Source organism: Zonotrichia leucophrys, chromosome 2 (genome assembly GCF_028769735.1).
Source record: "Zonotrichia leucophrys gambelii isolate GWCS_2022_RI chromosome 2, RI_Zleu_2.0, whole genome shotgun sequence".
Taxonomy (NCBI): Eukaryota; Metazoa; Chordata; class Aves; order Passeriformes; family Passerellidae; genus Zonotrichia; species Zonotrichia leucophrys.
In genome coordinates, this window is record NC_088171.1 from 33,210,880 (window position 1) to 33,355,058 (window position 144,179).

A 144,179-nucleotide genomic window follows, 5' to 3' on the forward strand; every position below is an offset into this window, starting at 1 on the left:
ATACTAATCGGTTTCCTACCATAGAATGGATCACCAAAAAAACGGAATATGAAGGACCCACTGAAAATACATAAAGGTTACACTAAAAAAAAACAAAACCAAGCAGGGGAGAGAGGAAAAGGTCAGGAGAATAGAGACCAGGAATACAATTTTTGTTAACATGTACATGTATGAGATCTAGCTACAGTCTATAGTAGGAGTCCTAGTAAAATATATGTATTGTATAAGTGGCCTTGCCCCGATCCTAGTTGTTCTAAATGGGCTGCAGCTGTGATGTCCTTAATTGGGCAGCAGCTGTGGCTAATGAAGATAACTGGGATAAAAGGGGGTGGGCTGGCCAGTCAGGGAGAGCCTTGGAGGAGCCCTGATGAAGAAGCAGGAGCAATACTGCTGTGAAGAGCTGTGTGTGAGAAAACCACCCAGAAGGTATGGGACTCTAGAAATATGATAACAGCAATAGGAGATAGGACAGCTGAGAGCTGGCACTCTAGAAATATAATACAACAACAGTCCACATTGTGATTTCAGTTCCTGAGGGTTAGACTAGACCTGATGCACACATTGAAGACATTTGCATTATTCTAGCAGATTTTTTTCATTCCTGTTATCCTAAAATGTTCTGGCAATTGAGCCTAAAATAAAAATGTCAGTTGCTGATACCAATACCTATTTTTCAAAAGTCTCAGAAATTTTATGTTTTGAATTGAAAACTACATGCTGCCTTCACCATTTTTTTCCTGTAACTTATCTGCTTTCATTGTTCTTTACAATGACTTTATAATGACTTCACCTGAGTTTCCTGAACCTTAAAAACAATTATTATTTTATATTATATTTCAGCTTTCACTATTTATTAGACTCCAAGGTTGGTCTGGGTCTTTGGGAGTGTCTCTCCTAAATGGAAGATGGTTTGGACCAGAAAACATCTAGAGATGGCCTAAAGGATACACTAATATGACACAATTACATGTTCTTCAAGCATGCCTTATAGAGGTTTTCCAAGAAATAGTAATGCACTGGTTTAATGCAGTGTTAGCTTTAATGCAGTAGTAAGTAAGTATAGAGTATTTGCGATTTTGGAAAAAAATACACTTTGGGAGGAAAGATAAACCCAGATCAGGCCCATTCCCTGAAGGGAAAGGATATAAACAACTGATAAGGGATCAGGAAGAGGGAAAAATAGTGGCAGTAAAGCAAGTATAAAGTTGCATGTATTCTTATCTGCACATACAGATTATAGGATTAACTAGTTAAGACAGATGGCAGAAACTATGCTAATCTCGGAGCATAATGACTAATGTGCTGTTCTCTAGCCATTACCATTTAGCAGTTTAAACATATTAGGAGAGGAAATTCTTAACTCCTATTTGAAAAGGACAGGGCACTAGCTATGCAAATTAAATTTGAAAGGACCGTCTACAGATAATGATTGGCAGGAGAGGAATGAAATAAAGTTGCAGCAGCAACCTAATTCTGGTGGGTTTTTTTTATTTATTATTATTTTGACAAATAATACAGGACACGGTAACATACCTGCAATCCTGGGCTTTTATCTACCCCTTGAAATGATACCAAGAGTATTATTACCCACAAATATAAGAACTATATAAACACTTTTAAGGTTTGATTTTCATATGCCACTGAAAAGAAACACTCTGCTTGATATTTTGTCATATATTTTTATCGTACATCTCAGATTTGTCAGCAGACATAGCACCTGCCAAGAGTTTTGTCTGTATCCTTAGGTCGAGGCCCCTCTGATATATCGCTATTCCTTTTTCTAGAACAGCATTGCATTTAAATGCTGATTTTTTCCTGCAGCTAACAAGTACAAAATATGCAGGTTGAAAATCAGGGAGAAGCCATGTGGCCTCTGATGCACGCTGAAGGGATGGAGATAAGGTGACCAACAGGTACTTCTGAATGCTATCAACTCTGCAGCTGTCGAACGTGTTCTTTACTTTGCCCTTAGGTTCACCTTTCCTTAACTGATACCAGCTTCCTTTAAACAGCACCTTGCAGGAAGAGCCTGGGGTGACTCTAGCACAGTCCTACACTCACAATGAATTTTATTTAGATGATTATCACGGTGAGGGCGGGAGGCAGGGGAGAGGTTTATGTACCACGCCACCCACGAACAATCAGAGAACCCTTGGGGTTGGAAGGGACCTCTAGAGATGCCCTAGTCCACTCCCCTGACAAGGCAGGGTCACCTAGAGCAGGTAACACAGGAGTGTGTCCAGGGCCGGAGACTCCATGACCTCCCTGTGCAGCCTGTTCCAGTCCTTTAACACCCTCAACGTGAAGAGTTTCTTCCTCATGTTGAGGTGGAACTTGTGTTTTAGTTCACGGTCTTTGCTCGCCGTCCTGTCGCGGAGCACCGCCAAAAACTCGGGCGCCATCCTCTTGGCCAATAACTCGCCAAGAGTTATTTCGAGATATTTAAAAACACTAATGAGAAACCCTCTCACTTTTCTCCAGACCAAACATGCCCACCTCCGTTCCGCAGCCCAGGGCACGGAGGAGCACAAACTCCCCGCGGGGCCCCCCGGCCCTGACGCCGCTGCCGCCGCTCCCTCCCGCCGCTGGGGGGCGCCCGCGGCGCCGGGCGGGCGGGGGGCGGGGCTTGGGGCGCGCGGCGCGGGCGGAAGCGGCGCGCGGGCCGGGAGGAGGCGGCGGTGGAGGCGGCGAGCGCAGGTAGCGCGGGGCGGCCGGCGGGGGGCGCTGCACGGGGGGGATGAGGCAGAGGGGCGCCCCGGGAGAGCCCCAGAGCTGCGCATTGGGCAGGGGCGGCGGGACTGTGTGTGTTGGGAAGGCCCGCCCGCCCGTCAGTCCGCCCGCCTGTGTGTGTTTTCCCGGGGGAAGGGCTGGGGTTGGCTGCAGGCTCCGGCGGCACCGGGATGGCGCAGGGGGGCTGCGGCTCTCCCGCGCCCGCGGGTGCGCACCGCGCCTGAGCGGCCGCCTTGGTCCGCCCCTCCTGCGGGAGCTGCGGGACGGGCTCGGCTTCCTTGGGGCTTCCTGCGCGGCTCTCGGGGCGGCGAGCTGTGCCTGGGCGCTCCGTGACCCAGGGATGCAGTGTCCTTGGTGGGCAGGAAGCGGCGGAGCACGCGAGGGTTTGCTGGTTTCCTTCGCCGCCCTTAGCAGCGTCTTCCAGGCTTAAGCTGTGGCTGCAGTGACTCTGCAAGATCGATGCCTTCTGCTGTAAGGACATAACTTCCAGAGAGGTAAAGCATGGTTAGAGTGATGTGATGGAACTCACGGGAGGGGAAAAAAAAGTCATATTCAGGCAAAGGCAGAATCCTTTACAATGTCAGGTTAAGTGATCTTCCGGCACTAGCAAGTCTGCGTAAAAAAGCCCAAAACAAACGGGTAAGTATTCCGCTGAAATTGGTCTCTTTGGTACTATTGAAGAAATAGGAAAAAGTAATACTGAATGAAGGCTGCAAAATTTGAAACATTCCGTTTTAGGAGATTATAATATATGGAATTTTTTGACGGTAAGAGTTGCAGAACAGCACTTCCTTCTTACAATATAATAAAATTGGTTTTATTTGTAATCTCTGATGTTTTGACTGCACTTACCTTAGATTTTGGTAAACATGTATAGCGTACTATTATCTCTGCCTTATTTCGGTAGCTCTGTTCATCATTCATTATTAATAAACTCTCTTTTTGGTTCCCTAACCTAACATGGTAGCATCCTGTAAATTTTCTTTTATGTCTCTTGTTATCTAAAAGATACTGACAAGTAGAGTGCAGTGTAGTTTCTGTGTTTGTGTGCCACAAAACAAGCATAGATAATTTTTGTTTATACTATGACATGATGTGGAGTTTCCTTAGAACAATTCAGTTTGAGTAAACTAGTTCTTTTTGGTTCTTGTTTTGGGGGCTTTTTTTGATGTTCCCCCACCCCCCAAGTGGGTGAACTGGGGACAGATGGATGTGTTTTTTCTCTGTGAAAAGTGATCTTTGTAAGAATTGCAACTTTTTATTTTAAGAGAGAATGTGAACATGATGTACATCCTTGTGTGCATGTATTTTGTCCTGACTGTAACGTGGTATTGGTTTTGGAACAAATGCAATGAATCGCTGTTTTACTCTCATGAGACTATCAGAGAAAGGAGACAATATGAAGATATTAGACTGTGAGTAGAGTAGTGCCACAAGCAGTGTGATTGCAGTTTTCGACCAAATGTAGGAATTTATTGTTATTTTTGTTCCTGTTTTGACTGCAGATACCCATATGTATAAAGCCTAAGTCATTCTGACCTCTTTTTGGTATTTTAGGTGTTAAAATCTGTAGCTGTTTAATAGGTACTTGAGAGCTCCAGAGTATTAAGCAATTATGCTGGAGTTCCTTTGGTCCTTTTCCTAAAGATTTTTACTGTTGGAAATAAAAGTACTTCCTTTCCTCCTCCTCCTCACCCCCCACAGCTTTTTCTTTTTAAAGCTTTTGTAGTATCTGCTTTTAGAGACTCCTTTTGGCTGTTATCTCCTTGAAGGAGGCATTGGTATCAGCTAATCACAAATTGTGATGCATCCTGGGGGACTGGATGTCATTTAGCTGCTAAAAGTAAGATATTTCCCCTGGAGTTCATGATCACTTGTACCTTTTCCAAGAATAGTAAAGGGGAGCAGATCTTGCATCTTGTCTAAGCTGTAAGTAGGATAGATGCATGCTGTCAGCTAAAATTGTCAGCTGTGTAGTCAACGTATCTGAAAACTAGTCAAGTGTCAAAAATAGTCATTTTCCAGTTGCTGTCAAAAATCTGTGAGGCTCAGTCAGATGAATCTGTTTTTCCTGATACAAGTTTACTGATAAAATGTATTTTATATGCTATTTGTTTATTAACAACCTCTTTCACCTGTGATTTATAATTTGTGCCATTTTATGAGCTGAGTTTTTTCAACTGAACATTATTAATAACAGCCTCTTATATTTTCTTCTATGGCTTACTAAAAACTTTATGAACTTTACAGAAAATAGGTATATTAGCATTTGCTTATGTAATTTAAAAGATTAATTTTGGATTGCTCAGAACTGAATGGGTGCTTTGTAAAATAGGGCCTGAACTAGAGGCATAAGCAACGGAATGTAAAACTTATTCCAATGAAATTGGTTTCTTCAGTAATACTGAAGAAATAGCAGACTACCATGCTGTAAATAATCCAGTTCAGTTTCTGGGTACCTTTCCCTTAATGTTAAGAATAAAGTATTTTGCAGTGCACACCACAGAGGTGTTACAGTTAACTAATGTCTATCATAATTCATTGCTATGCTACATTGAGCTGCAAGTCAATCCAAAAATAAGATTGTAGAAGAAAAGAAATCAGTCGTCTTTAATATTTCCTCCAATGTTACTGTTCTAAAATCTTCACCTGGGTTAGCCTGCTGGGTAAGAGCATGCATCTAAAGCCTTGTCTGTATTGCAGTTTTGCCATAGAAACATAATTTTGGTGGACAAATTCATATGCAGTTCGAATTGTACAGGTTTCTTGAAAGAAAATCAGGCAAGTTAAATTCTTCCTCTCTCCCCAGTGGAACAAGTGCTTTTTTTGTTGCCATTCTACAGGAATAGTGTTTGTGTGGTGCACTGTGTGAGCAGTGGCAATCTCTCCCCCACTGCAGCTGTCACTTTGTTAGCTGTCTCCCCCCTCCTCTCTTTATTCTCTTTAATGACACCTGTCTTCCTTTTAGGTCTCTTTAAAACATTCAGTGAAAATCCATCTCTTAACAGTAAAGTACCTGCATCATTTTGTAGGCTTTGCTCTCTGTAAAACTGGTCAAAATTAGGTAAACATCTCAGGAGGGAGTTTTGGAGTCTCAGGGGCTTTGGAAAGAGTGATACGAGGACAGCTGTGAAATTTCACAAGGGAGTACTATGGGATACTTGTCGTAGCCTGCAATTAATAAATTGTGGCAGTGTTACTGGGAAGAGAGAAGCCAAGAAAGAGCCTTGTGCTCTGTCATAAGTGACTCTTCTCAAGGAGCAAGGGTCCTACAGTGACCTCAGTGGTGGCAAAAAAAGCATGAAGAGAAAACAGCAAAAAGTGTGCCAGGGAAAATTAAGCTGAGATTTTTTTATTTTTTTTAAATTTTCTTCTCTATTATTATTTTTAAAAATCTGATACAGAGATGTAGAAATGTTTTGGGGCCCAGATGGGCCCAGTGGGAGGAGGGCAAGTTCAGCAAGTGTAGCATACTGTCCCTATTGATATCTGTTTGCTTTAATTTTCTTGCCAAGCCACTTCCCCTCTCAAAATCTTGAATGTTGGCTGACTGCCCACTGGCAAGGAACAAAGAATTTCTGTTTTTAAATGGTTGGTTTATTTTAGAAGCATTCAGTGGCAGTATAGGAAAAATAAAGGGGGAAGGTGTTGAGAAAAAAAGATACTCTAAGGTACTTAAAAAGACTTCTTAGACACAATGCAAAATGAAAATAATTATTGGTAGAAAGTGTGAAACAAAAGCAATTAAAATAGGAATGCATACATTTAAATAGAAACAGCTTTCCAGTATTTCTAAAATACTGACAAAAGGTGGTCTAGTGTTTGGGCTCTCAGATAACTTCATACCAGAGCCGCTGTAAGCTTGCTGTGTGGGTTTTCAAGTCGAAAGCAGCATGTTTGTGCTCTCAACTCAAAGTTCATCTACAAGACAGATTGGTGCTGTTCTTAGAAGCCTGTAGGAGGTAAAACCTTTCCTGGTGTAAGATATGTTTGAGGTAGTCCCAGCAGCAGCACTGTGTCTGCTTGATGAGCTGTGACTTTTTTTGCCCCATATTTCCTTTGGCTGTGTTGAGAGACAGGAACTGTTAGGAGTACGCAAGATTTTTCTTCTTTCTTTGTAGAAGAGTAGGTATTTTTGGTAGTTACCCATTTTTGCTATTCCCTTGAACTTCATGTTTCCTTCACTTGGAATATCCATTAAAGATTTTCCCTAAGAGGCAGCTGGCAGTAAGGCAAAAGGGGTTTTTTTGGGTTGCTTTTTTTTCAGTATGCCAAGGTACTTGCAAGTCTTGGGCATGGGAATGAAGAAACACATGCTCTAGGAGAAGCTGTACAGATAGATGTCCTGGAAAAGACACCAAGGCACGCTCCTTTGTGGCATGCTCTGAAAGTGGTATAGAGCTGCTAAAACCTACATCCCAGCAGCCTTCATAGTGATAGGGCAGCCTTTTTTTGCTCAGAGGTATGCCTTCTTACCTGTTCTTGAGATAGCAGCATGTTTTATAGTATTGATATTTTCACGTGTGTCTAGCAGCTATTAATAGAAATGGGTGCTTCTATCTACTCATCTGTGATGCAGTCTGGAAAGACCCTTGAGTTTCATCAGTTTTGGTGGGCTGTGTTATGTCAGGCATTGCTGATGTTTTGTCAGTACAGATCCTCTTTTCCCTCTCTGCTGTGATATTTTTCTATTGACCAAATTTTACAGCAGCAATAATAGGAATACTTGAAGTGCTGAGAGTAAATTTTATCAAAAGACAGCTAAATGTGGTTTCACTTGTCTGGGAACTGGCATTGCTGTTAATGGTTGGTTCCAAGTGGAATATCCTGCTCTTTTATGGCACTGTGCAGCTGTCTGAGTGAACCTGATTAATGAACCTGGGAACCAAAGGACGGTCACCAGGAATATGGATGTGCCAGTACAGGACAGGAGTCTCATTGGTCTCTTCTCAAGAACTCCTGTACTCATAAAAATATGAGGAATGTGCTTCTTCCTTACACACCAGTTTTAATCAGAGCTGTGTGCAAACACTTCACTTCTCTGGGCACCTCTTTGCCAGCTGTGCCTCATGTAGATTTTTCATCTGCTGCTAAACCAACAACCATCTAAGACTGCAAATTACCAGAATACAAACATCATTTTTGGCATTCCAAAAAGTCTCAGCGTGTGAGCTCCTGGGCTTCTAGGTGCTTATTTCATTGTCTCAGTCTTTTACAATTAATAGTCTAGTGAGTATGTTCTGTACTGTTCTGCTGTATGTCAGTCATTCTTTAGGCTTCCCATTTGCATTGCTTCACAGAAATGGCTGGGGGTTTTCCAAATAACATAGAACCAGCTTTTAGAATGGTCAGCACAATTGATTCCTGTCAGCTGAGTGATGCTCAAAGTTTTCTGTGGGAAAATTAGAAAACAAAATACTTTAGAGGTCACAGAGGTAAATGGGTCAGAAGGTGCGCTCTGTAAATAGATGCAAAAAAGGGGAAAATAATAGAATGGAGTTTGATGCTACTGTGGAATTTTTTTTTCCTGGTATTCTGTAATGCCCAGTGATTCTTGTCTTCCTGAAATGTTTGCTGGAATAGCAATGCAATGCTATTGCAATGAGGTATCACTCTGCATATTTAGAGGCAGTTTTTTGTTTACTGATACAGTACCTTCTCTGTACTGAGGGATGTTTGTTGCCATGAATTTAATAGTAATTTCTTGTACAGATGTAATTCTACTATGGTAATTTAAAATTGTTAACAATTTCATAAACTTTTTGTACTTCCACTGAGACGGTAATAAATTCTAACTTTGTACTGCATAATTATTTTACAGTTATTATTAATGTCAGCTTTTATTTTTACTGTCCTGATTTCTGTCTGCTCTATTGTAAGATTTTTTCCACTTGCTCTTTATTGGATGTATGCCTCAAGGACTGTGTATGGCTTTTTTTTTAAGCTCTTGGTAAATCACTTATTTTTATGCAGTTTCTCTGATTGCAAAACCAGACCCACTCTTGAATGCGCAGTGTCATGTTGTTGTTTATCATAATTTGAAAGTGAGGAACTGATAAATATTGTGGTAGTAAGTAATAGATGGAGTAAAATTCCCACTTATCAGACCTACCTTCCAAATATATGAGTGCATTAGAGACTAGGTCTCTAGAGTGTCACTGAGGAACTACTGCCTTAGTATTTGAAATTCTGTCTTTCAAAATATATGACCAAAGAGGTGACTTTATTGGACTGTATCTTAGTAATATTCTTTTAATTGCATTTTTCTTGGCTTTATTCTTAAAAGTATTTTTGATCTTTGAATCAAGTGGGTTTCTCTTAGGCTTTGGTTTTCTGTATTCTTTGTATCTGGAAACTGCTTATTAATAACTACCAAAAATACCTGATGGACCTGCTGCTTTTTTTTTTTTTTTTGTCTTACAAATAATTACCATCATCTGTACACTTTTCAAAACTAGAAGGTACACAAATCATCTCTGCAGGATAGGTTTAAATTTGCCCTGCAATTGTTTCTAGTCATTTAGGAGGCTGGAGTCTCTTGGGCAGGCTAGAAAAATACTGATGAATATGTGCCAGTCTTTCATGGGCCAGTTGACTGGCAGAAGTGACAGGGCTGTAAACTGAAATAAGCTTTTAAGGATTTAGGTATGCCTTGTTTTCCTGATAGCCTGAGGTTGTTTCAGAGCACGTACAAGGCGTTCCTTTGCATTGTAGGCCATTTCATTTTTGCACTGTATGTTAATATAATCTCTTGGTTTTTCTGGGAATGAGTAAAGAGGAGAACTTTGCAACAAAATTCAAGAAGGATGTTTTGTAAGTATGGGCTAGTTTCCATGGAGAAGGATCAGTAGTCAAACTGAAGTCTGATGCTAGTTAAGTATAACTTTGCTATATTATGGAACATATAATGCATTTTCTGTAGCTCTTTTTTTATCTTTGCTCCTTTTGTTTTGTGCAGTCAATAATATAATTTATATATGACTGATTTTGAAATACAGGTATACAGGATAGAGACATGATTTTATGTTGGAGTGGGTGAGTGTCTTAGTTCATTGTTTTGTTGCCAGATGGATGTCAGTGTTGTGGTACCACTGGACAAAGTTGTATCCACATTGGTAGGTTTTTGGCAGTACTTTACTTAGACAATCAACAGTGAAGAAAGCCAAGTTGTTTATGTGTCTGTGAAAGGCAGACCTAGTGTCAGATCCTCATTCAGGAATTGGTTGTAGCTCCAAGTTCTAATGCTGCTCCTGGCTTGGGCTTGCAACTTACAGAATAATTAAAATATGCATGCATTCCTAAAGTACTTCAGGAAACTGGCACTTGAATTGGTTACTCTAGGCTGCTAATTGAAAGGATTATCTGGAAGACATTATTTTCTTCGTGGATTCTTGGATTGCCATTTTGCCTGCATTCAACTCAGGGGTTTGATTTGATTTGGGTTTGTTTTGGGATTTTGTTTCTTTTCTTTCTCTCCTCAGATTTTCAAATTTTGTTCTGGTTGTACTGCTTCATCTAGGCAATCATATTTATAAGGCTTTCTTGTTCTGTCTTCACTAACAGTCTGCCTTTTGTCTCAGTCTCTGTGATTGGAGATGGTAGGAATTGCAGCAAAGTGTGGCTCTGATCCATCCTTTTTCCTGTTGCTCTCTGCAGTGCTTTGCCTTTGCCACAAAAGTCCCTCAGCTGTGGTTGGAAGAGTGGTATGCCAGCATTTCTAACCAGGATAAATCAGTGTGAAAAAGGAAGTCTCAGCTTCTTTTCCTGCTCAGGGAGGATTTCCAACTCAGCATATTGTGTGCTTTGAGAAAATGAGGGAGAATAAAGATCACAAAGTACACTTTCTTTCATGTGTGCTGTTATCTTTTGGGATACTACCTCTAAATTACTGACAACAGAGGCCCATTCTGAGGCCAAGTTTTGTTGAAACTATAATGTTCTTTGTAGAGAAGTGCTGACCCTTCAGGGCAGCAAGAGGTACAAGAATATCCCAGTCCATCCATCTTAATGTGCTGATTCCTTCTTAATATGTGCTCCGATACTCATTTTTCGTACTTCCAAATAATTTGGGCATAAGCTTCCTTTTTTAATTTTTTTTTTTTTAACCCCAAGAGTGTTGCAGGGAGTGTCTTACAAGTTGCTAGAAGTGCATGCACTTCAGGGAGAAAGAGGAGACCAGATCTCCAGAACTTTGAGATTACACAGGAATTCATGAAGAGGGAATGGCCTTTAAAAAATGTGTAGGAAAAGTGGCAAGTACAAATAGTTCCCTTCATTTTGGTAAACCTTGCTCTGAGTTCCTTTGCCTCTTGTCAGTATATGGGTGTTAGGCAATTTCCCAGCAGGTGAAGTCCTTAATTTCCATTAGTTTCAGTAGTCAGCGTGTGCACTGTGGATCAGATATGCATGGCGATGGCCCAGTCTGCAATTCCTGCTGCTGCTTGGCAGGAGTTTATTCAATCTGTTCCTCTTGGCTAGACCTCTTATCCTGGCTTGTGGTCTTATTTACAGTGTGATGGCAGAGTTATTTCTACTCCAAAGGACTGTAGTGATACTGTCTAAATGCTTCAGGATGAGATATGGCTGGAGATCTGTGGAGAGGTGAACTCAATTTAAGTTTTGCAAGAGCTATCTGTTCTTTTCAGTGTTTTTGGGGTTTTTTTGGGTTTTTTTTTAATAGAAGTAGAGACTGTTGGGAATGGGGTTTGGAACTCATGGTGTCTTCTTGAGAGATACTGTTTGGTCTTCTGAGCCATCACATGAATACTCTTCTCCTGGACCTCATAATGTTTTCCATCATTTTTGATACTGTTCAGAGATTGTATAGATACATAATGATGTGGGTGGAGTTTATCCCTTAAAGTCTGAGTGCAGATCTGTGGATTTGGCAAAGAGCTAGGGAAAAGAAATTTTGGTTAGTGTATGTTAGGGAAGATCTGTTTCAGGAAATCCTAAGCCACACAATTCCAGATATTGATGCTATGGAATGTAAATTTTTGTTTTCCCACTTATTTTATGTACTTAAGACAAATTAGTATCTTAAAACCAGTTTTAGGGGGATTAAGCACATTCCTTGAAGAAAGTATGTCCCACTGCATTTACAGTGGTGTCATTGTCATATTTTCTGAAAAGTCCCTTTGCCAGGATTTCTTCTCTCTGATAAGCCTCAGAGAAAAAGGAAAAGAATATTATCTCATTTGCTTCTCCCTGTTTAGCTGCTTTGGAATGTGGTTGGAGATTGTTTATCCAACGTGTGAATTGTTTTAACTTAATGACCAATCACTGTCTGGCTGTGTTGGGATTCTGGAAGCAGTCAAGAATTCTCAGTTAGTATCTTGTTAAGCCTTCTGTATGTATCCTTTCTTTATTCTTTAGTATAGTTTTAGTGTATAATATAGTAAATAAGACTTATAAGTGTATAATATAGTAATATTCTAGTGTATAATATAGTAAAGAAGCCTTCTAAGAACACGGAGTCAGATTCATCTTTCCCCACAACAGGGGACCCTGAAAATACCACACAGTGAGTTCAAATTACTGTGTGTTGGCTGTCTGTCCTTGTGCACAGTCACACCCCAGGGTGGAGGGTGAGCTGTTCCTCATTCAGTGGCTTGGGATTGCCATTTGCACTGGTGCACCCAGCAGTCAGTTTATGTATTGGCAGTGGCTGCCGTATGGCTTTTCACACACAACTGGTTGTTACTTTACAGCAAGTAACCTGATGTCGTTCCTGCCTTGGGTTAATCATTTTCAGAATAATTCAGATATGCATGTTGATTTTAGAGCACTTGAAAAATTTGCCACTTGAATCAGGCACGCTGGCTGGCCTGTTGAGAGGATTATGTGAAGGGTAGGGACAGGCAGTGCCACTTGTGTTGGCACAGGGCCGATGGAACTGGTCAGTGCAGGGCATGACAAGTGCCATGGAGGCAGAGTTAGGGTTAGATGAGAGCTCAGCAGCATGAGAAACTTGGTCTCAATATTCTGATACAAACCGAGGTGTAAGTGCCACTACAGGAAGTCTGGTGAGGAATTCTATTACATGTGTAATTTCAGTCCAGAAAGTGCTTGTGTCAGGTAGTACGTGGGGAAGAGCTGCGAATAGCGAGGAAAAATGCAACTATTGTGTAAAATTGGTAGCTTTATTTGGACAATGTTAAATAATAGAAATCCTCTTTTAAGAAAGTGCTGAATAATTGGAGTAGTGTCAGAGATGGATGAAAGATGAGAAATATGAGGTATGCGCACGGAAAGGGTCTAAAAATGTGCGATCTGTTTGAGGAGTAAAAATCAGTAAGAGGATGATGCCCGTGTAAACATATGTGCATGTACATATGCGATGAATCTGGAACATCTGTTGTTACTGTCTTATAACACAAGAAGGAGATGTTCAGTGAGATTCTTACCAAGCTTTCTTTTAAAAGTATTTTTAAGTCAGTTACTGGGGATTCAAGTGCATGCATTCATAATAAAATAGAGAGTAATTCTATATTCTTCCCTAACAATTGCTTGAAGTTAGGTTTGAAAATGTAGTTCTGTTTTAAAAACATCTAGCTTGAATCCTTTGACTGCAACTACTCCGTAAGTAAATGAAGATATCTTCACTTTTTGTTGAAATCTTTTTTTTTCCCTTTACAGATATCCCTGAAGATGTGTGGCTCAAACTGCTTCAAACTGTCTGAGCATTTGTTATTTAACTGATGAAGCTTTTCTACCATTTGCTTTCCTCCTGAGGCCTTCATCTATTGAAGGATCAGAATTGGGTACTATGGTAAGACATTTTTTAAGTCAAAGTAAAATGCTGAAGTGCAATGTGCCAATTTGTTTTTGGTTTTATCTCTTTATTCATTAATAAGACAACACAACAAATAAAAAACCTTAATGGTGTAAAGAGCCAGGAGAGGAAGCTTTGAACTAGCTAACCAACCAAGAAATATCATTCCATGTGTTGTCTGTTCACACTTGTGCTGTACTTGAAAGTGAAGAGTAAGAATCAAGTGAATCATTTCACAAGATCTTGTATCTAGATGTATGTGTATAACTCGTCACAATGTTGTACAGAAATGTTATACAGGTTTCTTCTAGATACTGCATCTTCTTTCAAATGCATTTTGAGTTTAATGTCAGTTTAAATTCCAATATTTAAAATACTTGTGGTGCTTTGTGGAAGCACAGACGTTTTGATTTTTGGAGGATAAAAATTGGTAAAAATAGGAAGAGGAAGCCCTGTAAATAACAGGTGTGAAGGAAATATAACTGAGCCTGAACCTGTAAGCAGATAAAAAACCTTGTTTGCTAGATGATGCAATAATACCGTATTTTGAAACTGATATTTGTTCTTGATCTCAACAACAATAGCAATTCTGAATAACCAAGTGGTTCTTTACAAATTTCAGGAATCAAGACCAGCTAAAACATGAGAAGATATAGTCAAGATGATCCAGCCAGAAGATCTTTCACTTCATAGAAATATTGTTTTTGTTTAATATGTAATATAATTAGACAAAGCCAAATTCAGTTACTTTTCTCGAAATTAGGACGTGCCTGTGGCCTTCATCAGAAATGTTTCTAACATTTTCAAGGAAAAATATGTCCCAGAAACTGAGTATGTTTTTACTAGTCTTTGGAATCATTTGGGGTTTGATGTTGCTACGCTACACTTTTCAGTATCCAAGACGCCAAAGCAGTGCTGAGTTGCGTGGACAGATATTAGATCTCAGTAAAAGATATGTCAAAGCATTGGCAGAAGAAAATAAAAACCTGATGAATGGTGGTGGTGGAGCCTCTATGTCAGGATATGGTAAGAGGAAAAAAGCCATACTGGTTACATGAATATATTCTTTTTCTGTAAACTGTAAAGTTTTAAGTTTTCTTTTTTTTCTTTTTAATTAGTATATGCTCTTCAGGAGAAAAAAAACTTCTCTGTATTAACTGATTTGATTTTAGTTTATGCAGTGAAGTTTAAGATTAAGATGAGTTGCAAAATCAAGCTTCATACATGAAATTTTTGCTTTCCAGGATTTTTTTAGATCTCTTCAGGTACATGAATACAGTTACTTACAGAATTAACAGCACGTTTGTCTTTTTCTGAATCCTCAGCTATTGAGGAATAAGCATGTGCTTGATACAGGGACGAAGTTTTATATTAAGTCACTTTGACATTCCAGATTCTTCTCGTACCTTATTGCTGACTTCCTGCTTTTATTTATGGAATTTTCTTCTCCCTGAATGAAAAAGGAAGATACTAGTTGAGTTTGCAGTCTGGAGACTGCAAGGCAATTATGAATTTGGCAAAATCTCTCCTTTTCTATTATGGCTCCTTCTAAAACAATGTCCCTTGTCTTGTGAGCTATAATACTTGATGCATCATATCCCTGATTTGCCTGTCTTGTGAATTTGTACCTAACTTGATAAATAGGTTGCCAGTATTTACTATCTTATGAAATATTGAAAAGATAACTAAATTGTTTATTTTTAAAAATAGTATTTCAAAATATGTAATGAACTTTGATTCCCTTAAGATTTACTTAAATGGCTCTGCCTGTTGTAGGATGCCCTTTGCAGGCCTTTGGTAAGAGTGCCAGCAGCAAAAATGTGTCTGAAGTCTTTTTGCTGCTGCTAAGGAAGAAGCAAGCAAGTCTGTGATGACAAGAAGTGCAGGAACAACCCAAGAGAAATAGGAGGCTAAAAAGTGTTTAAACCATTAATCCTTTCATTCTTAAAATTAATTTTTATCACAGTGAGAGACTGCCTTCTCTTTTCTTTGCTGTTTTCTCCTCCCACTTTTTTTTTTGTCATCAAGGACTTCCTTTACTGCATAATTAGGTTTTTCTGTCATTTAGGGCGTATTTCCAAGTGAGACTTGTCTTCTGTGTTTTTTTCTGGAGTTTATATCAAACTTAAGTCATCTCTTGATCTACCTGCTGATCATCAGAATTAAAACTTGGCAATTCCCCCCATCAGATTGTTGAGTACACGACCCACCCTCTGTACATGACCCAGACCCTGCTCTGGCTTGAATTGTTTAGCAAATTTTTTCTTTAAAGTTCACATTACTAAACAAGAACTAGAGGGAGGTACTTTTTTTTTTTTGAAGTTTAATTTACTACTAATTTTTAATTTTATCTGGTTTACTCCTGTTTTTTCATTTTGATGCCTGTGATCTTTCTCCCCAATCTTCCTGCTTAGTTAACTGATTAGAGGGCAGCGGGTAGGGACCGAGTTTGTAGATTTCTTCATGTGTAAGGGGAATCTTAACAGCTTGTAAAACCTGGTAAGTTTGTTAATGTTTTTCAAAGCTAAAAGAAGATGGTGATTGGCAACAGCATAAATAGTTTTTTATTGAAAGATGTTACTGTTTTTTTGTTCCAGATCATGAGAATTTTTTTACCATCTTTTCTCTTATTTTTCAGTCAATAAAGATGTAAATAGATTTTTTAACCCTTGCTTTATAGCTTATGTAAGAAGCAGTAAGATAGCTTTTAATGACAGCTTTTCTGTGGGCTAAATCTGTCATTTATGGGAAAGCTATTAGCTACCTTTTTATGGTGGAAAGTATTTAGATATATTCTCTTGCATCCAAGGATAAAAGATGATATAGGTGAGTATTCCAATGCTGTTGTCTGGATGAAATTTGAAATAATACATTTGAATAGCCACTTCTAATGTTCCAATTAGTGTTTTTGCTCTTATACTCTAATATTTAATTGGCTGCCTTCGCAGTTCCCTGTTATAATGGTGTCTCCCTTCCCTAAAATAACAAAGGAATGTTATTAAAGTAAATTCAAGCACCTGTTTAATTCTGTACTTCTTAATCTGCACTCCTTTCCAAAAAGTATGCAAGGGAGAATAGCAAGTCTTAAGATGCGAATGTGTTGAAATGGCAGTTCTTTTCCACATAGAGTAAATAACAGGCTGTAATTTGTTTTTTCCATTATCTTCAGCTGATCTTAAGAGAACAATTGCTGTTCTTCTGGATGACATCTTACAACGCCTGGTGAAACTGGAAAACAAGGTTGATTACATCGTTGTGAATGGCTCAGCAACAAACACCACTAATGGAACTAACCACCAGGTGCCAGTGACTGCAAACAAACGCGCAAAGCCAGCAAGCAACATCAGATAGCAAACAGGCTGCTCTGTGTTGCTGCACCATTGATGGAGAATATTTAAGATAAGCTTTTTGTCTCTGGCTAGGGCGAAGCAGTAGTTGACTCTAAAGCAAGCATAAACTATTGTATTCTACAACATGCTTCGATCTGTATAGGCCTAACGTGCTTAGATTCTCAAAGCATTATTTCATTGCCTTTGAGCGGTGCTTCTGAAGTGATCTTTGTTGTCTCTAAAGATATTTTGATATGATTTGATGTAGTAGGCCATTGGATAATAACGTGAAAAGCAATGGAAAACTTATAGGTAGATTTTGAAATATATTTATTTAATTATGACTATAACATATCTTTTGGATAGGTGAGCAATATTGTAGTTTATTCATTTTTTGTGGTCTGCATTAAGCCAAGGTAACTGAGGAAAATGTGTTGCTAAACAGATGTTAGAAGATGTGTACACTTAAAATATTTTCTTACTTATTTACTAAAACAATATTAAATTGAGGATAGCGTTGGTGGTAATATTTTAAAATTGTGATCCAAAGAATGTCTTTATTTGCACTATCTGTCAGAATAGTTAAAGAGAAGTTACTGTATATTTAAGAAAATTTATTATAATAGGAAATCATTCTAGGTAGTAACACTGTCCAGGTTTATCTTTATGCCAGAGGTAGGGCAGTTAGATTATGAAAAGCAAATCATCATCTGTGATATTTTAGATGATTATTTCTTAAAAAGATATTTAAGTATATGTATTTTGTAATTGCAGATAAAATTATTTAAGTGATAAGTTTTGAATGTGTGAATATAGTTTATTTTTATTCATTGTTGTTTGTTTTAACATTTTGATGCCTTGCGGTTTGTGTTTAGTATAGCACACCATCTCTCTGAATTGCTTTCTTGATCAGAAGGAAAAGCAATGAAGGGAGTCAAGGCATCTCTGCATTTAACAGGGGTATGTGTACTAAGGGTGTCTAATCATGGAATAGTTGAGAGCCAAGGTGATGTTTGCCTTATGTCTAAGTCAGCCTTACAGCAAAGTGAATTGCATGCAGTGTTGGGTGCACTGTATCTCAAATGTTACTGAAATCATATTGAAGTGCCACTGAACCTGTTTTTTTAAACTGTGCTGAATGTTTGGGGGGGACAGAATGTTCAGGGACTTTTGCCAAAAGTGTCCTGTAAGCGAGGTTTTGGGGATGAGTAAAACCAGAGGCACTGGGTGATATACCAGGCAAAGTTATGTGATTTTTTTTTCCCTTTCTTCTGTTTCTCTGCTTATATTCTTGATGGATATAAAGGAAAATACAATTGCAATCTTAATTAGTACTTAGTATCCAGATGATTTTTTTTGTCACATTGTGTGTAAACATGTACTCACTTCAATGCAGAAAGAGAGAAATAAATTTTTAATTGTACTTGTAAATGTTCCTGGGTTTGTTTGTTTGTAATGTCTTGTCTGTCTTGCTGCATGTGCTCTGTCAGTTTCTGGATTGGAAAATTGTACATCTCTGAGTTTTAATAGTGTTCTTTCTGGTATTCTTCCTTCTTAGTCGCTGACTACTTCTGCTCTTGAATTCTTATGCCCTGAAACTTTCTTCAGGTTAGAGGTGAGGGGAGAAAGAATTGAAAATAAAATAACTGATTTAGATCTTTCACGGCAAAGATTCCACTGTTTAACCTGAGAGTAAAGAAGATCTCTGCAGAACTTCTTTTGAACCTGCAGATTGACAACGTGAAGATAGATAGATTGATTTATTTTTATATCCATCTATCTGGATTTTTATTTCCTAGATACTTAGTTGTTACAAACTGAAGCCTTTGTGCTGTAAACATGTAGTTCTTTTCAGAGTAGCAAAACTAAACTTCAGGTGTGCAGACTAAGGTAAAAAAGGGTAAGGAAGGGATAAAGGGAGGGTCTCAGCTGACTTTCCTGTTGACAGTAGTAAGAAAACATCTGCATGTTCTAGCCTGCAGCCTCTTGTGTAGGACTTGTGAGAGGTGTGGCAGCCCTACCAAGGTAGGAGGTTGTGTAAAGAACCCAAGGGCTTGTGAAGAAAGCCTGCAGAAGGCTACAACTTAGCCCAGGTCCAAAATGCTTGATAGTATCCCAGTTTTTGGTTGGGCTGCCAAGCATATTTTTTCTTTCTGAGCTATATTTAAGTAGTATTTCTGCTGTGGTTGTTATGATGCAGCTGTGTATTTCCCATTTCAGATGATATCACAGAACCTCCCAAAGTGACCTCATTCAAGTCTTGTGTGTATGGAATCTCCTTATGGTAGGTTGGTTGGTTCTTAAGCTGGATGGGGTTTGGGATATTATTTCCTTTTCTTTCTTCTATTTTTTAGAAGGCAGGAGGACGTAAAACCTCTCTTATATAAACAACTGCTGATTTGGGGCATGGGGTGGTGTTTTGGTTTTGTTCTTGAAATCTTTTGGTAAATTAGGGGATTTGAATTTTCCCAGCTGTAATTTGCCTCATGGGTGTTTATCAGCTGATTTCTCTAGGTAATTGGCAGTACTTCTGTGCCTCTAAGTGATTGCATAATGTAGGTAGCAAAAAATGACAAGGTTCACTTCCAAACAAAAGTTCTAATGAAGAAAAATGGAAAGAGAAGAGTATATATTGATTGCTGTCTAAATAGAAATAGCCCGGGTCTCAATACAGCCCTTGAGTTCTACAACTAAATACCTGGCAGGCAAAAATCTTGAGGAAATTGTCTTTATTCACTTGTCATTTCTGTTGCTTTTCTCATCTAAATAGATAGTTTTGAATCTCTGTATAGTAATCTTTAATGAAGATAACCAAGCATTTTTTCACAATTGTATGTGAATAAGAAGTGCTGAGCATTTCCACATTAAAGAACTTTTGAGATTAATGGATGGACAGATAATCCTTCTAAACACGCTGATACAGCTCTTAACAAGCTGCCTATGCACTGTTGAGATCACAGGAGTTTGCTGATCTGTTTTAAATGAAATAATTTTAAAAATACAGAAACATGGCTGAGGATGTACAGGTTCTTGTGTTTAGTGTGGTGGAGCATCAGTATCCTTGGCACCCAGTATTATGCATCACATATTGCACAGTTGTCTGTTTTTCCAAGTGACTGCTAAATCCTTTTTAATAACACAATCATTTAAAGAGGCTAACTTGATAGATCTGAATTCTAATTTAAAATATTTCCTAATTCAGACGTTTCCAGACCACATCATGTTTGTGATGTGTGCAAGTTGCTTTAGCAACCAAGCTCCTCCTGTGCAGATACACGTTCTGGGGGTGTTTGCTGCTGTCACAGCCTTTGTTCATGGGAATGCAGAAGCAGAGTAAATTTGGATACCTCTATCAAGAAGTTATTTAGAAAAACGATTGCATAAAATGTAACATTCCAGTTTATTATGTTTTCTTGAAAACCTTTTAATTCCTAAAAAGACACTGACTTATTGAATTGGCTGAACGTCTAAAATATTCTTATGTACGATTGGTGTGATGTTGTGATATTTTTAAAGGTGATATAAAATGTAAATTAGCAATTAATCCAAATATGAGCCTCCTTACCTAGCAATTCTGCTCTTTTAAATTTTGTACTTTAAAAAAACAAAGGCTCTGCTATTTTGGGGTTCAATTTACTGTATCTGATAGCATGCCACCTTCAAAGGCAGCAAAATGGGAGACTTCCTTTTATAGCAGCCAAAAAAAGTGAATTAGACTTCTGCTATGTTTTTCATGTGTGACTGGTACTGAATGGGTATTTCACTAATCTCAGTTTGTTAGGAATCATGTACACAGGCATTTGAAAATATCCTTTAGGTTATTAAAAGGAAGTCAAATTTAAAAAAACAATCACATTATATACATTCATGGAATCACATCTCTTGAGCACCAGTGGCATTGCATGCTGCTGAATTATCTCTAAGTGATCTTAATTACTACAACTTTCTAAACTGTGTTTTCAATACCTCCAGCAAAAACTTTCATTATTAATTGATCCTTGCTTGCATATGAGCTTCCACATTCCCTGTGGCATTCATCAACTTTGTCAGTTGGTGTCTAATCGGGTTCTGGTTTTCTAAAAGCAAAACTGAAGGAAAATATGTTAACATTTTAAAATCCTGTAAACTAGGCTTAATAGTACACAAACTAATTTTTATTGTAGCATAGTATATGGTCATGGTTAGAAGTTCATAAAAGTGAGTGCTGCTTGCATTTATTTTCAAGTATATTGGGATATTGATAACACATGTGGAGGGAGGAAACAATTTGATGGAAACTGTTTCTGTTAGGCTTTATGCCTCTTAAATTCTTCTTGCTTTCAGAAGAGCTAGTCAGATAGTCACTGACCAGATCCATAGAAATAGAATGACTGACTACTACTTCAAAATGATGACTTGAGGTTTAAAATATTAAAACAGGTTTTTCTGAAATTAATTACTTTTGCATTAGTGAAGTGACTATCTTCAATTTATAGATGTTTCACTGAGAATAATTTCAAGTGCTTGTCAAATTTGTAAGGGTTTAAAAAAATGTAAAGGGTCACACATTTTATTGTTAACAGAGGGTGTTGAGAGAGACTGTCAACACCCTGTGAAACATTAAGCTGTTGCCTTTGATGTGTAGGCAGCACCTTAGGTCTCACAGAGCTGTACTGTAAGTATGTGTCCATATGTTCAACGCACTTTGATGTGTTCAGAGACCTTGGGCCAGCAGTATCCGTATGCTGCATCACAACTCCAGGAGGTAAAACATGCCATCTGGATTCCTGGTCCTTTTACTTACCTTGTGTCATGGCTTCTTCATGGCAGCAGAAAGCCTTTTTTTTTTTTTTTTTCTTACTATTCAAAATTATTTGGTAGTTTACAAAAAAAAAAATCTGTTTTGAGCAATCTTTAATGAATTTTATTTTGGCTGTCTATTAACAATCTCTTAGAAGGGATGAGGGACAGGAATGGGTTATCTAAATTCAAAATATATTCCAATATTCCTGCTATGACTGTAAAAAGAGTGTTTGAGATACCTTTTGTTTGAGATACCTTTGTCAGCTAAGAACACCATTTCTGGGTTACAAAAGTACCTTTTATATCTGTAAAAGATTACAAAGTACCTTTTATATCCCAAGTAAGTCTACTGATCTAGGTTTGGATCCAAGCAGATCTTATGAGGGTCATATTAGCACTGGGTGCTAATAAATTGAACACTGTCTGTGTTGCAAAACACTTGCGGTGATGAAATTGAGGGGAAAAATCCTTTTTTTTTTGATAGGAAGTAGTTCATAAGACAGATGCCTCAGAAAAAAATGGCTTGATTTCCTAATCTCAATAAGTTCTCACTGCATAAACACTGACATGAGTGACATACAGACTAACATTTGTACCCCTCACTGAAAGCTGCCTTATTATGAAACCTGGTTCTTCTCTCTGAACCCAAGCTGTATTTCAGGGGGCTGTTTCCAACACAGATCTTGCACAGATGAGGCACATCAACCCATTACACAGGAGCTCTGCTCATTCTGTGTGAACCAGGCTTGCCAGAGCTCTTCCCCCCACCCCCACACCTCCCCCTTTATTGGCAGTGCTGGGATCTCTGGCACCAGCAAAATGTGCATACAGATAAGGTATCTCAGAGATCTGTTTTGTGCAGCTCCTGTGGAGCACTGTGTTCCTCAGTATATTCAAAGTCTGTCTGCAGAGCTTCTAGTCCTGCTTTCAAGGTCCCCTTTCCCCCATCTGTTTCTTTTTTGAAGTTTTGGTCACAGGAGGAATTTCCCCTGACTTTTCCCTGACAATCCTGAGGTTTTTGGTGTGATTTTATTTTCTTCCACTAGCTTACTTGAAGACTGCAGTGGGGATTTGCTCCCTTATCTTCCTGCCTTTGAGGATGAGCTGTTTGTGTTCAGATCTCAGTGTGACAGGACGTGTGTGTTGTGTTCCAGAGCTGCCTGCTCTGCTGAAATTTCTTATACATGTGGCATAGCCACAGGACAAATGCCCAGACCATATGCCCTAGCACCTTATTTGGATACTGAGAGTGTCCCTGTTGTTTCATCTCCTTCTGGGGGATGTTTTGGCAACACATTGCCATGGTCCTTGTGACATTCCTCTTCACCACCTTCTGCTGCATTGCTGGTGGCTTGCCCAGTTCAAAACTATGTGGAGATTTCCCTGAATTGCTGAATATTTTTTTTTCTTTTTCTTTTCCTTTTTTGTTTTTAATTTTTTTTCCTCCAAGGAAGTATCATTGTATGGTATGGAAAAAGCCTTTCCTCTTGGATCTCAATTTGACAGTCTGAAGGCTCATAGCTTATGCTAGCAGGCAGAGCACAATTTAAATACCAATTTCCTAAAGCTTGGATAAGGAAACATACTATATTTTTTTCTTCACATATTTGATCACTTTGTGGCCAGTCTGTTTGTATCAAGGGGAAGCAGTCATTTTACACAGAGAGTGCGGTGTCAGAAGTAGCAGCCTGTGGTGGATTCACTAAAAACACATTGGAGGAGTTGTTCCAATATGGTTACATTGATTGTGGCATATGGAGAGGAATTGGGACTTGCAGGTTGCCAGTCTAAGAACCATCTTTGGTTAGAAATGTTTCCCAAATTTGGCCTTCTGTAGTCTTGAACTATGAGCCAAACATATTTTCTAATGGAACATACATTTTATTTTGTAAAGGAAGAGGAATCGGTGACCAACCAAAAGTACCCCTCACCTACCCACCAGAAAAGTGGGGTCTAAACAGAGGCAGAGGGCAACATGGGTGCAGGGCAGGCTCTGGGAGGGCTTGGGTGCTGTGCTGGGTGTTTGCTGGCACCCAGGACTGTGGGTGCCCTTCTGAGGCACTGCACCTGTGGGTGTGTGTGGCTGTGCCCTGGCACTGCTGCTCAGGGAGTGTGTCTGTCCCGAGGGGCACAGGGGGTGACTGCCTTCCCACAGAGTGTGTGCACACTACGCGGGTCCTGTGCTTGACATCAGCCCCCTCAAGATTTGAATCAAACTTTGCAATTTTTTTTTTGTTGTTAATCAGTAGCCATAGCTGGACAGTTATGGTTGAGCACTTGCATTGTGAACGTTGTACGCTTGGCTGTTTGTTTTAAGGAAAAGAGAAGACAGTTCCAAGATGAATGGACTGTCTGGATGAGAGCCACCAGGAGTGAAGCCAGCAGAACTGAGCAATGACTGCGGGAAGGGGAATTCCACCTGTGGGCGATCATGACCACCTGCTCAAAACAGACCCCAGACTCAAATGGGCAGAACTGCGCCCGTGTACTAATTAGGATGACCAGAGGTATGACTAGCAAATAGGGGGCTGAATACTAATTAGTAGGAAAATCGTGCAATTTGTAGCCAATGAATGCTTATGCCTTTGTTAAAAATGTAATAAACAGTGTAAAGTTTTTTATGGCCTAGCTTTTTGTGGGTTGCCACCTAGCTCCCTGCTTTGCACATAAAGCAGCACCTCGCCCCGCTGCGCGCCTGGAAACGACTACACCCCGGCCGGGACAACAGCCGGGGCGGGCCTGGCCGTGCCCTCGAGCCTGGCCGTGCTCTCGGGCCTGGCGGTGCCCGGGAGCTGGCCGTGCCCTCGGGGCTGGCCGTGCCCTCGGGGATGGCGGTGCCCAGGAGCTGGCCGTGCCCTCGGAGCTGGCCGTGCCCTCGGAGCTGGCCGTGCCCGGGAGCTGGCCGTGCCCGCGGGCCTGCACACGCCTCCTGCACCCGCCCGTTCCTCAGCCGCCCGTGCGGGGCGTGCTGCGGCCAGCTGCCTGCCTGCGCCCGCCTCCCCTCCGCTGCCTCCGGGTGCCTCCCGCCTGTCCCCCGCCTTCCCCCGCCTGCCCCCTTCCGTCCCCCACCTCTCTCCTGCCTGTCCTCCGCCTGTACCCCGCCTCTGCCCCGCCTGTCCCCGCTGCCTCCCGCCTGCCGCTCTCCGCGCGCGGCCGGGCCCTGCCCGTTGCCAGCCCCGCACCCCGGGCGGCCCGGCGGGCATGGAGCGGCTGCAGGTGGATGCGCAGGCCCTGGAGGAGTACGCGGAGTACCGGCGGTGAGCGCACGGGGCGGCGCGCTGGGGTCGCTGGGGCGGGGGACGGGCGTTCCCAGCCGTGTCGCATCCCCGGCAGCCGATCCGGCATTCCTCCCGGAGGGATGCCCTCCTCCGGCCCTCCTGAATTGGCTGCCTGGGGGTGTGCGGCGGCTTCGTGGAGCCGCATGCAGCCCCCGCCGTTCGCTGTCGCAGCCGGAGGTGCCGTGGCTGGTGTGCCCCGGTGAGGATGTGCTGCAAGCCGTGGCTGTCAGCGATGAAGTCACGCATCGTCCCTCGCATCCAGGGCGGCGTGAGATGGGCTGTGAGAGACCATCTGGCCTACCAGCGGCATCCTGCCCACGGCAGGGCGCTGGAATTAGGTGGTCTTTAAGGTCCCGTCCAATTCAAACCATTGTTTGATAATCTGCCAGCCGTACTGCTCCTTCAGAGTACGAGGAATTCTGTGCATCGTGAGTTCCAAGTTTTGCATTGTATAAATCCCTTACACTGCTGCGTGTCTGTGCTAGTCTTGTCAGGGCTTCTCTCGAAAGGCTGAACAAAAATAAACACAGTCGTTGTGCTGAGATGAGATCTTAATTTAGTTTAGGAAAACCTTGAGTAAAATACCAGAGGAAAGGCACAGTGGCATTTCTTACATAAGATGTGCAGTGATTCAGTGGGTGTTGGCTGGGTTGACATGCAAATGATAGCGTTGTGTTGGCACATTATTCTGGTGCTCTACAGTGCTGGCAGTGCACAAATCCACAGAAAATTTGACAAAGAACTACTCGTTTAGCATATTTTAGCATATCAAATAAATAATAACTGAAATATTTACAGACATTAATAAAATCATTTTTAGCATAGGTAAGTGCTGCAGTTAAGTCTCAATTGCATTTTACGTATTTTATTTATTGTCCTTAATTAATTCCATAAATGCAGAATTCGGATGCTGCTCAGGAGTTCCGGCTATTCAGTCACCTTGAATTTGACCATAGTGATGGCTTAATTGAGGGATACAGCCCCCACTAACTTCAGCTACAGAAAACAGCATAGTCTTCTTGCAAATCAGAAGACAACTTGGATGTGATGTTTGTTGCTTTGATGGCAGTGGGGTTGCCTGCTTACAGCTGAATACTCAGATTAGACTAAGATTAATCTCCTGATATAAATTTGCAGTACAGTTGGATGTAGATGGGTGAAGTGACTTGCCAGAGGTCAGTCAAGAAGTCTGAGGCATAGCTGGCTGGTTACATGACCCTTGATGCTCATTGCTTTTTTTTTTTCTCCAAAAGTACCCTTGGTAGTTTGCTGTATTAATTTTTTCCTTCTCTCTTAGAACTGGTTTTCAGTCCATCAGAGCAAATTTTTTAAAGGAGTATTATTCCAAAAATACTCTCTAAAAATCAGCTATAGTTCTGTTAAATTATTAGAAGAGTAATATGAAATACAAGATTTGTTTTGCATTTACAGATAAAGTTCTGTTATATATATATATTTTTTTTTTTTTAAGCTGAGAAATCTACTTTTATTGTCTTCATTTTCTTATGGGTTTTTTTATGGCATGAATACAGAATTGTAGGTGATGATGATGGAGGAAAGCTCTTTACACCCGAGCAATATGAAGAGTACAAAAGAAAAGTATTACCAGCTCGGCTGCAGAACAGGTTGTATGTGAGCTGGAGATCACCAACTGGCATGGACTGTAAGCTTGTGGGGCCAGAGACACTGTGCTTCTGCACCCACCGGTGGGTAGCTTCCCTCCTTTCACACTTTAGTGTTTTCAAAAATCAGGAAAATGTGAAGTATTCCCAAACACATTAAAGTAGCGCATTGGCAAATTTATTTAAGGTTTACGGGTTGAGAAAATTAGGTTTTAAATAGAAACAACTGTTTGTAAATGCAAATGTCAATATATTTTTGAGACCAAAATGGTTTTGTAGTCTCAATAAATTCAGCTGCAAGGCATGAGTTAACGTAGATCAGATTGATTCTGGTATTTCTCTCAAAGTGAAACGTAAGGATATGTGATATTTATGTGATGAATAGATGTAAAACCACCTGCTAATATGCATTTAATTGAAATAATTTCACAATTAAGAGTAAAAAGTACAATTAAAGCTACTTCAAAACAAAACTGTGAATAGTAAGCCTTTCAGGTAGTTTTCTGATAAATACCGGCAAAGTTATAAAAGTCATTACTTTTCCTGTTTTAGGTATAAACAACACAAAACAGACTACGAGGAGCTGCCCAAGGAGCGCCCCATCAGCGTGCCGTGCAGAGTGAAGGGCTGCCCGTGCCAGTGCTACCACTTTGTGCCCCTGAACGGCACCCAGCCCGTGCGCTGCCGCTGCAAGCACTTGGCGGAGCAGCACAGCGCCGCGCCCGGCTTCCCCTGCAACTCCTGTAAGCCACTGCGGCATTCCCGCCGGGAAACTCAGCGGGAACAGCGCCTGAGGGAGCTGTGCTCTGCCCACGGGGTGGGGTGTGCGCTGCCCTTGTCACTGCCAGGGAAATTAATCCACAAACAACAGAGGTGTATGTCCAAAAAGGAGACAGAGGAGTCCTTTCTGGCTTTATTCGAATAAAGGAGAGCCCATGGGGGCATTCCCCTGGGATCTCTCGAATTTTTGGAGGACGCAGCCTCCTTTTTATCCCAATTTCCCGGCCGCATTTCCCTTCTCTCTTTCCCCATTGGCTGAGGTACTTGAGAGGTACAGACTCCGGATATGCCTGATACCAAAGATTTCCCTCTAATGTATAACTCTCCCTTTTAATTTTTAATTCTTGCAGATTTTAGATGTTTTTCTTCCCCATTGTTTCTTTCATCTTTCAATGTCTAATTTCATTTATCAGCAAACCTAAAATTTATTTGTAAAAGCAAATATCTTTTTCCATTCATCAATCAGTGGAATCCTTCCCATTGTTTCTTTTATCTCCCAGTTCTGGTTTTATCTATCAGCAGACCCACAGCTTGTTTGTAAAGACAAATCTGCTATTCCTCTCATAACCAATGTGTGTTTTCATCCTCGAGAAAGGATGACAAGTGGGAAGGAAGATATCACCTTTTGCACAGGAGGGTTTAGAACAACATCCTTAGTTTTGCCTGGTCCTGTGAAGGAGTTTAAATCCCTGAATGCTTCAGATAAGTGATTATGGAGACAGATGCCTGAAGTTAGACAGTATCAAAGCACCCTGTTTGCAGATTGTCACTTCAGCTGCATGCACGTGCCTTTTCTACCTGAACTTGGTAGCTGGGAGAGAAAAGTGTTGATCTCCATTCCTCTATTGCCTAGCTGAATAGAACATTAATATTATAGTAATAAATATATTATATTTTAATATAATTATATAATAATTATAACAATAAATATATTATATTTTTATGTCTTTTCTCAAGTCAACAGGAAGTAGTACTCTGTTCCCAAATAATTCTATTGCCAGCACTCTAATGAAGTTGTTCATGACCATAGAGATTGTGGGTCTTGAAATGCAAATGGAATGGATTTTCAGCAAGATCTTAGAGAAGGGTTGAAGAGGAAGCTTTTTGCTCCAGTTGTCTGAGGTTAATATTATGAAACAACAGTAATTATTAACCACAGGAAATAAATAATGCCTCAAGATCTTTTAGTTTGAAACCTCAAATTACATAAGATGAAGATTTTTATTTTGCTAGAGTTCTGCACTGTTATTAAATTTCTTTCATGAAATGTCTCTATTTTGTACAGAAAAAAAGTGTAAACAGCTTTTGCTGGTTGAGAATCCTATCCCACAGAATAAACCATAAAATATCTACATGACAGCCTTCCAAGAATTCGCACTATGTAATGTGAAAATCTTAGATGTGCAGTTGGATAATTCAGACTGAATCCATAGAACACAGTGTTTTCAATATTAATATATACAATGCCTTTTGCTTAGTGTTTCTCAAACACTTCTGAGGACGTCACAGATTTCACAGTGAAGTGCCAAGAATTGCTTCTATTTTGGAGTTGTTTTGTTTTAATGTAATGATATCAGTCTTGTCCAGTGTTGAAAAATCTAAGATGACAGATAAGTTATAACTGAAAAACTTAACTGCTTGTTGCTCTGTATATGTTGCATATTCTGTGTCCAAACATAGAGTTCTGTTACTGAGGAGTGCCCAAAATAATATTAAAAAACCTTTAACATTTTCAAGAATGTGATCAACATATTATGAAAGACTTAAAGAAATTTTTCACGATGCTCCACAAAATGAACTGTGAGCTGGGACAAGGGTGATTTGTATAATGAAACATTTGCAACATCACTTCCTCAATTTCTTGGTCACATCATTGCTCCACAGGGGCTTTGATGACAGCTTTAGATGCAGCTAGGGCAGACAGGTCAATTTACTCTGTTTCAGAATGTCACATAACATTTGTATAACTATTTCAATTCCATCCTGTGGCTGAAGCTTAAAAAAATCCCTGAAAGTCAGTCTAATGATACTCCTGTATAGAACCTATTTTGTTGCTTCCACAGTCTCTATTTGCTACTGAGAAAATTTTGCTAATTTTAAAAGATATTTAAATTGTGATTTGTGTAATAAGTTGTGGTATGATTAGCCCTGCAACAATGATATGTGCTATACATGGAGGGAATTCTGCCAAAATGCTGGCAGGTTGTCAGCTTTACCCATGTCAGAACTTTTCTTTTTATTTAAGTGGACGGAGAGGTGTGTTGCTATTGACAATAAATACAAGTTGCAACATAGGAAATGCAGTTAGACATCAGAAAAGTAATTTCTGATCCAGCATTGGTTCAGGCTGCTCAGAGAGGTGGAATCTCCATCCTCAGAGATACTTGAAACTTGGCTCAGGAAGATCCTGTGACTGGATGGCCCTCATGGTCTAATCCCAGGAGTCATTCCTTCTCTTTTAAACAGCCTTTTCACAGAGCTGGATGCTTAAATCCCATCACTATGTCACTGATTTATTTGTTTCTCAGGTTCCAAGTGTTCAGGCTTTCACAGCTCCTTTACCTGTGCCTGTGGTCAGCCAGCATATGCTCACGAAACAGTTGTGGAAACCAAGGAGGAGCGCTTAGCCCAAGGAAAGCCCGTGGGGCAGGATGTTCCTTACGCTGCCATGGGAGGACTGACTGGTTTTAGCTCTCTAGCAGAAGGCTACATGAGGCTTGATGACAGTGGAATAGGTACGTGCAGCTGAAATTTTAATTCTCCACCTTTGAAAAGTACTAAATCAAAATAGAGTTTCAAAGTTTGAAGGCAAGTTGGATGAATAGGAGTAGAACGGCAGAAAGACTGTCCTTTCCAGCTGTCCTCAAGGTTTTAAGGGATCACATTGTCCTACTTACTGTAGCGAGTTGATAAAAAACTCTTTTCCAGCTATTCTGATGTTCAACCCAGTTGCTTTTGCTTGAAATGCAGCATATCTTTTAGATAGAACCTGTAACTTCTAATACTTCCTGTAACCTAGTACTACCATGCTCTCTTTATGTTAGTCCTTTTGCCTAATTCTGTCCAGGTATTTCTTGGTTATATATTCACAGCAGTTTTGTTTCCAAACTCAAAGGTTAATAACTGTTCAGCACAAAAAATAAGAGGTAGAATTGGTAGAACTTTTTAACACATATGTTAGTTGGTCTCGATACTTTTTCTGCTCTGTAATTTTGTGTCATTTAGTAATGCACATGTTTTGTCCTGAAATACTGTTTATCTATTATTGCCACATACCCATTATTTATTTTTTAAATTCTGATCTGGATTCCTGGATTTTTCGGAAGTTTAGAAACTAAAACATAACTGTAGTGATTGAAGAAACAAAGCTTTTCAATGCCTTTGAAGCCATCCTTGTAATGCTTTAGTTAACTCCAGTTTATGGGGTCTGCGCTGAGAGTTGTAGATATGAATCTGTAACCTTGTTCTGACCCCAGCATGTGTATTAGGACTGTATCTCCTGGAGTTAATTATTGTTTCCATTCACCTTATTTTCTGACAGGTGCTCCTTCTGCTGAACTTTTAGAAGCCCCGGTTACTAGCATGGATCATCCATTTCTAAAAGCATTTCAGGGGCCTTCAAGTTCCACTCAATCCATGCCACAAATAGCAGGTGATGTATAAATAGGGTAATACTGTTATACAAAAATAACTTAATATATAATTAATTGATTTTAATAATGAATTGAAGGATGCTCAGGGCATTAAAATGAATATTGAACCTTCGCTATGTGATAAGTCAGTACAACATTCATGTACTTCAAATGCTTAGAATAACTTAACGCTTGTTATTTTTGCTTGTGATGTGTGTTTTACCTGAAATTATTTTTGTCTTAGTGCTTGTTATCTTTCCCATCAATGGTATCATGTATTCATTGGATCAGTTTTTAAAATTCTTAATTTCTCTTAGAAACTCATCATATCTGAATGGGTTGTACATATTCAGCACAATCCTGTGAAACTGCCTTGTGCCATAAAGCTTTTTATATGTGGGATTATGGATCACTTACACTTATTATATGTCCCTTATTTCGTACAAAAATGTACCAATAAATTTAACAGTTGAACTCCTTTAAAACATTTATAGTATTTGCAAGCCTATTTGAAAAAGGTTTCTCTTTGATCCCAAATACTGGCTTTTGTACTTGTCTGTAAAGGTGAGTTCTCATTTTAAATGGGTTTTGACAAATATAAAACATAACTAACAGAATAGCAAGTATCATTAATAAAAAAAGAGTTTTGTTTTCTGTTTATGTTTTGTTTTTCAGGTAGTTCAAGTGCCACAGGGCAAGTTTCTGACAGAAAACAATCAGAAGCTGATGACATGGCTTACTTTGAAAAACGCTATCAAGAACGGGCAAGTTATTACATTTATTGCTTAATTTAAATACACTTTCACAACAGGATATCTAAACTCCATAAATGTATAATTTAAATGGCATATAAATGCATTATATAATTCCTTCTCAACTGCTGAGAAAGCTAGCTTCTTAACATCAATTTTAAAATACAGTTATGAGCTACTACAGGATTACAGAGGTCAGTCATGTGTAGGATGGCATTTACCTTAACCAGGCAGATTTTAATTGAGGTAACTCTCTGTTACAGAAAACCAAAACATTTGACTATGTGACAGAAAGAAACAACAACTCAGAGTCACAGAAACTCCCTTTGACATTTAGGACTAGGTGTTTGCCACCTCACTTATAAAAGTTTATTTTTTAATTTTTTTTTAATGACTGTCTGTGTAAGTTTGGCTAAATTTGGTCTGTCTTTCTTAGATGATCTGTATCACCCTCTTAGAGGTGCCTCCTCCACCACACTATTTTTAGTTTAAATGCCCTGTGGTGTAGGTTATTCACATGTTAAAATACCTATTCTTTTCTCACATTAGCCCTGTAGCTCCACCATCTCAGCTGAAGTATGTCTTGACTGTTTATGAATTCTTTTGTAAAGCAATGTTGCATAATCAACTTTTAAAATCTAAACTGTTTTGCTATTTTGCTTGCTGGCTTGCAACAAGGTTTTGTTAAAGAGAAAGCTGGTCTAGCTTTGTGAAATTCAAAATAGTTTTCATTGCTTTGTAAATAATCAGAAAATATGGACAGATGTTACAAATATTACATTGGTTCATAGAAAACATCAAATTCAAATTTCTCTGTTTCTTTTTCCCCCTGAGATTTTATTTTTACTTTGCAAAAGGTTGTAGAAATTTTAGATAAAAACCTCAAGCCTCCAAAGGGAGAAAAGTGATTTAAAATGCATTTTTGTGTTGACCAACAACATTTGCTTAGCAGTAAGTTAATTTGTAGACATCCCAATGAGGTCGTGTTTCCTTTTGGTATTATTTTACGATGGGAACAAGCATGTTAATTCTTTCTTTCTAGCATTTTAAACAGCAGTGTATGTGTTAGATGGGATGCAAAAGTCTCCATATCCCTTTTATATAATTGCTCTAAAAATTATTTCATTCACTAGTATAACAGTTCTTGAGAAGAATTGTAGCTTCTAAAACCAACAGATATATTTGTTTGGATAAATAGTCTTGCTACGAAATGACAGAGTGAAATGTGTATGTGTTGATAAATTTTACAATGCTACAACAGCCTGTGGGGTAGAAAAAATCCTACAGGAGGAAGTAATGGCCTTGTGGGTCAGCAGGGAGGCTCTGAGATGAAGGTTCAGCACCCTTCCCTTGTGGTTTTATGTGTGCTGGTTCATCTATCTGTGTCTGTTAGACATCTGCAATAAAACTGCTCCACCTTCCATTGACATGGAGATAAACCCTGGACATTCCTGAGGCACACTGGCCTTGAGGGATACTCAAATACCTGAACTGCCATTAGCAGAGATAAGGCAGCCTGGTTTCCTTAGGGAAGGAGCTGCAGTGCCATGGAAGTGCTCCTTTGTGAGCAGGGATAATAATGTTGTGTACCTTTCTCCACTGGATGTATATTTTATCCACCTGGTAAATTTGTGACTGGATGTAGACATTTAATATTGCATTGTTAGCTGATTTGCAAACCAGTGTTTGAACCACTGCTGGTGTCTTCTTTTGTTACAGCTGAAAATGGAGAAGGCTGCTAAACAGAAAGAGAGGAATCCAGTGCCATCAAAGAAGCAATGAGATTAATAAAGATTATTATTGCATTGATTATTTTTCTCTGTGCCTACCTGCATAGCTGTATTTATTCATTTATTTATTCTTTTGCTTTGTTCCTTTGCTGAAATTAATTTTAATTATCTCATTGTAATAAAATGTGTTCTTTAATCAATGTGTTTCTAATCTCCAGAACTGTTACACAGATATTTCTTTGAAAATGGAGAAACATATTTAGAGAGTTGCAGGTCTGAGGGTTTAAGCTCTGAGAGAATAACCTTGTATTTATATATTAGATTGTAGGAGGGCAAAGAAAAGATGTCTTATTCTTAGACTTTTATGATACATCTTCTTTATTTGTAGAGTCCTTTAAACTCATCTTGGTTATGGATTTTATATGGTGAGATTTTTTCTGTTAATATTGACATTTTAATATTTTCTTTAAATCTTTTTCCCCTTTATGTTGATTTCATCTCCTTGACATAAAATTCAAACATACCCTTCTTCTCTCACACTTCTGTAGGCTCCATTCTTGCCATCATATAAATGTTTTTTTAAAAATGTGACATTCTATACACTTGCAAACCCACTTCCAAGCTTATGAGTTACTTGAAGGGATCTTGCTTGTATACTTTATCCCAGATTTCTCTAGTGGTACTATTCCCCCAATTCTATTTGTCTGTTACTATCCATAACAATTATTAGACTAAAATTCTGAAAACCTTAAGTGGCAATAGATATGTTATTTATAGCATATAAAACAATCATTGCATGCTGTTTGGTACGTACTTATTTATCCAAAGTTTCATCATGTCTAATCCAACACAGACTGAATCACCTCAGGGAGATTTGCTTTTGTTTTCTTTGTTCATATTCACAGCTGTGGCAATTTATGTTGCATTAAAGGTAGTGGACAGGAAAATATAAAATTGTGAATGTGTGGTGTATGTATTCTGCAAAGCAGCACAGCAAGAACTTGGTACAGAATAATTGGCAGAGAGTGCAGCTTAGGAGGCAAAAGCAGAGCCTGAGTTAACTGATTCTGCTTTGAGAACAGAGAGGTGTAACTCAGTTTCTTCTTAAAAATACCTGGACGTGTCTCTTGGACTGGAGAGGAGACCTTACAGGAGGTGTACTGAGACTTTACAGCAAGAACTGGGAGAAGCCTGCAAAGCTTTGTTTCCCATTGGAGAGAGTGCCTGATTGTGCCTGATGGGCAAAGGAAAAGAGGTGAGTTTGAAGGCATTTACTGCAGGGCAACTTGGGTTTTCTCCAGATATCACCTGTGGTGTGGAGGCTCAGTTTTAAGAGAGCCTTTAACCTTTTACTCTGACCTATACTGTCCTTAGTACAGATGCCAATCAGAGAGACTAATCTGTTATTTAAATTTAAATGCATAATGCATCAAAGTCTCTAATTAATCTTTTAAAAGTACCTCTACTGTTAAATTCTACAGTTACAAGCTGTTTTAGCCTAATAAATGAAAGTACTCATTTGAGCTCCCTCTTCTGGCCCTGGCAAGCATTCCATTCTACACATGCTCTGCTTGGTCTTGAAAATAAATGGGGTTTTCACAATGTAATCACAAGAAACCAACAAACATAAATAACATTCATAAAGAAAAGTAAAACAAAAATACACAAAAAAAAAAATTCAAAGAGATTATTACAAACATAATTGTGGAAGTTTACTCTAGTTTCCTACTTATCCCTGTTACTACACCCATTGGGGAATGCAGTTCTGGAAATGTCTGTGTGCGTGTTGCAGAAGTCAGCTTTCTCACAGCAAAATATTGTTAAAGAGAGAGGTTACAAAAACTTTTATTTTGTGTTCCTTTTGATACCGAGAGCATATATTCTAGGAAATAATTTATTTTACATTTTGAGTTGACAGTATTTGTCTGTTTTAAATGTTAGCTCTGCCAAATTGAGACCTACTAAACTGTACTTTAATAATCAGAACCTGGTTTTATTAAAGTAATTAAAAAAATATCTTGTGCTTTAATATATTTGTTGCTTCCACACTAAGGATATAAAAAAGTTACTACATTTATTTAGTAGTATTTCTTTTTAGTTGGAAAATAGGTTGAGTCATAAAAATATCAATGCCATTAAATACTGCTTAGGAGTTCTGACCACTTTTCACTCATGTTGATGATGTCTAAGCAAAAGAAACTTGCTTTCCTTACTAGAAGGCATGTTTTTGACTTAGTATTTGCATACTACTTTTTTTCCTGAAACTTTATTGGTATCTATACATGAAAAGCCAGGTACAATATATCTCATAACCTTGCTGGCTGTGAAAACTGGACACTTATGTCATATCTTAAATGAAATTTTAATTTATCCTAAAAAACCAAGAATTGTTTTGCAGGATCAATATTGCAACCTCCAATTCTACTCAAAAATTTCTTTATACATCTTTTAGAAAAGATTTTTTTTTTTAATTATAAAAGCAGAGATCAAATGCTAGTATGTGTGCCATTAGCAGTGTTCATTAAATAATGAGCTGGATTTAACAGGTACTTGATGGTTTGTTTTCCTGAGAGCAGCCATGAACTTCGAACAAAATATCACGGGACAGATAAGTTACCAATTCACCTGTGTGATTTATTGGGTGGTTGTATATCTGTCGTTCAGCTGGAAGCATTACCTGTTTCTGAGCCTAGTCCAAGGAGTCAGGCACAGGGAAAAAGGTTTGTTCTCATGCACATGAGCTCTCTAAGCTGTTAAAGCCTAATTGCATAGGCCCTGGGCTGTGCTTAAGCATGTCTTATTTTTAAAATAGCTGGCATTCAGATCAGTATTTTGCCAGCATTATAACATTCCTTGAGTGCACAACAGCATTTTTCCTCTAGTTTGGATCATCCTGTGAAAAGGCTCAGATGTTCCTTGGCTGTTAGGATAGTGGACAGTGGTCAGTGATCCTAAGTGGAGAGCAAGGAGCTCCTCTCCATTCTGGGTGGTTCTGATCCTAAATATAAATGTCTGTCTGTCTGTCTGAGGTTTGGGAGTGAGGGGAATGCCATGTGTGAATTCACAACCAGGGATGGCATCCGTGCAGTGACTTTGTCAAGTTGTCAGTGTCTTTGGAGCATGTTGTGCATATTAAATGACTGGCAGGTCTCATGGCTGTGTGTCCCTGAGCCTCTCTAGAAGTAGTTTATAGCCATGTAAGTAGTGATAGTATTTGTTCTTAGCACAAATAGAATGGAAAAATAAAAGAACAAAGGTTTTCCAGTCTAGAAGACCTTGCTGTTATGGGATTTTTTTTTTGTAACTAAATATACTATTTTTGCCTAGAAGCCTACTCTTGCCTTGGAGCTTTCAGCCTCTCTCCTCTGGCAGAAAGAATCATTAGGAACCATTAGGAATCATTACACTGATTTCAGCTCTGATTTTCCATTCACTGTACCATGCTGTCTGGCATGGCTGGGCTCTGATCCTTTGGGCTCCTTTAGTCACCCCCCTGGGGGAGGACCCAGGCTCAGCCATAACCTGTCCCCTGTGTGATGCTGTGTGACAAACAGGATGGGAACCTCACACAAAGTTTATTAGTTGAGTCACGAGGTGCAGAAAGGACTCCCTTGCTTTCTGAACTCCTCACAGAGGAGTCTATGTGAGGCTGGAGCCAGTCTTAAACCCTGACTGAGTCAACAGTTTATGTCTAAAGGGTTATCCAGGTGCTATTGAACCTTTGTAAAACTTTGTCCCATGGAATTAAGGATGGCAAACCAGATATATTTGTGTAAAATATTTAGTCTATATGATTAGACTAAAATATCTTGATCAGAATTATTTACTCCACAGACAGATGCTGTAACTATTAGTATAGTCTAATTCTCTGTTTTTAAGCACTAATGAAGCGGTTATGGGAAAGTTAGCAAAGCCAATTAATAAGTAGAGATTTGTAGAGGGATACAGTATGGGTAAATGAAGGTGGTATAGAATGTAATCTTATCCCCCAACGAGCTGCAGCTGGAGCAATTACTAAAGATTAGGAGCAGGCCTGGTCTTAACAGGCCACACCTGTAGCCAATAAGAACAGTGGCATAAAAGAGTGGATTGGTGGGAACTGGAGTTAGATGGCTGCTGCAAGGACCAGGATCAGTCAGTGTTTAGATGAGATGCCTATGAGAAACATCGGGGAGGTATGAAACTGGTGGTGTGAATTCCTTACACTATAATGATAATAGAACTCTTGATATATAAGATAACAGAGACTGATGTTACTGACTCATACCAAAGACCGTAGGCAAGTCTCTTTCGTTAGCCTTGAGGAACAGCCTTGAGGGGCACCCGCAAACCCAGGGGAGGATCTCCACACACTCCAAGAAGGGGGATGTCAGAAGACCCCTGAAGGCCATTAAAGATTGGGACTGATCAGTCAGAAATCTCCAGCCAGCTGTGTCACTTCAGCAGCTTTAGATAAGTTATCAGTAGTATCACTTTTCCCTTCTTTTATCAGGCACTTCACCAGGCCAGCTACATCTTCACCTTATTCTCAGGATGTTTCATTTTGGAGCTGATGAGTCAGTCTGCTTTCAGACTTATTCAACACCAAAAGCAGCACAGATAGCTTTGCAAATAGGGTATTGTTCAAGTTAGTTTACCCCATTCTAGGCAGAGTATCTTGTTACACACCAGCTGAGCACATTCAAAATTATTTGATTATACCTGAAGTGCTTAATCTTATGCTCCCTTGCCCAGCAAGTTTCTGTATATGTGAGAACAAAAAATAGCATATATTTTGGAAAAAGAAAAATCTAATTCAGATTTCAGAATTTCAAGTACTGTTGTTCCCCTTCAAACTGAAATCAGTTATTCTTTTCTGTAATGTCAAAAAGAATTGCTCATCAAATGAATACATGATGAGTGAGAATTTGTTGCACAAATAAGTTCATAGCTATGCTTTTCTGAATATTTGGTAGGCCAAAAAATAAATGAATTTAGGGCTAAAATATTTGCTGTTGACTGAAGAGTACTGTAGGAGGCAGCTAGAATCCTGCTGGGAGTGTATCTCCTGCCCTAAAAGCATCAGTTTTTATGTAGATGGGCAGGAGGATGTTGAAAGAGGGGAGTGAGAAAAAGTAAAAATACCCAAACAATGAATAGTTTTCTTTAATGTGAGGGTTGCAGCAGAGAGAGGGGGAAATCCAGAAGAAGTACCACAGGCTGCCTTTCCTCTGTGGTCTGCTGGCTAATTGGTGTGTGCTTGTTGGTCAGAATCTCTGTGGCTTTGAGCCAGTGCAGGAGGCAGTGCTGCTTGTCCTGTCCCCAGCAGGAATTCAGCAAGGTGGACCAAACTTTTCTCATTCTGCTTATGGAATAACTTTTTCTAATAAAGGGGGTTTTAGATTTAATAATCATAGGTAATTCTCCTTTGGGTTCTTATTCTGGCTTTGAGACTCATTTAGAGTGTCTTCTTTAATACTGTAAGGTACAGAGTGTAGGAGTGTGCTTCTAAGGTTAACAAAATATTCAGTTGCACAGGCGTTTTCATTCCAGCTCTGAACTCTGGATCTTTTCCTTTGAATTACAGGTAGAATGTTGTCTACCAAAAGCCATATTTCTGGAATTGACCTTGTTTTACAATGGTGCAGATACTAAGTTATAAGAGAGGAAACTATGCTTCTCTTAGCCAGCCTAAAACCCAAGTCCTCCATGTAAGGAGGAGTATGCCAGAACTGCTGCCTCCTCTGATTTCGGATACCAGATACATGCTAGCATTTGTGAGGAAGGATTGAAAAGTAAGATCTGCATACTGCTAGCTTGTAATTAAATGGTTAAAAACGTTCATTGCAAACTGTTTCTCTGAGGTACATTACCTGTCCTGATGTGATTCATTAACTCTTGGAAGAAAATGAGAGCAGGCTTGCAAATGCACCTAAATTATGAAGACTGAAAGCTTAAGGTGGAGCATTACTTGTCTCAACAGCAGTGAGACTGTTTTGATTTAATTTTTGGCTGTTATAAGCCATCAAACACCAATGAAAAATGACAGCTAATAACTTCTATGGTCTCTCCACACTTCAAATGTCAGGAGATGTAATGACTTCTTGGAAAAAAATTGTGCGTTGACAAAGGTTTGTCCTGAGACTAATGCAGTTTTTGGCAAACCTGGTTTTAGAAAGGTAAGTAGCTTGTATATGTGTGGAATTTGTTTTTTATCTGCATGTAAAAGCTTTAATTCTATGCAATCACTTTTCAAGGTACTTGTTAATCTTTGAATATGTTGTGGGTTATATTCTCTTAAGTTCTCTTTAAGAACTGTTGGCTCTCCTAAAGAAAATACTTATTTTGTGTGAGCAGTTTTGCTGCACTTCACACTTCATTGAAATTATAGAAACGCTGTTTTGGGTTTTATTAGCACTCAGGAAATACTAGAAGAATGGTAATACACAAAATGCTGAATTCTCTTTCTTCGTCCAGTATACATTATGGGATTTCTTTAATGAGAGAGCAAAACTTTTTAAGAGAGCTAGTTCTTTGTTCCAGCTCAAGAAGCAAAAAAAGACCTTTTAAAAACCTTTAATGTTGAATGTGCTGGACAAACTACTCTTGAAAAGACAAGGACATATTTAATAGCAGTTCTATGACAAGCATAAAAAGGATGATGGCAGCTTTGGTTTTGCATGTGAACTACTGATAATTTTGCCTATTACAACTAAGCCAAAATTAAAAGATGTGTCTGAACTTTTTTTGTGTGTAGGTAAAGGACTTTGTACGTTCTTCTTGGAAAAGGAAGTAAACAAAACCTGCACGTTTATTTTGTGACTGACCTGTTTCTTTGTCATGTGTATTAAGATGTCGCTGTCAATAGAATGTAGCAACACATTAAGAGAACAGGCTGTTGTGTAAGGTGTTGGCATTTTTCTAGTCACTAAACTTTGATCTATTGTTTTTTGATTTTAGAGGATTTTTTTGAAGCATTTGCATATATTTTTATGAGAGATAAGATATCAAATGCATTGCTTTTTTCTCCCGTAATTCTGTCAGGATAATTACAGGAAAGCGTAGAAATAAGATCTGTATCCCATTCCACAAATACCAGTTTGAGGTATGCTTATGGCATTCTTTATCTTTTTATTTCCTAATTTCATAATGGCATTCTTTATCTTTTTATTTCCTAATTTCTAAATTCCTAATTTCCTTTATTTCCCAATTTATGGCGGCTGTTCTTCTGAAGACGGCTATTGATACAGCAAGAGATCAGCAGTGAATAGGCAGGAACTGTTTTATTAAAGTTTTTAATTGTATGTCAGTTCTACATACAAAATGATAGTAATAAAGGAATCTTTCTCTTTTTGAAACCTGCAACATGAATGCATTTTAAAACAGTGAATAACATGGGACACATTCAAGTGACCTGTAATTTGAAAAAATTGTAAGGAAAAGACTGGCAAACATGACAAATTTACAAAGTGCTGTTTGTATCTCTTGATAAAGAGATTCACGAGCTATAGTTAATGTTGGTAAGAAATGTAATTTAATTTCAAAACTTCTGTCTGATGGTAATGGTCGGCTTTGTGTGACATGTCAGCACTGATGGAAACGACCTGAAAGAGCTGCTAATCAATATTAGGAGACTGATGCAGAGGGCTAGTAGTTCCTATTTAAAGTGTTAATGTCTAGAAAGGTCCTTTGGCATGGAAACATCAGATTACATTGCTGGTCAGGAAGAAAGTCTTCTATATTGCTTCTCAATTGCAGCCTTTAGAGGAAAAAAGTTGCCAGCAGAGATCTATTCTGTTACTTAAGTTTTGTCACTGAGCTTTTAGACAGATGCCCCTGTAAGAGATTTCACTCAGCTCCTTCCTCTGAAGGGCATCTGGCCTTAGTATGGATGATTGTGTCCTCTGCAGCGTGCTTGTATTCTAGTAGTTGTCAGTGCACATTTCTGCAGGAGGTTTGCATAATCTCCACGGATTTCTGTGTTATCTCATTAAGCACTATCAGGTGACTGTGGAAAATTTCAAATTCTGAATAGACCAAACATGTTTGAAATTCCACCAAACTTGCAATGTCCAAGAGTTGATGAGAAGTACAGGTTCTGGGCACTGCAGATACCAGCAGGTCTGAACTTAAGGAGGTGTGACCAGGTGAGTAACAAATTTTAAAGCATTTAGATGATAGGATGTGTAACAGATGCTTCCAAATACCAGCGCAGTGTTCACCAGAGGAGTCTGTTTAATTGAAAGCAGGGCAGGCTGAGAAGGACTCTCTGATCTGTTGTCATGGCTATACTCTAGAAATTAAATGGTTTTGTCAAAAATGGTTCAGGCTGTGCTGGGGAAGTGATTTTTAGAGTATTATTTGCCTCAGGTCTATTTCCATCTGACCCAAGTTTTTTCTGGTGTTGAGGAAACAAAGTACCTCTGCTTCTTCCCATTCTGAGGGAAAAACCACCTCCCTTGGTCACAGAACCGAGAGATAAATTCAGGTGCACCTGTGAGCTGCTTGAATGCCTGGGTGCTGTGCAAACTGTTGGTCCAAAGAGAGAATAGCAGGTGGGAGTAGGAGCCCTGCTGCACCTGGCCAGCACTGAGCATGAAAGGCTCAGGAGCTGATGGCAACAGGACCTTAAAAAGCTTTGAGCCCTTCTGAGGTACACTGGTGACTCCTGGACAAGGTCTGCTGATGTCACTCTCCCTTTCAGGGACACCCTTAGAGCCTGAGAGCCTTTCAATGCCTCCTCAGGGATGGGCACTGGCACTGCCCATGCTGCACTAGCCCGTGGCTTGGGAGCAGAGGCTGCCAGAGGAGGAGGCAGGAGGCTTCTGTCCAGCTTGCTCTGTCTATCCATCCATCATGTAGAAGGGCTTCCAAGAGCCCTTGTGCATGGCCTCATCCCTGTGGTCTTATTGACATTGCTAAATGTGACTACTTAAAACAGATGGAAATCTGTTGTCTATTTCCTGGAGTGTTGTGTTTGCTTATTTCTCCTATTTTTAAAAATAATTTAAAAAATCTTAAATAGTTTTCATTGCTTAAGGTACTGTCTTGGTTTGGAAAGACAGGAATCTGCTAAGGAAGGCAGGAGCTTCCTGTGAAAATGGAGAATGTAAACCCTCCCCACCTCTCTGAATTGCTATAAATTTTAAATTAAGGGGCTCTCAGGCAAAAATATGGGAGCAGGAAATAACAGTTCTTTAATAGGGAAAAGAAAAAAAAAAAAGACTAAAAACAATGCAGTACACTAGAACAAGACTGACAGAGTCAGAACCCAACTTGACACTTTGTGGGGTGTTGGTAGCAGTCCAGTTGGAAATGTGGCTGCAGTCCTCTTGAAGTGTCAGGCGTGGTTCTGTTGGAGCAACGGGGATCTGTAGAGAAGGATGCATTCTTCCTCTGAAGATCTCGTGGAAGAAGACAGCTGCTATTTCTCTGGGGAATCTCATGGAGAAAGCCATGCTGGTGTCTCAAAAATTTCTGGATAATATCTGGGTAGCAATGCTTGGCTCCTCCCTCTGGGCGGAGCATCTCACAATGGGATGTTATAGTTCTTATCAGCCATGCAGTGACATTCAATAGCTGTTATCAGCAATGTCCCCTCCCCAGTGAGGTGTGAATGTGGTCACTCAGAGATAAAGCAAACTGCCCACTTGACAATGGTCGTCTGCCATACAGACGGTAATGGAAAACAACTTACATTGCGATCTTCAACAGGTTCCTTTTTATTTGCTTTCTCTGTGTAGCTTTCCAGACTTGATACCTTCCACTCTTAGTTTTCTGGAAAACTGGTTAGTTTTCATATTGTATTTGCTGGGAATGCCCTGACGAAGGTAGGAATGATTAATTTGACTCCATGTTTTCAGAGGGCTAATTTATTATTTTATAATACTATATTAAAGAATACTATACTATACTAAAGAATACAAAAAGGCTACTTACTCAAGGTTAAAAAGATAATAATGAAAACTCGTGACTCTTTCCAGACTCCTGACACAGCTTGGCACTGATTGGCCAAAGAGTCAAAACAACTCACACCAGAATTCAATCAGACAATCACCTTTGGGTAAACAATCTCCAAACACATTCCACATGAGCAAAACAGAGGAGAAGCAATCGAGATAAGAATTCTTTTCCTTTTTCTTAGGCTTCTCAGCTTCCCAGGAGAAAAATCTTGGGCAAAGGGATTTTTTTAGAGAATATGAATGCCACATTTTCAGAAGTGGCAGGGTAATGATAAGAAAACCCTGCTAATAAAAGATTAATTTCTCACAGATATCCTGCAAAGGTCTTGGGTACATTCCTCGGTCTTTCAAATCCTTTTCTACTTTGATATTATGATGAAACTGGTCACTGCCAATACTGGTTTTTCCCAATATCTACATGAATAGTTTCAGTAAACACTGAGTGATAGCTGCCAGCTCAGAATTTTACTGGAAACCATATATTTGGCCCAAAGTAAGGCAGTGGAATGTCATAGGACACTTGGTATAAGTGATCTGATCAGTTTAGTTGCTGGGATGGGAGTATATGAGAAGATAGGAGTGAGTAGCTAAAATATTAATTTTAATTCCTGTTTTATCAGCAGCAGTCAGTACTGGTACTCAACAGAAAGAAAATACACGTGAGGATGTGTGCATGCTTTGGTGGTGGGAATTAGGACATTCATCTATAGAAAATGGTTCATTAGTAGTGCTGCTGCTTGGAGAGCTTGCTCTTCCTTGTTTGATTTCCAGGGACAGATTGTTCTTATGTGTCTTAGTGCAAGATTTGGAAAAGAAGGAAGGGGTAGCAGCTTCCAGTAGAGGATAAGATATCAAAACGCTTTGTTGAAAGTGAAGGTTGCAGGACATGAGACCTCTAAGCAGATTTTGCAGTGTTTTTATCATCCATGTAATTTCCATAGGTTTGTCCTCGAGGCCTTTTGAAGGTATCCCCTCTTCATTTATCTCTATTAAAAACCCACTGTGCACAAATATGGATTGCAAAAGCATACTTGCCTACCCGGACAGACATATTATGGTGCTTTAGTTGTGTGGAAATGTAACAATGTGTGCTTATATGAAATAAAGCCAGCTATCACAGTTTGGAGCAAGCTGTTAGGGGATAACGGGTTTCTCTGCAACTTGTAATTACACTGACAAGAGGTGCTGCTAAGTTGGCAGATACAGCTGTTGTCAGAAATCTTTTTTAAGAGACTTGTCCTGCAGTTGCTAGGATTGCCATGGCAACAGGCTGCTGAGGAAAATGCTTGTGGGTGGGAAAAAACCCGTACTTGGCATTCAGAAAGTTGAGATGGTGTAAGGAGTATAATGTTCTCAAAAAAAAACTTGTTTAGGATTTGCTAATGTTCCATAATTTGAGCTTTTGGAACATGTTAATGAATCACCTGGGGGCACAGCCTTCCACATACCAGCGGAGTGCCCAGTTCTGGTTTGAAGTCAGATAATTTAGGCAAGTCTGTGCTGCTAACAAATACTAATATGAAAAGAGGTGCTCTTCAAAACAGTCTAAATTTATAGCAAAATGCCTCATACTGAATTATTTTGATACTTTGATCTGCCCTGTTTTTTGAGGTAGAGTTGTGAATCTGATTTTCTTTAAAAGGAAGAAAGCTTTGTTTTTTTGGCACTCGGTGCTGAGATACTTTTATGTACAAAGCTGCCCTGACTGGCCTGAGCAGGGAGCAGCCAGCAGATTTTCTGTCCCATTTCTGTATATTTTGCACATCAGAGGCATTTTTGGGGTAGCATGCCTGTGAAGGAAACAAGCTAGGATGAAACCAAAGCCATGCAGGTGAGGATGGAGTTGGTGTGGGCTGTAGTGCAGCTTTGGTAGTGTGTAGTATCATCACAGTACTCAGAGATAAATTGCTTCACATCACTGTTTTTTGTTACAGAAACAACTTTTAGGGTAGGGATCCCAAACACCAACCCTAACGTGCTTTGGCTTATTTAGTAGATGGGAGATCTGAGCTACAATGGACTTGAATTGTATTAGACCAATTGAATTGGTCTTGTATTAAGATGTTGTAAGATATAAGTGTACTGTAAGATGGTTTTTGAATGAAAAAGAGTTTTGAGTTAGTGACTGGGAAAACGCAAGGAGTTTTCTCTAATTTTTTTTCCCCCTACACAAAGGAAAAAACGGATTTCTGTGTTTGGCTAAAAGTTCCTAAGCATCACAGAATCACAGCAGTTGTGGAATTTTAGGGTATTTCCTTAACTGCTGCTTTATATAAAGGATGCTTTTGTTTCTTTCTGGCACTATCTGAGAGGCACAGTACTTATTAATAGTTACTGATACAGATAAAAAGGCTGTGAATGGTTTTAAGTGTGATAAACAGCAGAAATATGAAGGGATTGTGTGAAAACATGTTATGTTTGCATGAATTCAGAAAATGTTGTGCAAACAACAGAAATGGAAGGGAAAATCTGTCAGTGTGGAAATCCCTTTGACACCCCAAACCTGGACTCGCATACAGCTGTTTCTTCTTCTTGCAGACTAAAATTAGTCATAACCAGCTTTGTTACTTGCTTAGCTTTTCCTAGAACATCTGTTTCTACATAAACCAGACTGTCATTGCATGGATCCTCCATCCACTGAAGATACAAAGTTTGTGCATGTCTGTGCAAATGAAATTTCCACAAAACAAAGCTAAGAAAAAATACTTGAAGTAAGGAAATGTAACATGATGATTTTTTAAAAAGACTGGTTTCTACAAATTTTGGTTACTATTTTGTGCTGAATTCAAGTAAATAACTTTGAAGGAAAAGGTGAATATTCATTTAAATGTGAGAAATTATTTGATCACTGCTAAAAACACTATGATAGGCAATGATTTATTTGAGAAGGCTGATTTGTGGTGGCTTTGAGGGGTACTTAAAAAAAAGCACTATCATAAGACTATGTGTGCACGTGTGAAAATACAGAATATTGCAATCTTTCTATTTTTTTGGTTTGTTTGTCTGTTGGTATTTTTAGTTATGCTTTTTGATTTATTATCATACAAGTGAGTCTGAAAAGCTCTGACATTTAAAGACTGTTTCAATACCTAAAGAGGACTTTATAAAAACATCTCTGTGGAATGAGAGCAAGAGTTTTAAAATTTAGGTTGCCCCTTGAGGGATATAGCCTGATGTGATGTTTGGGCTTTTTTTGGGTCAAGAATATTCCTTGTTTTGTCTTGAGAATAGTCTTTGTAGGAAGGTCAGGCTGGCTGTACATGGAGTGAGAGTTTTGCTGCACCACTTTGAGGTGTGGCAGGGATGGGAGTGAGGAGTTTAATGAGACCCTGGACTTGATCTCCCTGAACTAATGGGTAGGAATTTTCAGCCAGGGAAGAAGAAATTCCATATTGTTTGGAGACCTGCAAGCAAATGGGGAATAGTTGGAGAAATGCAGTACTGAAATGAGAGGAAGGAAATTAGCCATTAGCCTTTTCAAAACTATTAAAGAAAATAAAATTATTCTCATTGGTTTGTATGTCTTTCTAGGCATTTTGTTAGTGTTTTGAGGAGGGCCAGCTCTGTGTGTGTTTATCTCAAGTTTTCAGAAGTCTAAACTGTGGTCTGTGTGTTAGTAGCACTGGCTGGCTCTTGTGACTCTGATGTATCTTTCCCTGGCTTTGTTGAAACACTGCTCCAAAAATGATAAATAATTCATAGAGAAGGAAGCATCTAAGAAAACTGTTGAAAGCTTTGAACAAACTCTACATACTTATATTGAAACAAAAATATGAGGTCTGGCTGCTAGGGTGAAAGCATTGAAAAAAAAAAAGGTATTTTTTTTTCTAAAATAGGACTATAATCATTGCCTTGCTTATCTCTTGAAACCATGCCTGCTTTTTTGTTTCTCAAAAGTTTCATTTTCTTAATTTTCTAAGAAAGATGCAGTGTTGCATGTATGGAGAGGGGAGTATTTCCCAGAAGCATGGCTGAAACCCGGTTTTCTTTTTTTGGCAGCTCCTTTTGGAATTTGCACTATCTGCCTCTCCGTGCTTATCAGATGACTTTGGTTCCCTTCTACCCCTCTACTGGAAGAGCTTTCGATTCCATCTCCAAGGAAAATGCCCATTAGTAAAAGCACCCAGCTGCTAGAGGCAACTGGGTTTCAGAGCTCCTGGGGTGTTTGTAGTGCTGTGAGAGATGGATCTCTCTGATTAGCCCAAATTACTTTCCTAGTTTTAAAAGAAAAGACAAAAGTTCCGTGGGAAGAGATTCGATATAGAACTGGCTTCAGCTCCTTTAAGAAGTGAAGTGTACATTGGTATATGTGTGTGTGAAAGATGAGTTAAAGAACTACCAAGAGAGGAAATAGGACAAAAGGGAAATTAGGAGCAGGAGGGAATTGCCATGTGCAGCCTGGTCAATACTGGGGTGTAATGAGTGTATTTTTGGTCCTTCCACATTTCTTAAAAAAAAAATAAAATTTACCAGCTGAAGGAGACAAAATGCTGCTGCTACCTTTTGAAAGAAACTAAATTATTAACATAGCAGGTGTTATCTGAAAATCTGTATGTTCAAGGGGCCTGAATAGAGTTAATTTTTAAACTGCTTGAATTGTAAAAAAAAAAAAAAAAATCCTGGTAAAATGTTGTTTCCTCCTTATAATTTAGGCATCACACATAGGTACAGTTGTGTTGGGGAAAATTCTCACAAGCCATAAAAGTGGTTACAGAAGTTTGTCTCATTGTTTTGTGTTCCTTGGAAAAATTGCAGAAGACTTGGACAGAGAATGACTTAACTCAGAAAAGGATAGAGTTATGCAAAAATGTGGTATGTTGGAATTATTTTTGTCCTAAAAACCAGACTTTAACAGCTATTTACATACTTTTTTAGTTTTATATGAGTAGCTGGACAGCTTCAGCGCTGCATGAAAACATCTGTCCTTTGCTGGGTAGCATGAAAGGCTTTGCCACATTTGCCACAATTGATGCATTTGTGGAGTTTTACTTTTTGTGTGTGTTAAACCCAGCCTTTTTGTCACCCTTGCTTTTGTAAAGAAATGTAAGGAAATCAGAGCATGGTAACTGAAAGGTTTCTGTCCTGAAATAGTTAAAAACCTCTTCAGCCGTGCAGCTTCAGTGCCTGTTTTCAAAAGCAGGTGCGCTCCCCTTGGGTGGGGGTTGAGATGGGGGAAAGCTGCGGGAGGATGGGTTTGGATGGGGGAAAGATGCGGGAGGATGGGTTTGGATGGGGGGAAAGATGCGGGAGGATGGGTTTGGATGGGGGGAAAGATGCGGGAGGATGGGTTTGGATGGGGGAAAGATGCGGGAGGATGGGTTTGGATGGGGGGAAAGATGCGGGAGGATGGGTTTGGATGGGGGAAAGATGCGGGAGGATGGGTTTGGATGGGGGAAAGATGCGGGAGGATGGGTTTGGATGGGGGGAAAGATGCGGGAGGATGGGTTTGGATGGGGGGGAAGCTGCCGGAGGATGGGTTTGGATGGGGAGAAGATGCGGGAGGATGGGTTTGCACAGGGGGAAGATTCAGGAGGATGGGTTTGCACACAGAGGGAAGCTGCGGGAGGATGGATTTGGATGGGGAGAAGCTGCCACCTAGCGCAACTTCTCCGGAGCCACAGAACCGAAGGAACCCGCCTGCGCTTTTGTGCCACCGTAAAGCTGTGATACGGATGGGGCTGCGCTGCTTCTGGGAGCTTTTTGTTCCCTGGTGTGCGGCAGGGGCCGTGGAAAGGGATGGGATGGCAGCGTGCATCTGGGACAGTGACAGCAAATACACTGCAGCTGTTTTCAAGTATAGCCTAAACCACTTTAAATGTGTTTGCTAAGGAAGCTTTGCTGTTTTATACTGAATTTAACAGCTTGTGAAGGGAAAATGTGAGAAATGTCAATCACTTGTTTTTAAATTTTTAAAATGGTTATAAAAACAGTAATGTAATTAGAGTAATAATAATTTGGACAATTTGGATTAGGACAATATGAGACAATAGAAACAAGAGTTAGGGACAGTCCAGGTACCTCTTTCTGGGCAACATAAACCCGAAAAAGGACACCTGTTAACAGAGGATTAACCCTTAAAACCACAGCCTGTTGCATATTCATACATCTCATACATGATGCAAAAATTCCATTTAAACACAGGATTCTGTCTGGTCAGTGTCAGCTTCTTCCTCATAATCGTGACTGCGTTTCATGGCTGAGCAAGGTGGGAAGTTACTTTCTTCTGATAAGAGAGCAATAAATTCTCTTTCTCCAAAAGATTTAGGTATCCTGTGGTTGCTACCTGGTGCCAGTACCTCCTTCCTTTCTTAAAAAGTATCTCACATAGATAATTTCTATATTAACATGATGTTATAACCTAAACTATATTTAACACACTACTTAAAAAATTTAATACAGCATAACTTTCTAACACAACCACAACCCCATACCATAACCATACCCATACCATATTCTAATATAATATTCATTTTAATATTTGCAAAAGCCAATCATAAAATACGCATTTTTCACAGAAAGCATGTAGAGCATGGCATACATTTGATTGCTGTTGGAGAAAAATTATTTCTTTTGCTAAATCCCAATTTCGATGTTTAACTTGATAACATTGAGGTATGTGTTGATGAGCAGGTGCATTTTTAGTGTTGCATCCTGTATGGGGGAGTAGTGTGCAGAAGTATCTAGGTTGTGAGGCAGGGCTGTTTAGGGATTGACTTTCACAAATTCTACTGCTCCCACATGAAATAGCACCAGTTGCAGTTTTCTGGAGATCACAGGGGTGAATGAGCTTGGTGGGGTCCATAAGCCATGTTCAACAACAGTCCCCAAGCAAAGCAAAGCTGCCTTGGAACTTGTTTTCACCCCATTGTCCAGTTTGGTTTTGATTCCTGTTTGGTTTGGATTTGATTTGGGTTGGAGACAAAGGGAAAGAAAACTATTAATGTGGACCAGAGTTGGAACAGATTCGGTGGTGTGACTGGGGAGTTTCAAAGGCATTCATTTGACAGAGAAGATGGTTTCTTTGGTGCAGTTCTGATGACAGTGTGTGAGAGGTGCTTTGGGATTTTTCTTTTGTTTTTCTTTTTTTTTTTTTTTGCATTCAAACAAGTAGCATTTTTGTGTTTCCAACAAGTAGCATTCTTCCATGATAAACAGAATGAAAAGTGCCTTTGTTCTTGAAGACTACTTGAGTGATATACTAAATTGTTGAAATTTTTGACAGTCTGGACATTGTCGCCTGTTTCAATTGTGAATAACAGTGAAGTCATGTCTGCATGACACATGTCTTATGCTGCCAGAATACTTGAAATGCTGCTGAAATGAGCTTACAGCACCATGATGCCTCATATATTTTGTAGCCCTCTTGTTTCACCTTGGCAATGTGTGGCCTCATGTGTGGCTTGAAAACTATTTTTATTCAGGAACACCAGAGCCCTCATCCCATCTCCTCATCCATTCTGATATTTTTCCTGGTTGCCTAAGCTAAGGTGCAAATGAATGATGACATCAAATCTTCTGACTTTTCAAGAACGTGCCATTGTAAAAAAAGAAAAAAATCCTGCTATCTGAAGTGGGGAAATGATCACAGCAATCTCACAAATATTCTAAATGGGGAACAATGAAGAAGAGAGGAGTTCTGCTGAATGTCAGGTGTCCCCCAGAGGGTCTGAGTGCTGCAAAGGCTATGCAAGTGCTAATGAGTGTGGAAGTGTAGAGCTCCCTGCAGAATTAATGCAGTTTTCAAGATGACTAAGTAGCAGCTGGAAGCAGCCCACCTTCAGGCTCTTGTGGAATTTGTCCTAACTACTTTGAAATCTTTGGTAGGTGAAGGATACAGAACTCGAGTTTTGCTGGCATCATGCTAGAGTTGTCCTGTTTTAATGCACGGTGTAGTGACTTAACTTTTTCTTTTGCTGAAACTAATTTTTAAGGATCTATTTTCCATGTTGTACCATTCCACAGAATCTTGGCTATGGTATTTTCAAACAGAAAAAATGTCCAAGATGTGCGCAGTAAAAGTACTCTGCCTGTCATACCCACTGAAATTATACTGACTGTAGGTAGGCAAGCTAATATTTTTGATAGTGCAACCAAGGGTGATGATGTCACAGATTTTGTTTCCAACTCATTTATAATGAAATTAATGCAAATTCATTGTACAGGAAGCCCAGAGAGCCCAAACAGATGGATGAGATGGCTGGCTATTAAACTGAAGCAGACTGTTTAATTCTGCCTAATCTGTCAACCTAGCTGTCAAAATTGGCTTTACTGAGTTAGATGTTGCTGTTCAGTTGCCTGAGCAATGTGCTCTCCCTTCAAGATCCCCGAGGTGCTGCTGCCCTCCCTCACTGCCACAAGCCTCGCTTGTTTTGAAGCTCTTGGAGCTGAACATCTTGTCTTGCCTTGGGGAAACCTGGTGCACGTCAAACAACCATCACAGGTGTGAGTCAACCAAATGAAGTTGGAGTGCAGAGTAAATGGCATTATTTCAGTTGTCATGGCCTGTGCTTTCTTAGTTAGTTGATGCTGGATTGTGTCTCTCCTGGATACTGTCCCAAAAACAAAGATGAGTGACTGGAACATTTGTTCTTAATCAAGTACTTGTAAAACTTATGTCTTGGAAACATAAGGAGATAATCAGTGAGCTGGGATATCACTGGGACATGGTGTGTGTGAAAATAACAAAGATAGTTCTCCTCGAGTGGAAAGGCTGACAGATAATTTCAAAACTAATAGAACTTGATGTAAATTCTGTGTCCAAAGAGGAATGTAGTGGTGCTGAGCAATTTACCAGCTCTCCTAGGAAATGTTACTGAGAGGATGGCAACTTTACAGAAAAAATAACAGGGGTAATTAAAAATTCCCTTGATTGCAGCTCAAGTAGGTACTCACAGTAATAGAGTGTAATGTACATACTGACTTTTCAGACACTGTGGCTTGTTTTATGTGGATGTGTCTGCTAATTTGTGATTTTAATTTTGAAACATATTGGAGATTGTAGTGTACATATTCAGGGTTTTTTTTTGATGGTGATAAGAATAAAAAAATATTCATGCTAATGTTTAAAAAAGAGGAACTATTCAGTTGTTCATTAAAATAAAAAAGTGGGGGAGGATGGGATAATTTGAACTATTGAAGGATACAAGTTGATGCCAGAGCTAGCTTTAGCTATTCCATATACTGCAAAGTAGGAACTTGCATTAAAGGGAGCCAAGACCTGCTCTTGTGGACTTTAATAAGCATTGCTATGGTTATCAGAAACAAGATGGGAAGCTGGCATGGAAGGTGATATGACTGATTCTGGTGGTTGGTTGTGTGAGGTTGTTTGCATTTTTTTGTTGCTGTTGTGGTTTTTTTTTAATAAATTTAATTTTGTGGTTTGAAAAGCCTTTAGCGATTTTAAAGGAATTTTATTCTACTCTTTGCTAGTGTGAAGAGCTTGCATCTTTGTAAAGCAGACTATTAAAATGCTGCCTGTGTACTTAATGCTCTATGAAGTTATCTAATGGGCATTATCTCAGCCATTAAATGTCTCATGCACACAACTTGGAGATTTGTCCTGTGGCTCCCAAGCCATCTGTTGAGCTCCTGGATTTTCATGTAGTAATGTGCAGACTGTTAAATTTTCTCTAGTGCTTGAACTGGTATTAACTGAAGTTTGGTTGCCTGGTTAAATGTTCTGCTACATTAAGTTTCTATTCCTCTAGTTTTTGAAGTAATATCCTGCAGAAATCTTGTCTTGGAAAGTGTTCTTCATGAGATGGGATCCTTATTATTTTTCATGCAGTGTGTTACAGTATTTTTTTACAAAGTAGCTCTTGCCTCATGCAGGAAGAACAGAAGGAACTCTGTAACAGAAGTGTGTACTTTTGGTCACCAAGATGCCCAAAAGTGCATAATTTAATTTAATAATAATTATATTTATTATAAATATAATTATAATATATATTTTAATAGGCAGGAGTGCCTATTAAATTATATATAATTATTTTTATAATATATTATTTAATATATATAATATATATAATACATAATTTAATATATAATATATATTTAAAATATTATATAAAATATAATAATTTAATAGGCAGGAGTGCCTATTAAATATTTTCTGTTGCTGTTTCATATTTTTAAGTGTTGAAGGAATAAATTGTGTTCACCCTCTATAGTAGAACTTAATCCAGTGGCTTTTGTTATCCAGCCCATTAATGTCTGGATGAATTACAACAACTGTTCAACTGCTAATCTAAGCTTTTAGAGTAATGTGTGCTACAACTTGGATTTATTTTTAGTTGGGGTTTGTCCATCTTGCAATTTCCAAGCATTGGATCGCATTCTGCCCCGGTTTGTTACAGGTAAAGGCTTCAAGTCAATATTTTGTGGATATTTAAAAATTCCTGATGAAGTCCATTTCTAAGAATTCACTTGATAAACTAAATTTAGAACATTTCCGAACCTGTGTTTTTACATACTTATTTAAAATGTATCTGCAGATACATTTATATTATATATTGCTTGTTAGTAGGAGATGTTAATTTGATTGCTCATCAGCTCCATGTGAAACTGGCAACTCTTGGTAACTCTTCTGTTGTGTCTTTTTGCCTCACTAATTTTGAAGCAAGTGTGTGTGTGTGTGGTAGGGAAGAGCACATGTGTCGGGACACTGTGTGAGAGGTACTTCAATCATTTTACTTTTTATTTTTGGAGATGAATGTAGAAGGGAATAGCAAATCTTTACAGCAAGTCTGTAAAGCTGTAGCTAGGTCTTCCATGTTCAAATATATTTTCCTGTTTCTGTGGGCATGTTGGGTTAAGTCACAGTGAAAAGAATGCTGCAAGCCTGCTTCTGAGTATGGATTTTTAACTCCCTTCATCCATTTCAAAAGTTTTATTTTTGCTGAGCCTTATAGGTACCTTGTCTAATATGAAATATGGGGTTCCTCTAACTAATCCTACCAGTCACTCAAGGGAGATTTTTGGGTTTTATTTCTAGAAAATTATCTTTAGTTTAATGACCTTTCTGCTGATAATCAGTAGGGAGTTTGCAGGTCACCTGCTTCTCCTGCTAGAAGGCAAGAATTCCTTTTTATTCCTGAGAATTCTTTTCCAGTAAGAAACCTTTTGTAGGCTGACTTTGTGGATGTTTTTTTTGATGTATGGACATGTGACTAATCCAAATTCTAAATTCTGTAACAGAATCAAAAACTGGAGGACAGCTAGGACATTTTAAGCTTTCTGTGGCAGTTAAGACTCACACTGTTATCAGCAGTCATACAGAAACTCTTCCTTTAGTTGTCTGATCATGTAGTCATGTTTTTATTCTGTGAAGCAAGGCAGTCAGGTCATAGGAGGTTTAAAAAATTTGCTTTTTCACTAATTTCTCGTCAGGTGTGTATTGTGTTATGTGTAATTCACAAGGATTAATGCTTTTTTGGTGTCAGTTTCTAGGTTATTTGGGTGACAGTTTCTGACTGACTTTTCCTTCTGCATAGGAAGGAGCAGATTAATTGGTTATCAGGTGAGATGAGCTGCAGCAGAATTTGTATTCAGCAGTGACAGAATTAATTTTGGAAGTGGATCAACTGCCCCTCTCTGAGCACTCAGGAGCATTACAGGTGGGGAAGTTGCTCTGATCAGCATTGATTTTGAGACACCCAGAACCTGTTGAGAGTGTTTGCTCAATGTGGAACATTTTATAGTCGGAGACCTGGCAGCAGCAGATGAAGCTCTAGGTTGCACTTCCAAGTGAAGCTATACACCTGTAGCTCTGAACAGAACTTTTGATCCTGGTCTCCTAGATGTTTTATTTCCAGGGGGAAATTATTATCCAGATCCTGGATTTGAGCATTAGCTTTTATTTTATGGTACTGTGTTTGGTGACTGACAAGACTTCATCAAATGCAGAATATTTTTAAGTCACGTGTAAATGAGAGAACCTGCAACTAAAAAGTCAATGCAGTTACCCTGTAAATTGTGGTACTGTGTTGGTTGCTTTGTTGGATTATATGCTTCCCTACCAAGAGTCTCTTTTCCTCCCAGGAACCCAACAACAGAAAGTAGGGATATGGATGGGGAAATAGACTCCATAGTGGCACTAAGAACTTTTGCAGAGGACTTTGTCAATAAAAATTTTACTGGCCTTTACTATTAGAAATAATGCATTTTCTTCTCTTTTACTATTGCCCTTAATTTTGACTGTGCAAGTGTGTGTGGAGAGGGAAAATTTTATCAGTAGTTGGGCAGCTTGTCTAAGTTCCAGAGATTTATTCATCCACACATATATGAGATTGCATTCTTCATCATCACCAAGGTTACAGTCTGCACGTAAGTTTGTGTAAGGTTGGAGCAGCAGTAATGAACTGAAGCATTCAAATGTTCATGGAATGGCTCAATTTCCAATGGATTAATTTTTCAATGCCATTAAAATAAATGTTTGATACACTTATATTTTTTAAATGATCTGATGTACAGATTGGTATCCAATTGGAAAAGATTCTGGATAGGTAGCATTCCATGGCTTTTTATTACTGGAGGCTCTGTGAGCATCCTGCTCCTTCAGATGGAGAAAAGTTGTGATGTGTTGTTTGTAGGTTGGTTTTCTGTTTTGGAGTTGGTTTGGGTATTTTCTCTGTGTGCATGCTCAGAGGTTATGCTGTGCAAATCCACTAGGTGGTAGGCATTAAGCATCTTCCAGCCAATTGTACAGCAGAGAAATTTTAACAGTGTTTTGCAAATATTTGAAGGGGTACTGAAATACTGCTAGTAAGTGTGTTGATTGAATTTTGAGGTTCAGCTTAACAGGGTTTGGTGGTTCTCTCTTCTGTTAGGAGCTGGAACCTGCTTCTGCATGCTCATGCTGGTGAAATTGCTAGTGTTTTAGAGAACTGTGTTTATAGTATGAAAAGTAAATGGGAAGAAATAGGACATAACTTACAGGATTCTTTCTTTGAGGACAGTCTGGTGGAATACATGCAGATTCCCCTCTGGTGTGACTAGTGCCATTATTTTTGCAAACAGAGTGTATGATATTGGATATTGAACTGTTACTGATCACTTTTCTCTGCTCTATTACCCACTTTGGCTGCTGTTAAACGGGCTGATTTTTTTCTCTCTCCTTCAGAGTGTTTCATTTGAACCTGGCTATTACCTTGCCCTGCCATTTTCTACCCATGTGCATCCTGGGCTATTGAATCCCAGCTATTAAGAAAATGCAAAGGAATTATTTAAATAGTCTCCATAAATACATCACAAACCTCTTCCTGGTACTTACTTATAGGGAAGCATATTTGTACAAAGCTCATGCCACTTGGCTCTGTTGAAAATTGCTGTTTAAACAGCTGATTGTATGGAATGAATGCTGCTCATTGCAGCAGCTCTTGTTATGAAAGCAGGTTTATAATTTTTATAAAATTTTGTTTGTTCTGTTTTGGGTTTTTTTTTTTTTTTTCTGCGAGGAAATTAATATTATTTTGGCCCCAATCTGCACTTTTGCTGTGGTGTGTCTGTAGTGCCAGTTCGAGTTGCGGCATCATCATGCATGGTTCTTTAAAATAGGTTAAATTCACTTCCTCACCTCCACAATACCTGCAGCCCTCAGAAAGGAGAGGCCACTGCTCTTCCAGCCTCTGATGGTGGTGCCAACCATTTTACTTGGTGTTCTACCTGGTTGCTCTTACCTCTGCGTTTCAAGGGTCAAAGGGTTACATTCAGAAGCATTCCTTGGCTGCTCACCTTGTCTCTTAATACAAATTCACTTTGTTTTCTGTTTCTGATTTTTTTACTGAGTTGGAGTAGTTTATTCAAACTCATTATAAACTGAACTCCATTTGCCTCTTTATCCTGATGAGCAGGGCCAAATCCGTTGGGGAGAAGTAACAAGAATACAAATAACTTCTTATGAGCTGTTAAGCTTTTTGTGGTGTATTTTTCTTTCATGTTTTCAGTTCAAAAATTAGAGTAGATGATCTCTGTGTGAGATTCTTTTGTGCATTGCATTATCTAGCAGACATACTGGCACTTGATCTCATAAGAAAGTGGAATGTAAAATAAAGTAAAATATACTTCACTGGATGCAGAAAGAGACTTTTTTAGTAAAAGTAATTTTACACCAGTAGATAGTGCTAACTTTTTCTGTGATACATGAATCCTGATTTTAGTAGGTTATATGTGGTCATAGAATTCATCAGGTATGCAAACCTGGTTTTGTTTGATTCACTTGACACACAGGAGCTGACAGCTTCTCTGGAGATGATGTATGGTCAAGATTCTGAAGCAGATGACTCAGGAGATTTTCAACAGTTCTTTGAGTGGATGGGTGTTAAAACAAAGAAATTAATTTGTGTCAGAAATAATATGGACACAACTCTGCAAATTCTTGCTGACTGGTTCAGTGACATCTCAAAGGTATGAAGAGCAATCAATCTTTCCTGTTGGTGAAAATGATGAAATGTGACACTGTCTATCCATGCTTGTGAGGCATAGGCATTAGCAGGGACAACTGTTTGTGGCAGGGAAATTGTGCATATGAACAATGGCTCTAAATCTCAGTGTCTCCATACAGAGGGAAAGGTAAAGCATTGAGGAATAGAGTGTTAATTTTCCTTTATTCTTGGAGCAGTGAGCTGGAGTTTATACAAAAGATGTCCTCTCAAAAGCAATCAGAAATGCCAGTGTTTCTATGCAAGTATAATTTTGGGTGTGCCCTTCCACCTTGGTTGTGTGACTGAAATGCTTTAATTAGTTCTTTCAAGCTGCCTTTGGAGAGGAAGATTTCAGATTTTAAAAGGTTCTAGCTCAAAAAGGTTTCTTGATGAAGAATTACATAAAGAGCAGCCAGTCTGACTGGAAGTGATGTAGGTACAGGCAGCAGACAAGTACATAAAAGATTTTCTTTCTCATTGAAATACTGAGTGTGGAGAATTTATACAAATGAAGTGCACACCATTCTGCATTTTGAAGCTCTGTCTCAGTCTGAGCTGTAGGAGGTTTGGAGCGATGAAATTGACTGTAGCTTGTTTGTCTTAAAAGGAGATGGATGGTGCAAGTGGATTACCATTCACTGAGTTCTGCTTGTAAAGAAAGCTTAAAGTAGGGAGGTAACTTATAGACTTTCCTACCCCTGTGCTTAATATCTATGGGTTTTTTTCTGTTTAGGACTCAATCTTCCTGGAAAGACTGTCAGCTGCTCCTTCTCCATTCCTGCAGGCCAGCTCCCTCAATCTCCTTGTCACTATTACCCATAAATATTCTATTTGTGTCTGCACAGCCTTCCTGCCCGTGTGAGGTGTGCATAATCACAAGGGTCGTGCCCTCTCATGGGGAATCAGTTTTTGCTCTTGCATTTCATTGTACCCAGAGCATTTACTGTAGCCTGATGCAGCAATTTAGACTTGGTGCATGTCATGCAGAGTATAAAGTTAATGAATGTAATTACTTACAGCTGTTTATAATCATATTGGTTATTAGAGGCGAGCAAACAAACATGCAGGTGGGTTTCTGTGATTGAAATTCTGAGGGGTATTCTGGATGTAGAATCAGCCATGTAAGCATGGCTGAAGTTTGTTTGTATAGTAACAACTTTGGTTTACCTATTTCAAATCTGAATTTTTCTGCAAAACCTTCATAGGTACAGGAAGTATACAGAAATTTGGTATGGACTGGTATAGCACTAGTTGGTAGATCAAGGAAGAAATTTTCATGTATTCTTTGTCACTTCAACTTTTGCTATGCAGTTTTTCTGTTGCAATTTAACTTCTACCTCCTTTAAAAAAGGGTGAGCAATTGTATAGAGGAAATGCTCCTTTGAAGTGTTTCCCTTCTCTTTATTTTAAACACATACTCCTCTCCCTCTTTTTCTGAAACAAAATTCATCTACTGTAACATCTGTGAGAATCTATGCAATAGGAAGTGCATAGGTTTGGGTCAGTGACAGACAGGGACAATTTCAGAGCCTGTGTGACTCTTCCAGCATGAATGTCCAGGCTCTCAGGAGCAACACTGTTTGAACTCACTGTTCTAACTCACTGTTCAAGTTGAGTTTCTTTTTTGTTGTTGTTTTGATTTGGTTTCTTTTGTTTTTGTTTTTTGGGTTTTTTTATGTTTTTAGTTACTTTAAGCTTAAGACAATAAAACATTTTCACAATATTTAATGGAATGCACGAGTTTGAAGGGTGCATGAACGAGGTGGGGTTTGCAGGTTTCTCTTGTGACTGTGTATCTTGCCTGTTAAATACAGCCCCATATTTCTATTTTAGTTCTGGTTGCCAGTTTAATATCTCTTCTTGTGCAGCTATGAACAACAAAACCTTTACTAAATACAATGCTCAGTGTAATTATAAGCTGATCTTACCGATTTTTCTCTGTTTCTTTCTGCATTTTATATCTTGAAGTTATTTCTGTCTTTTATGTAAGTACTTATGGTTTCCTGGTGAAGTCTTTAACCTCATGCCACACTTGATAAACTGCGAAATAGATCCCAGGATGTGTCTTCATCTCTGCCAGTACCATGTAGGAATGGAAATCTTGTGTACTGCTGTGAGGGCAGCACATGTTAATTTTTGACATGAAACTCAATGGGAGGGGGATTTTGACTCTTCTATGGTTTCATATTTTGATAAAAAGCATAATGAGATTAGGAAAATAAAAGTCAATCAAGGGAATTATTAACTCTATTTTTGCCTGGTGAATCTCAAAGCTGTTAGTTCTAGAAATTGTTATATTACTTAAGCGTGAGGTGAGATCTGATCACGAGTCCTGTTTATATTTCTAGGAGGTCTAACTCTTTGCATTTCTTGCTTGTTTTTGCTGTCTGATTGCTAACTTCTTATTTTCAATTGCATGGCTTGTTGCTTGGGGAGGTTTGGGTTTTTTTCCTTTCTGCTCTTGGAAGTGTTTTAACCTGATGCCATAAGCATCTTCAGATTCAGGGGAAGTGGTTCTCAGTGGGGATGAAATTCTTGAGTTGGCTTAACTAAGAAGCATTGGGAAAACTGGTTCTTCCTTCTCTATGTGCTGAGAAGCTTTCTTTGAGCTTTACCAAGTTTTTGTGCATGTGCTGAAAATACACATGAAAATTTTGTTTGAAATAATGGGATTTCCTCTCAGGGTCCATATGTATGCATAAATTGACTTTTTCCAGTCCTAAGAGGTTAACGCTTTTTCATCACTTTCATTTGGCATGGGACAAGTGTTCTTGCCTTACCAGTACTCTTTTCTGCTCTGGTGCGAGCCTTTTTTCAGTTATTTACATTTTCCAATGAGCATTTCCTCCATTCTCTTTGCTCACTCTCAGGTACTTGCATTGTCTCTGCAATGGGAGTCCCTGCTGTGCCAGAGAAGGGCCATTTCAGTAGATATTGCATCTGTCCTTTGATGTGGCTTCATAATAACAAAAACCCAGGAGTTTTGCTTGTGACTGCTCTTGGTGGTAGAACCAGCGACTCTCACTCCTTGTGTGCTTTAATATTCCACATCTATTTAACTGTGCTAGCCTTAAAAAACTCTTCAGTAGCATGTGGAATATGAAACTGGACTTCTGCATAGAAGTACAAGGCAGTTTTGTCCAGATGAACTCTTAGACTTGCTAACTTCCCTTTTTGAATCTCTATAAGAACAGAGAGAAAAATCTGATAACACATTTTTCCATTAATGATGGAATTTCTCAGTCAAGGTTTCACATCTTAAATGTAGGTGTGTATAAAGAATGACTCTCAATCTTTATTCTCTCACTAACTCAGTCCAGGAGCATGATGAAGCACAGAAGGGAGTAATCATGAGTACTCACAATGAAGCCATATATGAAGCTCAACATGAGCAAAGTGTAACCACAGAATAGATATTGGCCAGTGTTGAGATGAGTTTATGCCTTATTTATTTCTAACCCTTTCTGATACAATTTCTTTTTGGTAAATGTTCATTTATCTTTTCAGAAGAGAGTTTTAGGAGTATTTTGGTGATGAGAGGTTAATTGGGTTAAAGCTTCAGAATCCCAGTGGTACATTGCCTTAGTCAACGCTTAGTTTAATACATTTAAATACAAAGATACTTTCTTAAAAACTGAAGCAATAAAAGCTGGAATTTCTAGATTTGTGACAAAATCAGTGGTATGTAGCTTAAGGGCTTTAAGCAGAACAGTAGTTTTTCAGAAGACTTTAATGTAATTAAAATTAAGCACAATAAAAACCCTCTATGGTGGGGACGAACCCTGAAAAGCTGAATTTGAATAGGCTCCAGGCTGTTTCTTTAATGCATTTGAGTGAAACATTAAAATAGAAAGATTTAACAATTTCTGATTTTTTTTCTTTTCCTCCTAGTTCAAAAAACCATGCAGAGGAGTTGTTGAAGAGAAGACATGTTATTCACTACTTATTATCTGTTAAGAAAACTGTGAAAAGCTTAAAGGCCCAGTTAAAGTGGAAGCTGTTTGAAAAGAGCAAATTTTATGGTGTTGGAATTTTTGTCTGTATTGTTCAGATGGTTTAAGAAACATTAATTTTGTCTATTCCAAGTAAGAGGCGACGATGTAAAACAGTTTGTGTCTTCTGAATTAAATTTTGCCTTTAAATGTGGAAGCTTTACAGGCCCCTGAGACCAAGCTTGAATGGTTTAAAAAACAAAACAACCCTCCACTAACCAACCACCAAGGAAAAAAAAAGTACACAGACTTTTCTGTTTCAGTCTCTAGCCATGATGTTGTGCTGTCCTTTTAACTAATTCCCTCTGGTGACAGGTGCTGTTAACAGCATGAGCAGTTTTTGTCCAACTCCTTCTATTGTGCTGGTTGCTTTTAACTTTGTTGATAATGTGTGTATCTTCTCCTTGGTGACAGAAGTCAGAGTCTGTTCCAGCTTTCAGGATTCCCCACTATTCCTCAGAGAGCTTCAAAGAAGGTAAATACTACTTCAGCTTCACTGCAGTTGGCTTGATTGGACATTAATTATTCTGATGATGATGCTTAAGGAGAAAAAGAACCTTTGCCTCTGAGCACTGTAAAGGGGCAGCAAGCTCCCAAGAGAGCTTTAAAATAAGATGCACTAAGAAAACCTATTGGGAAAAGGATTCTTGAGTAATGAGGTGAGATGAAGAAAATGCCTGCTTACTGGAGAAAAAAAGTGAATGAAATATGGAACTTGGTGTTCCTGGTAGATTAATGACATCCCTATGACTTTTATATGTGACCAGCTAATTAAAATAAATAAATAAAAAGCTCTTTGTCTTAGGAAAGAAGTAGGCAAAAGGCTAGAACATTTGGCTTGTCACATAAATAAAGGGAACACCTTTCTCAGTGATTAGGTTTTCAGAGATTCTCTTGGGTTTCCAGGAAGGAGACTGAGTAAAATATGCATTTGAGAGTACATTCAATTCCAGAACTGCTATATGGAAGCTGTTTTTAAATCCTGATGTAGTAGATTAGTGTTGCTTGGTATAATAGCAGAATGAGAATTATGCACAGACTTGGTTAATCCTAATGCAGTCTGATGATTACAGTGATTTTGATTTTGAAATGACATAATACAACTTCTTTTACTTAACATAAAAATCATTTCCAGCTGTCATAGACAGGGAGTTGTACTACTTGTTGACAGCTGAGTTTTCTGAAAGGTCATTCTAGGTACAGGTGGTGTGATTGTGGAAAGTACAAGAGCTGAGCAAGACTTACAGGTATGGGCTGTGCTGAAATGAGCAGCTCATGGGACAGAGCAGGAAAGTTTCACCTGTGGTTCACAGCCTGGATCAGGTGTGTGCCTTCTCTGCAGGGGTGTCAGTGCTCCTTCTTTGTGTGTGGTCACAAAAGGATGGAGCTGGGAACTGGTGTGCTACCAAGGGCTCCTGCCAATCTGCAAACTTGTCCCCTCCAGTCTGGCTGCTATCATGGAAGGGGGTAGAAACTCAGGGTCTGACTTTTATTGTACCAGTAGCCAGTCCCAAAATATGTTGTAAACTAGGAGGAGAGAAGTAATAAGTAACAGGAAGGCAGAGAAGGAAAAAACAGGCAACCTGGCAGAATGCAATTTTTCAAAACAGTGCTGAATGTCTTTTTGTATTTGTATTTTTTTTTTCTGAGAAATTTTGCAGTTCTTATTCTTTGCTGCCTAATAGTTCCTAGTGCATGGTTTGCCAAGAAGGAGAAAGCACTCAACTTTTCTGCATTAGGTGTTGTGTTGGACAGCATCTCCTCCACCTCCTTGTTGTATTCTGGCACTGAATTGCTGCCTCCCCAGCTCAGCAAAGCTCCCAAATTTGAAAATCCACAAGCTGCACAGCAAATGCTTGTGTTCCCATGCAGTGATTTTACATGAGCAATTTATATATTTGAACTGGTTCTCTGAATACCAGCTGGAGCCCCAGGTACATGGGCAGGTCTTTGTGGGCAATGCTGGCAGTTCCATCATCCCTACAGGGATGGCTTCAGCAAAGCCTCCTGTGCTGCTGCAACTTAAGAACAATTCCTAACAGAGATGTGAACTGCAAGTTGATGGGTGTCCACCATTGGCTTAGAAGATGATGCTGATTCATATAAAAGTCTCTCTTCATTGTGTTTTATTCCCCATTTAGCGAGCAGTTACTTAAAATTAGGTAATTTTTCTATTTGGATAAATGAGTGATGGAATAGATTAGCTAAAGTGTAGCTTGATATCATAGATGTTTATAAATTATTAACATGGTAGGATTTAGTTAGAACACTTTTGCTACCATTATTCAGATCTTGCTCTGCTCTAGAGGGTTTTTCACATAGAAGTGAAGACAAAAAAAGTAAAAAAGTCAACAAAACAAAAAACCAACCAAAAAAAATCCCAACAAAACCAACAAGAACACACCACCAAAATCAAAAGGAACAAAGACAATATTACAAATGACTGATTCTTCTAGAAGAGAATATCTGGGATGGGCATTGAGGACCCTCATCCAGGTTTGCTGGGTGAATTTCAGGTTGCTCCACCTGTAACGAATGTTCAGCTCAGACGTGGTGTTGCATTGATCATTTGATGGAAAATTGTTAGTATTGTGATCAGCAGTTGCCAGTTTCACGTTGGGCATGTGAAGTTCTGTTCTCCCTCATTCCATAGCAGTGCCACTTCAAAAACGCAGACAGGGATTTTTCAAGGGCCCTGCTGATCTGGGTGCCCAGAACCCAGCACTGCCTAAACACATTTCCTTTTGCTGTCTGTGTGATCTCTCAGGACAGAGGCATTTTCAGCTTAACCTGCAGGCAGTGTCTGAAAAATGCTGTACTCATACATGCTTCTAGGCAATAATGAAGACTGGGGGGATTTTACTTGGTTTATGAGTACATAGTTCACATTTGTTAGACAGTGTGCTTATCCCTCAACATTTCTTTAGCAAAGAAAACTTGGGCAGGGACTTTTCAGTCATATTTTTAAAAATCTATTTCTTTTGACCTCTTAGAGTTTCTTCTGACATTATTTTCCCCTTCTTGTTTCTGTGCAAGGGAAACTTGAGCCCCTTGCCTGTTTAACCCTACTGTAAAATTAGAAATAAAATACTTCCCTGCCATTTTTCTGTATCCATCCATTTTCATTTGGAACCTGTTGAATCTCCTTGACTGATGTTTGGTTTTGTTAAACTAAAGGGGTAAACCCACCAGGGTTATGTATTACATAGCTTTTAATTTACAGCTTTGCATTTGAAATGAGGAATTTGTCATAAAAAGAAGATGGAACACATGAGGTAGAGGTTGTCATGGTGTGTCAATTGTCAGATGAGGAAGGAAAGGCTGTTCTTGTATAGAGGTGGTTGGTTGGATTTTAAAGTGAAATATTTCATTTGAAGTGCTGGGCTGAAAAGATGTTCTTAATTGACTATTTGCATAATTCTGGACAGCCTGTACAAATAACAAATGAGAAGGTAGGAAGCCCCAGAGTTCTCTTAATATTTAACTCAGATCTCAGAAGGAGCAACTGATAATTGAATGATATTGTGTTATAGACTTGGAGAATGAGTCGAGGAGATTCAGCCTCAAAGGAGATATTTGTATTAGAAATCTATTTTTTTCTGAAGTCAGGAAGTTGACTTTTTTCATCCTTCTTACTACACAATGACTGCACAGTGTTTGAGCATTATTAAAGCAGCCAAATTAAATTTTAATCATGTAAATGCAGATGAAAATGTGTCTTTTATTCTTTGTTTGGTGTTTCTTTTTTGTGCAGCAATTTTTCCTGTGCCTCTGAAACAAATCTGCAGGTATAAGTGAACCCTGCATGATACAAATTGTTGTTGATGTTCTCATTCTTTCTACTCTCAACTTTTATTCTGTGCCTGCCTTAGGACAGAAGCTGGTTCTCCTTGAACTCTATTTGCAGACCCTTTTCTAAAGCTTATCCTTGCCCAGGGTCTCAGTGACTCTTGGAGAATAAGAAGTAGATGTGTACCTTCATGCTTCACAATTTGGCCCTCCAGCTTTGAAGTCAATCTTCACTAACTTACCTTTCTCTTGGATGCCAATCATTAGCACATAATTTTATAGCCTCATATCTGTGCATTCTTTGCCTGAATTGTCTTTCCTTAGGTTCAGTTTTTGTGTAACTATTTTCTATAACCTTTCAGTTTCCTGGCCAGGAGTTAAGGCCAAATAATAAATCCCTCTTTCTTAGTTATGCTTGTGTATTCATGATTTGCCAGCTTTACAGAGAAGACTATTTAAGCATGGAGCTAAATTACGAGAGTTTTGTTAATTATCAGCTTAATGTATCCTGTTTACTGTGTTTGGGTTAAGGAAATATCAGGATCCAGTACCAGGCTAACACAGCTGTAGTGGCTCCCGTGTCCTGGCAGGGTAGCTTAGGTATGACTGCATATCACCTTCACAGTACAGTAAATAATCTTGGTTTTTACATAACTTTTGTGCAGTGTGTGTTTTAATAGTTTCACTTTGACCATTTTCTGCAGTGGTGAAAACATTACTGATAATGCACAGGACTGTTTAACAAATCCTTCTGTAAAATTATTTCCAATGGGACACTACTACAGAAAACAGAAGAATAAAACATACAGCATTTGAGCAGGGAAGTTATCCTGTAAATAGTGTATCTTATTGCTCATTAGAGCTGATGGATTTTTTAATTAAAAATTAAGTGAATCTCATGAAACACACAATATTATAGTAAAGAAGATTCAGTACTTCATGACTGAACATTAGGGCCAGCTAGGGTGTTTTAAATGTATTTCACAAAACATGTACAGAACATCTGCCCAGAGCAGCATTCAGGATTGTTCATAGTAATCTTTAGATACTAAAACCCTAACTTTAACATTACTAAAAACTAACTTTCTCTCATGTGTAAGGAAAGCTTCAACTTCAAGGATGTAGAAAAGATTACTTGGGACATTAAAATAAGTTGCTTCACTTCTACTTTCCATAAAGCTTTTACTGTGATAATGTTCTCTAAAAAAGGTCTGAAGTGCACAAATAAAAATTAAAATGGCCAGTGTCAGGGTATTATGCTTCTGTGTTGCTCTGTCACAGGTGCCCTCTGAAGTGCAAAGAGCTGCTCTTATCTCCCGATTAATTTTTATAATTAATTAATTTAGCTGGTGTTGATTTTAGCAGGGATTAATAAGTTTTACAGCGATTAATAAGAGCAAATTTCTTTGACTTCTTTTACCTGAAGAAAAGAAGCATTTGATTTTGACTGTGTAAGGTGATACAATCCAAATCAACACAGCACGGCTGGCAGTTTTTAAGGATTCATTCTGGGTGTGTGTACATGCATGTGCCCCAGCCACTAAAGTTCACCAGAAAGCAATCTGTGCTGCCTGCAGAGTACAGAAATACAGATGAGAGTTTTACTAAGAACTGTAATGCTAATAAATATCTTTCAGCTGTTTCCTGGGGAGTCTTTTAGACCTCTGGCTGTTAATCCTTGTCCCAGTTCTTGGGGAAAATCTATTTTGCTTCAAAGTGCTTTATCTATAATCAGCTTAGTCAGAATTAATCTCCATGCCCATCTGCAGGCTCCTGACAGACTGGTAATTTCCCTTCCATCTCAATCTCGTGCCCAGAGGAATGGCACACTTGTAAGCAGTAACATTCTTGTTATTTTTAGCAAATGTAAAATTGCCACAGGAAAATAATGTAAGGCTTTAAAACAGGGACATTAATGTTGGGTAACTGTAGCAAGAGCAATGTTTAGCAGTAAGATCTTGCAGCCACTCATTCAGCCAGACCAAGATTCAATGTTCAGTCTGTCTCAACATGCAGTTTTGTGTACTAAAAAAGAAGTAAGATCAAACACAAGGAAATGGAGTAAACACGATGAAGTATTGTCCTACATCCATATTCCTCATAGAATCAATTTTCAGTTTCCTTAGTGTGAGAAGGGGATATTTGTTGTTGACAGACATTTGACAGTATCTTGAAATGCAAATACTCAAGAAGCTTTTCAAGCTCTTGAAATGCTCAGATTTCCTTCTCTTTAATTTTAAGTGTGTAATCATGGTTCACTCCTGTATTTCTTTGCATGCATTTGGATCCTCTTAGCTAGAGATTTTCCTCTGAGTATTGACAATGTTTTATAAATATTGAACAATCCTTTATGCCTGCAAGATGCACAGTTTTCAGATCTCATCTTTTAACCGAGATTTCATGTTTCTTGGGAAGTGACTAATTCTCTGGAGCCACTCTGGTAATTAGTGCAAGTTGGAAATGTCTTGTTTCTGTCTTCAAGTTTTTGACTACTTGTGTACAATCCCTGACATCCCATATCCTTCTCTCTGGGCGAAATAGGGATAGGTGAGAGATGTACAGTTATCTTGTATTTTCTGTCAATATTGACCCAGGTCAGAGGAGTTCCTGGCTTGGAGACAGTGAACAAGCAAGCTTTTCTGTGTAAAAGTTCTGTTCCTGTTGAGTCTTGGTAATCTAGATTTCTAGATCAGCATTTGTGATTGTCTTTCTTGCAGTCCCCTTACCCAAATCTAGCATGTGCTCTTCCTGCTCACAGCTGGTATTTATGCATCTGTGTAGAGCTGTGGATTTATGTTTTGTGTATGGAGTCTAGTGCTGCTAATGTGCAAAGTATTTAGGCGTGTAATCCCTTCTGGTAAATCCAAAGAGCCCAAGTGTAAGTGGTGGCAAAATAGCTGCTGTTGATTTAGAGTTCATTACTTTGTGTTCTTCTCCTCCTTTGCTCCTGTAGAGAGATAAAGCAATATGCCAAAAGTTAACAGAAAAAGTGACAGAAGGTGAATGGCACCTGTTTTATTGGTTCTCAATAGAAAGACCAACTTCAGTATTTCTGTAATTTATAGTAATTCACTGAATTCATATTTCAAAATTTCAAACCTTCACGTTCTTCTGGCTCGCACTGGGTTCACAGACCTGGTGCTGAACATTTGCTTGAATTTCATTGTTAATGAGCACTATGATGTTAAGTGTTGCTGTCCTTTGGGAATGCTGTGGTACCACATCTTTTGAAGGCTTTAGGCCCTAAGAACTTACAAGATGTGCTCATCAAATGCTTGGTTGTTATTTCTAATCGAGTTTGTTTTGCTTACTGATGAAATCCTTCTTCCTGTGTTTGTAGGATGATAAAGTTAAATCTCTTATCCTGAATTTGTTCTGCTGTAGCAGACTGGTGCCTGAGCAGGTGCTGAGGAATGATTGCCTCCTCACAGTTGATGTGATTCCAGTTTCACTGCACCCAGGTGAAGAGTAGGAGCTGCAAAAAAAACAAAATTCTGAGACAACAGATTGAAAAAAAAGTGATTAACTGAAGAGAATGGAGCAAACCCTACTCAATAGATGAAAACTTTTCCATCAGGTGTTTGAGAATTCTGTTTTGAAATAATTGACCTCAGATATCAAAGTACAAAAGGTTTGGTAGGTACATGAATTTTTTGAGATGATACAGTCTTCACTGTGTTTTCTTTTCAGTATGTTTTATTCTAATTAAGTATTTGGAGTTGTGTGATTCTACTGGCTGTATTCTCGGTTTGCCAGCCTTTTTCTTTATTCATATGTAGGCTTTAAATTTACAGAGACCAGTGCTGTTAGATGCCAGAGATCTTTAAGATGAAACTTTAGTGAGTTGTTTTTTTGAGTTTTCTATCCCTCTTCATGCTCTAAATCCAGATAACATATTCCTCTTAAAGATGTTCTAGTATATTGTTTTTTTGCTAAAGATTTGTTTTTATTGCATAGATCAGTTGTTCTTACAGTTACTGCCTCCAGGATTTAAGTAAACACCTTAATATATTGCTTTGGAAACTGGTAAAAGAGATGGTGAGCACCCTTCCTCTTTTCTGTCTTTTTGCCTTTGAAATATGCAATTGGCTTTCTAGAGAACAGTCATCCTTCTAGTTACTTCTTTGCTGTGCTGCTGCCAACCAAAATATTCTACACACACCTTTGCAAAACCTATTGTTTACTTGCTCTGTGTGCAAGTATCACCTGCTATAAAATAGTTTTTTTTGCAGTAGCTATGAGGGTGTGATTTTCATGAGTGGGTTTGTTTGATTGCAACACTTGGCTGTTGATATTTCTATTGAAAAATTCTGTCAGCTCTTTATCTGTACAGGAAATTATTATTTATCTCTAGGAAGGTTTTCTTTCTTCTCAGGAAGGAGCGGGTCAGAGTGTGCAGCGTTGCTGTAGCAGAATATTTAGCCTCTGGGTGTTGCTCTTGGACAGCACTGTTGGCAGACTGCTATTTTGCAGGAGACATACTGAAGCTGATGAATGTTATTGGACGAAGAATGTCAAAATGCAGCATGTAACAGGCAAGCAGCAGCACCAGGGGAACTGGGGAGCCCCCAGGTACAATAATACGGTCCACAGCAGGTAGAAGATACCCTTGCAGACTCATGTTTGACATTATTCTTGGTTTTTTATCCTTAAACCAAAATTAGATTTTCTTTTAAAGTGGAATAGCATGTAAGATGCTCATCCTCTTTTCACTGTATGATGCTGATTTTTTGATTTCTGTAAAGTGTACCTAACCAAAGACAGTAAAATACTGGAAGTATTTTTATGTAGAATTTTTGGGTAATGTGATAAATATTTTCATTACAGAAATCACAGAAGAATAATAGCTTGTCAATTTTGTCAATAAACATTTAAGAAGTTTTGTGGAATGCTTTCCAAATACTGATTGCACTCCTTCCCTATTAACTAATATTTTAATAATTTCATTATTAAAATTCTCACTCTAATTTCAATGACAGTTAAACACTGAAGAGAGGTTAGACTAACCTGATTGTTTGTATCATGCTGTGTAACAAATGTTAGAATAAATATTTGCCTGCTCTGGAGTCCATGCAAACTAAAGTGTACTTAAATCCCCAAATTGTTAACTTTCTTGCTTTTCTGAAACCAGAAGTCAGCATTTATGCTTGTTTAAAGAAAAATGGATTGCAGATCATTCAAAATTTCTTTACCACCTGTAAGGATTAGGAAACCTTTTGTTATGCATGAGCCTTTTCTATTTGAGTTAAACATTGATTAAAGTTTTAGTGTCACCAGTTCTGTTTGTTTCTATGTTGACATTTCTCTATGGTAATTTTGTAGCTCTGGCTTTCTTTTCCTTCCTTATTTGCCGGCAGCCTTAAGAAAATAGGTTGGTTCAGGGTGGTGTTGCACAGCTCTGCTGCCAAAGCTGAATGCTAATGTATGGTAATGGACTGCCTGCTGTGTGCTCTGAGACATCTTTGAGCTGCATCTCTTCTGCCTGGAAAGGGATGCTTGCAGGACAGGGAGGGGAGGCTGAAATGATCCTGTAGGAACTGTCTGTCTGCCTCCTTGCTCACTTGCTGCTTCTTCCAAGAAGCCCATAGGAAAGTGGCATCACTCTCCCTTGGTGCCAGCAATCTGCAGCTTGGAGCAGGTCCTTGCACAGACCAGGATGGTGGGGGCCTGTCAGGGGCTGGGCTTTGCTTTGCTGGGAGGGAAGGTGTCCAGCCTTTAGCAGTAAACCTGCAGTTCCAGCCCTAGGCACTGAGAGCTTTCTTTGGTGAGCCCTGTTACCTTTGATACTTGTTCAGAGTTGTGTTCTCTCCTCACTCCTCACCTTGATGCTCACCGGCTGTGCCTTGGAATCAGCTTTGGCTTTTGCCCAGTACATCATACCCAAGTCTGCCACTACAGCTGCCTTCTAGGGTGTAGAAATGGTGACAAAATCAACTCAGAGGAAATGCTCTCTTCAGGCACCTGCAAACACTTCCTCTGGCTCTACCCAGCCTGCAGATCTGCCACAAGGATGCTTTTCTTTGGGAAGAGGAGTTCTTTCAGCACACTGGGAGAACATCAGCATTTCTTATCTCCATGGTTTAGGTGGAGCAGGAGGAACAATTTCAGTTCAGGACCCTCCTGAACTGTTCAATACCTCCTGTTCTTCATGCCTACCTTAACATCCATAATAACATTACTACATCTTTCCAGGCAGTTTGCTGCTCACTTCATCAGTACTTAATACTTGTGCCTATGTAGTTTTGAGAAGGGACAGGGTGAGTATTTTCTACTTTAAAATAGATTTCTGCTAATTAAGGGTCCTTCTAACTAACACTCACTGGTATTTTAACAGTTTTTTTCCTGCACATATGTATAGTCTGGAGGTTAAATTGTATTGCTTCATAGGTAACTGCCTCAAGAAATTCCCCTCAATGGGCAAAGATTGATTTCATCTGCAGTCACCTAATTCCCCCAGTTTGCAAAGAAACTGGCATGAATTTATCCTGATTTCAAATCAGGAGTCTGATAGCTTGCAAGCTGATGACTTTCTAGACTGTGATGAATGTTTGAGAGCCTGATCTGCATTCACATAATTTAAAACCCTGGTGAAAACTTTCCTCAGATTTCTGGGTGTGTGCTGACAGGCACTAAGACAATGTGCCACAGCTCCTGCAGCAGTTCTCTTGGACTGTGTGTTTTTCACAACAGACACACCATGGCTTGATAATTTTTAAATAGTCCTAAATCTGCTGCTACCACATGTGGTGATGGCACATGGGATCAAGAGTTGGAGTCAGGCTTGGCAGCTTTAGATTCAGGAGCTGCAGTACATCCAGGACCATACCACGTGGAAGGCTGAGTTAAAATACTGAATTGGACTTTCTGTAAATATATTTTAGTATGTTATAAATGCCTAGCATTTGTGTGTTAATGCTGTAAGTTATGTTACCAACAGGTGGAGAGAAACAGGGTTTGCTCTGCTGTGATGCTGGTTTGTATTTGTCACCTGTTGTGTTGCCAGCAGCTATTCAGCTGCCTGAGGGCTCTGGGTGAGACCCCCTGGCACTTCCTGCAGTGCAGAGATGGGAAAGCTTACCAAAACTGCCTGACGTGCCTTTCTTCTCTTGTGAACTTTCAGCTGTTCAACTTCCCTGCAACCTTAACAATTGGTAGCATCAGTACAAGTCAAGCAGACTGGATCTGTTCAGTCTCATCTTAGCAGTCCTGGTGTGGACCAGAAGTTTCTGATCATGGTACTGAAGTTTAATCTGTCATCTTAGCAGCCCTCTGGCTTCTTTCTGACCTCCTTTTCTAACTCCATGGCCTGTTTCAGCAAAGCCAGGAGCTGTACCACCTGGCATTGTTACATTGGGTACTGACAGACACGACAGCTCTGGAGAGAGTCCTTGTTGGAAGTCAAAGAAGATGGTGAATGTGAGCCTTGGGGCTTTGAGATGCAAGATGACATTCCTTTGGATGCCTCAACAGCGGATTTTGCCCTTCTTTGATGTGTCTTGGGTTTTCTTTTCTCCGAGATGTGGCCCAGGCTGCTTGTGCTGCAAAAGTGCGTGTTACAGCCTTGGGTGCATGTATGAAGGGACACATACATCCTTCTCTCCATCACTTACTGAGCCCTCCATGCACTGCTGCAGCTTTTCCTTCTAACCAGATTCTTGAGAACTTCTGTTCTCTCTCCCTAGTTTGGCAATAAAGTTTTTCTGTTGCTGTCAAAGACAGTCTCTTGGGGTGTTATCAGAATCTGAAGCTCTGTGAAATGCAAGTTCTTAGTGCTGCCTGATGTACCCTGGAGTGGGTTAAGTTATTGCCCTGCTCAGGTAGCAGTAGAGTAGACACAAGGACAATCCTTGAAGGGGAATGAGAGTTATGTACCAAGCAGACAGTACTTCTGGTGTCTTGAAGCTCTGTAGAAGGATTTTGAAATGGCAATTAACACACTTCAAATTTTTATGCTGTGTTTGCATGAACTGTGGTAAATTGCAAGCTGAGCAAGTCCCACCAGCTGAAACACTGAATTAAACACACGAGAAGCCTCGTGCAGTGTAAAAGTCACATGCAGTGTGAATCTGTATAGCCAGCACAACTCAGAGGGTTTCTTTGTGTACAAGTGTTTCAGCTTCCAGGATCGATTTAATCTCCCTCAGGAGAGAAAGCAGGAGAACTCTTCTGGAGCAGGTAGACTGAAGATGGTTTGGTCCAACTACTGTGATGAAGGCTGGGTTCAAAGGAAAGCCCCTACTGACCTCTAGCTCAGGAGATGCAGGTAAAGGCTGATGGAAGTAGAAGTTGTGTTATTTTGAAAACCCTTTTTTATCCTCGTAGAGCTTAGTTTAAAGTTCAAATCTGCTGTTGGGAAATGCAGTTCTGTTCCACAGCAACTTTTCTTCCTTCTAATTTAAGATATTTGTCAAAATGGTGATTCCACAAAAGCCAAGCTAAGCTCTCCTTGAAGGCTGGTTGTGACTGGCAGGCACAGTTAAAGCCGATTTCCAACATATCACATGAAAGATGGAAATATTTCAAAGTTGTTCTGGTTAGACAACAGTATGTTTACACTAATTTCCTAATACTTTTTTGAAACATTTTGTTAACCAGAGCCTGACTTTATTATATTACAGTGACATGTCTTCAAAGCTGCTACATTCTTGAGGCATCTTTTGTTGTTGGGTCTTTATAGTTCAGTCACTATGACTCAACAGACTTTGTACTTCAGTATTAATTCCTTACATTTCCTCTACAAACATTGCTATTGTAGATAGTGTTCTCTTGGAAACACTGTTATTTATTTCATGGTGCCATTTGCAAGTAGCGTGACTGCTGATGTTCATAAACTGTGAGGCTGAACATTTGGGTATTTTGTAGTGATTTGTCTTTTTCTCTCTGACTTAATAATAGACTTCCAGCCATGTGTGCTGCAGATTTTCGCACTGTTTCACTAGGGAAGAGCTGTTCTTTAAAGATAAGATCAAAAATCTCACTCTTATTTATAGTCTTCTGTTCCTACTGCTGCAGACAGAAATGGTGTGGGGAGCTTGGGGAGATAGTGGATACCAAGGACTTGGTTTTTGAATGCCTCTTTTTCCTTGGTGGTTATATTTGTTTCAGTGTATGTATCTCTTAAAAAAGACAGGTTTTGATGGGAAGCTTAATAAATATGCACTAAGTAGTTCATCTGAGGAGTACTTGATAGGGCCTATACATACCACCCCTACACTATTTCAAACACAAGGAGTAGGTAGTATTAGCTCCTGCTGCTCCTAACTACCACAAGTTACACTTTTAGTCCTTTGCAAGAACACAGTGTCAGGAAACAACCTGTTAGTGCTGTTAGATGAGCCAAAATGCTGAATCTGGTTTATTGAATACTTGGTGTATTGAAAATTTCCTAGTCAGGGCATGCTGACAGGCTGGCAAGTTGTGTTAATATCTTGATACCTCAGGGCATTTATAAAGTTAATCTTTTGACATTATTATTTGCTTTTTGGCTCAACATCAGGACCAATTTTTTTATCTTTTAAAAGTTCAGTTTATGACTGTGATTTAATTGATGATAACTACAAATTATACTAGCTGTAAAGAAATAAATAAAAGAAATGCAAGTAGTATAATTTGGGGCATGGTAATCTTAGTAGCCTGAGTCATGAATTTCATCATCTACTGCAGTTAGTATAATTTTATGATTCATAAATCTATTCATTTCTTTTTTTAGTGTGTCATCAGATAAACAGCTCAACGGTAAAGTGGCAGAATTGTCTTGTCTCACCCCAGTTGCAGGAGAGAAGGCAGATCTGATTGTTCCTATGTATGCATGGTAAATCTGTCCCTCTGACCTCTTAAATCTGCAAAACAGCTTCCTGTGCCTCAGTGCAGCACTAGCTCATTAAGACATTCAGATTACCAAATGACCACTACCTCTACCTAAAATTTATGGTTTGTACAAATTGTTTAGAAATGCATTTGTTCATTTGCTGAAGGTGACCTTCCACTATGGATCAGTGCACAGACACTTGCAGAGTGATCCTGGGCTGCCTTAAGCAAGAAGCCATCAGCATTTGCTTAATGTTAAGTCAGTGCTACTGCAGAAGTAGTGTCAGGCCCTCAAATAGCTGATGGCTCGGATTTAATTACAGAAAATGTGCTTTTTCTGTTACTCTCTGTTGATTCACTTACAATTTAAAATCCTCAAGTGGTGTGATGTGTTTTGAAATGTCCTCTCTTTTTGGGTGCCCTGCCAGCCACAGCGCCTGCCACCTACTAAACCTGAAGTTTGAAAAGCCCTACAGAAAGGATCAATCTTTAGAAAGGTAGGTAGAGACACATTATTAAGTCAGAACTTGCCTTATTTCATGAGAATAAATTTGCTCTAGTAATGTTGTTTTTTCAGGAACCGGTAGTGAGAAGAAACAAGTTATGGGCATATACATATATATATGTATGTGTATACATGTACATATATACACATATATATGCATATATATATACGTATATATATACACACACACACATATATATATACACACATATATATATATGTATATATATAACCAGCATCTTTGAACCCATGGTCATTCACTATAAATCAGTATCCTCAGTTCACAGTATCACAGAACTGATGAGATTGGAAAGGGACCACATTTGGTCCAACCTCCCTACTCAAGCAGGGTCGTCCTAGAGCACAAAGCGCAGGATTGTGTCCAGATGGCTCTTGAATATCTCCAGTGAGGGAGACTGTTGTAGTGTGTTGTTAAGTTTCTTGTGTTATTCCCCCAATTTATGTATTGTTCTCCCCTATTATGTGTAAAATGGTTTCGTTCCCCCAGTTTTTCCCGCCACTGCTACCCTGTCAGCTAAGTTGCTATAGTAACCGCTATTCATAGTTGCCGATGTAATTGCTCCTCCCCTGGTTTCCCTTATAAGTGAAAGTTGTTTCCTCCCTGGGTCCAGTCAATCACCCCCTTTCTCCTCCCAGGTTTTGAGAGCCTTCTCCTCTCTGGAGATGGTGGCTGGCTGGGGTCCCAGGACACCTCCTTTACCTTTTGATTATTGGTCTCCATGGAGTGTCAGTTCTGTGAAGTTCATCCCCTCACCTTTCCCGATTGGTTCCGCCTGTACCCACCCCCCTCCTTTATAATCCAGTTTCACCCCCTATGGAAAAAACTTTTTCCCGGTTGGTTTCCCCGCGTTTGGATCCCGCAACACCTTCAATAAACCGATGTTTAACCCCCGGGAAATGGTCAGCTCCGTTCCTCCCCAGTACCAGCGGTGTAAGCCAGTCCGCAGCCAGCGCAGCCCGAGGCCATCAGACGCCGAAGGGTGCTGGCCAGGAATTGCAGAGAGGCGTCGGCCTTTCGCCCTCAGCTAGTCGGACTCTAAACTTCGGGCCACTTACGCCCCCCTCTGCAGGAGACTCTCTGGGTAACCTGTTCCAATGCTCAATAACCTGCACAGTAAACAAGTTCTTCATATTCACGGTTTCCTGTGCATCAGTTTCTGCCCATAGCCTCTTGTCCTGTTTTTCATCATCACTGAGAAGAGCCTGGCTCCATCCTCTTGCCATGCTCCTTTCAGATGCTGGTAGACACTGATGTATAAATAAGCTTATGCTAAGGTAAATGCCTTTACAGTGTGACACAATCATAGTGTGACACCAAGAAGCAGCACTGACCCAAAGCCTGGGTTTTAAAAATGCTTGCCAGGGTCCATCTCTGCCAAGTGTCTGTTCATGTTTAGGGCAGCTGAAACTCTCCTGCACTGGCAGGCACACAGGTACTCATTTTGGTGTCTGTATTTAGACTCCTCTGCTGCTTTCTGGTTTTCATTTAATTCACCTACATCTCTGCTCTGTGGAGCTCTATGAAAAGAAGTTCAGTTGTGCCATTGGAAAAGATATGTTAATTCTGGAATAGTCCATGAATTATCAGCCACTGTATAATAACTTTGAATTTTTCACTGTTTTTACAAATCTTAGTAAGATAACTCACTTTCATTTGCATAAGTTGCTGTGCAAGGCTATGTCACTTCTAAAGAACATGCAAAATCATGTATTTTGACCTTGCACTGGTCATTTTAGTAGCCTAAAAACCAGATCAAATTAGCTTTATCAAGTTAAATGCCAAACAACTTCAACATAAAGAATTGGAGAAGACAGAAATTTTAAAGACTTAAAGCATGTCTTCATGACTTCATTCGTATTCATTCATTCATGACTTCAATGCTATGTTCTGTCATTTCAGTAAAATAACAGAGAAACTCTTTTTGGCCAAGGTACCTTTTCCAGATTTTAACATCAGTCATCAAGGAAGAATAAAAACTCACCAGAGACAGTTTAGAGAGGAGTGAAAGAAAGTCAGATATTTACAAACTTGGATCTATGGGCTAGTAAAAAGACTTGGGTAAAGAGAAGGTTTAATTCTTCAAGGAGGCAGAAATCTAGAACAGAGCTGAACAAAATGGAGTTTTTGTTCCCATGTCCTTCCTTTGGGGATAAATGGGTTGAATTTTACAGAAAAGGAAGTTAAGTTAGATGTGGCTTCAAACTGAGAGTGGGTTTAGATCAGATGTTACAAATAAATTCCTTACTCTGAGGGTGGAAGAGGTTACTCAGATAAATTGTGGATGTCCCATCCCTGGAAGTGTTCAAGGCCAGGTTGGATGGGGCCCTGAGCAAGCTGGTCTAGTGAAAGCTGGTGGGGATTGCAACTAGATGATCTTTAAGGTCCTTTCCAGCCCAAACTTCTCCATGACTCTATGATACTAGCAGGAAAAAACCCATTCTAATTCAGCATAATTAAACTCTGGAATACATGGCTTTGGCACAACAAAGTGAGATGAGGTATCTGTCTGGCAGTGTGTCACACATGTATGGTTACTATTGAGTAACTATATGTATAGTTACTACTGAGTGGGGGCTGGGCTGGAGAGCTCTTTTCTGTTCTACTTGGCTCTGTCTTTTGAAATTTTTTTAATGTATCACTTTGCCTTAAGCCATCACTGTCAGGTAGGTTAGTTTCAGCAAGAAAAAAATGTGTGAACTCGAAGTACCTTGAAGTAGGTAAATTAAAAAGAGGAAACCTGTGCCATAAACTCTCTGTTGCAGATAGTAGGGAACAGACACCTGGGTTAACTGTGTGCAATTGAGATATGTCAGCCCAAGGAAGCTTCAAAAGTGGCTGACATTTTGTTCCTTTATTGGAAGCTGCACACGAGTTGCTTTGTACTAAAGGCAACCTGACATTTGCAGAGACCTGCAGCACTCAAATTAATGGGTTCTGCTTGCAAGGATGATTTCAACAAAGACTTTCTCCATTGTAAGGTCTTGTTCAGTACATCTCTAAATCAGTTTTAAAAGTTTTTAATCTATTTTATGCAAAGGCCTGTTGTCCTTAGCTGGCTGTCAAATCCATTGTTGCAAGCAGCAACTCTCTTTTGTGGCCAGAATGTTACTGGTAGATGATTAGCAAGATACTGAGCTTTGTTTGGGTACAAGAGCCTTATCCTGTTGGACAACATTCTATTTAGAGTGTGCTGCCTATATGTCCTTCACAGGGTAAGACCTGTCAGGTAAGACACTGCCCTCTGGTAAATTGTCATCAGGCTGGGCAGGAAACTGCATTTACATCAGTGCTTGTATGGGACCCAACTGCCTCCCAAATATCTGCTGTTAATGGGACTGACTTTTTCCCTTGGGAGAGTTTATCAGAATCTTACAGGCTGTTTTTATGCCTCTTTTTTTTTTACAAACTACCTGACAACAAAAATAGTGTATTTTTCTATACAGGTCATAATTTGGTGTTGATTTCCCTTTACTGTGCTTGTTTGGCACATCTTCTGCAGAGGTACTTAGGTTGATCCAGTCACAGCTGCCTTCAGACAGAGAAATAAGCAGCAGAAGAAGTGGAACTTCTGAGAAATACACCTCCTGCTTTTGTTCAGCTGTTCCTGGTAGGAGTAATATTAATGATAATACTCAAGTGTGATGCAAGCAGCCTTGTTTTTTAAAGGGAGCAAAGTGTTCCAGACCATTAACTCATACTGTATTTTTGCTAACAGCCTCTTTCTCAGGAAAACTGAAGATCAGAGGCTGAGGGGGAATCCTGAACCAGGAGAAGGTAAAGAAATCCACCTCACTCTTTGCATGGTTGGAAGGGGCAGCAGGAGATTGTCTAGTCCTGTCTCCTGTCAAAATCAGGCTCAACTACAGCAGGCTGCTCTGGGCCATGATCAGTTGGGTGGTAAATATCTCCAAAGATACAGACTTCAAATGTCTCCACGCAGTGTGTTCCATTATTTTATCAGCTTGACAATAAAAAACTCCATTTTCCTAATGTTTAAATGGAATTTCTTGTATTTCAGTTTGTGCCTTTTGTGTCCTTTCATTAAGAGTTTGGTTCACGTTGTTTTACACACCCTTATCTGATATTTATACGTTTTGGTAAGACCACCCCTGAGCCTTCAAGCTTTCAGCTCTCTCCACCTCTTTGGCAAATCCTCCCTATCCATGTAGCATCTTCATGAATTTCTGTTTCATTTTCTCCAGTATGTCCATGTCCCTTTTGCAGCTGGGAGCCCAGAATTGGACCTTGTGGTCCAGAGGAGTCACCAGTGCTGAGTAAAAGGGGAGAATCACCTCTCTGCACCTGGGATTGGCACAGGCAGGTGCTTTCCCTCTGTCCCAGCAAAGGGAAGATGGAAGATATCCCCTGAGATTTCTTGGAGGAGGGGTTTGCTGTGGATTGCTGTGCACCTGCAGAGCTGAGCAGATGTGTATGTACTTGGAATGTGTTTGTGATCTTGGTGGCTGGTGGGGGAAAGTTTGAATCTGAAAATACTTGGTGTAGTTAAACTGGAGGGAAAACATTTTCTCACTTTAGTGACAAAGGACTGCTGAGGTGATCAGCTCTGTTGCAGGCTCATTCAGCAGCTAATTAGGGGATCATGGTGATTGGGGGGCAGTTTCCTGGACTGGGAAAACCCTAAGCAAGCTCAAGGTCCCACCAGGAGCTGGCAGCTTGTGCTGGCAATTCAGGTACGGGAGCAAAAGTAAGCATGGCCACTCCACTCCAGAAAGGACAGCCCTGGCTCTTTGGAATTTCATCCTGGTGTCAGAAATGTTTACGGAGCCATACATACTAATATAATTACTGGGCTCTGACACTTAAAAACAATCCAGTCCCCCCATGGCAGCTCTCCACTGCTGGATGGTGAATAGCAGAAACAAGGTCTGATTGATGCAGGTTAAGAATCTTGCCTAAAGTGAAGCATCACCAGCATTTCTGTGATGAGCACCTTGCTTTGGTGTCCAGTCTGTAATTTCATATTCTGAAGAACACCATGTCCTTGGAGGGCAGATGGGAAGGAGGGGGAAGTGGAGTGACTTGGGACCTGGGAAATTTGGTACTAGGCCAGGGTCCTTTCTGCCATGTATTGCTGCCAGCTAAGTTCTGAACCACTGCTCAGCCAAGTTCTTGCTGAGGATTAAGTATTCCTGCTCTCCAGCAGACTGGAAAGGGACAAGCTTTGAGTACTCCCATCCACCATAAATTCTACCTAGCAGGTAATGCAAGGTGGGAAGTGTGCTCTCCAGCTGTGACCACTGAAAAATACAGCAGATACAGTCTGCTCTTTGTGTTCTGCAGAGTCCCAGACCTTGTGGCTGGTGTGTGAGGTGATCAAAGCCTTCATGTTGTCATTCTCTTCCATGTGTCATCAGTGTTGCAGATGCTTGTCATGGCAATCTTGCACTGGGGCTAATCATTATGGGTTGGAAGGCCAGCTTTAGAAGTGCTTTGGATGCTGATAATCAGATTTCTAGGCTGAAATTGCTCTGAAAGCAGAAAAAGAATGAGAGCTGACTCCTGTTAAGGAAGCTGTCCTTGAAAAGAAACCATCTAAATCTTCATGTACATCTCTTGGCTAAGAGTATGCTTGAGGTACCTGATACTTATTAACCTTCCTTCTATGACAAAGTACATAGGTATTTTGATTCCAATATCTTATTATTTATTTAAAAAAGCATGTTTTTTTTGTAGTATATGGTCAATCAAACTCACTGACAGACCAATCATCTCATGACACTTTAATTGTTCTCCTTTCATTATGAAAATAAAGAACTCTGTGCAAAATCTCTTGCTATAAGGAAGGGCACACGCGTGTAATTATAGGATGCTTTTGGAGTTTAAAAAAAAAGGAAATTAAATGACTAATACATTTTGCTGGTGAAATTGACAGCTGTAACAAACCTGCTTCTCTCATCAGCTGTAAGCTTTTATCCCTGCCTTGTACTAATGAATAAATCATCTTATTACATAAAATTACATTCTAATTGCTCCCATGTCAGTCTATTTCAAGTTAGACCTAGGCAGTAAGGTTCCCTTGGTGCCTGGGTTTTCCCTTTCTGCGTGATTGCTGAGCAGTCACATTTACAGTGCCTGGGAATGGTCTTGGAGAAGAAAAAATGGGAGAAGGCAGGAGACAAAGGGAGAGCAGGACAAGAGAGCATATAAAAGAGACGAGGAATGATGTAGGAGACATGAGAAAAACCTAAAGGAGCTGTTGAATGGAAGAGCCAAATGAAAAAGACTTTAAAAAGCTAGTGGGATGTGAGTAGGAAGAGAGGGAAGATGAGTCAAAACTACGGCAAACCTTTCCGTGCTACGCCTTGTGTGGAGCAGCTCGTGGGAGCTCTTGGTGTTGGCTAAACAGCCATGGCCGTTTCTGTGACAGGAACTTTTCCTCAAGCTCTGACAAGCTGTTATCGTCTAAGTTCTCCTTTTCCTCTCAACTTAAAATGTTGCCTGGAAAATATTAATTAGTCATTTAATACTGCAGAGTGAAGGGATGTATCCACCGCCCCTCCACAGCTTCAAGAGGAATGATTGATTCTCAGAGAAGAGAAAAAGGCAATTTCAATAGGCTTGCTGTAGGAGAGAAAATGTTTCCAAATTAATTGTAACTAAATGACTTGGAATTCATCCTTCAACTACCAACAGGCGGTATCAACTCTCATGTATTGATTTTGTTTGGGCTGATTAGAAAAAGGACAAAGTGCAAGTAAGACTTCCCTGGACAAAAACAAGTGCACCTGTGTAGAAATCATGCAACTTTAATTAATTAGTTTAATAACTGATTTAATTGAGGCTTCCTGTTGTAGATAATGCATTTGGAAATGATGGTGCAGCTCCTAAATTACTGATGTAATTATTTGCAAAATGGAAAAAGTAGGACTTCTCATTGCTCTTCTAAGATGTGCTAAAATGACATATAGAACTTTTGCTTTTGTTTCTTTTCATAGTGTGAGATTATCTTGCCTACCCCATTTTTTATGAAAAACTATAGAGTACTAGAAGGATGGTACATTATAAACAAATGAATTTGATGAACTGAAGCAGGGTGATTCTTTGTATTGTTTTGATTGTTTACCATTCTCTTTTGTAGGTTGTCTATAAAACAGATTTATCTTAAAATCCTGGCAAGTGGAAGAAAAGCTGTCAATGCAGCACCCTATTTTCTACCTGGTATATCTGGGTTGTTTTGGAGAAAAGATGTAACATTTTTGACATACCTATTTTTTTTAACAAAAGTGCTAAACAAAAAGAAGACTTACATCAAGCAAAACAGGCCATTTATTCTGCCTTTCCAGTACATAAAAAAAAGGAGATCATAACCCTTGTTTTTTTTGTTTGCTGAGTCCCTGCCTTAGAAGACCCATATTACTGTAATTTGTTCCAAGAAAGAGTCCCTTAGCAGAGACTGCACAAGGAGTGTGTGGGATCCTTGTTTTTATTTTTCTTTTGAGCGTGGAAACAAATGGGCAATCATTTGGTTTTGTTGGGAAACAATGAAGAGGGAGTTCTGTGTCTTTACAGCACCGTGAGGCAGGAATAAACCAAACAGATGAATAGAGGTAATTCCAATCCTTGATTACTTTTCCTGTATGAATGCAGGTAAAGGGGTTTAGTATAGACCTAAAGGTAAAGGTTTGTTACAATTCCAAACTCAAATGTTGTATCATGTTTTTCCCTTCAGTTTAATTGCCACCATGGACATTATGTTGAAGGAACATTGTGATTTCTGGGCATTGCTATTAAGGTTTGCTTTTGATTGAGAGTCTTTCAGACAAAGTGGGTTTTATTTTTGCTTCTATTCCCCTTTGCCAGTTTTCTCATTTGTGCTAGTTTTCTCCTTCTGCTACCCATTGTCACAATGTGTTTACCTCTTCCAGGTGACAGGCATGCTTGGTATCTCTTCTGGAGCTGGGAGATTTCCAGAGAGAGGTCAAAACTGTTCACTCATGAGAGCATTTTATGCGACTATCCATCCATCTTCTGGCTGCTGTGTGCAGCTGGAGTTAAGAACTCACAGGCACTGATTTTACACACAGTCCTCTTGGAGTTTAAGCAGCAGGGGGACTTCACAAATGGGCATTAATTACCATGGGGAATGTGGTTGGCACCCTAAAATTGTGCCAGTGAGGAGTCCTGTTAACAAATGAGGATGGAGGGATAGGCTATGATGTTACAGTGTGCTGATTCTGACCTGTTAGCTGGGGTCTTTGGCCAAAACCAACTGAGCAACATGGAACTGAGCAGCAAAGAATACTTAAAATCTTTTAAAGGATGAGAAAAAAAAGTTTGGATTGATAATGGCTGGAAAGAGAGATCAAAACCAGAGAAACGGGATAAATGGGTTGTGAAAGAAGGATATGCACGGAAGAGTGAGAGTGAGTTAAATTAGTAAGAAAGGCTGGATGGACAGTGCAGATCCGTTTGGATTCCCATGTAGGAAGTATCTAAGGAACTGAGCTAAATGAAAGAAGAGCATTTATGGTAGACTGTAAGAAAAAACTGTATAGAGGCTGTTTTGAAGGAATTCAGGTGGTCAAACATGTGATGGTAGGTTTGGATGGGCTGTGGTGCTGAAGAAAACTCTCTGAGCAGGATGACTTCTCCAGGTTCTGAAAGAGGAGGCACTGGTCATGCATGGGTAGAGTCAGCAGAGAGAGGATGCTGAAGATCTGCAGTTCCTTAACATCATATGAAGGAGTAAAAGAGGAGTGGAGATGTGCTGTGGGCAAAGGGAGAAGTGGTACGAAGGCTTGAAAGTTAATCTTTGGAAAATCAAGATAATTCCTGTACAATGTCTAATGAGAACTGCATCTAAACACTACATGTGCAAGCACAAGACTGCTGGGATGTCTAAGCAGTTGTGGTCACTTTTTCCATGTGAAAAGAAGCTGAACTGAATGCAGAATACAGGAGGAAGAGAAATCTCAGACTACAAGGCATGTGTGTGAAGACAGACCTGTGAACACCATCTTTCTGGTGCATGTCAGTAAAAGCCTTGGCATGATTCAGGAAAACAGGATTTATTCCCAGGTGCAGAAGAAGCAACTACTTTGAGATAGAATCAAATACAATTTTTATTTTCCAAGGAAAATAAAAAATATTTTGCCAAGAGCCCTTTAGCTTTCATGTTTTTGCCAGTTTCTTGCAGTGGGTAAATCTTATATGGCAGAAGGAGCTGATTCACACATCATCCAGAAATAAGAAGGTCTGCTCTCCTGAACGTGTGGCAGAAGTAATGCCAAACACCAAGATTAGGTCTGCCCTCCACATTTTCTGCTCTTTTCCAAAGGATGACTCTTGGGTGTTTGTGATTTACTTGCAGTGTTTATTAGTAACCTTCAGGCTTTGGGGTTTTTTTTTGTGGTTGTTCTGTGTACTTGATTGAAGGTCAGATCTGAGAAAGAGCCCTTATTGATTTCAAAAGTGCCAAGTAGAGATTGAAGTTTTTTGCCCTCTGTGGGGATGTTTTTCCCATTGTGAGTCGATGGAAGCACGTGTGCAGGCTGCAGGGTGAGCACAGCTAATCTTGGGCTGTCTCAGCAGGACTGAGGCAGCACAGAGCTGAGAGCAGCACTGAGAATTTGGTGATTATTGAACAGAAGGTGGCTTGAGAAATATGGAAACTGCTGCCATGATAACTTAAAGGAGGGGAAAAACCAGACCTAAGCAGTTAATGAAATGGGAAAAAAAGTAGCAATGGGAACAGAGATGAATTGGTAAGAGTTTGTTTAAACACCACCGAGAAACCAGCTGCTGGGTCCAGTGTCTGTGGGGTGTGCATTAAGCAGACTGAGTGGGAAGTTAATAACAGAGGAGAGTGGTGTTGCTGAGAAGAGCTTAGTGTGCTCTTTGTCTTACCATTCATTGGAAGGACCACAGGATTACTTTCTCTGGAGATGTTTTTTTCTTAGAAAAGGAACTGTAAAGCTCTATGAATGTCAGTCCTGTACACCAACAGTTGCTGCCATTAAGTAAAGAGTAGTGTGTAGTCAGATCACCAGAGAGTTCTGCTAACACAGTCAGCCAAAACATGCAGCTTAATTAATGGTCTGTGCATTTTAGTTACTTATTCTGAAAGCTCTATTAAATATAAAATTTGCAAATCTGGTTTTGTTAAGAGTCCCCAGCTCATTAAATGTGCAATACCCCAGGAGATGCTTTTTGTCCAGGTTACCTGTTTATCAGGCTGGCACACAGAGATACTGCTGGTACAGAGCAGCAGCTGCTGGGGTGTGATTGAAGTGTGTCCTTTACAGCTCCCTTGGAAAAACAGCCTGTTGGAACCTGAATTTGGGGTGGGAAATTAATAAATGAATATTAAAAGGTTTTTTTGGGGACAGGGCTGTATGGGATAGTTACAGAGCTGATGGATGTGGTTAGTTTTGCTGTCTGTTTCACTTTCTTTGGATTCTGTGACAGTCATGTTTTATTTTTCAAAGCCGTAGCCATACAGTTTTTGTGTCAAAATTGAGAATATAATTAGGATGCAGTACTTAATTGTTTTACAATCTCATGTTTTTCTGATTGCTCTCTGCTGCTGCTTTATGGACTTTCATATTCTCTCATTTTGGCCTGTGAAGACAGCTACATGCAAGGATAGGAGCCTATCACTGCTGGTGCTGGATAGCACCAGTAACAGTGCTTTTGTATGTCATTTCATCACCCCAGACAGCACTGACCTCGTACTGCTTTAGAGACTCTTCATGTGCAAAAGCATTTGTGTGTCACTGGGGCCAGTGAGAGCCAGCCCATCGTCCTGCACAGGAGAAGGAAGTGGTCTGAACAAGCTGAGACCCCTAAGAGCATTATGAGTCCCCTGACCATCATGCAGGTAGTGAGAGCCCATCTCAGACAAGCAGCAGCAACATCCTTTGGATGTGTGCCCACATGGCACATGCTGGCTTGTATCCCACTGCTAGCTCATGAACAGGATTTCTGATGCCCTTTTACAGTCTCTGCTGCTTGTGGATGCTCGAGTGTGGCAGGGAAGGACAGATGGGATGGATGCTATGAGCAGTGGGGCCAAAGAGGATGGGGTGAGACGGGAGCAAGTGAGACAGCAGAGAGAGGAGGGGCCAGTAGACAGGAAGAAAGATGGCAGATAAATGTCATTCATTGCCTTCCTTTCAGGTTTCCTGATTCTTCTTTGCTGAGCCTTAGAAGGGCAGTGTAGTTTTAGTTTATTTCATGAACTTAAAAAAAATATAAATTAGGGATGAAGCAAAACAATTGAACCTGAATCTGCATTGGGACCTGGAATCCCCTCATCGATTGATGGAGATACCTGCTGTGAGGTCAGCCATGTCACCTGGAGAAGTCCTATGACTGCTGTGCTTCTCTTTGTGAAACAGCATTTAGATTTGCATTTTTGTTTATAAAGCCAAATTGAAATCAAGGCTCTCCTTTCCCCTTTTGTCCCTGTCCCTGGATGGGCGTGCCTGTCCTTCCTGCTTCATAACAACTGCTTGTGTATGTGCCCTGACAGCCATTTTAGCTCTTTCTTTCTTTTTTTAGTAACGTGAGCTGAGTTAGTTGTGTTTCATCTCATCCTGGCATTTTTGAGACTTGGCACTCTCATACATCTTGCTGTGTCCCCTGTCTTTTTTTTGCTTTGCATTTGCACCTTTTTTTCCACCTTAGTAACCTACTCACATGTTGACATAGCGTCCAAGCAAATGTGCCCTACTGTTCCCCAGTAAGAGGCAGCGCAATTAATTTCAGAGACTTTCCACGGAAAGAAACCCTTGCCTTCCTGTGAACAAGGAGAGCTGTTCAATTATACTGGAAAGCTGCATGTGGGCCCAGGCTGAGAGACACCCCCTCCCACCCCCCTCCCACTCCTGTCTAAAGGACTGCTGTATTGTCATCTGACAAAGTCACTCATTTCCAGATAATTGGCTTTTTAAAGGGCATCTATAGGACCCAAATAACTCCTGGCATACTGTTTATACCATTGGCCTGCCAGGTTAGCAAAGGTTAGACTTAATTGCCTCATTTATGGCTAATGCATTCCAGTTTTTCTGTTGCTTTTTCTCTGAGGATAATTGCTCAGACCTGTATTTTTGTTTCTGAAATCTTGAATAAAAACAAAGGTCCTGCTTTGTGAATTCAGACACTGCTTTTATTGGGAGAGACAGAGGTCACGTAAAACTCTTACGTTTAGGAAGTGACCACATCTGTGGGTGAGAGGTTATCCTGGTGAGCCTTGCTCAGCCCTTTGACAGCTCAAATTTCCCACTGTGCTCCATCGTCAGACCTCTTTGTGTGGTGCAGCTCATTGCAACAGAAAGCAATTTCCAGGTAAATTGTGTCCAGCACTGCTCTTCTCAGTCCTGTGCACAGATGGCCTGTGGGTGCAGGGCTGGTGTAAGGGATGCTCTGCAAGTGCAGCTCTCCTGGTCACAGCCCATGCCTGAACATCCCCACATGGATGGAGGCTGGTGCTGGGACAAGAGGAGACACAAAGCACCTTCTGGGATGGTCTGGGCTGTAAACACAGCACTGTGCTTGCGTGCTCTGCAGAATTAATCCTGATGTTTCTACAAACACATTTTGTATGTATCTATCCTGTGTGTCTCCAGAAATTTTACTGGTGAGGATGGAGCAAATTTCTGGCAGCATATACTTCAGTTTCCTGGCAGTAGTCACTGTCCCTTCCAGCACCAGGTGATGTTTCTCTTTTGTTAGGAGCAAAACAAGAGCTGCAGACTTCAGTGCTTCTGTTGCAGTTTTGTAAAGCCAACACTCTACACCCAGCTTTTGGGTTTTGTTTATTTTACGGTCAGGGTAGTTCTGGCAGCAGGTTTTGAGTGAACAGGTCTTAGAAAACAATGTCATGGCTGTCAGGAGGGAACCACTCCAGCTTTCAGTAACCTTCTGAGGTTATTGAGGGCCAAAAAGTGACAGCTGGGAGAAGAGCCCTCTGTCTCTGGCACCCCAGGGCACCCTGAAGCTGTCAGCATGGGGATGGGGTGTAGGTTTGGTGTCCATTCATCATGGGCTTCACATGCTCAGAGCTCTGCCTGCAGCTTCACACCAATGACAGAGACACCAAACTGTCACTGGCATCCTTCAAAGCTTGGTTTGTAAGGCTTCCCTCGATTAATTCCCATTTGATTAAATCACATTCTTTACATAAAGAGCTGATCTTGATTGACAGCCTTCTTCATAAAAATGCCTCCAATGTTCTCATGCACATGGTGAGAGAGGATCATAAATTTGCTGTAAATGCTTTAAAAAGTGAGAAAGCTGAGTGTCAGCTGGTGCCCAGCCTTGCCAAATCTGTGAATAAGAAGGAGGGCACTGGGTCTGAAGATTAGCAGTTAGCTTGTAGTGGTGAGGAGACTGGTTTGGGGGATAACCATCACAATACATTTTTGGCAGTGTGTGTGTTGCACAAGATTGAAAGAAAAAGTAATTAACGAGACAACTTATGTTGGATGTGATGGATCTACCATTGTTCAAGGCAGGGTTAAATGTCTTCATAAAATGTGTATTGTACTTCTGACAGAAGTGATTAGTTTAGTACTGGAATTTCTGGTGTGGACATCTTCGGAGAAGTGTACTTCTGTTCTTGGGGATAAATCCCTGAGGAAAGGTCTCAGGAGCTCTGTTGTGGTCACTGGCAGCATATACAGAAAGGAAGGAGAGATGAATACACAAAGACTGATCACAAATGCCTGTGAACACTGGATTTCATTTGCTGAAATTTTAAAGAATGTTGCTCATTCTACTGGGCCAGCTCTACACTGTTTCTTTCAAATCACCTGCCTTCCTGAGGAGAGAATAACAAACCTCATAAACAATTGGTTATTTTTGCTGTAAAAGCAAAGATGGTTGCACCACTCTTTAAACATGCAGTTTTCAGTCTCAGCATGAAGTTTGTTTTGTTCATAACATTGGAAGAGGAATTTTTTGCTTCTGGGAAAGAAATGTGAAGCTGACTAGAAATGGTTGTTTAAAAAGGAGCTCCTTTTTTAGACACTTGAGAGATGGTTTAAAGCAGTCAAACAGATTATGCTTTTATTCTTGTTTTATGGAAGTAGCAAAGAACTTTTTAGCATAGTTTGACCTGGAGGTTTTGATCTAATGTGAGATAACAACCAAACTTTTAAAATGGGTTTTGGTGCTGCTCTGAATGAGGGAAAATTCTAATCCTGACCTTGGAATGGCTGGTTAAAGTTGATGTGTGTCCTGGAAGCCAGGAATTAATGTGAATCCCTGCTCCCCCAGGGTGTGCCTTAGTGGGAACCCTGATTTGCACAGCCTGTTTTCCCCCACCATGGTGCTCAGCCCTGGGTCATGCACGCCTGTGGGGCCGCCTGTTTCCAGAGAGCTGAAATGAACCCTGAAGGTCAGAGATGTGCTCCCCAAGGACCCCATCCCAAAAAGTCTGAACACACACAGAGGAAAGGCCACCCCTGAAGGTCAGAGATATGCTCCCCCAAAGATCCCATCCCAGCAAGTCTGAGCACACACCAGGAAAGGCCACCGAAGGAAAACACCAATCCAATAAAGCCATGTGGCTAGCGGGACCTGGGTAATTAAACACCTGCATGCAGTGATTGCAGGACTAATTACTGCAGTCAGAGCAGCCTCTCAGTGCAGTTGTTTTCAATCAGTGCCTCAGCAGATGTTTAGAAGAAAACAGCTCAAAACCCCACCTTCACCCACCTCTTTGCACTGATGAAACTTTCAGCTTGTTTTTATCTTGCTCTTCCTCTCCTTCTCTCCAATGCCTAATCTCAGAAACGCTGTTTGACTTTGGATGCCAAAACCTACGTATTGAGGATTAAATGAAAGCCACGGACATCCTAAAATTGTATAAAATGTTTATATTGTTCTTGCTGAGCTCAAAACTGCAAGCTTATACTGCTAAGGATTTAAAAATGGAGAAGAAAGAAGTACAAGTGCTATAACTTCTAGCCAGGTAGTAAAGGAAAATATTTAGAAGCAAATGTTACATTTCTCTGTTACTATTCTGGAAATGTTGTCTCTGGATTCAGAGCTCGTAAAAGTCAGTGATCAAGCATTGTGCATCTTTGGTTCCCATCAGGCTGTATAACATTGGAAAAAGATGTTTTCTGTGTTTCTGGGAGCACTGATCAATATAGGGTTGCTCTGGAGAGGACTGGAAAGATTTCATTGTATACTTCCATTTAGATGATCTGCCACATGGGTGCTCTCCAGAGCATTACTAGTACTGATTATCCAGTTTTTCTTGAACTTAAAGTAGTTAGAGACCTTCTCAGTTTTGAATGAGAAACAGCAGCACTATTTGAATTTGCTGTAGGAAGACCACTGTTAAACAAAATAATGCTGAGAATAAAGCAGAAAAACCTGGGGATAATACTTGAGGGGAAGAAATAAAAAATAGGGCAAAACAAAGAATAGAGCCTCTGGGAAACTTGTGCAGTCATACTTCATTTGGATTTTCTTGAGAAATTTTCTACAGCCAGAAAGTGGAGAAAGCATTTTATTTATTTGTTTGTTTGAATATCACCAAATCTAGACTCTAGTTTGCCTATGGAAACCCAAGCAGGTTATTTTTCCCTGAGCATTTTCATACTTCTGACAAATGACCAGTCTTCAGAAGTGCAGAATTTTGTGGTCAGATTTTAGCTTCAGTCCTACAAAGGGACTCAAAGTGATCAGAATAATAATTGGTTTCTAGCTACAACATTTTAATGTTTTAATCACACACCAATAATTATTTCTTTTTATTTCCTTCCACAAAGCTGCCTGAAATGTCTCCAAATGTTGCTTAATACTGAAAACCAGAGTGAAATTAAGCTCCCGATGTGGTATTTTTATATGACTATGAAAATTCTGTCATAAACGTGTCTAATTCTCCAAGATACAGAGCAGTGCTTGCCACAGTCTCTTCCATCTCAGTCTTGTTCTTCAGATTTGGAGATTTTTCTTTGCTATGGTGTAGAATATACGATCACATCAAGATGAGGGGGTTTCCTATCTAGCAGATGCTATATATAGCAGTGGCATTTGCCAAGTTTCACCTGAGGAAGCACTGATGCCTTTGAAAGATTCACTGGAGCTCAGTGCTCCTTGTGACAGTACAAGGGGATTTATTCCAGGTATGGATGATGAATTTGTGGAATAAGGCATCTGTTTTTAGTGTGGGAATACACATTTGTGGTGTGTCTCCACCTTGTACACTTCAGAACCATTTAAATATAGGAAAATGAAATCTTCACATATTCTCTACTGAAGTGCCAATAAATTTGCATTTTTTGGAAAAGACATTTCCTCTTCTTTCTGACACTGCAGATTCACCAGCTCATTCTCCATTCCTGTTGTCTGCAAGTGTGGATTTCTCCCAGTTACACAGCAGGTTTTTGAAACCAGCAAGGACATTATCTCCAAATAACTCCATTCTTCATTCTAACTCATTTCTTTCTCAGAATGCTTTCTATAATAAAACCTCGTGCTTTGCCAGGGTTTCCAATGCCTCGCAAGTGGCAGATCTGAGAACTGCGTGCTCAGTGTGGCATGTACCAAAGTGCCCAAAGCAGGTGTTGGCAGTCAGCTGGTGCAGAAACTGGGAGTGTGGTGCTGCCTCCTTCTGCCTCCTGCTGCATTGGGTGACCATGGCAGGGGTGTCCCCAGTGAGGACACACCAAGGTCTGCCCATGCACCACATGGCTGCCTCCAGTGCAGGACACAGCTGAGCCCATCAGCCAAACCCGCAGTGCATCTGGGAAAATGTGCTCAAGAAAGGGCAGAGAATACTGGACAGGCAGGAGAAGGGAATAAAAGGTGAGAAACACCTGGGTTCAAAAACAAGGCTGGAGAAGGTGCTCGAAGTTGCCAGAACAGATACCACAGCCCAGTGAGACCATCCCAGACTTCCTGTACAAGTACTGTAGTGAGGGGAAAGCCATGCCAGAGCAGAGGGAAGATGGCAGGAGGAGGCAGTAGCAGATAGGAACTGCTGTGTGTCCAGGTCTAGAGCAAATTGGGGAAGAATCCCCCAAAGGAGCTCTGGTGGGAAAAGCAGATCCAATCGGCCCCTCCCCCCAACTGGTCTGGGAGGAAAAAATACCTCCTTGGAGAAAGGTGGAAAAAACCTCTGTTTAATAAACAATAAAACCAAAACAATATCAAACAATGAGACCCCTTGCCACTCTAAAAGAGATGACAAACTGAGAAAACCCCGGGTTGCAGCTCAGCTCACTCAGTCTCTGATCAGTCCCTCAGTGCTGGAATTGTCACAGGCCAGGCCCGGCCTGGTGGGCCACAGGTGTGAGCTGCTAGTGCTCCCCTGGGTGTTCAGTCCAGAGCCGTTTCAAGAGGTCCAAAGAAAAGGGAAAAAAAAACAGTCCAGGGAACTTCTTTGCCTCAGCTAGCTAACACTAACTAAAAAGCAAAAGAAGAGCTCTGTCCTGCTTGTCTGTCCACAGAAAACACAGTCCAGGAGCAGGAATATGGAGGAGGAGTGCAGTGTCTGGTAACAAACTGCTGCTTCTTCTCTCCCCCCCCTTCACTCTCTGGAACACTCTTAAAGGTACAAAACTTATTATTCAACGTAAACAGAATGAGACGATTGGGGATAAAAGCATGATATAATCAACCCAGGACACGTGTACTGATCATAATCATCCATCCTCATTTACACCCAAGACCTGTTACTGGTAGAGGCGGCAGGAGAGAAGGAAGGAGGTTGGCTGTGGGAAAGGCACGGGAAGGAAAGGTGTTGTTCCAGTATTTGTCTTTTTTTTCCTGCCTCTTTAATCAGTAGGCAACAAATTAAGTTAATTTTCACCAAGCTGAGTTTGGAACAGGAAGCAATCTCCCGGTTCTTATCTCATCCCACTATCTTTTTATTTCTGTTGTTGCTGTTTCCCCCCCATTAAATAAGTTTGGTGGTGCGGATAGGAATGAGCCAGGAGGTGTGAACATCTCAGGGAGAGAAGGAGCAGCTGGGTGGGAGTTTGGTTGATTGTTAAAACTTGGTCATGGCTTGCTCATTGGCTTGTTCATTGGCCCATCACACTTGTTCATGTAGAACTTGCGGCCGGGCGTATGTGGCCACTAAGGCGAAGTCCGGCTAGCTGTTGGTCTGTGGCCGACACCTCAGCTGCATCGGAGGCCAGCCCCCCTTGGCGTCTTGGCCTCGGGCTCAGCTGGATCGCGGACCGGAACCACGGCGCTGATGGGACGAGAGGAAGGAGTCGGACGCTTGCTGGGGGTGAAGGTCGGTTTATTCGATGAACAGGAGCACCAACCAGGGGCAAATGACCCCAGCAAATGGTAACGAGGGGAGGGAGAAGCAGGGTTTTAAAGATAGGGGGGGTGGATAAGGGAGGGATCCACAGCTGACCAATAGGGAAAGGTATAGGGAGGAACTTAACATAATGGGCATACAGAAATATCCAATGAATACAAAGTAAAGGAGGGGCCCCGGGACCACAGCCAACCACAACCCCCAGAGAGTAGAAGGTTGTCGAAAACTAGGAGGAGTGGGGGGGTGATTGACTGGGCCCAGGGAGGAGAAAAAGTTTACTTATAAGGAAGAATAAAGGAGGAGAAATTACATAACTTAACTGACTGACAAAACCAGGGGCAGGGGTAACCATAGCAACAAAACTGTCAGAAGGGCTATGGCGGGAAAACTGAGGAGGGCAGAACCATTTAACACAGTGTAGGGGGGAATACAAGAAACTTAACCCACACACTACAACAAGAACTGATCTCCCCTTCAGTTCTCTAAAGGCTGGAGTTTCAATGCAGCTCATGGATATTTCCTAAGGAAACCTGTAAGCTTACCACTACTCTACTCAGTGACAATATTATAGCTGTCTTCAGCATAAGTTCCTGCCATAGTGATGCAAAGGCTGATTTTGCAGTTGTATTTCTAGTAAAATGTTTTTTTTTTTAGTGTCTTCTGAGGTATTAGGACCCACAGATCCCTTAATGGTAATGAAAATGCTGATTCAGGTGATTCAGGTGATACATTGCCTTGATGGAGAAGTATTTATGAAGATGTGGACTGGGCCTGTGTCCTGCCCCTGCGGTCCAGGTTTTTCAAAGAAGATGAAGTCACACTCTTGCCCCAGGTGATGAGGTGGTTGCAATGTTTGATTGGTGCAATTTGGGAGTGGGCCAAGGGAAGAGGAGGACTCCTCAAGTGGATTTCCAGCAAACATCCAATCGATTCTTCTGCAAGATGTAAGATTTCTTAATTTTTAGCCTGTTCTAAAACCCATGTATGTGTATAGAGAAACACTGTTTATGCACATGGGGTACATACTTAACAGAAAGGGCTAACGGCTGCTGTGTCACACAATATAACATAAAAACTGTGAATCTACACAGCCCTTGGAAAGTGAGGAGGCATCTCAAGGGGAATTAAAGGTCTTCAAAGCAGAATTTTTTTATCTGTCACTGGTGCTTCATAGCAGTCCAGACTATATTATATAGTGGACATACAGACTCTATATAACATTATATGTCATAATCTTCCTGACTGAACAAAAAATCCATGGGTGACTTCGGTGAATATTAAAGCTGCTTCTAGAGCAGTATCTTTGTATTGCTATCCTCACAAATTAATCTGGGTAGCTTTAGTAGCACAGTGTTTCTTTATGGTCATTGCTAAGAAGAAGCAAGATAATTTTATGGAGTCAAGAGGAAATTGAGGCTGTTCATTATTAGTGAAAAACCTAAGATTTGATACATTGGGGAGATTGTATTCTGCTTGCAATTAGGTGAATTTTAAATATAGAGTTTATAAATTGTACAGATATGCCATTATTTAACATCTATTATTCTAGTTATCTCTTTTTTGTGGCTTTGGCTGTTTCAGTTGCCAAATTTGAACAGCGACATGCAGAAATATTTTTCTCCAAAGGCACAACCAATCTTGTTCAATTGTTCAGACTTTTGTCCCCCAAATGGCACTAACAGTCTTTCCTAAGGATTTATCTCTGCAGAACACCAAATAAAGTGAATTAATAAACGATCAGGAATTGCATAATTCATATTTTCCTCTATTATATTGCTTGTTTAATATGAAACTGTTCTCATTCTTGTCTTTTCTAATTCATGTGTCCCTACCTGCAGACATATTTCAGAGAAATACAAAAAGGTTTAGTAATTTAGGGTTTAGCAAAATTAGGAGCCTAAGTCCTTAAGGGTAATTTCCAGACATTTCCAAGCCTCCTTTGGGACCCAAATGATGAGTGTGTTTGTGGGCTACAGAATTTCTATCATATCTGACAGTCTCTATGTGTGCAAGATAGGAGCTGGTACCTAAAAGTTCTTCTGGAAATAGTGGTCATTGACACTCCTCCCAAACAATTGGGTAAAAGAGGGTCAGTTCCATTCTGTCCTCATGTATGTGGAATTGGTTGGTGGTTATGAAATTCATCTATGGGAAATGAGAGACCTGGCATGAGCCAGCCAGTCATTTCCTTCCCAGCATCTTGCTCTAGCGATGCTGCAGTGAGAATGGCTCTTCCCATCTCTGCAAAAACATTGCTGGTTTATTTCACTCATGAGAACAAACACAGCTCTGGTCCAACAGTGTGGCTTCTGACAAAATGTGGCTAAAAATCTTTCTCCCCCTAAACATCTGCAAACCTCCAGCAGCTTTAGGAGCGTAGGTGTGTGGGTTTGAATCCTCTCTGATGCCAGGTGTGCTGAAGTCCTGCCTGCAGAAGCTCAGGCATGGATATTACTGTGCAGAGAGTGGGGGCTGCTCCCAGGAAATGGCTGAAATGGCTCCTGCTCTGCTTTAGAAATAACCTGTTGTAATCTGGAGCACCTGTAAATCCCAAACTGATACAGGTATTTAAGATGTGAAAAAGACTGGGCCTGAATACAGAGTTTCCTTGCTGTGGAGCTTCTATGTGACACACAAATGCTCTGATGGCTGTTCCAAAGGTAATTCTGGTCTGGTTTTCTGTAATTCAGAGCTACAGATCCCTCTGCAGGTGCCTGAGAGGAGGCTGCACATCACAGAGTCACTGAGTGGTTGAGGTTGTAAGGGATTTGACCTCTGGAGGTTATCTGGTCCCACTCATGCAGGTCCAGATGCAAGCAGTTTCCCCAGACCATGCTCAGACCATATTCATCTGAATATCTCCAGGAAGGGGAATGCCACAACCTTCCTCACTCATAACTCTTCTGAAAGGAGCCCTTTCTTTCCATGAACAGTGGTAGATTACTGCAGAAATGGCAATATCTGCAAAGAGCTGATCATCTGTGAGAAAGAATGCATTTCCCACCAAGGCTGAGACCTGACAAAGCACCCACAGGGTAAATTTGGTGAATGGAGCAATGGAAAAGAGACTTACTTTTCTGCCTGCATTGAGGTTACCAGTCCAGAAAGGTGTTTGGCACGCCTGATTCCCATTGGCACGCAACTTGCATGAGCATGGAGTTGTCACCTTTGAGAACTAGATCCCAGATTGGTTGCATTGGTTTTGTGTCAAACTGTATGTTTGGGTAAAATCTGGTAAAAAATAAATCAGATAAATCAGGATCAGAAGAGCTAGTTATTCACTTTTCCTGCTAAAGTGTGGTAGTGATTAACAGATACAGACTGTTTTACTCCTTCTTAGAAAGTGTTTCTGCTCTCTTTGCCTTGATTCACTCTGAAGGACCTACTTGCATTTTAAACTGTGAAAAGTCAGAGAGCAGATGCTGCCAGCTCTGAAGGCTGTTGTTATTGTGTATGAATGTACTTTGAAAAATTTTTTGGTTGCTATTAGCCTCCAACCACTGGGTTTTGTTTGGTTTTTTTTCTTTTTTTTTCCCCATGACATTTTCTATAAATTTATATTTGTACATTTTTTCCTTGTATTTTAGGTTTGCATGGCAGCTGGTTTGATGTATGTTTAATAGTTTCTCTCCCTCCCAGCAAGGGCCTAGTGACAGCTTCTGACTAGGATTTAGCTGGTTGGAAATGCTATTACCATATAAGATACTGACAGCTATCAAAAATCCCCTGTAGAGCTAAATCTGTACAGATGCTCTTGGTCCTCTACACACTGCTGTGAGTGCTGTGGACAAACAGGTGTAGATTACAAGCTGTGGTGATAAATGGCTATAAATCATATCATCAACAAAATTGATCCCTTCAGATACAGACTCTGATATCCAGATGTGTTCATGATTTACTGCTTTCCCAGACTCTGGGAGAAAGAGGTGCTCCAAAAGAATCAGGGTTTCTGGATTTTTTATCACAAGTATGCAATTTGTTAGCTTTAAAAATATTGCCCTCTCCCATTGTTAAATCAAGTTATATTTCTTGTCTACTTTAGCAAAAATGAGATAAGTTGTTTGGCTTAAGTGATGGTGGCACTTAATACTCTCCAGCAAATGAGAATAAATCTAATGCTGATAGCTGAGTGCTTGGTGACTCAAGAGAAATCTTGTTTATTGGACCGTAACACAAAACTTCGAAGAAACAAAAAATAGAGAGTTGTGGCTTATCTTAACCCACTCTCAGTGATTCATCAGGAGAGTTGGAATTTAGTGACTTTCACATCAGAAAGCAAATAAGAGGCAAACCCTCCCTTACTGAGTGGCTGGAAAATTCATGCATTGCTTTACAAAATTGTTTTAAATTCAAATTTATCTGCTCTAAAGCATGTTAAGACTGAATCATTAATTTTTACAACTCGCTTATCAACTCTTGCTTTGTTCTATTTTCAAATGGAAAAAATAGCTCAAGCTTTGATATTTGTTCTCTGATTATTTTTATTTTCTGAAATTGGAAAGTGTACTTTTTTCCCCTCTGGATTTTTGTTTGAATTATCTGCTACACATACCTTGCTGACCTTTCAGTATTATAAAAATATAATCTTAAACTTCATTTGCATATTCTGTATCTGTTACTTTCACATAAGCATCAAAACAATACTTAGTCCCACCAGGCCTCCCAAATTATACTTACATGGGACATACTTACAAAGTGCCTACAGTGTCTCTTAGACCTTTTCTTCCTTGGAGAGAGCTCCCTCCCATTTAGCACACCTCCAGAGCTGTTCCCTGAGCACTGAGAAAGACCTTTGGGGAAAACAGTTTTGTGAATAATCCATGATTTAGATGTCCCACTGTGTCTGTCCTTCATTTTGTATTTGTTGTAATTGAGTCTCTGCTGTGAGACGATCCACCTGGACAGAGCCAGATGGTTGAAATATCTGTGATTCAAACTACAACTTTCCTCCAAATTCTGCTATTTGTCTTCTGTCTGTACATTTAAGTTTTTAAAAAAATTGTCTGCTAACCAGAAGGGACCCCTGGTGTTCAGGCAGAATCACAAGACATCTCAGGTTGGAAGACAGAAATCTTTAGTTAATGAGCTGATGACCAATTGATAGTTTTATGATGATAAATGCAACTCAGATAAGAATTTTTTGCTTCCTGATGTTAATCTCACATACTTGTATTTGGTAACTTGTACTGAACGCCCCATTTTTATCAAACCAGGTAAACCAGACAAGGTAGACTGTCAAAGTGTAAGGAAAAGTTGTTCATCACATTGCATGTGGTTCTAAGAGAAATGTCCTCAAGAGAAGCTGCACCAAAAGGAAAAGAGGATTTGTGCTGTGGTGTAGTCTGAGAAGCTTTACAAAAGTGATTTATTTCAAATACTAATCTATAGGGATCTGGGTAATATTGATTACCATCACCATGGATGGGGCATAGAGCAGTGGAGCTTGAATAGGAATTGGTGAGGAGATAAGCAGGTGGAAGAGGGAGCTCTGTCCCCCATTTCCCTGGGCAGAGGCTCCTGGCTGTTCCAGAAACACATGTTATGAGGCAAAAGATGTAACAAACTGGTGTCCCTGGGAGCTGGGGTCTCATGAGCAATGTAGGGATTGATTTCAGGGTGCACTTTACTGACAGGTCACATTCATCTAAGTCCATGCCATCTCTGAAGCAGCCACTGCTGCCCTTTGTCTGCCCGCCTTTGTGTGCTCCTTTCCCTCTGCCAGCACTGATTTACAGGCAGCTGTGCAGTGACCTGACTCTGTTTTCAGTCAGCAACTTTCCTTCTCAGGGTTAATTTTCAATTGTGCATCAGCTTGTGAGTCTGGGCAGCCAGATGTTTGTGTGACCCAGCCTCTGGCACTGGGCATGAACAAGGGGCCGGGGACAGCTCTGCCTCTCCTGATGAGAATGTGGGTTTAGAGCTTCTTAATCCAGCTGTGAAAGTGCACCAGGAGTGGATAGCCAGATGTGCTGGACTGAGGAGCTTGACAGGTAATGGACAGTTTGCTTGGATCTGCTTTGTTAACTTCAGCAGTCCTGCTCATTGTGAGAACTCTTGTATTGTGTGGGAGAGAGGGAAGATAGAACCACTCAAAATAGCCCTTACACACTAAGGCTATAAACCATATTTACACCCCTCTGAACACTCCTCCTATACTGCTGGAAAGCTTTTTTTCTCTCAGTGAGCTTTGCTATGCAGTGCTTTTAAACTATTTTTATTGTTGTCAGGGGGCATATCCAAGACTTGGGCCACTCTAATAACAAGTTTTAGTTATAATTATTGTGAGTGAATTTAAGCAAGTCATGATTAAGCTTTGATTAGTCTCTTTGTGTAATATTTTTAATAAGCTCTTGTACTTAGCATTTTAGCTTTTTTCTTAGCTTGTTAATTTAAAGATAAAAAGTTGCATCTGTAAGTATTGGAATGTCTCCACTGTTGTTTGCCATGCTTCTCTACCAAAGCTCACTGAAGGTGATGCTGTTAAAGTTGGGGCTTTTTTATTTTTGCTTCTCAGTCTTGAAGTCCAAATGCTATTTGCTGGGAAATGTCTCATCATCAGACCTTTGAAATAGAAGCATTTTCTTAACATCTTTTTCTTGTCTCTCCATGTGTGCACACATGGCCAAATGGGGTAGTTTGCATGGCTGTGCATTCTTCACTAAAAAACAAGTGATGATGGATTTGAAGTGTTTTGCAAAGTGTGCTGCATGCATTATTAACCTTGCTTTAGTGATAGCTGCTTAGAGCTAGGAGCAGCTATGAGTGTGCTAGAGAGTAGGGATGTTTGACTCCAGTGTATTGAGTTGTTTTTGCTGAACACCCCAGGAAATGGGTAAGGAAAAGTAACTGTGACTCTGCCTTTGCTGAGACTTTACCCTGAGATAAAGAGCAAATCCACAATTAAATTTGATTTTCTCACATGTTCTTATGTTCCCTTCATTTCAACATATGGCTGTGTCTGCAGCAAACCCAGGACCACAGTTTGAGGTTCTGCAGAGGAGATGATATGTGGAAGGCCTGATGGGCCACATCAGCATCTGCCTTGTTTAATAGGGGATGACCAGCGGGCTTTCCTGTGCTTGTGTACACATCCAAGTAAATCTATATGAAACTAAGTGGCCAGTCACAGGGCTAAAATCCTTGCACTTAGATTATTCTTGAATATCTGACTTTCAGGCATAAATCCAGAAATTCCTTTCAGTAAAAACATTTTTCTCCTATTAGGTGTTATAAACGTCTTCATCTCCTCTACCTGCTGAAAAAAAAAGAAAAAACGAAAAAAGAAAAAAAGAAAAAAGAAAATTAAATGAAGATTTGTTTTAAACGGAACAATTAATGAATCTGAAGAAGTTGGAAACTGCACATCTTAGTCTGCTGTTTTTATAAGTATTTAGGATCCTTCAGCTGAGCTTAGTATTTTGAATTTAAAAACTAACTGAAATTGAAGAGTAGAAGAAAAATGCTCAGGTTTGAAATGCTTTGTATGCCTGGATTTGAACAATGCAGTGGTAATGCTTGTCATTATAACTTTTTATGCTACGAAAATGAGCAGTTTTGAATTGGTCCGTGAAGACTGCAAATGAACCAAAAGAGGTTCTTCCTTACACAGCATCTGGCCAACAGTGAAAATCACTGCTAAAGCAGGCTTTATTTGCAAAGGCTTATCTATGCCAAAACACAGAAAAACGAAAAGAAGAAAAATCCTTTGCCTGCTAAGCAGTAGATCATATTTTTGTTTGAGGATGTACCCAAACTTCAGGCTGTTTGGAGCAGGGAAGTTGCACTGGGGGAGGTGTCCTGACAGACTTGCCCAGTGCAAGTTCTGTATCAGAGGCATCTGCTGCTCGTTGCAGTGGGAGTCAGGATGTGAAGCAGACAGCTCCTCTGTCACATTCAGAGGGGCTGTTATTATTAAACAAGAGGTTACAAACCTGGCTAACTTTGTTCGTACGCTGCAGGCTTTAAGAAGCAACAACTCCCAAAATGTGTCCTCCCTCAGAAGCTGTTTGATAGAAGAAGCAAGCAATTTTTCTGTGGGTGTTTGTAATGCTGCTGTGACTGGTAGAATTTGTTACTGGCTGTCCTTGTCCTGTAAAATTTTTTTGCAGTTGAAGCTTTGTCAGAAAAATTTCTATCAGCGGAGGACAGACAGTTTATAGACTGTGGTGTTACTGCCCTGCAGCATTGCTAGTTTTGGTTTCCTTTTTTAAGGTAAAGAATGAGATGCAAATGTGGAAGTAGTTTGTGGTAGGAGATGAAGCATTGAAAAAAAAAGGTTGAAGAAAGTCTTTGCACTGAAGAGACGAGATTGTAATGAGGGCAGGGTGGGACTGAGAGTGGCTGGCTTTTTAGATCAACAAGAGAGTTTGTTCCAGAACTCAGACTAACATCAGCAACAAAACTGTCAAATTTGAGGCTGTGTTTGCTTTATAAAGTGGCAGAAAACAGCTGAGAGGCAAGTGAACTGCATTCATAGAGGAAGGCTCATTATGGAAAGGAAGTAAAAGATTAAGTAAGCCACTGCTGATTCTCATTGCTTTGGATGATTCAAAATCCAAGATCTCCACAGTTTATATGCATTAATCTTGCCCTCCCCTTTCCTTCATGCCTCTTGAGATCAGTATTGAACGTACTAGGCAAAGATTTTCTTTAGACTCCTCCTGAGACTGAAATGTGTTGACAAGCTGTATGTGTCAAGGATGCTTACACATGCTGCTGCCTAATAACACCACCAGCTCAGGAACACCACAAAGCTCCTTCCTTAGGCTTGCAGCTCACACAGAAGACTTGACTGACACTGCTCACTGCAGAATTGTTGGCATCTCTCCTGGAGAGTGACTGGCTTCCTGTGCTACAGGCAAACTTCAACCACAGCACACATTTCCAAAATAATTTCTAGACAGATATGGGTGTTTGTTCATGTATTTAAGAGATTTAACATGTTTTCCTTTTCTTTTGCACGTTTCCTTTTCTCTTTATGTTTTATTTTTTAAAGACAGGATGGTATTTTCTTAAAAGACATGTTTTCTCCACAAAGTTTGTTCTGTTTTTATTTTTTTTTCAATTTAGAACTACCATTCAGCAAGGAAGCAGAAGTCCAGCCAGAATCACTGTCGCCAAAGCAGCCTGGAAGTGAAGAAGGATATGGACTCCAATAGATAAACCCACTGCTTTTACTGTTTCAGTCTGCACTCTGGCTTGTGCTTGCCAATTACATGAGTGGAAGTTAGGGAAAGCAAAGTCTTTTCCCTTGACTTTTTTGGAAGTCAAGACTGATTGGTGCAATTTGTAATTAAATGCATTATCCCTTAATTGCAAACAGCATGGAAAAAGCTTGAATTAATGGGGAAGAGATTCTTTAAATATCTTTTGACCCCAGACCTTTAAATTGCACAAGGGCACTCCACAGTGCAAAGTTTTGCAGGGCTGGGGCCTTCCTTTTACACCCCCTGCAGAAATTTTTCTCTTCAGTTCTGTGAGATATGTGAAACCTGATCCCATGAACAAACAGATCCAGCATTTTTGTGGATGCCTGCCCCTGGTAATGGCTGTTGGAAGCAGTGATGGAATATCCCTGCTTCAAAGGGATAGCCAGCACTCCTGTGGCCTTTCTAGGGCATTAGGCCAAGTGTTGGTTTTGGAGCACTCAAAATCCTTTTGACAAAATCACAGGATCATTTAGGTTGGAAAAGACCTCTGAGTTAATCACATCTAATCTTTGATCACCTCCTTGTCAACTGGAGCAGGGCATGAAGTGCCACACAGAGTCATTTCTTGAACACTTTAAGAAGGGGATGAAGTACTTCAAATTACCCCATTTTTAATAATTCAATTTCTTTTCTTTCTCAGTGGAGGAAGCTAAAAGGCAAATGTTTCAGATGAGACTGCTCTGAGATGCACTGTCACCCAGGTATTGCCTCCTTGATTCCATATGCTCAGGTTAAGAAAAATCCCAGCATGGCTGTGGCTTGAGATTAGGAAGGATTTGATGCACGTGTCTCATTATCAAGATGGGATTGACATAAAGAAAAGCAATCTTTAAATAAGCAAAAAAAAAAATTATTTTTTCAAATAATTAATCAAATTATAGCAGCATTATGTAACATCAAGACTCATATTTGACCTTGAGGAAAACAAACATTAAATGATATGTGACTGCAGCTGTGTTTTGATGTCCCTTTTTCATTTATTTCACTCTGCTTTTTAATAATTTAAAAGACAAAACCAGAAAGACTTTGAATAAATCCACTCAGCATGGTAAATCTGCCCTGTTTACTCCCCAGACTTCTTGGCATCACCAGCAAACTGAGTTTTATAGTGGCAGCAGCAGGATTTTGAGGCAGAGTGGAGAGAAGGGAGGAAGGGCTCAGCCTCACTCCTGCTTTGCCTGCCCCTGCACAGGTACTGAAGCTCATCCATGGGCTGGGAGGAACTGGCTCAGCCCCTCCCAGGCTCCAGGGAAATTTTGTCTTCTCTAGCATCCTACCAAGTCTGACTTTGTCTTTTTAACATCATCAATAAGAAAGTGATGATGAAAATTTCAGGCCAGATTAAATTCTCATGATGTACAAGGGAAAAAACATGAATAAACTCACTATAAAAAGTCTTTTCCAAATATATATTTTGACATCAGGATCCTATCTGTTTTACCTGAAATGATATTAACCATTATTATTCCAAAATAGCTTCCCTCCCCCAAGGTTATCAAATCATGAGGGTTTGGATATGCTACTTTGTGTGGAGAAGATGATTAATTAGAACAATCTAGCTCTTCTACCACTGATTACATTTCTGGTGGGTTTTATATTACTGTGAGGTTTTTGACAGGAATAAATCTTTAAACCATGTTTGGTACCCTAGTTGCCTAGTTGCATGATGCTAAATTTCATGTCATTGGCATCTGATTATTGGTAAGACAGAGGGAGGAGCTAGCATATCAACTGCAAAATTTCTTTAATTTTTGGGGTTTGAAAAAGAAATGATCAGTTAAATTACTTCCTTAGAAACAGTAAACATAGCGCTCAAATTGCATTCCCTATATCCTAAATTGTGTTCAAAGCCTAGTTTTACAAAATCAAGGGGAAAAAACTGCTTGTTTTATGAATGCAGCCTTAACAAAAAGGATGGGAAACATGATAGGCAGATGAGGAGTAGCTGTTGCCCCTCCTTTCCTATAAAAGAAAGGAAGCTATTTCTCTCTATTTATTTTATCATATCAGCCTTTATACTTTCTGGTGAACTGCAACAAATTTGAGACATCAGTAGGAGTTTATTACATTTATAGCAGTCAGTGCCTTTCCCCCCATTTGCTTGTTTGAAAATGGCTTCTTTGTAGAACATCTCACCTGCCTGAATTTCTTTAAATAGATGTATTATAGGCAATTCAAAGACATAGCTGATAATGGATGTTAGATAATACCTTGGATACTGCAGCATAAATTGTGAGATGACTATATTCTGTCATGATGAATATTAGATAATGGATACCTTGTCCCTATAAGAATAACTTATTTTATTATTCAGAATGATCTTATGAGCTCTGCGGATTCATGGGAAATAACTTAGTAGAAACCATAAACTATTCAGATTTTGCTGAATATTCTAATCACACTTGCATCATTCTTAATTATGAAGTCGAGGGACTGCCAAGAAAGAGACAGAGGTAGCAAGTAACAGCTCCCCATTAACTCTGTACTGTTGGAGGGCTGGCACTGTGAGTGCCCTTGTGCTGTAAGCTGGTTCGGATGTTTTATGTTCCCAGTGTTCTCCTTAGCACAGCTCTTCCAGATCTCCCACATTGCCTCTGCCCAGCTGTAGGTTTATCACTTAAGAAGGTTTTCCTCATGGATTTGCTGCTTAGGGTGAGTCAACAGAGTTGCTGGCCTCAGTGAGGCAGCAGGACTCAGGTGTCCCCACAGGATGGGTTAAAGTGCTCAGTCAGAAGCAGCTCTGGCTGAAGGCTGTGCTATTTCCTGGTGGCTTTGGCACTCTGCTGTCTCCTCTGGAGGGGGGGAACCAACAGTACTTTATTTCCCATGGAGTACCTTGGCCATGGGGCTCTCATGTGTCTGGGGTGATAATGTGACAAGAGGATGCTGCTGGGAGAGTCAAAGCCCTAGGCATCCAAACTCAAGGTCTTGAGAAATGATTATAGACCTGTGAGACAGATCCTTTAAATCTGAAATGTTCAGAATCAATCTAGCAATGCCACCTTTCAACCTAACTCTAGATTGATAGGTGAACATTTTTCATAGGAGAAAAGGAGCCTACTATTTAGATTTCTGGTTTTGACCCAGATTACAGAATGATAACACAGATAAACCACAATGCTACTGATCATTTTTGCAAGGGTCTCTGAAGAAACATATTCCTTAAAGGTGCTGCTTTTCTAAGCATGAGTTGTGTTGTCTGAGGAGACAGTGACATACCAAAGGCATCCCACCCTATGTTTTGTCCTTGGTGGCTCAGAGGGTTGCACAGAAGATGGTATGCTGGGAAGGACAAGAGAATATGTGCAAAAGGAAAGAGCAATACAAGTCTGCAAGTTTACAAGTTCCAGATGATCACATCTTTATGTTTTATAGTGGGATGTGCTCAGAGGCAACATGATGTACATTATTGAAGGGGTGGGTTTGTACTTTTGTCAAAAACAAGAGCCTCCAGCAATGTTAATGCAGGTTACATGGATGCATTGTGAAATCTCCTACGCTCCAATAGAGCTGTTTGTACTACACGAGCCACAAAACAACCAGGAGAGCTTCAGCTGCTCCTACAGCAGAGCAGGGTAAGAGGTTTGCTGAATAGTAAACAAATATATTATGAGAAACAGTAAGTGGTGCAGAATTCTCAGTGGTACAGAGTAAATGATGAGAGATGTTTGTAGGAAGAAAGAGTTCAGGGTGTAGAGTTTAGGCCTCTGGCTGCAGACAACCAATTCAATGATGCGAGCCATAAGCAATGACCACAAATTCCTTTCTGAGTATACCTTCCATTCATGGATATGGAGAGATACATATTTCTTTATTCCAATATCCCAAATAGTCCCACAGGACTCCTTTCACTGTGAATGTCAACTTTTGCTGTTAGCTTTCAGACTCTTTGCTGAAATTTCAGGGAACTGGCCTTGGAAGTTTAAATCAACTCCAGAGAGTTTTTGTTCTTAAAGTCCATATGGTGAGAGAAAACCTCTCCAAAATATTTTAGAGCCAGGGCTTAAACCTATTCCAGCTGTGTAGACCTGTCAGATTTTGTTCCAGGAATAGTTTCTGCTTAAAAGCATAACTGGTCTGCATGGTCCTAAATTAGCTTGTTTGGTACATATGGAATTTGGAATATACAATAATGCCAAATTTTACAGCACAGAATTTTTTAAAGGTGGGAGAAGCACAATAAAATTTCACCTCCTCAATAAAGCTTGAGCTCATGCTAGTTCCCTTTTGGCAGACTAAGCAACACATTCTCAAGGAAAAATGTCAAAACCAGTATTTTAAGATTAGGCAAAAAATTAAAGCAAGAGTAAATGTTACGGAGTACAAGAGTAAATATTGTACTTTTTTATGAGCTCACAAAAACATGAAACTCCCCGTGTGGAGATAATTTTTTGGTGATAGCTCTAGAGGGAAATTTCTTGCTGGATTTTCAAACAAATAGAAGTCCATGCAATCCTGCTTGGCTGAAGAGAGCATGAGAAAAAATACCTTGGAGAAATGGAGAAGAGATGGAGAAAATGAAAGAAATCTTGGCGATATTTCCTTCATGTTCAGATCACTTAGAATTACATCCCATTAAGCACTCTCAAAAAAACTTCAGCCAAGAGTGTATTTTTAAATATTGAAGTTTATAGGACTTGCTGTGTGGTTATGTATGTACAGCACTGTATTTATGTGTATGTGCATGTACCTGTGTGAGGGTGCATGTGTATTTCTGTCTTTGAAATGTCTGCCTGTGGCAAAACTGAACTTTTATTCCCAGAGCTTTCTAAAAAGCAGTTTCTAAAAATCCTTGATTAAACAGAGAATCTGTAGGGCAAGATGATTTGGTAGGAGATTAATAAAGGTCTGCTGAGCTCTAGAAAATGTTGAATGCTTTTGAAAGAAAAGGCAATGATGTATATATATGCACATAGTGGACACAAGACTCATGGAAAAATTTGGGAAATGAATTGGTGTTGCAGTACCAGAGGAATAATATTTATGTTCTTCCATTTAATTCAGCTCTAGCTTTCCAGTGGCTCAGAGTCTGTGAAAAGATACAGGTGAGGCCAAGGTCTGGGTCTGAAGAGCTGGCTGAAGAATATCCCACGCTGAGATGGGGACAGGCCATATCACACCAGTTTGTGCTAAGTCATGATCCCTGTGATTCTGGTTCAGCTGTCTTAGGTGATTTCCATGGAGAAATCATGGAATTCATAGACCAGAGCATCTCAAACTCTACGGTGGTTTCCCTCAACTGCAAGAGAGACTATCAACCATAGCAAAGAGCTGGTTGACATCTGGAGACTGATGAGAAGGGACACAGCTCCCTGGTGCTACTGGCCATCCACCACACAGCAAAGCAGCTTCAGAACACCTCACATGGTATTTTATAGGAGCAGACAAATAGTCAAAGTCACCAGATCATGGGCAAAGTGGAGAAATGCTGCTGCCTGATGGAGCTCCAGGACACTAAATGTCAAATATTACATGTGAGGAAAAAATCTGCAGTGCACCTAGACAATTATGGGCTTTAATTAATAGGAATTATATTAAAGAGCTTTCTTAAAACACCAACTCTGTGCTTTCCAGTGGTCAGAAAGGCAAATAAGCTGTTAGAAATAAATTAAGCAGGAAGGTGAGAACTGAAGAGGAAACATCTTTTTGCCACTGTATAAGCACATGTTGCCCTCATAAATTACCTTATCTAAAAAGAGAGTTAGCTGAGCTAGGGGACAAAAAAAGCACAAAAAAAAAAAGTGAAACAGGAATGACCTAGCACATAGAATAGCTTCTTCTTGAGTGGAAACTAACTGGATTAGGACTTCAGTTTGTTAAGAGACTAAGGCAGAAATGAGAAAAATCAGTAGAATAACAAAGGGATGGAGAGGCAAGTGATTGCTTGTTGCTTCTCAAAGAGCATGGAACCTTGTAGGAAAGTTCTGTGGTACTGACTGCAGGAAGTGGGACACACATGTTCTGGAAGATCCAGGACACATACAGAGTATTCTCACATTCTTTTGCTGTTGATCACCAAAGAGAAGATACAGGGATAAACAGGCTTCTTGTCTGACATGGTGTAGCTGTCTTTGTGCCAAACCTAGCCATGAATCCAGCTAGTTCTCTGTTCAGTGTGAAAATTAAGAATTCAGACACAGGGGCATATAAAAAAATTCAGGAATTATGGTTCCTATGGCAAAAGGAATAGCCTTATATCACACATAATTCATTTTAGGTTATTTGGGGTTCAAGTGTACCCTGTAGTGTGAATTTCATTATATCCATGGAATAAGTTTCACATCAGCTTTACCTGTGGGATAAGTGTCACATCAACTTTACAGTCAATTTTCTCAGGGTAGCTGGGCACACCTGAGGGTTAAGGACTTTGTTTTAGCAGTGTGCTGATGATCCCACAGGGTTGGACCTTGAGTTTGATTTTTCTTCCCAAGACATCACTCACAGCCAGCCAGGCTTTGCTGCTGGCGTGTTTGGTGATTTGGTCAGGGCTGGCTCTGCACTAACAGCCTGTGTGGTTAAGTCCAGGAGAGCTGGTTGATTTTTCAAGGATCAGCTCCAAGTTTAAGAGTGGTCCACCCTGACAAGCTGGAAATAAAGGAAAGATGGTAAGAAATCTGCACAAGTGAACAAGCAGCTAGTAGAAAAGATGTTGGGAGACCTGAAAAGGGTAACAAAAATGCTGAAAGGATTGGAAAATTTGACAAGGAAGAGACTGGGAGGGCTGGGACTGTTCAACCTAAAGAACAGAAGACTCAGAGCAGGGGAATCTCATCAAAGTGTATAAATGCCTAAAGGGAGAGTGCAAAAAGACAAAGCCAGACTCTTCTCATTCTTATTTTGTGACAGGACAAAAACAATGGGCAAAATTTGAAATACAGGAAATCCACTGAGCTTCCACCCAGACACAAACCCCCCCTTTTAAACCGTAAATGTAGACAATGCTAGAACAAGCCTTCCAGAGAGGTTGATGAGATTTTTCAGAGAGATTCAAAACCTGACCCACAGTTCTGTCTGTCCTGCTGGAGCTGATGATGCTTTGAGGAGGAGATGGGTTTAGATGATCAACCCTTTCTGCCTTAGAGATGTTGGTTAAAACATCAGTGTTGGAGCAATTGCACCTGTGTGAGCAGCTGGCTGCAGTGCAGTCATGCTGCAGCTCTCTGGCAGCAAATCTCATGGAAACATTTGGGGGAAGAACTTTTTCAAAGGGCATTACACGCAGATGTGTCTCCATACATGCAAAAATGTAGTGGATGGATATCTGATGTATAATGTGTCTGAGTTCCTGGAATTCTGTATCTTTACCCGCAGGGATTTCTCTGTGCAATAGTGATGTGCCTGCACAGCTGTGCTGTCATCCACTTTCATATGGCTTTGTGTGTTGTGCTGGAACATGTTAATGAAGGTGCCTGACATCCTGCTCCTACTATTCCCTGGAAGCCTATGCCTAATCATAGCTTTGAACTTCTAGTCCTAATAAAATACAGCATTTTCACCTGTATTTTGATGTATTGTGATGCAAAACCTTTGTTAAAGAGAAGGTGCCAAAGCGGTTTTACAGAAAATGGCTCCATTCAGCCTCCTGAAAAGGTCTTGATTAAAACTGGCTAATGGCAGATAAATAAAATTTTTCCCTTTGTGTGATAAATTTCTGTTTATTGAATCAATACATCAATGTGGATTTTGCACAGGCTTTTTGTCCAGAGATTTTGTAAGTCAGTTTTCAATGATAATGACAATTAGAGGCTCCAGGGAATGCTTCAGCTGGTGGTAGAAAAGGAAGACTCCTCTGACACCAGGTCAGCAGATTTCTTTGTGAGTGTTTGTAGCAAAAGAAGAAAGAGTGTTGCTCAGACTGCTAGTTTATCTTGACATAAGATTAATGCTCCACAATTTTCCAATTCATATTTCTGTGGTTTAGAGATAAGAAAATTAATTTTTGAGAGTTCAGTGATGGAAAGAAGATCAAATTTACCATACTTTATGAACCAAAGTTCATAAATGTTGTTAAAATATTTCATCAGTGTACAGTTAAGGAACGGAAAACTCAAAGGTTTCAGACCTTTACAATCAAACAAGGACAAAAGTTTGACTCTGCCTCTCCCAGCACTTTCTTCTGAAACAAAAACTGCTGTGATGTGGAGCTGGATGTAGTGGGGGATATTTCTGAGCCTGGGGAAGGATATGGATGGTATGAATGCTCTGAAATGCAACAGTTGAGAAAGGCAGGGATAGGAAAGTGTTCCATGGGCATTGATGCATTTGTTGTTTGCTGTGTTTTTCCTTTAATCTGAGTTCTTTGGAAAAGCAGCTGAAATCAAGCTGTGTATCAGAGGCATGATACCCTCTTGTCAAAGAGAATCAGATTCCTAGCCTGATGTCCTATCCCTCTTAAGGGATGTTCTCTCTCACAGGAATGCATGCAAACAGGGAACACTACTGGGACAGAAACTGCATCTGCCTTTAATCCAACAGAGGAAGTGTTTCTCTCAATAAGTTTCAGGAGAAAAAGGTGTAGAAGAAAAAAAGAATAGAGAAAACTTAATTTCCCTCTGAAGCATTAGAACTGTGCAATAGGTTGGACACATAATATGTGTTTAAAAAATACACAAAAAGCCCCAAGCACTAAACTTTTATTTTGGTTGCGTGTGTATTTTGGTGATAAGGATGCTTTAGCACAACTGGGAGAAAATACTGCTGGAAGAAGCTGTGGGATTTTACTTGAATGGACACAGATCTCTCATATGTACATCCAGAAATGTAAATCCTACCTGGTTTCTTCTGAAATTACATCTGGACTATGGTCTTCAGGACAAACCTCTTGGGACTGCTTAGATTCCACTGCAGCTTTACTGTGATTTTTATTGTACACTAAAATGATGGGGCCAAAAGATCAGGCAAGAATAATCTGAAAAATGCTCACAAGCTGATGTGGAATCAAATTATATATGCTGAAGCTGAAGAACAAATCTGTTGGCTGAAATGTGCTGATTTGCATAAAACCTTGTAATTTCTAAGAAAATTTACAGAGCAATCTCTTTTTATTCTGTGCTGCATAATAGTTTCTCATTTTTATTCAGGTCTTGAAAATTTGGAACAAAAGGGATATGCTGAAAAATAGTGTGACAAGGCAACTTTGCTTGACAGTGAAGTTGAAATTGGCTTGGTACATGGGGTCTTTCTTTTTCTTTTTTTTTGAGGGGAAGAAGACAATTATTTCTATATAAATATTTATGCAAAACAGATAGTTACAAATAATACAGTTATTTTGTAAAAAAGAACAAAAAACCCCAAACACCCTTCCTCCCGACATGTTCGTTTTGTTTTTTAAAAAAGGGAAATTAAAAATTCTTGAAGCACTGTTAGGGCATTTAATCAAATAAATCCAAATTTGGGAGACTTAAACACATTCTGCTCCTTCTGAAGCCCTGTAGAGCAGGTAATCAGTTTGCATATCCCACTTTGAAAACTTCAATTAGACTCATCAAGGGAGACAGAATATGGTATGCTTGCTCTGGGTGGGAGATGTATTGTTTAATGACTTCCTTGTGATTTTTAGGGCAGTTATGGAATAAAGCTGTATTGCAGAAGTCTATTTCTAAATAATAATTTATAGTTTTGTACGCAGAGAACATGAAGGAAATGAGAAAAAATGATGGGGAAAAAAGTTAATGCTGGAGAAAAGCCATGAGGCTGAGCTAAGCCAGAAGATCAAGGAGAGAAGTGATGCAACAGTTTCATCCTAGGATTGCTGGTTACAATTAATTTATTGCTATTTAAATACAAACCAATCCCCCAAACAGGGTGGAAATAAATGCGGAATGAAATTGGAATGCTTTGTCTTCATGAGAAATCAAGGAGTGGAGAAATAGGAACTTTAATTCTCTGTCAAAATTCAGTAACTCCTCAGAGCCTTCACTGCAGCTTGCTGTGGTGCCTGTGGGCCATGGCAGCTGCCCAAGGAGTGGGATGTGCTCTCTGGTCCCTCATGCTCCCTACAAAGATGTGTTGTCCTGCTTTGTTCCTTGCTCGTGGTTTGAAACAGTCACAGTGGTGGGAATGAACTTCTGATTTATCTTCCTTTCCACATGTATATATCTCTGTTACTTCCTGCCTTCTCTGATGATTTTGTCTCGTTATATTTCAAGGTCACTCTTCTGATTCCCTCCCATCATTATAGGAGGTGTCACAAGTCAGAGGTGATGGACCTGTACTATTTACTGTGCTTCCAGCTTCTTTGTTACTGTGCTTCCAGCTTCTTGTTTTTAAGCTTGTTAACCTCATGTTTTGTTTACCTTCCAGTCCATGCGACCATGAAATAGCAATTTAATTTCTTTCTTAGTTTCATATTGATTTAGTCTACAAGTTTCTACTGATTTGTGTAAAAACTAGCAAAATCTTGTGCATCTATTCATGAGTAATAGTATACATAAGAGATAACAAACTTGCACACCTTAGGAGAACATAAATCAGTCAAAATCAGTCTTAAATCTTCTTCTTAACTTATCTTGTCTCTGCTTTAAACTATAAATCCACATTCTCTCACTTCTAGCCTCTACGTTTGGAAGCCCTTTCCAAGGTCTCAGATCAAATCCTGTGTTAAATTCTAAGCTTTGGCTTAAATAAATGCAGGTGGTCATCCACTGAACAGATGGTGGTGGAAAGACTTGATTTCTTTCTTTGTTCATTAGATAAAAACCTATGTTGACTATGTGAACCATTTTGTTAAGAGACAAGCAAATGGAAATATTTTGAATGCAGCATTGTTAAGTGCAGCCGAGAAGTGCAGGAATGATCTCAGATGACCTGAATTTAATGGGATGAAGGGGTGAAGATGGAGAAAGATATTTAATACGTTTTTAGAGGAAGGAGGAAAACAGGAAGGAAATATACTGAGACAAGAGTATGAATCCATGGATCTGATTTTCTGATGGATATAGGAGAGGAATCCTCACTGGACTCGTCTGTTAGCAAATGAACCAGTGAATAGTCACTGGAATGGCGTTCCCAAATGATGGCATGGAGGTGATAGCTTCAGGAGGAGGCCAGGGGTTTGCAGCCTGGCATAGTCCCTGACTCCCCTCTCTGTGGGTGTCTGCAGAGGAAAGCAGTCAGAGCAGATGAGCCTGATCTGACAGGGCTGCAGCCAGAGCAGGTTTCAGCTCCTCAAGGGCAGTGTGACTTTCCACCCTTGCTCAGTAAAACCCATAACAAATTGTTTTCATTAAAAGGGTGAATACAGGGTATGTTCTTAGGAGCAGCAATAGAGACCTATAAGAATGAACTGCAAATAATTTAAAAGAGAACAGAACTACTGAAAAGTAGCTCTAAATCCCCAGATTTTTTTTTTATTGGTTTGGGTTTCTTGTTCCAAATCTATTATTTGTAAATGCTACTCTGAACTATTCCAAACCACTGCTTGGGAGTTTAGTCTTATTTCTCAATTTCTAGAACATACTTTTAAACTTCCAACAAACCTGTTTTTGCTAGTTTGATTGTTTTGACTGTTTGATTAACATGCAACAGTAGATGCATAAAAGATATAAATGTGTGACATATCTAAAAAAAAAAAGGTGTGTGTCTGTATGGGTGCACATATATGAAAAATTTATTACATAGGAAAAAGACAGGAGTTTGTCTGTACTGAAGGAGCTATAGAGTATGGAGTAATCAAAGTGTGAAAATATGGAAATTAATGGTCCTTATATCATAATTAGTAATAGAATTATCTTGCTTGTGTACCCTTATAAGTTACGGGTGGTAGTGATCACCAGAGGGGGAAAGAAGCTGAATATTCTGGTCAAAACAAACTCTTACAAATTCCTAACTATTCTATTTAGAATCCAGATGTACATGTGAGAGACAAGACCTGGGAATGGAAGACAAAATATTTTCTCTTATGCACTGATCCCATGGCTGTCCAGACAAGAAGACTGCTTCCTTTTCCCACTCCTGAGAATCTCCCATAAAAAAATGAGGTCATACTCTTCCATCCTGCCCAACTATGCTTCTTCTCCTCCCTAACTCCTTCTGAGGCCTGCAGGCTGAAAGCATTGCTCTCTTTGGGGTGAGTCCATTCCCAGGGCTCTGAATCCCCATATAACTCTGGCAGGCTGTGGTGGTGCAGACAGCTTGGTGCTTTGGTCAAACTCCCTCTCATTTGTTTATACCAAGAGGTGCTGAGAGAGTGTGCAGAGCATGGTGAGTGCCCCAGGGACTTTCACAAGGCTTTGTTTGCCCATGGGCTGTGTTGTGAGAGCAGACCTTCCCTGGGAGCAACTGGGAGCAATCTCCAGCCAGCATCATCTCCAGCTGAAGTTAGCCTTTCTGAGGAAGGAATTAGTCATTTATGCTCCCTGAGGCTTTGCTTGAACTGCCAGAAATCTCTCTTGCATAAGTTGAAGCCATAGCAGTGCCTCTGGGGTGTCAGTTCCCTCCTGGATGCCGAAAGGTCCTTTGTGTCCAGGTGAATCCGTGCATCCACCGAGTGGCCCAGAGCTGTGGGTTTGGGCACAGAGACCATCAGCTGTGATCATGCAAGCTGCAAAGCTTATGTAGGGTCCTTGTGTACTGCCAGTCAGTACTGATACCCACCTTGCTCTGAGCACAGTGTGATCAGGACCTGCTCTAGGTGGTTCAGAGCTGTCTTTATGCCTGCGGGTAAACAACAGTTCCACGTCCTGACTGCACTGAGGATGTACTTTCTTAGTGTGGCTGACTATGGATATATTTAGACTGTTTATATGGAGTCAAACTAAATCCTTTTAAGATTTGGACTCTCTGTTTTTAACTACTGTTTTGTTCAGGCTTTAATTAAACAAAAAAAAAAAGAAGAAGAAGAAATAAAAAGATGTGCTATTCATTTTGACCAAAACCTGATTTTTTTTTCTTTAAGCAGAGGTTAATAAATCTACTTCTCTTATGTATGTACATTAATCTGATGTCAGGTATTTCCAGCCCTCCTGTCTTCAGTAGGAGCTGAATTCAAACAACAAACCAAGGCTTTCCCCTTCTTTTCAAGACATGTGGTGACACCACTGGGAACAGGACAGTGTGTGAGATATTCCATAAAGAACAAAATACAGCTTTCTTTTTTTACTTTATGGCAAAATACTAAGTAACAACATGAGTGAAATAGTACATTCAGTGCTGATCAGCAAATGCTTCTTAAAGGTCAGGAAATGTCATTTTATTCGTCTCCACTGTCTATCACAAAGGCTGGGTCACTGCTCTGCATGTGTGAGAGAAAGATAGAGAGGCTCATTTTGGGGGAAAAAATCCTGAAGACTTTGCTTTTCTCTTTGAGGAGATCTCTATCATCGCCCATGAGTATGTTTCAGCCAATATTGCTGAAAGCTGGGGTGATTATAAATGTGAATTGCTGAAGGTCAAAACCTTGATGTTCTAGGAAGCCCTAGGCAATTCTTTGACCAAAACCCATTGCAAAGGTCTCAGGCCAGTGCTGTCCTTGTAAGCATTACTGCACTGCAGTGCCACCAAACCCTCATTTAAATTCAGTCTTAAATGGAAAGAGAAAGAGTTTAATTATGGCATCTTAGTGCAGAGGAGCATTAATTAATTTTTAAGTGTGTCAGGTGTAATAGGATAATTGCAGGAGAGGGCTCTGCGGGGTCGGGCGTGATGGATGTGCACTGTCAGGGATGCGGAGCAGCATTTGGGAGTGAGCAGACCACAAAAAGCTGCTTTAGGAGTGATTTTAGTGCTCTCAGTGATTTTTGCTGGAGACATCACGTGCACTGGAGGCAGCTCTCGTGCCTGGGCAGGCTGGTGCTGTAGCTGAGGGCGCAGCACACATGCTCTCCCTCAGCAGCCCCTTGCAAAGTGTGTGCTGCTTTGCCTGCTGTTTGCATCCCCTTGCCCTAAACCTTGGCTCAGCCACAGCATCTCCTCATTCCCAGGAGAGCAGCTGCCAGAGGCAGTCAGTAAGGCTTGCTGTCAAACCAGGGGTGCAGGCCAGCTCTTGCTTTGGCTGAGACTGCTGGCAGGTGCTGAAGGGGAAAGTTTGTCCCACTGATAGATGCTGTGGAATTGTGGAATAATCTTCCTGGAGGGGAAGTTGCTTTCTAATTTAGCACAATTAATCTTTGGCTTAGTCACTAAAATACTAAATTTTTTTTCAGTCTCTCCTCTGTATTTTAACATGCCAAATATTACTCAGAGGCTTCTGTTTTTCTGTGAAAATGGAGTCTTTGGTGAATCCTTTAAGGATACTTTGTCTTTATGGTGTCCTCAGACTGCATCTTTCCCAAGATAGTCCCATGGGAAACATTTTGCGACTTATTTAGAATATATTTATTTTCATTAGTTTATTTCTGTATCCTGATGTTTATGTTTTCAGTGAGGGTAAAGGCTAATTTCATGGCACTTGCTCTTTTCACACATCTCTTTCTATCCTTTCATTAATTATTATTTAATATTTTTAATGTCTCCAACTCTTTTTTATAGGCTTTCTGTGCTCCTAAATGTTTACTTGTACTTATAGGATGGATTCTCTTCTGACAGCATTTTTTGTGAGATGAGAGGGCCATAGAGAAACACAGTTTTCTAAGGCAACAGTCTTCAGCAAAGTTTTACCTGTTAATTCCTGCATTTTTAAGAGTTGGCCAGCTTTTTTTTTATTTGTTGCCATTTTCTGTTTCCACCACATTCTTACTAAGCTTTTTCAGTGACTTCCTGGCCATGTCCTTTAGAGGTATATCTACATATTACATCAGAACAGAATGCTGGGGAGAAGAGATCCAGCCACATATGACTGGACTCCATATTTGTAAAAAAATTATTTAAGTACACTCTGCAATTTCTGAACTTTGCAATAACACAACTGGTATGAGATCCTTAATAAGTTGAAAATTCAGTCATTTAACCAGATTTCAGTGGACTAAAAGAAGAGGAAACAGAAGAAAATTAAATTTAAGACTAGAACAGGCCTTCACTAAATCTGCAGCATGGTGACACTAGTGGGGGTTTTAATTTTTGATTTCTTTTTATCTTTTGCTGTATGGTTGTTTACTGTCTCTATTTATCAAAAGCAATGAGAAAAGAGCAGAAGGCGCTGAATTGTACTGCTAATTCTATGTTTATTTCTGATTAAATTGCTTTCCTGTCCTTTGATTTATGAGGAAGGGGAAGCATAAATGGATGACTAAAGGATTCAGCTGCAAAAGTCCCTTTAATTTCTCTGGCTGCTATCTGGTTGAACACTGCAACAGCCTTTGAACATCCTTACTGGTGCCCACAGCATGCTGAATAAGATAGAAAATGTCGTCTGGTTCAGCTCTGAAGAGTCTGCAGTCTAAGTGAGACAACAGCAGAGTGATACTGTGAGAAAAAATATTGTTTAGATTTATTGTTTTCAGTGATGAACAGTGTTGTGTGCTCCCTTTCTGTCACACTTCTCAGAAGAGTGAGTTGTTGCTGGGCATTAGCACAATGGCTGAAAAGCAGAAGGAAAGGGCAGCCTTCATGTGCAGGGGGTAGAAAAAATCAGTAGGAATCCTGACCCCATTGCTGACGTCATTATTCAGTTGCTGTTACATGATGGCAGTGCTGTGACCTCATGGGACTATATAACTCAGGAGATTGGGTTTCTGCTGCATACTGCCATGCCTTTTTAAACCTGCCAGTTAATACCTCTGTCCCAGCCATCTGGGATATTTCTGGCCCCTGACTCACTGGGGAAGTTGCTGAACTGCTGTAAGGTGCTCAGCTAATACATGGTGTAGTGGGTTTGGAGCAGTACAAGCAAGGGGGAATAATTCTGGGTGATGTTGATGTGTTTTAGTCATGGAACGTGAGATTTCATTTGTATGGCAAAACAGCCCCTTCTGCCTCTTTTAATAAGCAAGGGGCAAAACACAGAAAGAATATGGTGACAGAGCAGCAAATCCCAGTTGAAAAGGCAGATGGTGCTCACTGTGGAGTGCTGGATGTCTTGGATGACTCTCTCCCTGCTGATGTTGGGAAGCCACAGCACTACTCACATGTCAAGGTTGTGAACTCACCAGGAGAGCTCGCTCTCTCTCTCTCTTATTGTCCTGTGAGGAAAGCCTTGCCTTATTTTGGGTCCTGTTACATTGAACATGAATAATTGTGGGGCTACATGTGCAGATCAGCTGAGCACTGGACTCTCCCAGGATGCAGGAATGGAAAAGCTTTCTGGGATTCTTGGGTGCAGTCCATGAAAGCTCTCAGTAGCCACATCACAGGAGGCTTTGAGCAGTGTCTCATTTTGCAGCCAGTGAGGATGTTTGCCCCTGTGACTCCCACTGCAGAGACTACTGCAGAATCACACCCTCTTGATGGAGCTGTTTAGCTTTTAGAAACCAAATTTAGGAAGCTTAATACTCCACTCTTGTGTTCAGATGGAGCACAAGTCAGTTCAGGACACTCTGCAAAAATAATACTCTTTCCAAATTAGCTTTTGAAGTTATTTTCTCTTTATCTTTTTTCCATGTCTTTCTCTCTATTTTAAAGTATTATATTTATTTCAGCACTCTAGGCTGCTGCCTGCTTTCATTTCACTTTGCTTTGGCTCCTTTTCTTAGTGATGAAGAGAGGAAAGCACATATTGTATTTAGGCCTTGCCCATTAGTCCTGTTTGTTTACTTGCTGATGAATTATGCTGACATTTTCCCCTGGAGAAAACTTGTTCATGCTACTGCAAGACAGATTGTTCACTTATGAGCATTACCTGCCTTGGTGTGTCCACAGGGCCAATTCTCTGCATCTGGAGAAGACAGAAATTAAATTAAATGAAATCACAAAAGAAAGCCAGGAGGAGAAAATAGGAGAAGTAGATGTATTTTGTGCCATAACATTTCGGCATCTGCTTGTGTGGCAGAGCCCAAAAGTTGAAGTTCTAAGAAATGATTTTCCAAAACCCCTGCTAGAGATTGCTTCCTCTGCCCCATGTGCATCTTTTGTGGCAAGTAGAAAAAAAATGGATCAGCAAGCCATGCTGTTTAATGTTCCATTTTTCCTGGTCAGGCCACCCTTCATGGCTTCAATGTAAAGTGCAGTGTAATATTCTTGTGGCTTTGTAGATCAGCTCTCCTTCATCTGTGCTGTGTAATTTGACTGAGGAAAGCTGTGCTTTTATAACTATTAGTTACAGACCATGTCTAGGAAAATATGGTGTCAGAAGCCATTAGCCAACAAGGAATGGATATTTTTGTGTTGCTTATTTTTTAACTAGTTCCACCTAGAACACAGATGAAAGTGCTATTTAACACTTGTTTTCTTGCTAGAAATAGCAGCTGCTTATAAACTGCCTTTAATCTCTGATCTTTGTTGAACTAAACCTGGTGGGCCCATTCTGTATGTAAATGGAAAAGGCCAAACAAATTGCTTTTCAATCATTAAGGCTGGACATTTCCTACACCTAGATCCATGTCAGAGGGTGCAGTTTGGACTCCCACACACCTGGATGTTTCTGCCTTTTCTGCTGTGGTCAGACCAGAGGTTGTGGGAGGGGTCAGAGGCAGAAGATGGGCTCACGGCAGCAGTGCAACACCTCACTATTTTAATATTGAACACTTCTTAGTGCCTCTAAAAGGTACCATTAACTTCTTAATGTTCACTCTTAAATAACATTCAGCAGCTATTTGCATCATTTCTCATCACCCAGAAGTTACCTGGTGAGTTTGTGAGCTGTGTCCGTGGGATGGGCATGGGATGCCGTGGGTTTGCAGGACAGGAGCAAAGTAATTGCAGAGCTTGCCTGGATTTAGATAAGAAGCCCAGGGCAAAGTGAGGACTTTCTGACCTGTGCTCTTGGCTGGGTGCTCTGGTTTGTATTGTTGGCCATTTTTTCCCTGATTGGGTTGGGCTGAGTTAATGTTTATGTTTATTTTACTGTGGTACAACTAAATTCACTCATTTGAAAACTTTCATCATGAGCCAAGCCATTGTTGTATTTCAGCTTTTGAAATTCAGCTGGTTTTGCCATGCTCTTAATAGACTGCATGGAAGACAGAGAGTCTTTGCATTTTCCTTGTGGAAACAGTGGCTCAGTTTTCTGGAGGGAATATGCATCATGAAATCAGATGTTTCTAATTGCTCCTTGTTTCAGGAGTTGCTATTGAACACTGGAAATCATCCTTAATGCATGAGTAAGCCTGATGAACAGATAGACTTTAAAAACATTGACTCAAAATAAATTTCTCTTGGAAGCAGAATAATTGTTGACTAATTCTCGTGGGAGAGATATATGAATTTCTTGCAGGCTTTTTTGAACAATAGGACTTGAAAGAGGCTCAGTGAAAAGCAAGAAAGGTGCCTTTAATCTTGTAACAGAGTATTGTTGTTTGCCTTTTGTCATTAGGGCATCTTCCTTGTTTTAACAAAATTTCATATTGTCCACAGGAGAGAGGTACCTTCCAAGAATTGCCTGTAAGCTAAAAATAATTGTCCCAATGTCATAGGCCAGAGAGTATAAAACCCATAAATCCTCAACAGACATTGCTCCTAAGGCTTTTTCTCTGGAAAGAAAACAAATGTCCTAAGGCAGAGTAATAGGTAACTTGAAATGAGCCATTAGAGGAAATTAATATTTGTGAGTAAAGATTTGTTGCACTTGAAGGTGAGGTTTTGCAAGGAGGAGACAGCTCCTTAACTACTAGTAGGATGCAATGCCTGTGTGTTTCCATCTCAGTGCCTTCCCTGGGATAAGGCAGCAGGGAGCACCCAGTATCTCCTGCCCAGTGACTGCCAAAACACCTAAAATCATCAGATTTTGTAAAACCCTGTGAAGCAAGGGGATAGGACTGGGGAAGTGGAGGGAGGGCAGAGACTCAAAAGAAATGCAGTATTTTGATCCAGACATGTAAGACTGTCACTTAGAACATCATCCAGGAATTCTGGGCTCCTCCAGTCCTAGTTGTTCAGTCTGAAATGCTTTCCTGGCACCCAGAAAATTAGGGCCCTCAAAATTATTGGGTGTTTGAAAATTTTTGCCATCCCTGTTGTCAAAAAGTGGTGGAGTCAGTGAGTATCTGCCACGGAGAGCGTGGAAGCCCTGGGAGCATGGCAGCCTTGGCTGTGTGACTGTGTGGGGAGTTCGACCGGCAGGACACTGGGGACTCACACAGAGCTGGGCCTGGGCATTCCTGGGCAGGAGCTGAGTAAGGCCAGAGTGGTTTATAACCACAGCCCCTGATTCGTTAAGTGCACATATCACTCCCAGATTCCTTTCAAATTAAAAAAAAAAAAAAAGAGATAAATATCTAATTAAACCTTGCTTCTAATGTTGTTAGAATTCTAAACCTAACCCAACGTATTCCTGATGTGTATTTTTCATTAATTCTGTATTGTAAAATGTAATTTAAACAAGCTCTATAGCCCAACTAATCCACTTTGCTTTTTATCATAATGGGAACATACAGGCAGTATAAATATATAAGTTAAAACTACCTTGAATTTTTCTCTGTCACCCTCTCTTTACTGAATCCAGTTAAAAACATGAAATGAAGCCTGTTATAACCCTGTTACAACCCTTTATGCTCTGTGCCAAAGCCATCTGTGGGTTAGAAGATAATGGACTTTATTCCTATTAAGACTACTAAATATGTTTTTTCTCATGAGCTACAGCTAACATCTATCTTGCATCTGCCTAACTAATTTCCTTTGATGTCTTAGATTTAAACCAAAGGTTTTGTAATGAGAGGTTTCAGGAGTTGGGTATGCAGACCTTAGCAGCCAGCCCCAGCAGTCAATGAGAGACAAATTGTATCTCTAAAAGGGACTGTCGTCATCCTGAGAAAAATGGAGAGACGTAAGCAATGTGAAAACAACCACCAAAAAAAGCTCCAAACACTTTTCATGTTTAAAGCAGCCTTTAGAGATAAAGATGTCTTCCTTTGCTCTTTTCCTTTTCATGCACAGTCAGATTTTTGGGTCTAAAATCGATTTTTAATTCCTGAAGTGCTGTTTCAGTTATTGTGCCCATATATGGGAAAAAAACATTGTCAATAGGAAATGTTTGAAAGGGGACACATGACAACCCGCTGGGAAGACAGACAGGGCTGGTCTGCAAGGGATTTGCAATTAAACTTCATCAATAAAAAAGCATTTTGTCTTGCTTTTGCGGCCTACTAACAAGACAGTTTGCATGATTTTAGAGCATCGTTATGAGGAACAAATACCAGAGGGGTGATGAAAATGTGGTCATGATATCAATGTTCAGGCATTTGTGATATAGTGTACTTAAGGGGTTTTTATTTACCAGAGCTGCCCCAGCGTTCTCCTGGATGCAGCAGATCATGTGTTTGAAGGAACTTGTTGCAAAAAAATTTATCTGAGTGTACCTGCATCTCCTATAGAGCATGACAAACATTCAGGAACACAGAGTTCTCTGAAACTGTTGTTACTCAACATCAAAACAAATTGATATAATTTAGATGCATCCTGTTTGTGCAGCTTGTTCTGAAATATTTTTGTGTGCTCAGTTTTTAAATAGAAATATCAGAGCACCTTAGGTCCAGAAAAATCCCTGAAGAAGTCTTATGCAAACCTAGAGGGACCCAAGAATGTGATTGTTCTGATGAATTCTAAACCAAATGTGATTGTTCCAATGAATTTTTGGTGATAATTTAGTATATGACAGTTAGCTGTCCCAGAATGAGAATTTATTTATTCATATGTTGTGAACTGTGCCAGCCACAGGCTGAAGCCTGTGTGATCCCTTTCCTAAAAGCTGCTGTTAAAGTCCTTTTTATGCCTCAGATTTAAACCATGGGGTTTGTAACGAGGGGCCTTGGTGAGTTAGTTATGAAGACCTTAGCAGCCAGTCCCAGCAGTTCTGAGCTGCAAAGCCAGGATAAGTAATGTTGCCATATCCAGCATGTGTGAATAGCCTGAGATTAATGCTAGCAAGGGACAGGGTGTTTTGCAGCTTGTGACAGATCTTTTATATTAACTCTGGCTTTTGTGGCAGACTCTGCAACTGCTGCCCTCCCAGGTGGCTGTAAATTGTGCTGATAAATTTGAGCATGTTTGTGCCCCAGTGGCAGTGCTGTGGTTGCTGCACTGGGTGGATGTCACAGCGTGGCTGTTGTCTCTCCTGGCAGGAGCCAGCTCTGCATCCATCCCACAGCAAATGTTTTATGGGGAACCATCAGGAGTTAATGGAGCTTCCTGCAGTTACAAGCAGGCTCAAAGGATTAAGTTGTTCTTCTCACTTTGACCTCTCTGGATGGTTTAGTAGGACATCATAATAATTTTGTGTCCTCTTTTATCCTTTATGCTGGCCCCTAAATTTCCTCTTCATGGATCTGTTTCACAGGTCACAGCAATTTGCACAGCAGAGAAGGTGGGGAAAGGGAGGCACAGAGAAAGCCACAGGTAAAAACCTCATGCTTAGACCAACAGATTCTGAAGCGCATATATTTTTTTGTGGATCCTATATTATAAAATATCCTTTAGTTTCTGTCACAGTTTCTATCTAAGCAGAACAGTTTCAGGTGTTGAAGGCCTGGTCCTTCCTGATTTCTCTGCTCACTACCAAAATCAAGGTTTCCTTAAGGTGAAGTAAGTTCCCATTGCTTTGCTAATGAATTTCCTCAAGATCCATGGGAGCTGGCACCTCTTGTGGAAATAGCCCTGTACAATTACAGGGTTGAATTGCATGTACCCTGCCTATTCAGTGCCCATTTCTCAGTGAGGCTGCGGTTACATGATAGAAAGACATAATGCCATGTTACCCATGCCCTCATGTTTTTTGTTGGTATGCCCACTGCTGCTTTTCTTTCCCATATGTGAGAGTGAGGAACCAGTGCAAAAGGTTTCTGAATGCTGTAATGAGTGCAATACTCAGGTGCTTGATGCTGACAATCTGACTACCTGACCATCAGCACTCTTTTTTTAATTCCTATGTTTCCTGCCCTCTGCTCATCTGTCTGCACTTGGGACACCATGAGTGGTGACCTGTGGAGTGCAGGAGGTGGTAGTTGCTCCTCTTGTCATGGCATGGACAGAGTTGATGTGAGCAGTGAATCTGCCTTATGGGGCACTGAAAAGTTCTCTTTTCTTATTCCTTTATTCACTGGGGGCTGTGTGAGACCAAACAGAAAGTTTGTCAAGAGGAGAATGCACACAGGCACCACTGGACAGTTATGCCAATGCAGGGCTTGCCTCACAGGTTACCATGTCCATAGCCATGTTTCCTAATGAACTTCCCTTGAGCTGTTATGCATGTAATTTAATAGAAAATCCTAATCCTAGCCCTAAATTTCCCTGCAGTCACTGAATATTCCAGAACATTACTGGTGTTGACACCACTTAGAGCATCCAGGACTGGAGATCCTGAGGAGCTCCTGGAATGCTATGTGCCTCCCACAGCAGAGCTGGTCCTGCCCCAGCTGAGGGAGGATGGAGTTGTGTGATACAATCCATCTCTTGAGCCTTCCTCCTGAGTCTCTGGCACCACTGATTCCTCCTTGTGTACCTCCCATGATGTGGATTCACCTCCTTGCTTGGAAACTGCAGATCTTGGGCAAAAGAGAACAAAGTTAAACCTTGATTCTGGTCAAAACTTGCGTCCAAGTTTCCTGTATCCCAGGTTAGCTTCATCCACTCCTTCAGCAGACTCCTAGCATCTCTTAGGATATTTCCTTTGGATACTTTGAAATTGAGCTCAAAGGTCTGCTTGAATTGTTAAATTGCAATTTTAACAATTGCAATTATAATAATTGCAATAATTTGCAATTTTAATAATTGCAAACTTTTTAAAGTTTCCCACTCTCCAACCTGGAGATAACCATCTAATGAACATTGTGGTCCAAGAATTCTAAGAAAAATTTGACTTTTACCTAACTTTTTGCAGCATTTATTCATAAAGAAATATGCAACAGTGCTAGTTTCCTTAATTCAGCTCTAAAGTATCAAAAATTTTAATTTCCATTTCTATTCCTTCATGCTGAGTATGAAGTGATATAGAAGACAGTTCAAGCAATTCTCTCTGCATTGTCAGTGTGATGGGGTCACCCTAAACCAACTAATGTTTATGAACAAAACATGATGGGGGGTATTAGGTGGCATCTATTCAATTTAAGCATCTAAATCCAATTTTGCCATCTGTTGTGTCATGTTTAGCTTTTAAATTAAAGTCTCAGGAAAATTAATGTTACAAACACAGTAAGGTGATTACAAAATTATTGTTTCCCAAGATGCATGATTTATGACATTTTTAATGCTGTTTTCTGCAGGTCATAATGGAAGAAGCCAAGCAGAGAATAAGAGATGTGTAAGAGAGCTTAAGGATCATGGGGGAGGACGTGATTGTTCCCTTTACTGGCATTTAATACCTCAATGTCCAGTCACCATAAACAGGAGCAGGCTTGTCTGAAATGGGGCTGAACAGGGAAATGGGTGAGATTTGCAGCAGAGGTGCTCAGCATTGTTAGGTTCCTATAGCACCCTGCAGGCAGGTTTAATTGGAGGGTTCTGTTTTAATTGAATGTCCAAGAGAGATGTTACCAAAATACTGCTCCAGAGAACACACCTGTCCCAGGGTAAGGTGTAACAAGCAGTAGCAGCCTGCCTCTGAAAGTGGTTGAACTACTGAGATTTTTTAGTTATTGGACATATTCTATAATTTTCACTTTCATTTGTAGCCAGTGCAAGAATGAGAGAGAATATCCCAGGAATTGTCTTAAATCTTTCCCAATAACCACAATACTTGTTTTTCTCAGGGATTGTCTATAGGGTATAGTAAGCAAAATTAGATATTAATATCAAGGTCTTAACATTTGCCAGCTTAATCTTTGCTCTTTATGCTGATGTGTTTCTAATCGTTGGAGACCCAGACTACAGAAAAATTCAGTTTATGACTATTTCTCTGATCCAGGTCATACAGCTGTGGTTATATGCTGCCTATTTCATCTTGTCTTTATACAATTTAAAAGAAGGAATAGTTTTACTGACCAGCCAGTTTTTCAGAGCATTGGCAATATACTTCAATAGCATATATTCTTTCTTTGCCAAAGCAATGACACATACTAATGGTGTGCAACATCTTAATGTATTTTCATTATTGCATGTTTGACATTTATCCTTCTTCATCCAAAGAAATTCTGTTGCATCCCATACCATATATCAAGACACAGAGGAGAAAAAGCTTGCAACAGTGACTGTGAAAAGGACAGCAATTACTTGTATTTAATTTGCTTCAGGGACCTTGTATCTTGTATAATGTAGCTGAATGTTGACTTCCCTTTATAAGTTTCCAATGGGTTTCTGGGCAACTGAGCAAATCTTCTAAAAATTAGTAAACAGGACCTAAACCAAATCCAGACAAGGTAGTTTAGAACAGTCATATAAAAAACCCAAAAAACAAACAAACAAAAAAACAAACACAAAACCAAGCAAACAAAAAAAAAATCCCTAAATCTTGGGAGGACAGATCAGTATTATGGTATGGTCTGTCCTTGCTATAAGTAGGACAGGAATTTGAATTATACTAATTAAGATAAAGCAAAGGGAACCCCTACATGCTGTAAGGTGGAGTCTCGAAAAACTCTGATGATGAATTTGACTACCTGGAAAGCTATTTATTATGCAGAAACAAAACACTTTTGTATAATGATTACTAATGCACTGTGCTAGTTTCAAAGCAGGTGACAACACTATTTCAACCTGGCCTCATCCCTGTGACTTAACTATTAGCAGTGAAATGTTGGCTGTTTCAGAATGAGCCCTGGAGGTGGCAGAGGTCAAATGCATCTAAAGTGGAGCAGTAGAGACTGCTCTGACTCAGTTCAGGATTTCCATATGTTTTTTTTCCCATTGGAGTTACTTGGAAATCCTAGCCAGTTTGCTGCACAACTTTTATACTTGTAGGAACTTCCAGTCTCCAAATTTTGCAGCATATTTTCACAGGCAGATTGTGAACTTTATTAGTCCTGGACAGCTTTTCAAATGAGTAACCCTGCAGCAGTACCAGCTGATATTGAGATGCAGTGTCATGTTGTGCATAGTTGCATGTCATCCTGAGATGATACTAGAGGGTTGGTTCAACTAAACATGTCACCACCATCCATCCATCCATCCATCCATCCATCCATCCATCCATCCATCCATCCATCCATCCATCCATCCATCCACTCCTTTTGCCTTGGACTGCACCTTGAAATCAGCTGATTTTACACAAGAAATGTGCCAGAAGAATGTGGCCAAGGATAAGAAGTTGAAGAGTGGGAATGCTTCCTCTGATGAGAAGCCACTCGCTTGCTTTGTGTCAGTGTAACATCAGATCAAGAATTGAATCTTCAGTGTGTATAAAAGGAAGTACACCTTAATTATTAGAAAGTATTGATAATTATCTTTAAATATCATCTTTGTCTTCCAAGACATGGCCTAGGAAGATGTCAATACTTTCAATCTTGCATTAGGACAAAAGTGTTGCACAAAGACAAAATTCAGATAAAACTTCAGTTTTTCAGTAGGGCTGAAATCAGACAAACCCAGTAATGATTTCTCTTCCCCTTATCTGGTGCCACACAAGAAAATAGAACAGGGCGATCTGCCAGAGATCTGTAAGGTATTCACACATTCCCTTACTCCATGGCACTAGGGGGGCATAGAGGATGTCCTCTACACAACTGTGAGCTGGCAAATATGATCTACTGTATGACCACACTGCCTGAAATTTTACCATCTTCCTAGACAATCTCTTCTGACACTTATCCATCCTTCCTATTAGAAGGTTTTTCCCAACAGTAACATACTGCCCCTGCTTGCATTTCAAGTTCATTGCTCTCTCTTGCCTAAGCAGTTCTGAGGTAATTGTGGTATTCCTCTTCATTTTTGAAAGCCATAGAGTCTCCCTTGAGTCTTCTCCAAACTCAGCACTGCAGACTGCAGTCTTTTTCCAGGGTTCTTTAGTTCCCTGTCCAAAGCCATTCCAGGTTCCCTCATGGTACTTGTTTTGCTCTCAGGATCTTGTTCTGCCCCATAACTTGTGCCAATGACCAAACCACACCTTTTGTAGAGTCTGTTCACAATCTGCAATGGCCGTAAATGACTTGACTAAGACCTGTACAACCCACTGTCCCCAAAGGTATTTGCTTGGACTTAAATCTTTTTTTCTTGCTTTCAGGATGTGCTACAGAGCAGTTTCCTTCAAAGGTTACATTTGCATTATCAGCAGAGAATATGGAAAACTGCACAATTTTGGTTGATTACAAACTACATATTCTCAAACCAGCACTGTAATTCTAATTGCTTCTTTCTGGGTTCTTCCATAAACTTCACCAGCTAATTTGCACAACCATGTTCAGCTGTGATAAGCTATGGCTCAGTCAGAGGCTGCAACAGCTTCCTCTTTTCTTTGTGTGGAGCATCTGTTATGATAGAATAGTAAACAATTTCTTTTCCTGAATAATTCCGAATAATTCATCCAGTGTAATTCATTCCAAGGAAATCTTGGATAGCACACACATGCCTTTTGTTCTTCTGCAACTTCCTAGTATTAAGAATATGTCTGATTGTTGTATGTGATGCTAAGTGGAATGTATTAGACAAATGGAACTAGAGCCTGTCAATGACAGAACCGAGTGACTGACCTTTATTGATGCTAAAAACAAAGGAGCGTCCAGCATTCAAAACCAAGTGTTCTCAGACACATACAGTTAACTTTCTTTTAAATTCAGATTTCAGTGAAAAAAATGGGGCAAAAGAGAAAAGAAATTTTTCTCTTTGTACAAGGATAATCAAACCTGAAAGAAACAAAAACAGTTTTGTGGGATGAGGACTATCAGTGACTTTGTTACTGTCAGCTAGAGAAGGAAAGCTGTTATCTTTGGGCTCACACCTGACAGCATGCTTGAGTGTATACAACTTACTGCAAATTGTTTTCAACATTAAAACACTATTCTATGAAGAACTCTTCACCTTAGCTCTTTATCAGTGTCCATTTCTGCTCTGCTTCTACAGGAAATGGTATTGTTTCAAACAGAGAGGGAAGAACTTACTCCAAAGAGCTGGACAATGCCAGGGGTTTGCAAAGCAGCACTTTGGGGTATAGGTTCATGATTTACACCTAACTCATTGGTAGAGCTCTCTCTTGCAATGAAAGCAGGTCTACAATAAAATGAAAGAGAGTCTTGAGTGTCTTGTAGATCAGTTCTGAGATGAATCTGATGGTCATGTGAGTACTAATTAAAGTAAAATCAGGAAAAAAACGCGTATGATTTTAGTTCCTAGTGCCAGTATAAATCCCAGTGCTTCCTGTGAATGAAGTGAAATATTTGCAGAACTTGAGATGGAATAGACTAGTCAGAGTTTACTTCTGAGCTGACCATGAAAGGACAGGTTGGTTTTCTTTGGGCCAAGCAGCACATGTGGATTTTTCATGTAGTTCAGTGCTGTTCCTCACAGCCAGATGAGCAGTGCTGAGCTGCTGTGCTGGCTCAACAAGCACCCCAAGTGACAGGTATTCACAGCATGCAGGAGGCTCTCTGCAGAGCTCCAGTGTGTCCTGCCTGTCTGCAGTCACCCAACAGGGCCATGCTGGGGCGGTCACTGGATCTCAGCTGGAGATCCTCAGCAAAAGTAAAAGAACTGGACTAAATACAAAAACTGTTCAGCTTTCCATGAAGTGAGAATGAGCAAAGCTTCAACAGTCTGTACTAAAGCTGATGCCTGGTATTCCTGTAATTCAAGAGAGCATAAATGATCATGTATCATTATTTTGAGGAGGGTATAATGTTATTTAGGGAGAATTTACAAAAGGATATGAGGAATCCTAGTGACCTAACCTGGACTGAGTGATTTGAGTATCACAGTGACATTTAAAGGTTATGGTAGATGAAGATTAATTTTGGATAAAGATAGAACAGATCTATGATCTGAATGATCATGTGAATGATAGGATCTAAATAGTAACCATGCAAAAGAAAAATCAAAACATAAAACTGTGGACAGCAATTCAAAAGAAACAAGTCATGAAATAACAGCCAATCTTAAATCTGAATTAGAAATTGGCTGGAAAAAATATTTTTACGTTAGGAACTAAAGTGATAAATAAAGATCTAAACAATGAAAATTTTCCCCTTAAAAATGAGCATTACTGGCAGCCATATTCAACAGCTCAAGCCCCATCTGCTCATGGGCTGAAGGCTCTACTGAATTCCTGCCACAGGAATTCTTGAATTTCCTGACGCAAATTAAGGATGTACTCCTTGCAAGTGAGATTGAGCCTTGGGACCATTGTGGCCTCTGCTATCAGGAGAGCAAGAAGCAGCTCAGCTGGACTATTGTTCATTGCTGCCATGACTCCAGTTTTCTCCCCAGCTCCTGGGAACACCTGGGTGAAGCATCCTCTCTGCCTCTAGTGGGCACTGCCCAGCTGAGGTGCTGCAACTGCTGCTGTCACTGACTGTGTGTGGTGGTGGCCTCAAACACCTGCTGGAAATTGGTGGTGATTTGTCTTTCACTCAAACAGTTCTGCAGGTGAGAACAGCTGTGAAAAGGTGTTGCTTTCTCACACTCTTTTGGCAGTCTCTAGAAAGAGATTTTCACAAAAATGTGGAATACAGGGGACTGCTCCTACGTGGGCTTCAACATCCCTGTGGCACTGCAGGCAGGCTCCTTCGGAATTGCTCTGTGGTGGGTGGCTCAGGCTGGGCATGCTGAGATGGGATTCACCCAGCACAAGGGGACTCTCTTGAGGGCAGGGTCTCTGCATGCTGGGCTGACACAAGTGATAGTACTTTGCTTTTGCTCAACTTCTACAGGCTGCAACAATAATCCTGGTATTTTAATAAAACCTCATAATTTTAAATTAAACCTGAATTCATCACTTAATTAAAGAGCAGCACAGGATCTTTGTTTTAGAAGCCTCTGACCGATAAGAGGTCAACGTGATGCTAAAGATCACAAGACAGGGAGTGTAACCAATTTTCTGTATTCAGTTTACTTGGATGAGAAATTAAATTGCAAGTACTTTATTGCATTGGTGATGGAGATTTGGAAGGAATTTCTGAGCTGTCTCATTTCTGCAGATACCTGCTTTGAATGACTCTTCCTTTGGGGTTGGAATAAATGTTCTTTAAAGGTGCCTTCCAACCCTAGCAGCTAATCACAGGATCCTGTGATCCATTAGCAATTCATGTGGAAGTGAATGGAGGAGGTTTCTGGGACTGGGAGGTTTCTGTCCCTCTTGACATCCTGTTCTTGCTCCATAAACCTAAAGTGAGATCTCGGTGTGTGTAGTAGGACTCACGAGCTGCAGCCTGACAGAAATGAAATGTTGTGCCTTATTGTGCCCCAGGGAGTGCTTGCAGGTTACTTCTTCACCCTCAGACATGTTTTTTCATGTCAAGGCAGGATTGAGTGTTTTCTGGGAAAAATCAGATGTTGCTTTTGCAGGAGCTGGGGCAGCTCATGTCAACCAAAGTCACCAGTGCAGTGAGAGAGAGTTGTTTCCTCCATGGTATACAGGAGAGAATTTATTGAGAGAGTTGCAAATACTGCTAAAATGAAAAGGTGTCAAAAACTACATTCTTAGGAGAACACGTCTCTCTTCTATCCAAATTGAATGCATATTTCAAGACAGGTTCAGAGTCCTTTATCTGTTAAGTGAAGTACTTCCAAAAAAATTGCACTTCACTTCAAAATCAGGTGTCATTCCCTGTGCATATGTGAAACCCTTCTAACCCAATAAATTTGAAAATTCATTCAAACTTTAATTATTTTGAACAACCATAGCTGCCTCTTTGCTTGTATCTGGAAATACAGCACTTTTTTACAAAATAAGTATACTAAGAAAATGGTTTGTATTTTTTATTAATGATTGTAGTTACATCAGAACACAGCAACATGCTAAAATAAAACAGTAGCACAGTTTGTAGGGCTTTTCTGGTTTATGTCTGGTGAGATTTTAATTGATTGAATTTAACACTCAAACAGTAAAAGAAGCCAGATTATTTCACTTCAAAGAAAAGGCTTACAGAGTCTGGAAAATTTCTTAAAATTAGTTGTCTGTTTTCACTGGCATGCATATTTTTAAAAAATGCAAGTCTCTTCTTGTTTCACTAATAGATTTAGTGGCAGTACAAACTTTAAGTGATAATTGCTTGGCAACCCAATTTTTCTCATATTTAGGAATATTTGGGGTTTTTGCACTCCTGTCTACTGAAGCCAGCATTGTTTTATGCCTAACAATACCTACATGCATATTTAGTGTTCTGCACATGGGGCAAAGTGTGCTCCATGACCCTACACTGCTATTTTGGGGTTATGATCATATGGCAGTCGTTCTGCTATGGGACATATGAGAAGGAAATTTTTCTGGGCCACTGTCACAAACCTTGCAGGTTTTTTGGGTGACCATGACAGAAGCCTGTAGAGGGTACAACACTGCCCTCCCTAGGGTTAGTTTTGCCAGGGTGAGTCTTTCTGGAGCCTAAAAATGGGGAGAAAGCAGAGGGGTTTCTTTTGGTGGACATTAATTGATGTTTGGGAAGATGATTTAAAATGAAAATTGTGAAGTTTATATAATTCTTATTTTTCACTGATGCTGTTAGTAACTCCAGTTGTGCACTCTGCAGGTAAATTGTTGATTTGTTAGGGAATTTGTCACGAGAAAGGGCTGACAGACTGGATCTGAAGCATAGTCTGTAGGAAGGGAAACATGGAAAGCATTTCCTATTTGTCACCTGGCATGGTTCCTTCCACCTGTGAGATATGCACACTGCAAAATTAATTCTGCTGGTCCTGTAACACATGGCTCCAGGTAAAGTACTCCAGATGTACTTTACTGCGTTTGTAGCCTGCTAGAAAATTCATGTGTGCCAAAGAAAATACTTAATCTGAATGTTTGATCTAAGAACTACTGGCTCTTTCTGACAGCAAGCACCATTCTCACATCTGATTTTACATTTGAAGAGAGAAGCTGTGAATATAAAGCCTTGGCCACAACATCCTGGCCTGTATCAGGAACAGTGTGGCCACAGGACCAGGGAAGTGACTCTTCCCTGTACCTGGCACTGGTGAGGCAGCACCTTGGGTGCTGTGTCCAGCTCTAGGCCCTTCACTTCAGGAAGGTGTTGAGCCGCTGGAATGTGTCCAGAGAAGGGCAACAAGGCTGGTGAAGGGCTTGGAACATAGACCCTGTGGAGTGGCTGAGGGAGCTGGGGTTGTTCTGGCTGTTGTTGTGTCTGGAGAGCAGGAGGCTCAGGGGGGACCTCATCACTCTTTACAGCTCCCTGAAAGGAGCTGGAGCCATGTGGGGGTTGGCCTCTTCTCCCAGGCAACCAGTGATAGCAGGAGAGAGGACACAGTCTCAAACTGCACCAGGAGAGGTTTGGGTTGGACATCAGGGAAAATTTCTTCATGGAAAGAGTGATGGGGCATTGGAATGGACTGCCTAGGATGATGGTGGAGTCACCATCCCCAGAGGTGTTTAAGGAATGACTGGATGTGGCACTCAGTGCCATGGTCTAGCTGGCACAGTGGTGTTTGGTCATAGGCTGAAACTCCATGACCTCAGAGGTCTTTTCTAACCTAACGGAATGGATTATCTGAATATGAATATAAATATAAAATATAAATATAAACATAAATATAAATATTATTTTTCCCAAATGCTCTATTGTATTTTTAATCAAACCTTCATGGAGTTGTTCAAACAGGAGGGTTTTAGCCCGTCACTAAGACAAGAAGGTGATTACGTCCTTTTCTCAGGACATTATCAAAATTTTCCTTCATACGCACTTACATTTTCAAATGGAAAGATTAATCCATTAACTCACTTTGCAAGTGGCTAAGTCCTACAACTTGTTGATCTCTTTTGGTCATTATTTTTGTTTTTTCAAAGTAGTAGTTCCATACTGTAGCTTACAAAGTGCTGAGCACTGCATTCCCCATCAAGCAAATCTCTTAATGTTAATCATGCTTGGAAAAAAGCTGCCAATTGGAGCTAAATATCTGCACAGTCTCTGTGTTTCTCCAGCTGGGCACCTTTTTCCTTCCTGTGAACAAATGGATGTACTGCTATAGCATTTAGCTTGAGCCAGGAAGATTCAAAGTCCAGTCTGATATGCTACAGCCTCATTTAATAATGTCTTTATTTAAAAAAAAAATTATTTTTTAAATGGTGATAATAAATACTTTTTCTTTTTGATTCTGAACTCTTGGGATAGCATTTATTTCTTAGCTATATAAAACCATTAAGACCTTACTTTCATATCTTATGGCATGCTGTAAATAACAGCTATCACTCATGGGGCAGATGTTTAACCCCTGGGCTGACTTTGTTCAGGACTCCTATTACCCAGCTTTGGTGTAAAAATGTCTTGGGGGGATTCTGCTCACCAGCTCTGTGCAGCACCGTGTAATTGCACAGCAAACAGTACTGCTACTTCCGATAAGATTTTATTCAAAGCTTTGTACTTCCAGATATGTAAAAGTAGGGATTGTCTTTACACACTCTCATTTTCAAAATGGCAATGCTTTAGACCTTTTAAAAGATGGGCTTATATAATGAACATTCATGATGTCTACACTTCAAAGTGCCAGTTTCCAGCATTAGTTGCTGCAAGTATAACTCACTTTCTCTCTACCTTTTTTTAGTAATTGTCATAATTGTAGGGTATAATTTCTTTTTTTTGTATTTTAAATATTTAATATTTTTGTATATTATCTCTCTATAACCCTACCCATGTGAGCTCCATGTTGCCCTTTTCTCATTTGTTTCATTAAACACTAAATCAATGAACTTTAAGCAAGCCAAGGTTAGTAATGTGGCATTAAGCATTAATCCATTAAACGCCCAGGCCGTAAATCTACTATGCACCTCTTTTGAAGAGGTTTTAATATGCCATACAATTAATTATCTGGAACTCGAATACACTTAATTTAACTGAACTGCAAAATGGAACTATTAGTTGAAAACATTAAACTTCCATTATGAGCAGATATGCAACAGATTTTAAGGTCTAAAACCCTTTTAGCAATCTCAGGTGTAGCTTGCCCACACAGCACCTTCTGTGAAATGTTTGGCTTGTAAGGACAAGCTTGCCCCAACTGCTCTGACAGCAGTGATTGAGTGATTTGCACCTGCTGGGTGGCCTCTCTGTCTGTCAGCATATTCACACATGAGCCTGTCTGTTCCTCCCAGGCTCTTCACACACTCTGCTTCCTTTCCCACTACAAGAGGCAGAAGTTTGATTAGCATCATATCCTGCAATGTACTGCTAAAGTGGTGACAGATGAGTGAAGGCTGGGAGGCAGAACTGATATCTCTCTTGGTTGCCATTTCTGGAGGCGTTTCTTCCATAAGCACAAGGAAGGGGTAAGAGTTGAAGAGACATGTCTTTGCTGTGCTAGTACCCCTGACAGCAGATATACTAGAACAAAAACAAAAAAAATATCCAAAAGTGTATTTAAATAAATTACTCTGGGCTAATTTGAAGAGCCCAGTTTAATTTTCCATCTATGAGAAGCTGGTGCTGCATCATGCTGCAGTTTCTTGTGATAACATTGGTCATGCTTAAGCTCTTGTCCTTTTGATGCTGGACACAGAGTTGTCCTTAATATGGCTGAATAACTGGGGAAAACAGAGCCTAGAAGTCAGGATTCATCTGCCACAATGCTAAATATATCAGAACTGAAGAGGACTAAGAGGTGTTTAACCCCAGTTTAGTAAATACACCTTTTCAGAACATGGGCAAAACCCAGTGGATTTTTCCAGTATTCATCATCTTTCATGTTAAAGTCTTCATTGTTTAGGGGAAAATCCTGCAGGTTTAGGAAAATCAAAAGAGCTCACACAGTCCATTCTTTTAAAAAAACTTCACAGCATGGTCAGCATGAGGCTTTTATAGATGTATAATGATGTATCAAAGTTAATTATTGCTATTGATAATTATAACTATTTAGGATAAGTTTATTTAAAGGGATGCTTCTGTTTTAAAGTAAGGCTGCTTCCTTTTTTTTTTACACAGCAGTCCCTGTAAATGCCCTATAATCACAAAGCTCTATAGTATCCCCAGGAGTGAAGGCCATAATGCTTTGTAGGGGATATGTAAAAATATAGTTATAGCCAACCTTAGAAGAGGTAGGACAAAGCTTGTAGGAGATACTGCTGTTTTAAAAAAACCCCACATGTTCTCCTTGGCTGTTTGTTTGTTCTTAGTTCATTCACAGAAATTGTTAGAGGCACATATAATATATATAATACACATATACATAAATACATAAGAGGGCAAGGTTATCAAAATTATAAAATAATTTACATTAAAATTCACAAAGAATTACTGTTGCAGATGAAAAGTGAAAGGGCTCTTCATTCTTGCAAAGTTTTTCTGTCATATGCTGTAGTCCCTGTAAATTCCTCACAGGAAAAAATGCATTATTTTGCTTTGATGCTAGTACAGCCTTTTTAAATGGGCTTTGCAAAACTGAAAAAATAATTTCAATGTGTTGTTAACCTGCTTTTATGTGTATACCAGATTTGCTCTTATTTAAGTTTTCAGTAAATCCTTCCTCATTTCTTTTTTGTAAATGTCCATAAATCATTTGAAAACAGCATAATGAAGGGCAGTGCTGCCTGTGACACCTCTCACATACACACCCAGCTGTTCTGTTGTCTTTTCTTGCTATCATCTGTTACCAGATGATAACAGAATAATTCTGGAGTTCCTGATAGTTTAATTAATTGGAGTGGGTGGGGGGGTTGTTGCTTTTCCAAGGTCTTGGTTTGTGGTGGCAATTGCAAGGGGGGCTAATACAATACATCTTTTATGGCCTTAATGATGTGGGCTTTTCTTTGCCACACCTAATTAAAATTCATGAGGTAGTGGGTTAGGAGATATTAGAGGAAGGTCCCTGTGCAGAAATGTTACATACTGCAATATAATTAATAGAACATCAAGTCTTTAAAACTTACTGCTCTACTGGATTTGGCCATTTAAAATTAACTTCCAAATAGAAATGCAGAAGGCTGAAAGCAGCTTTACTTTAAAACAAAAGCATCCCTTTAAATAAACTTATCCTAAATAGTTATAATTATTGATAACAAAAATTAACTTTGATACATCATTATACATCTATAAAAGCCTCATGCTGACCATGCTGTGAAGTTTTTTGAAAGAATGGACTGTGTGAGCTCTTTTGATTTTCCCAAACCTGCAGGATTTTCCCCTAAACAATGAAGACTTTAACATGAAAGATGATGAATACTGGAAAATCCACTGGGTCTTGCCCATGTTCTAAAAGGTGTATTTACTAAACTGGGGTTAAACATCTCTTAGTCCTCTTCAGTTCTGATATATTTGGCATTGTGGCAGATGATGTGGTTAACAAGGGTGAGCCAGATGGAAAATAGCCATTAGCAGTTTAGTGCAACATCATAACCTTTCTTTCACTGCAGATGTCAGGTTAAAAATTATCCATTGTCCTTCTGAACAGCCATCTCTTGGTGTGACTGGTTTCTAGGTTTCATGTGTTTCCAAGACAGAGAAACCTACTTACTCTAATTTCTATTTCTAGCACTAAAACTCCAGGATTTGCTCTCTGACTGCTTATCAGGCACCCTAAGACCAGGAGAGAATCCCCCACCACTGGGTGATTCTCTTCTGGAACACTAGGTGTTCCTCAGAAGAGATTTCTCAGTGTATCCTGCCCCATAACACTACAACATTCACAGCCATCACTCCAGGCACATACCCAGGGAATTTTCTAGGCTGGGGAGCCTCTGTGCTGGTGTTTTAACCTCACTGGTAATGACATAAAACCAGAAAGAATATAATTAAATGTATCTCTGTGCCGCAAAGGCATTTCGCTTAAAGTATTGATTATTAAACATATTTGAAAATACTGCAAAATGGGAGGCATCCTAGTGTTAGTCCTCCCTTCCTGAGTGCCTGGCAGCACTGCATCCCTGTGTCCTTCTGACATGTGGCAGTGGTGTGTCCTTCTAGCTCAGTTTGGGCTCTTACATGTGAGCAGGTCTCTGGCTCTCTGACATGATGCTCTGGAAATCTCCAGCCATTTTCTACCTCCTTTTACCAGGAAAACACATCACTCCAGAAGAATGAGACTAATCCATGTAAGTTATGGATTTCTGCTGCTCTCTGTGCCCAGTAGCTCTTCAGAGTAGGGTAGTCAGCTGGAAGGCAATTCAGTAGGATGCCTTCAAGTAAACTTAGACATTTATCATATGATACAGCCATATTTTAATTTCATTTATTTTAGGTTTTTATTTGTGTATTGTGAAGGCCTAAAATGAATAAAGCAACTTTCCTCTGGCATGCATATTTTAGCTTATCTAAACTTCAAACTGCCTATTTGTTAAGTGTCAAACAGCCCCAGTTCTGGATGTGTTATATAGCCCCAGTTCTGTGCATGTGGCTGTCTTAGAGGCAGTAAAACCAAGCAACTGGATAGATTATTTTAAAATGCTGCTAGGACAACTGACAGTTGTCCAGCTTGTCACAGCCTGGAGCAGAGCCTGTCTTGCTGCTGCTGTTTGAAGTTGTGTGTGTTTGGTAGGGTGGGAGAGTTGAAACTGTGACTGGATTTAGCCTGTTCTGACAGCAGACATTGCATGATATTCCTTGTTTCTCCCTTGTCTGGTGCAGGAAGAGCCTGGCTCAGCTATCCCCCCATCATTCCCAGGAGCAGTGAATATATGGGAGGTCTCATGTCTCCCCTTCCTCTTCCCCCTCCTTCCCAGAAGCTGCTAAATTCCCCTTAAGCCACCAGAACTCAGGAAGTACCAGGTACACAACACTCAAAGGAAGGGGACACATCAAGTGCAGGGCAGCCTCTCTTAGCAGCATTTCACAGTGATGGGAATTGCACCAGCACTTCCAGTGCATTATGCAATACTAGAGAACTCAGGTATCTCTGTAAACCACTGGGAAGAGGAACTTGGACACTTAATAACGTTAGTTCAACACTAAGATTGAAGTTGGATCCCTTAAACTTTCAGAGTGCTTATCTAAGCTTTCCCTGTGACTATGTGCTTGTACCAAAGACCAGCCAAATGAAAGGCACGGCAATAGTGAAGACATTTTGCTGTGATGGAGTAACATGGTTAAAAATAATAAAAGAAATAATAGTGCATTGTCCCTGGGGGCGAAAGCAAAAATAAACCCAAACCAGAATACACAGACAGACAGACACACACACCCACACCCACACATACACACCACAGACATCTTACAATAAATGAGATTTGTGCCTGAAAATACCTTTTATCTCTCCCTTAAGAGAGCTCTCTTAATTCTTTCAGAAGAGTAATAGATTAAAATTGATCCAGGAGAACTTACTAATGATTTAATCAAACTTGCATCCGTACTCTGTGTTTCTCAGCTGAACTAATTTGAATGCAAAATAGGACTCAAAGTAGTGACCATTGTGCACAGGAAAGGACAAAGAGAAATTTAATTTTGTGTGCATTTCAGGTGTTTTGAGCTATGGATTCAAGTGATCAACAATCTAAATTTGGTTCAGGGCACAATGACGTATTTTACAAGATGTGTCACAAGTCAGATTCTTCTGCTGTAATTTTTAACCTCAGTTTTAAACACTGTCAGCATCATCCAGAATTTAGAAAAAAAGAGCAACTCATCACCATGCCAATGGAACAAAAACTGCTGTATGATTTAAATACCTATAGCTTCATCATTTACTCAGTTGTATGCTTTCAATTTGCTAAGCATGAGGTCGGTGATTAAACTGGTGCATAATTATTAGCAACAGAGAGACTGTTGTCAGATCTCACAGTCTTCTGACCAGGTGCAGGCTTCTCGGATTCAGTCAGAGCCTGCCTGTCAGATTTATGAACAATCCAGCAAAATAAGTGACTGATTTCCATCACAGAGGCAGTTTTCAGCAGATTGTCACAGTAAAACTCTGTTTCTGAATAGTGTAATGAACATTCTGATGTTTGCAAAAGCAATTTTTTATATATAGACCAGTGTGAGTGTAAAAGCATTAACAATCTGGTCCCAGTATCTGTCTCTCTAGCTCCTTATCTGTATCCTTTCATTAATATCCATCTATTTCACTCTAATGTCAAAGTCAATCAAACACTTTGTGATAATGCAAACAGAACTGAAGCATGGCCTGCTAAATTAATCCAATGTGATGAGGACTTCAAAAGATTAAATTTCTTTGCTCTGTTTCTTCAGCACACTTTCATGATCAAAACCTAGATGGCTGGTTTGCCAAATGTTTATCCAAATCTCAAATTTAGGCAGGATAATGTAGGCTGTGTATTACAAGGGCAATGAGTTTTTGCTCAATACAAGGACAAACTCATTCTGGATTCAGAGTGTCTTTGTGGGGCTGGTGTCTCTGCTAGTGCTTTCAGAGATGATGGCTCATTTCCTGAGCTGGTAGATGGAGGAGTTTTACCTTGGAGAGCATGGAGAGACCTGTCTGATGCTTTCTGTCATGCCTGACAAGGGGCTGACTTATGCTCATCTCTTCAAGTACATTCACTCACTGGTTTTTGTGCTTGCTGCTGCTTCAGTAGCTTAGCCCTGGTGTAGGGACATGGATCAAGAGCAGGATCCCTGCAGCCAGAGGATGGCAGGGAGCATCCCTGGGCTCAGGCTCTGGGTTCCTTGAGCGCTGCCCGTGCTGCACCTGGGCTGGGGCTGCAGCAGCCAAACTCTGTGGGTGCAGCACTGTGCCACAGCACAAGCAGCACCATGGCACAGCAGCTACCCAAGGCTTGCTCTGCACCTGCCTCCTGTCCTGCCAGGTCAGAGACAACAGCCTTTGCTCCAGAGAGTGGCAGCCAGGGTGGAAAACTGCACAGAGCTGTGTGGCCAGACAGCTCAGAGAAAACTCAAGCTGGTAATGGTTTGGACAAACCATTTTCAGAGGATGAGGCTCTCTTTTCTGCCCTCACTTCTGTTTCTTTCTCACTGTAATTTGCTGTGTGGTTTTGCTAAATTAACCTAAATGCACAAATATAATGAGCATCCAATAAAAAAATACAGGCTCTTCAGTGAGAAGAGAAACATTTTGTCAATATGCTTTTAAAGTGTTATTCTGCTGGATAAACGTTGGAGAAAGCAATCATAAAGAATGTTTTTCATCTTTCACCATATTTTAGTGTAAATTTGTTACTGGACTTGACATTTCTACCCCTCCTTGAAGGTATTCATCTCCTGTGCCAGTATTGGAGATGAATAGATGCTGAAGCTTTCAAGTACATCCTATTTGCTTGTGAAATAGAAACAACTAACCAGAAACTCATGTACAATAATTACATACTAACAAGCCTGTTTACTCTCCATCTCCTTTTGAAATATGTGCGCTGTTACTCACAATTTTATAAACACAACAGTAAATAATTTGGGATGTTTTAAAAATAGGTCATAAAAGCAGTGTAATTTCACTTAATGCATGTACACAACATTAGGAAAGAGTGGGCCATGTTCTCCCTCACTGGAGGGAAGAACAGTGGTGGCAAAGATGGGTGAGACCCTGCAGAAGAGCTATGTCCTACAGTTGTTTGGAGGGGAACGTGTTTAGACCAAAAAAAAAAAATTGAGCTGTAAAAATAACTTTAAATGTTGACAAAATGGGAGGGAAAACGTTAAAATTCTGTATTTATGAAGTGGATTAATGTTTTTTTAACAGTGACTTAGGTTCTAATTCAAGTAATTTTAAAAGACAAGTCAGTCTAACTTTTTGCTTGAAAAACAATGTCACATTGTAAATTTTGTGGTATTGTGTTAATCTCACAACATTTTAACTGCTGGTACTATTGGAAATTAATTTTTGCATTGAAACAAGTCTTCCTTTCCTGGTAGGGACATGAAAACTTTCCAGTAAAAGTGGTTTTGCAAAGCTGCAGCCCTTTGAAAGTTGTAAGCCCAAAAGAAATTGAATCACAAAAATAGGACTTTCATGGATCTTGAGCTGGGAGCCTGGAAATGGGTTTTGTGAAGGAATCATCATTCTAAGTGAAATGGTTTAACACCTTGTTAAGGGAAATATATCTGTCAGCTACAGGTTGTACTTCAGCTCCTCAGCAATGAAAAGATGAAGGAGCTGACTAGTCTGGAAGCATGGAGGGAATTACACCTTCTGATGTTCTCCTAAATACTCATGTTTGTAGTGCTTCACAATTTTTAGAGTAATTTCCTTGCAACATCCCTCTGAAGTGGAGAAGAGCCGTGACTCTCATTTTACTGATGGGAATTTGAAAACAGGGAAGCTGAATTCCTTTGATTTGGATCAAGCAGATTGTTTATGGTCACAGAGGAGATTTATGGTGAAATGGAGAGGGAAGACAGGCTCTCATAATCCCCAAGCTCACACCCAGGTAGCAGGACCATATTGTCTCCCTGGGAAACTGCTGGATCAGGTCTTTACCTCTAATTAATTCATATTGCAGCCAATAATATCCATCTGTAACACAGCAGCTTCTCCTGATCTACACTAAGACAGGCTCTGAGGGACCTGAAACATTTTAAAAGCCCTGGAAGAGGTTGCCCTGGCAGATGAAGCCTTCTGTCCATCTCACAGGTAGCTAATCCTCAATGTAACTCAGTGAAGAGGATGCAGGAGGGAGCAGTATTGGTTTATTAGTACAATAAACCACATGTTCCAGTTTTCTTAAGTTCTGCCTGAAGCTGGAAGGTGGCAACCTCAGGTCTAACTCCTCTATAAAGTCATGGGAGAGAGGTGAACCTCTAACTTGGATGGCCCTGACTGCCTGCAGAGTTGTGTCTGCCCTTTTCTGTGGGGCCTTCTCTGATCACTGCAGGGCTGATACAAGACCCCTGCAGCACAGACATCTCAGTGGCCAAGTTGGATTTCTTTCTGCATAAGTTATGATGTTGGTG

The 144,179-nt window shown here is 40.1% G+C and overlaps 3 protein-coding genes and 2 long non-coding RNA genes across 9 annotated transcripts; 4 read left to right on the forward strand and 1 right to left on the reverse strand.

Moving 5' to 3' along the window:
• Positions 1-403: 403 nt before the first annotated feature.
• Positions 404-18,264, forward strand: CCDC126 (coiled-coil domain containing 126). 4 transcript variants are annotated; one of them, XM_064704483.1, is made up of 4 exons: positions 404-426; positions 13,369-13,501; positions 14,127-14,530; positions 16,674-18,264. In XM_064704483.1, exons 3-4 carry the CDS (start codon positions 14,293-14,295, stop codon positions 16,853-16,855), a joined length of 420 nt encoding a protein of 139 aa, XP_064560553.1. In that variant the 5' UTR covers positions 404-426; positions 13,369-13,501; positions 14,127-14,292; the 3' UTR covers positions 16,856-18,264. The 4 variants fall into 4 exon arrangements, with proteins under 4 accessions (XP_064560553.1, XP_064560552.1, XP_064560551.1 ...); XM_064704482.1 differs by lacking the exon at positions 404-426 and adding an exon at positions 2,633-2,697; XM_064704481.1 differs by lacking the exon at positions 404-426 and adding an exon at positions 2,745-3,224.
• LOC135442902 (transcription initiation factor TFIID subunit 4-like) lies at positions 2,468-3,211 on the reverse strand. The gene has a single exon (XM_064703179.1). It carries the CDS (start codon positions 3,209-3,211, stop codon positions 2,468-2,470), a length of 744 nt encoding a protein of 247 aa, XP_064559249.1.
• A 6,381-nt stretch (positions 18,265-24,645) lies between the features above and the next one.
• Positions 24,646-35,410, forward strand: FAM221A (family with sequence similarity 221 member A). Of its 2 annotated transcripts, none has more exons than XM_064704486.1 (7): positions 24,646-24,872; positions 26,426-26,599; positions 27,068-27,258; positions 29,824-30,030; positions 30,837-30,947; positions 31,603-31,691; positions 33,399-35,410. In XM_064704486.1, exons 1-7 carry the CDS (start codon positions 24,817-24,819, stop codon positions 33,459-33,461), a joined length of 891 nt encoding a protein of 296 aa, XP_064560556.1. In that variant the 5' UTR covers positions 24,646-24,816; the 3' UTR covers positions 33,462-35,410. The 2 variants fall into 2 exon arrangements, with proteins under 2 accessions (XP_064560556.1, XP_064560557.1); XM_064704487.1 differs by lacking the exon at positions 24,646-24,872 and adding an exon at positions 25,060-25,321.
• A 2,077-nt stretch (positions 35,411-37,487) lies between these two features.
• LOC135443082 (uncharacterized) lies at positions 37,488-48,066 on the forward strand. Its single transcript, XR_010438805.1, has 2 exons — positions 37,488-37,584; positions 47,350-48,066. It is a non-coding gene; the product is annotated as an uncharacterized LOC135443082 (long non-coding RNA).
• Positions 48,067-79,347: 31,281 nt separating this feature from the next.
• Positions 79,348-84,999, forward strand: LOC135443083 (uncharacterized). The gene is made up of 4 exons (XR_010438806.1): positions 79,348-79,492; positions 79,601-79,659; positions 80,110-80,314; positions 83,772-84,999. It is a non-coding gene; the product is annotated as an uncharacterized LOC135443083 (long non-coding RNA).
• The last annotated feature ends 59,180 nt before the right edge of the window (positions 85,000-144,179 follow it).

Excerpts from the sequence above, each read along its gene's own strand:
- LOC135442902 (XM_064703179.1), bottom strand. The coding sequence starts at position 3,211 with ATGTCCTTACAGCAGAAGGCATCGATCTTGCAGAGTCACTGCAGCCAC.
- CCDC126 (XM_064704483.1), top strand. The coding sequence starts at position 14,293 with ATGTTTCTAACATTTTCAAGGAAAAATATGTCCCAGAAACTGAGTATG. Across the intron at positions 14,531-16,673 it reads AGCCTCTATGTCAGGATATG|CTGATCTTAAGAGAACAATT; the intron begins GTAAGAGGAAAA and ends CATTATCTTCAG.
- FAM221A (XM_064704486.1), top strand. The coding sequence starts at position 24,817 with ATGGAGCGGCTGCAGGTGGATGCGCAGGCCCTGGAGGAGTACGCGGAG. Across the intron at positions 30,031-30,836 it reads GCTTGATGACAGTGGAATAG|GTGCTCCTTCTGCTGAACTT; the intron begins GTACGTGCAGCT and ends ATTTTCTGACAG. Across the intron at positions 31,692-33,398 it reads AAAAACGCTATCAAGAACGG|CTGAAAATGGAGAAGGCTGC; the intron begins GCAAGTTATTAC and ends CTTTTGTTACAG.